Source organism: Perissodus microlepis, chromosome 12 (assembly GCF_051167445.1).
Source record: "Perissodus microlepis isolate ML-2025 ecotype Zambia chromosome 12, ASM5116744v1, whole genome shotgun sequence".
NCBI classification, from domain to species: Eukaryota; Metazoa; Chordata; class Actinopteri; order Cichliformes; family Cichlidae; genus Perissodus; species Perissodus microlepis.
In genome coordinates this window covers 19,332,724-19,475,431 of record NC_140472.1, presented here as the reverse complement: position 1 = coordinate 19,475,431, position 142,708 = coordinate 19,332,724, and the positions used below count along the sequence as shown (strand labels likewise).

Below are 142,708 nucleotides of genomic sequence, written 5' to 3'. Positions count from 1 at the left end.
AGGTTAACATGGGCTGCACATATTCAGAAGGTGGTGGACAAATGTAAAAAAGTGTTGAATATAATGAGGTGTTTAGTTGGGAGGGACTGGGGAGCGGATAGGAAGTCTTTGAGGGCCATATACACTGGGTTGGTCAGATCACTGTTGGATTATGGGTGTGTAGCATATAACTCAGCAGCAGACACAACTCTGGAAAAGTTAGACCATATTCAGTATCAGGACTACGAATTTGCACAGGTGCATTTAAAACAACTCCAACAGCAGCTTTACAGGTGGAGATGGGAGAGATGCCATTAGGACTGAGAAGGGAGCAGCTTATACTTAATTATTGGGCTAATTTACAGGGCCACGGGCAGGATCACCCAACGCATGAAGTACTTAAACCTTGCTGGGAGAAAGAAAGGAGGGAAAAGAAGAGCTTTGGATGGATTGTGGGGAGACAAGCAACAGAATTTAATCTGGATCAGTTAAACATTAGTCACAGAGTGCCGTTACCGGCAGTACCTCCATGGCTACTTCCTGATGCTACAGTAGACTTAACATTGTTGAACAAGAAGAATGAGGATAAGGCATTTACTTTGAACTCTCATGCGGTACAGGCTTACATTGACCACTATTATAGTTATGTTCAAATATATACAGACGCCTCAAAGAACACAACCGGTCAAACCGGTGTTGCAGTTGTGGTCCCAGAGTTTTCGGTGGAAATGGGTAAAAGGATTAGTGATGGGCTTTCTGTATACACTGGGGAAATGATCACAATATTATTAGCTGTTCAGTGGGTGGAAGACGTGAGACCATTACATGCTGTCATTTGTTCAGATTCAAGTTCATCATTGGTCAGTCTACAGCACAGTCACTCAGACAGTAGAGCAGACGTTTTGGCGGAAATTCAGGAGTCACTTTTCCGGATACACATGATGGGACTTGCAGTTGTGTTTTCATGGGTTCCAGCGCACTATGGAGTATGGGCGAATGAAAAGGCAGATATGGGAGGCCGTAAAACATGGGGTGGTTGACATGGCTGTTAGTTTTGGCCAAGCAGAGATAAGGAGTATGGTAAGGCAAGATATGAGAGCAAGATGGCAAAAGCAGTGGGAGGAGGAAAGGAAGGGACGATGGTTGTATAAAATTCAAAGGAGGGTGGGAGGAATGAGAAACGCAGGACGGACTAGGAGGGAGGAGGTGATCATATCCAGACTGAGATTTGGACATACTGGCTTGAATAATACATTATTCATGATAAGGAAACATAGTACCGGAAAATGTGATTACTGTGGGGTAGAGGAAACTATAGAACATGTCATGTTGCAGTGTCAGAGGTATCAGGTTGAGAGGAGACAATTGATTCAAAAACTCAGTAACCTAAAAATCGAACTGGATCTTGTTGATTTGTTGCGAAAGGAATCGGGAAGTTAAAGTTATCAGGCCTTATTTCAGTTTTTAAAAGAGGGGAACCTGTTTGGAAGGATTTGAGGAATTTTTTTATTTATTTATTTTTAATTGGTTTTTTTTGTTTTTTTGTTTTTTTTTTTAGCGTCGTTCCAGACCATACCATACCAGTTGGTGGCGGTAATGCACCTTTCAGTTGTTTGCCAACCGCCAATACAAACGTAAGAAAGAAGAAGAAGAAGGCCTCCTCTTTACTGGGAAAACAAGATGGCCACCACAGAGGTAACCTGCAAAACACTTTGTTACATGAATGCTTCCCAACACATGGGTTGTCCCTACTACTTTTGTTTCTTTGCACTGAACCAGTTGCTCAAACAGACAAGCATTATGACATTTTCAGATGACAGGGCAGCTCCCTTCTTCTGAACAACATGTCCAGAGAGTTAAAATAACCTCTCGCATGGTATGGATGTGGCAGGTGCTGCCAAGTACTTGAGTGCAAGGTAGGCCATGTCACTGTGGCTGTGTCCCAATTCAGGGTCTGCACGCTTGAAGTACGCGCACTACGCGTACTACGTACGGTGCGTACTATAAATACGAGAAGTGCGGAAGTGAGAGGCCTGTGAAATGGGACGGTCTAGCCTCCGTCGCGCTGTTCAGGTTGCCTAGCAACCATGATACTAACCGCGAGAAACGTTATATTCAGCTTTGTTTGACAGAAATGAAGGAGAAAAAATGTTTTGTTGGTCATTCATTTTTGTCATGACATCACTTTGATTAGTTGAGTATCTGAGGCTGAGACCATGGGACTGTAAAACATGATTGTTGGGCTTCATTTCTGTACTGAACAGTCATTTCAAGATTAGTTAGTAAATAACAATTAGCTAATGTTGTTCATGAGACTAAATTCATCTCACTGTGGTAATGTAAATATAATATAATATAATATAATATATATATATATATATATATATATATATATATATTACAGGATATATTACAGCAGTGAGTTTGAACTCTGGGTCAAAGATTCAAGTTGCAGTTATTTATATTTCCTATCACCTTAAATCTTCAGTCAAAGACAAGTATCTTTGACAGTGTATATACAGATGTATTATATATAAGAGAAATATTGTTCGTTTAATACGTTGGCATCATTACATTTGGCTCAGTGCTTACATATATGTATAAAAAGAAAATGTACGAGCTGTGAAAAATAAGACCATGTCATAACTGCTTTAAGTCATACAGAATAGGTATCAGAGCCTTAAACAGGCTGACTTCTGTTAAATGGGTCAAACTGGGCAGAAAGTATACAAACACATAACATCCTTATAGAATATGATGTAACACTATAGATCAACTAACCTCAGAATATATAAAGCATATAAACAATTACAGCAATATGATGCAACAAACACAGCAGGACTACTAATCCAAAATACTCAAAGCTTCATCGAACTGAAACAAACATTTATTTTTAGCTCCATTCTGCTGCTGATACACACTTTAGGTTTCTGGACATTAAACTTGTTGCTGTCTTTCATAGTGTGTAACTTGAAGGCCCTGAGTACTTTCTCCCACACTGAAAACACTGGAATGATAAAATTATTTGAACATTACCTAATAAGACTGATTCAGGACAGACAATTAGTTATTCTAAACTTTCCTAGCAGTCCTTCACAAACAGGGAACAGTCTGTCTATTCTCTCCATCTGTCAGCTGCTGCTGGCTCTTCCTCCTCCTCTTCCTCACACACTGCTGAGTTTGTCCTGGTGGCTCATCAGGGGTGCAAAGCCTCACAGATGATGTGCAGCAGTGGGTCCCTCAGTCCGTCCTCACTCTGGACACTTGCAGTTGTCACACATGGAAATCAAATGTGTGATAAGCTGCAGGATTCAAACACATGTGTAACTTATAAATACATGTTCATACTTTTATTCCACAATCAGAGAGAAAGAAAAAAAGGGAGAGTGCAGGACAGACAGACAGGTGACAGTCTCAGGTGTATACACTGCTACAAAACAGCACAAGAGAAGGAGGATTTAGTGTTTGTGTTATTACGAGTGCTAAACAGATGGTACAGTGGACACATGTGTGACTCCTGTGATTAAAGCATCTTTCTTTCAGCTTAACGAGTGAACCGTCAGCTCGTTCAAACACACGTTAAAGTCCGTTTGGCTGGACACCACTGAACAGAGGCAGCAATATAACATAGCGAACATTAACAGTGCAGTGAATCCTGCTTGTGCCATAATATTCAGGACTGCAAACCGAGCAGCATCACTGACTTTCAGCTTGTTGTGTTTGTGGATATATGACTGACTGTAATTATCCATAGAATCATCACATTCTCGGCCGCTCCCTTCTGCCTTCTGCCATATTTTGCAGCAAAATTATCCACACCCACCGCAGCGCTATGAATTGTGAGATATATGGGACCACGAAGCGTGCACCGGACCACGCTTGATATTTGGGGAAATCTACGGCGCATTTGGAGTATGCATTTGAAGTAGGCTGTATCCCTAATGACTATGTGCACGAGACAATGCTAACTTCCTGGTTTGAGACCGGATGTGGGGTTGTGCATTTCCGGTAGCTTTACTTTGCGGTCAATCGCTACTGCGAAGATATACTCCAAAATCATGTCCAAAACTCGAAAACGGAAAGATTGCGTTATGTTACAAAGAGCAGAAGGTGGGAACACTCACCGCTGTTGTGTCATAAAAAAATCTAATGATCAATTTTGACGTTTAAAGCGTTTAGATCGATCAGTTGTTTACATCACTCAACACAAGCAGAACTGCATTACTGCATGCAGAAGACACATCGTCCACATTCAGAAGCACATCTCTGTATAGTGACAGTTATTATGATTTAAACAGGCAAATGTTCAGCATTCAAACTACAGGTGAAGAGTAGTCAAACCAGATGTTTCCCCTGTTATGTCGATATCAGCTAGTCAAGTACACACCTACACAGCATGTTAACAAACCGTGAAAAAAGCCACACAAAAAATGAATGATTGCTGGTAACAGTTTCTATACATTAGTATTTACGAAGGGTATGTTGTGACTTACCTTCAAAATTACAGCGGTCCCTCGCTAATAACGCGGTTCACCTTTCACCTCGCTGTTTCGCGGATTTTTTAGTGCAAGTTTGCATGCTTTTTTTTACGTCACATTGTGTCCTGCGTCCTGATCGCTGCAGACGATCTCCTCCATGACGTCTCTCCTGTACAGTACAGAATCGCTGCATCAATCGCTAGCAGTGTGACTCTGAAGTGCAGTACTGTATGTCCACGAAACGTTTTGCACCGTCAAAAAATAAAATTGGCTACTTGATTTCACCTATCGCTGGTTATTTTTAGAACATAACACCCGCGATAAACAAGGGACAGCTGAGAAATATAACATTTGAATCCCTTTTCTCTTTTGCTCTGAGGCGCGGGGGAAAAATATCGACAAGTCAATGAACATCATTTACAGATATATTGGGTAAATGCCCAAGACATCTATAGAAATGTAAATCGCCGCTTGATTCATTCATTTGCTTAACTTGTTTTGGACCGTAAACCAGGCCCGAATAGGACACCGGAAACAAAGCTCCCCACAGGAGTTTCCGCACCGGAAGTAGCATATGCTAACGTGCACATAGTCAATTCAGGGTCTGCAGCCTTAAAGGCCGCATTTTAAGGCCGATTACGTCACAGCGACGCGACAAAGGCTGTCCGAAGGCTGCTCGAAATGCGGCCCTCAAATGCGTCCTTCATTTCCCTGAATTTTAAGGATGTGGCGGTGTAGACTTCGTGGCCCCACATATCCCAGAATGCATAGCGACGCGGTGGGTGTGGATAATTTTGCCGAAAAAAAAACAGCGGATGAGGGGCGCCCGAAGAGTAAACTTTAAGTAAGTACTGAATATTATGTCACTTATTTATGTGCAAATGTTTAATAACGAAGAACATTAAAACATTACTGTTGGCCACATGTCGGCAAAGTTATGTGACGTTAGTGACGTTTGTACAAACTTGGTTTTAAAGCCTTTAAAATATATGCCGTTCAATAGCTGACCTTAATCTTACAGAGAATGATCAAAGCTCATGTAGAAACAAACAAACAAATGAACAAAAGATTTTCTCCTTCATTTCTGTCAAACAAAGCTGTATGAAACGTTTCCAGCTGTTAGTATCATGGTTGCTAGGCAACCTGGGCAGCGCGACGGAGGCTAGACCGTCCCATTTCACAAGCCTCGCACTTCCGGCCTTAGCGGTCTTTGAGTACTCGGCCCTTGTGGACCGTTAAGGCTGCGTACTTTAAGGCTGCAGACCCTGAATTGGGATACAGCCGTACACTTCGAATTGGGACAGCCGTCGTCGCGTGGCGGTGACGTAATCGCACTTAAAATGCGTACTTCAAGCGTGCAGACCCTGAATTGGGACACAGCCTGTGTGCCCCTTCATGCTTGGACCAGCATTTCTGGGGACAGTCCTGAATCAGAAGTCAAAGTAAACTTTATTGTCATTTCCCCTATATACAGTACCGCATATAGAGAGATGAGACAACGAGGGTCCGGTTACATCAGTGCAAAAGAAAAACAAACAATAAATATAAGAAGGGTAAGAAAATAAATATACACTTTAAGACTAGGAGGTAAAAGTATCAATAACAATTTAAAATTTATAGTTTGAATTATTTAAAGTGACCTTTAAGTGATTTAAAGTGACCAGTGTAGCAGCTTGTAAACATTGAGCAGAATTCTTGAGAATAAGGAGTGTCCTAGACTAAGGATTGTGTATGCTATGTTATATATATTTTTTCTGTAGTAATGTGAAAATGCATCAATGTTCATGCATTAAGTTAAGATAAATAATTAACTGTTGGTTACAGGTAATGTTATGAAGGTCTAGTGTAGGTACTGTTAGCAGCTTCAAGCTAACCACAGTGCACGGCTTTTCCCAACAAGTCTTGGCCCTAAACAGCACAGACATAAACACACACTCAGTTTTTGACTCATGCATTTTTAAGTACCAGTGAGACTCATGAGGTACCCTCAGGTGTTTCCACAGGCTAACGTAGAATTAATTACTTTTCCCCCCTCTTTGAATAAACCGGTATTTATGGCAGCGAGTGCACTAGTTCCAAGTCTTTATTTTGACATATTTATATGCAGTAAATACAATAACAATAATTAGAAGTAATGAAAAAACTTTACACAAAGATGCATCATTATCACTGTATCATTGACCCATAACTAGGGAGTGAGTATATTACATGTTTAATAAGTGACATAAGGTACAAATGTGCAACACTGGGTGATGGTTTAGTTCATCAGGCAAAGCAGGTGACCCATATGACTTAAAACTAATTGGAATGAAATGGAATAAAACTATTGTGGTCTGACGGGAGGCTAAATCTTAGGGTAATGCTGGGTTAGAATCTGGCCTGAGGCTATTTACTGATTGTCTTTCTTCCTGCTTTTCATTCTTTTCTCCCCTGTTTTATTATAATAAAGCCCCCACCCATCAATCAAAAGTAAGAAAGGAAACTTAAGAAACCTGCCCTAATTAAATTATTTAGAATAGTATAGTCCTTTTGTGTCATTGTACATGCTGTACCGGAATAAAATATAAATGGTAGATGGCAGGAATAAACAGCAAACAGGAGAAATATATACAACCAAGAGGAATATACACAACAATAAGACAAAGGCACACATTAGAGAACAATAGTTGCTTGGAAGCAGTGCAGAGATAAGACTTGGTCTGAGTAGAGTCCATGTGTGAGTGGCCTGAGTGATGAGGGTTTCTCAGACCATGGCTCAGGTTGGTGATGAGGGTGGGCAGAGGTGGGGTGTGGGGGGCATAGTGTTTATTGACAGTCTGAGTGGCCCAGGGGAAGAAGCTGTTTATGAGTGTGAAGGCGTGGGACCTGGTTTTTCTGAGATAGGAAGATCTGGCGATCGCCTCCAGGGGTGGCAGAGAGCAGCCAAGGATTTTTTGGTTGGTGTTAATTTCCCTCTGCACAGCCTTCCTGTTCTCAGTTGTGGCCCCTGCGTACCCAACACCCAGGCAGTAGGAGAGCATGTTCACCACTGAGGAGCCGTAGAAGGCCATTTATTGCCTTTTGTTGTTAATGGACACTGTAAAAAGACATCTAAGAGGAGGAAGAACAGTGCAGCAATTTATGGAACTCCAGCTAGTGTCTCTAAGCAGTGAGATGAGATCTGAGGACTGTCAAAAATTGGTTTAAATAATATGCCCTGCAACAGAGTTTAGGGGTCACCACCATCTCACCCTATCCCTAGCATCCTCCTTTGTCACACCTGTGTCCTTTGTGGCATGTGCTCCTTCACTACATCCATGAGCTCTCTCCGAGGTCTTTCTCTTTTCCTCCTGCCTGACAGCTTCATATTCAGCATAATTGTGTCCAGTATCCACTATACCTCCTCTGCACATGTCCACGTCATCTCAGCCTCGCCTCTTGAACTGTGTCTCCAAACCTCAGCCTGAGCTGTCCCTCTGATGTACTTATTTCTAATCCTGTCCGCCCTGCCTTTTTCTTAGTGTCACCAAAGCATAGGCGCTACCACTGTTGACCGGCAATGACGCTGTTGCGCTTGGGGGCTGTGCCAAATCCTAAATCCACAAACAGAAAGAAGCACATCTGGGGGTTTGTTCAGCTGTTACTATAAAGAGCATTAAAATGACTCAGTCACTGCTATTTGATTGAAAGTTAAAGGCATACAAGCCTCGCTAATTTTCTCCCACGCTCTTCAACACAGTAACCACCAGACAGCAGGAGTGCGCCATCATAGAGTGAGAATACATAGATCTGACGTTCCTAATGTACGTTTTCCATCTTTCTTTTCTTGTCTTTTCTTTCTTTTTAAAAAAAAAAAACCTTGCACCCTGACATTGTGCATCATTTAGTGTGTTCTCGTGGCAAACAGTGTACATCCGCGCGGAAGCCATGTTTGTAGTTGCAGCCTAATTGCCCAGTGTCCTTTCTGGTAGTCGCAGTTCTGGCAGACTGACTCACTCCGCACAGTAATCGTCCGCCAACATTGGCAGACAGCGGCTGCTCGTTTACGGAAGCGCTCTTGGTCGTTCGCGCTCTCTCTCATACCGTCCGGGACGTCTTCTGTAATTTGAAGGGCACGGGGCACGGACGTGCTGCTGCAGCCTGTGTCTTTAAACACGAGAAGGGGGAATGTGTTTCTGAGGCATGTAGCCTGCCTGGCTAAACCCACCAGCTCCTCCTCTCTCCTACCTCCCGCTGAGGAAGGAAGGAAGGAAGGCGAGAAAAGCGCTTGAGATGCCGATGGTTTCATCAGAGAGGCGACTGGAAATAAAAGTTGAGCGCGTTTCTTTTTTCCCAATTTTTTCTTTCTATAATTTCCTGTAAATTCCCATCTTCCATCGGCGCTCCGGACAGACAGACAGACTGACTCTGCAGAACCCCAGCTCTTAAAAATTCTCCGCGCAGACGATCGCAAACAGGTAAAGGTGATAATTAATGAGACACGCATGCGTTATGTTCTTGATTGAACCCTATTAGGAGCATTTGCGGCATTACAACGATATGCTTCTGTTACACAACTTTCAGCTTTCCTTAAAACAGAATATATATAGAGACGCTTGTGTTACCGACACAGGAAGTGTTAATTGCTGTTACGCCTTAAGAGCAGCTGCAGAAAAATTCCAGAAACCTGACTTCGTTGCCGTGGATGTGTGCGTACACGTGCGCGCTACATCATTTGTTTATAATATGAAAGTATGATAAGACATTAACAAAAAAAATAAAAATTAAAAACTGTCTTTCCACCTTTTGCATCGCTTTACACACGCATGCCCACAGGCTGGTTGTCATCTTTTCCACCCTCATCTCATACATAATGGCTCACAAACACATGCAGACTTAGTGTCTCAACTCAGATGTGATGCACAACACAGCACTGTTAAAACTGACCTTCATTCTCTTTTCCAGCCTTAGAAACTGTCCTTGAAGGAAGAGTGTAATTAGGCCAAGTACTCGGCTGCTGTTCGTGTTCCAGCCGAGGTGTCACAGCCATCTGTGGCACAGGAAATGTGAATATTTACAGCAGGCTTACATGCAAGATTCTAATGTTTACATACAAGATATCAGATGAATGAAAAGCACTGTTGGCTTGTTAGGGATGTTTGCATATTACACAATGTGTGTGTGTCATTTAACTGACTCTTGTTATAAATGTAGCATTATGAGGTAAACCATTCAGTTACTTAATCCCTTACATGTAATAGGAGTTATGGGGGGGTGGGGGGTCATGATAGAATGTCTCCACTCCGGATTTCAAAACAGTGTGTGTAATGTCAGCTCAAAGGACTGATTATTACTCAACGCTTTTGTCAGTGTATACAAGAATGATTACAGCGATGATGCGAAGATGCAGTTGCAGAATTTTGTGATTTAAATCAGTTCCTTTGGCTTGTATTTAAATACTGCTCAGGAAGGAAAACTGTGAGTAATGAACCAACGTCTCTGTGAGAGATCCTTTTGCTATCTTGCAAATGCAGACATTAGTCCACACGGTCGGAAGCTGTTTCACATTCCTTTAGCTACATTCATCTCAATTACTTGACAGTGTGCAACAAACATATGCATGAAGATTACTCGCTATATAAGATGCTGCTTTTGCAACATCGTGACCAATGTTCCCTATGGAGAGTCTTCGAAGCAGAAAGCTTTAGGAAGTGAATCTTTCCATTCGACTGATTTCTATAATTGGTAATGGACAGAACTGGAAATTGCAACTCACAACATAGTTTTGCAGTGCAGACAGCGCACTGTGTGTTGTCAGCACGTGTCTTAAGTGTTAGACTGTAGGAGAAATCATTGTGACATCCTGCAGCCCTGGCTATGACCTGATCAGAAAGATGCAGCCCCTTGGATACAGAGGAGCGATACTCAGTGGCATTAGGACCTGGAGGAGCCATTTACAGCTGTGGCAGCAGCTGCCGGTGTCGTTTCAGTACGGGTCATCATTAGTATCCCTGTCACAGGGGCATATGGCTCTGGAGGCTCTCAACACCAATGCACTGCTTGGCTGTAACTCCAGCATTCAACACTAAAGAGGGCAAAATGTGACTGGCATGTCAGCTGGAATCTGTGTGTGAACAAGGAATAGGATAAAACATTGGCATTTCAATATATTTAATTCCTTCTCCATTTGATCCAAAATATAGATATTTTTTTAATTAAGCCATGCTCTAAATGATTCCCTTGGTAGTTGGACTTACCTGTGTCAGTATTCCATGACTCGCCGCAGTGGCTTTTGTCAAATGAATGAGGGTCAGCTGAACAGACGTTAATGAACTTGTGGTGTAGTCGGGGGGCTTTGATGGTCAGCAAGGCAAAACAATTCAGAAAACTAATTAAAGTCTTTAAGCCTGGAGGTGCTTGTATGGGGGAATGTGTCTGTAATGTAAACACACCAGAACCATTTTTATTAGACTGCGTGCAAGCTGGGCACAGTAAATGAAGAGGCTACACTAATGACAATCTGATATCCTCAAAATGCTTCTTAAGGGCAAAGAATTCAAAATGCTGGATCTAGTAGAGATCTTACAAGTGAAGTAGTTTTTTTTAAGGCATTTTTTTGTAGTTGCACAACTATGACATCACACCAAAGTGATTGGTCACTTACAATGTTGAACCTGGATCAACAATAATTATGATGATGTGGGAACAACACCAACAAGTGGATATCAGATCGTGCACACAGTAATGTCAGTGGGGCTGTGTGGTTACCTCAGATTAAATTTAGAAGAGAAGCAATTAGGAAACTTTCAAAATTCTCCCAAATGACTCTTGTCCATAGAGCCTGAGGTTTTCCACATTCACTGGTCATTATATTAGATACACCTATTCATATAAAAGCAAACATCTAATCAGCAAATCACATGACAGGAACTCAGGGCATTTGGTTATGTCAAGATGACCTGCTGAAGTCCAAACCAAGAATCAGAATGGGGAAGGAAGATGATTTAAGTAACTTTGAATGTGTCGTGTTTGCTGCTGGGCTGGTCTCGGTATTTCAAAAACTGCTGGTCTGCTGGGGTTTTCACACTCAACTATCACTCAGGTTTACAGAGACTGGTCTAAAAAAAGGGAAAATATTCAGTGATTGGAGGTTCTCTGGGTAAAAGTACCTTGTAGATATCAGATGTCAGAGGAGAACGACCTGATTACTTTGAGGTGATAGCAAGGTACCAATAACTCAAGTGTCCACTCCTCATAACCAAGGTATGCAGAAAAACATCTCTGAATATACATCAAACATTGAAGCTGATGGGCTACAGCAGTAGAAAACCACTCCTGGTGCCACTCCTGCTGAGAACAGGAAACTGAGGCTACAATTCACAAAATTGGACAACAGAAGATCGGAAAGACATTGCCTGGTCTGTTGAGTCTTGATTTGTGCTTCAACATTCAGATGGTAGGGCCAGAATTTGGTGTAAACTACATGAAATCATGGATCCATCCTGCCTGTTGTCAGTGGTTCAGGCTACCGGTAGTGGCATAGTGTGGGGGGACATTTTTTTGGCACAATTTGTGCCCTTTAGTATCAACAGAGTATTGTTTAAACGCCACAGCCTGCCTGAGTATTATTGCTGACCATGCTCATCCCTTTATGACCAAAGTGTACCCATCTTCTAATGGCTGCTTCCAGCAGGATAGTGCACCATGTCACAAAGCGCAAACTATTTTTTGAACATGATTAGTTCATTGCACTCAAATAGTCTCCATAGTCACCAGATCCAATAGAGCACCTTTAGGATGTGGTGGAACATCATGGACGTGCAGCTGACGAATGTGCAGGAACAATGTGATGCTGTCTTGTCAAAATGGATCAAAATCCATCCATTCACTTCTACTTACCCTTTTCAGGGTTGCAATGGAGCCTATCCTAGCTGTCTTAGGGCGAGAGGCAGGGTACACCCTGGACAGGTCGCAGGACAGAGACAACCATTCATGCTCACCTCCACGGTTGTGTGTTTCCAGTTAACCTATCTCCACTAACTGCATGTCTTTGGACTGTGGGAACATGCAAACTCCACACAGAAATTCCACCTGATGGTGGAATTGAACTCAGGTCCTGGAATTTTTCCAGGACCTTGTTAAATCTGTGCAACAAATAATTAATGCAGTTCTAAAGGCAAAAGGAGTCCAATCAAGTACCAGCAAGGTGACCTTGGTACATTTGCTGTTAAGTCTATTTCTTTCAGCTGTAATTTTAAATAATAGCTCAACTGCAATATTTTAAAACCTGAAAAATGATAATGATAATGATAGTGAAGCGTATGAATGATAGTGTATTGTTAGTTAATTGGTAGATCCCAAAACTGGTGTCAGTACTGTAATTCAGAGCCAGTGGTTTAAATCCCTCCACCCATCCATCCAGTTTTGGGTCATGGTTGACCTTGAGCCTATACCAGCTGTCATAAGGCAGTTACATCTTGGACAGGTTGCCAGTCTATCACAGAGCCACTACAAAAGATCAAAGTCCGTGTGTGGAAATAGAAGAAAAAATAGTGTGTGACTGTCATCCAAAACTGTATAGTCAGTGAATCCCACCAAAGAAGCCAAGAAGGCTGGTTGGAGCCTGCTGTTTGGGTTACACCACATCCTTCCTGGCTCTCTCAGCTCTCACCCCCTCAAGAGGCTGCATGTAAACACTATGACACATTTGTTATTATCAAATCATTTCACTCTCTCCTCTCTGAACGTGAGTGGAATAAAAATTGGCAGCCTGTCGTAATTGTTCCCAGAAAGGCAAATATTTGGCTCTTCCTCCGTCATGCAAGAAGGAAATGAGAATGTTAGAAAGATGAACTGAACTCGATCTAGATTTTCAGTCATCTCTCTCATTTTTCATTTTTCCACATCTCTGAGCACTTGAACATACTTTACCATTGATTACAATCTCTGTATGGTTGTTGTAACGGTAGCATATGATGTCTTGCGTTGATAGTGGCTGTGAGGTGGCTGGCTGAGAGAAGACGACACAGAGCATCTCTCAAGGGTCACCTTTTACTCCAGATGGGTTAAGAGAGGAAAGAAATGGAACGTTTTTAGCCTGGGAGTAGTCTACATCCAAAAACTAAGCAGTTCGGTGTCCATACACTAAAGGTTGGAAGCCGGAACAACAGAATTTGGGGAAGATGGGGAGCGAAAGGATTAGAGAAATGGAACGATAAGAGAGCAGGGGGGATTAAAGCCTGGAAAAATACACAGTGCCAGAGGGAAGTGTGAGAGGATCAATTTGGAGACATTCTGCAAAAAGACTCGGTGCTGTCGCTGAATGAAGGGCTGACTCGGTTGGCTCTTCCTCCCGCTGCCCTCAGCTCGTTTTGCACCCACCCACTCCCACGTGTGCCCACTCACCCTCCTCCTTCATGCTCCCCCACCCGACTAAATGTCATACATGGATCATAAGAATACTTTATGCCCAGTCAGGCACCAGGTTATTGGTGAACTGAAGGACCAGCATGTTAATGAGCACATGTGGAATACAGAGGTGACCCTCCTCCCTGCGTTAAAGCCACAACCTCCTGCTGCTCAAGGTCATGTGAATAAATACGAGGGAGCTGTGTTGCCTCTGTGTCCCCAATGATTCCTGTGATTTTCACCCAGAAGGTTAGGTTTGTCCTCACCCTCACCCTCACTACCACCACCACCCCCACCCCCACACATGTTACACTTGAAACGCCACTGACTCGCAGATCCGTCACCGTTTTGTGCCCAAATCAGCTTTTTTTCCAGCTTGTCCCCGACCTGTCCCTAAGATTTTTACATGGTGCACATTTTTTGCACTTAGATTAAAAATTGTCATTTAAATGGGACTTCAGTAGCTTGTGCTGCTTTTGTATTTTATCAATCCACAGTCGAGAAACGCAAATGAGATGAGGACAATGATTGAATACGTCGTTGCGTGAATAAATGGCCTATTTGAATTCGTTATTTATCTCTCTGCAGCTTCCTCTCTCTGCGTTGTTGCTGTTGTGGTTTATTCTGGGCTGTTGCTTTTTGCTCTTCTGGACCGTGCAGTGGTTCCTCGTGTTAGTGTGTGACAGGTGCTTTGAGCTGATATGAACTGACTGAGTATCTCCCTGGTGACTGGAGGACGGGCAGGGGGCTTAGGTAGAAGCAGAGAGGATGATGAACTGTGTCTAGGCTTTTATTCACAAAATTTCCAATCCTGTAGCCACAGTAAGACAACATGCCTCTTTGTGTCTCGTTATGCTTTATGCTCTTTATTCTGTTATGTGAGTTTTGTTTCGTCATTGTATTCGGTACATTCAGCTGTTTCCAAGGCCATAAGAAACCAGGTAATTGAACATTCATGATGCGGGGAGCCAGAATGACTCACTCAGTTGTTCTGCTGGGTCAGTCTTATGTCGGTCTTTTAGTCATCAGCTGAATTGGTGTGTCATTTGTTAAAAAGGCTACAGGTTGTGTTGTGCAGTGTTACAAGTTCACTGTGTGCTTTGTTAGCTCCATTTATTACACAGCGTTATATTTTCTAATATATGCTCTAAAATACAAACGTAATGTGTGCCATCTGAGTTGATACAGTCTGTTTTTGTCGTCACAGAAATCTTAAGAAATGGACCAAGATAATCCAACCCAGCTCCAGACCTCAAAAGGCAACCCAAACAGCGAAGCAGCAGCTGTAACAGCAACTTCAGCTACGCCTTCAGATACGTCAGCTCCTGCCACCGACTCTAGCACTGGCCAACACGCAGTGCCTGCTAGGCCTCGGCGGCCGCAGAGGACTGCCAGAGTTGAGGGCTCTGTAGATATCTCTGAACTCAAAGCCGAGCCCAAAGCAGAACCCACTGCACTGCCTAACCAGGAGGAGTGCAACCCTGATGGCAATGTGGTCAGTCATTCCAAACCCTCTCACCCTTCAGCAGTCAAGCTCTCAGAAGAGTATACTGGGCCCGGCATTAAGGCTGGTCCTAAAGGTCCAGGCCACCACCCAGTAAGAGCTGCCTCCGTGCCCCACCCATCTGCCAGCAGGCATGTGCCTCATCACCTGAACCCTCATGCACAGAGAGCTCTCTCTGTGGCAGGTACAGCTGACACTCAGGCGCAGACTGTGGAAGACTTCAGGCAAGTTTCCTGTGTGTGTGTGTGTGTGTGTGTGTCTGAGCATGCCTCGGCAGGCCCTGTCCTGCCCAGACAGCTGAGACAGATTAACTGTGGCACACATCACATTTATTTATATTCATTGATAGTGACACTGGAAGGTTGCGATTATAGTAAACATGAGGCCAAAGTGTGGCAAGTTTTTGCAGAATGATGTCACTGTATTTCTATTATCATTGTTTCTGTGTGAATATTGAAAAGTTTCATTATAGACATTTAATGTTTTTATAAATTACATAATAACCCATTTATGGAGTGAAACTTCTTTCTGTTAAACCTTTCTGCTAAGGGTAATATATTTTTATCTGAATGGCCTTTGTGTCTGTCCTGACAACATCATCCACAGAAAATCATCCACAGCGGCTGTGGATGATTTTCTGAGGTGAAGCCTCGCAATTAAACTGTATCAACCGACACTGATGAATCAATGACCTGGACGATATTACCACAGTCAGATATATAAATTCATCCTCACATCCAGTTGGTAACTCTCACAGAAACCATGTTATTGAAGTTGCTTTCACCTAGTCACAGTTGCTGCGCATCTGCAAGCCCCTTGGCAACCCACCTCCACCCCACTGCACCTTTCTTGCTGTGTCAGGCTCAATAATTGTTGTTGTTGATGCCTGGGCTGTTCTTACTTGCTGGTTGTACTGCTGCTGTGGCTTCAGAGGTATAGCAGCAGATCCGTAACACCAAATACCAAGGTTGTAGTAACACTGATTAGTGGATCCTCAGGGGATCGTTTTTTTATAGAAGCACAAAAATTAAGCTAATGATAAGAAGTTCAATGAAGATTAATTTAATGATAACACTATTAGATGCTGAGCACTGTAAAAAGCAATTAGTCCCCCTGCATTAGGAAGAGGTTTCATACTTATTGGTATGCTTAAAAGTTTTGATGTTTAAAATATAGTATCAGATTATGAGAGGTGACGGTATCCTCACCACATCTTACACCCTTGGATTTGTTTGGCATATAAAATAGAAACTTTAGGATCTAGGCATGTTATACTCCATTAAAATCCATTTTCTCAGTATTGCATGTAACTGGATCCTGGCCCAGTGTACACTCTGGCTGAGAGACAGGGTTTACCCTGGAGGTCTCTATAGTCTTTTAAAGAGCCAATTAGAGCTACAAAGACAAACATGTCCTCACATTTACATTTATATGAGTGATTTAGGTTTTATTTACTTTGTCTGCATGTCTTTGACTGGCCCAGGTGCTGGGAAACAATATTATCAGTTTGTCTGTTGCGGCTGACTTTCAGTGCCATTTATTTTAATTTAATATTTTTAAGTAGTTTAGTAAAGTTTTCCTGAGTATGAATCAAAATGAGTGACTTTGTGAAGCTAAAATAAGCCTGTTCTGTTTAAGTGATTTGTAGACGACCTTTGCATTGTAGTGAAACATCGACTGAAAGGATTCATGTCGATGTGATCTGCTGTTGCATTCACTGTAGGTTTGTCTGTAGGTTGTGACACAGGTGAGCAGGAGATGAGTGCTTGCAAGAGTTTTTTATATAGCGCCCTTTTCTAACAGGCTGCACATCATCACTTGGAATGTGGGTTCAGCCACACCACCCGATGACATCACTTCTCTGCTCGGGCTGAATGTGGGTGACGGAAACACAGACATGTACATCATCGGGTGAGTGTTTTGCCTCGACTATCTTGTTTGTTCAGCATTAAAGCCGATTGGCTTGTTTATATGCACGTCAGCGCTGCAGACAATGCATCTAATGAGCAGTCAGGCCCAGATTTGAAAGTCTCTCTCTTCTTATGGAAAAAACAAAAGTGCTTTGATTACATTATCAAAGCACGCTCTCATTAGCTCCTTTTCCTTGTCTGTCTGCTCTTGACCCTTTTACCCTGCTCTGTGTCTTTTTTGTTTTTCTTCAAGGCTGCAGGAAGTAAACTCAATGATTAACAAAAGACTGAAAGACGCCCTCTTCACAGACCAGTGGAGCGAAGTCTGCATGGAGAGACTCAGCCCCTTTGGTTATGTGCTGGTCAGTAATGGCTTCTGTTGTAAACACATATGCACACTCTTATGGTGAAGTGCTCAACAGCTTAGATGTATCGTGGGATTCCTGACGAGCTTGCCGCTTCTTACTTTCTCAGCTCATTTTGTTCCCTGAGCAACGGATGGGGTGATAATTTGCTAGAAGCGTGTAATGTCAGCGAATCTGTTATCTTATCCTGTCTGCCAGGCTGCTAATGTCGAGCTCTTACTGACTGTCGGTCTCCCTTTTTGAACCTTCAGACCTGTGCCCCTCTTTCTCTGTCTTTCTGTATCACTATAGCTACATATACCGATTGTAGGTGTACTAATATAGAAGATAGGGATAAATACTATCTTAAGATCTCCAGTAGGTTTCATGTGTTACAAGGAGTTACGAAAATACCGATTAGTTTTATTAAATTAATTTTCCATCATATTTCATTCCAGTACGCTCATACACACAGTCCCACACACCAGTGCACACTCTTTAGACTCTCCTTATAGACAGCGTAGCTCACATAGGAAAGTCAGTCTGAGTACAAGTAGAAAAAAATCCATGTAAAGTCCATAAAATCCATAAGAGTAATGCAAATCCACAGTTTATGATGAAAAAGATAGTGTCTTTGATGATGAGAAGAAATTACCCAGCAGCAGGAAAAAAAAGAGAGAGAGGCTCGTCATTGGATGATCCCCTCTGATCTTCAGTAAGTTCAGCCCACTTTTATTTCCACTGGTCGCTTTATTTAGCGGCTTGTCCTCAGTCTCCTGAAGCCCCTTTTGCAGTATTTCCACCTTTATTTTTTTTTAACTCCTGTTCCTGGTATTCACCACAAAATAAAATGTACTACTATTGTAGCTCATAGATGAGATGTAATGATGCTGTGAAGATTAATCATAGTTAACTACTGTTTTGATAGGAAAACAAAAGTCAAGAAAGGGGGATTCTTATGTGGAATAAGTGTTATGCACATATTTCTAGTATATATTTAATATTGTTTCAAAATCAAATACGACATTAAAGGAATAAAAACATTATTGTCAAATAAAAAAATCAGACCTTTTGATTTCATTTGTATTCTTTGTGTTTAAACGCTGTGGTCGGTGTTTGTCTGGCTGCGTCTGCAACAATGCTTGGCTCAGTTGGCATGGTGAGCCAGGCCGCGTGAATCAGCTGTCGAGTTGAAAGAGCTAGACAAACGTCTCCCAGGGTGCTGTTTTATTTTTGGATCTCGTTGTTGTCAGTGTTGATGGGCCTCTGACAGTGTGACTGATGCTGTCCTCGGGCTGTCTCGCAGTCCTGCTACGTTAGTTTAAACCTTGTTAATGATCATCGATGTGACCTTTTTTGAGTTTCTAGTAGAAATCAATGCCGTGAACAGATCGGGGGGTTGTCAGGCTAACAAGTAAAGTGAGATGCACGGTTGTGGCAGTAGGAAGATGTTTAGTCATGACAAAAGAAACGTAGTAACGAGACACACCATCTATACTTTCTGCCTTGAGATACTCTGCTCGCTGTGACTTATTGTTGGGTTCAAACTGACTGTTCAAGGAAGCCTTTTCTTGTGCAGTGCAGCTTACAACACATTTTTTCTGGCCATTCACTGCACGGTTTCTGCTGATGTTCACCATAGTTCCTGTACAAGTAAGCTACAGTTTAAGTGCTCTAAATAGCAAAGGCAGTCTGGCCTTTCTGAATGCAACGTGGTTTAATCCACTAAGTGCAAGACTTCTCTTTTTCTGTGTTTCTGTGTCCATCTCTGTTAGAGATGATAAATTCAATTCAATTCAATTTTATTTATATAGCGCCAAATCACAACAAAAGTCGCCTCAAGGCGCTTCATAGATACAGAGAAAAACCCAACAATCATATGACCCCCTATGAGCAAGCACTTTGGCGACAGTGGGAAGGAAAAACTCCCTTTTAACAGGAAGAAACCTCCGGCAGAACCAGGCTCAGGGAGGGGCGGCCATCTGCTGCGACCGGTTGGGGTGAGAGAAGGAAGACAGGATAAAAGACATGCTGTGGAAGAGAGACAGAGGTTAATAACAGATATGATTCAATGCAGAGAGGTCTATTAATACATAGTGAGTGAGAAAGGTGACTGGAAAGGAAAAACTCAATGCATCTTGGGAATCCCCCGGCAGCCTACGTCTATTGCAGCATAACTAAGGGAGGATTCAGGGTCACCTGGTCCAGCCCTAACTATATGCTTTAGCAAAAAGGAAAGTTTTAAGCCTAATCTTAAAAGTAGAGATAGTTTCTGTCTCCCGAATCCAAAATAAAGAATGCACTAAACTTTTTCCAAATAACATCACACTCACAGCTCATTTCTTTAGTCATGTTTGTGCTGTACAAGGTCAAACATACGCTGCTGGACTCATGGCCCCGCTCTGTCTCTGTCTCTCACACATTTGTCTTTGGGCTTTAATGTCTTTTCTGTGCTTGGTCAAAATGTGGCTTGGCAGCCTTCAGCAGATTTCTGTGTTTTTTTTTGTTTTGTTTTTCTTTGTTTATGATGATGGGAATTTCTGTTCATCCACAGTGTATGCAGGCCAAGGTACCCTCTCTTCAGACTTTACCCAAGTGCACGCAGACCCAATCGTTATGTGTCCTCACACAAATGACAAAAAAAAGAAGTTGGTCCACTTTACGGTTCACTAGAATCCATTATGCAACAGCCAGTTAGTGTGCAAGCAAGAGGATCTCCTGTCACGCGGAGATGTATGCCTCCATTTCCACCCGCGGGGCATTTAGACTGGGTGTGATTGTGCTTCTTCAGACTGTGGATGGGGGTTGGGATGTGTGGACAACTGGAGAAGGCAGCGGGGAGGAGGCATGAACATGGGAAGGGTTGACATCTCGTGTAAATGGCATGTAACATTCCTCACTGTCTTGTACTGAACAAAAATAGAACCAGAGGTGCACTAATGTCAAATCCTGCATATTATCATGAAGCGCTTGGTGGGATGTTGAAGGACTTGGAGAAAGGTAAGGGGCAAATATCAAAGGTTTTAGTGGTTTTTGACCGCAGTAAGTGTAGATGCTGTGGCAAAAGCTGCCTGTGGCTTCATGTGAAGTAGCTTTGGAACTAGACCACATGCTCCTGCAGGCCAAAATGGAAATGCAAGTTGGTAAAAAAGAGGACGAGTGCGAGGGATGCCAGGAGATTTTATATTCATGTTGTAAGCCTGATGTGCAAGTGAACTTTACAGCTGCCCTCCTTAGCGAATTATGCAAAACATGTCCTCATAACTCTGCTGTCTATTTACGTTATCCCGTCTAATTCTTCATGGCTTTCTCTTCTCTAGGTTACATCCCAGCGGATGCAGGGAGTGTTACTGCTGGTTTTTGCCAAATATTTCCATTTGCCGTTCCTGCGTGGAGTCCAGACTGAGACCACTCGTACAGGCCTGGGGGGTTACTGGGTGAGATGGCTACTGACATTTCGTTGTGACCAGCACTGCATTATGGAAATTTCCCACGTAAAAACAAAGCACTACAGAGAAGTGGACTATATCTCGGTTTTATTTTTAGGCTGGTATCTCTTTCCCACGTACCCTCATATAGAAATGGGACACACCAAATATCTGCACATCAGCTCTTGCACTTTGTTAGTCAAATGTGGCTTCATCCAGTTTTATGTAAATAAAGAGATAGATGCTGGTATCTTGCAGCCAGCTGTTATTAACATTTGGAAAAGTCAAGCATAAAAAAAATGAACCAAAGGCAAACTGCTGACTGGGGTGATATTCCAATCTAATAATTTTTTAATGTGTTTTAAGCTTGAAAAGTAAAATATATTTTTTACCAAAAAGCAACTGCTTTACAGCAGTTTTGTCAACAAGCACAGTTTTATTTAGAAAGGAGGTTAGTTGCAGCATTTCTACGCACACTTTTTTCAAAAGTAAAATTCTCATTTTATAAACTCAAATGACATCGACGTGTACTGTGGGTTTTATAACGCACCATCTTTGGTGTTGTTGTGGGTCAGAACAGTGGGAAGTTGTGTACTCATCTTGACCCCACCTTTGTGCTCTCTGCTGTTATCATTAAATATTGATATTGTCCCTCAGTATTCCTTAATGAGTGAACTTCCTGTTTGTGGCTGAGACACATATTCAATACAGTGGAAAATCGTAGCATACTAATTACTGTTTTTATTGGCTTTTTAATCACTAATAACATACATTGAATTCATTTGTTTCCACTTAACTTCTCTTCTGCTTGCTCCTTGCTACAGGGGAATAAAGGTGGAGTGAGTGCCCGCATGTCAGTGTACGGTCACACCATCTGCTTTCTCAACTGCCACCTCCCGGCTCACATGGAAAACTCAGATCAGCGGATGGAGGACTTTGAGAGCATCCTGCAGCAGCAGCAGTTTGAGGGCCAGGCTGCCACTGGGGTTCTTGACCATGAGTATGTCAGTTCACAGAAACACAGAAACTTTAGGTTAATGTATAAGCTATGACCAAAAGTCAGACGCTACTTATTCGCTCTCTTACGTCGGTCCATTAAGGCTGAAACAGTTGCAGAACCCCAAAGTTTGACTTTGAAAAGGCAGGATTCAACATTATGGATGAGCTAACGAGAAATATCTCTGCGTCTGTCAGTTGCATTGTAGCGTCTTTTGCACCTTGCCTCCTCCAAACCAGCATGTTTTCTTCTCAGCAGACACATTCTCAGCATTTTCTCCTGGAAGTCTAAATGCTTATGATTATGTGGTGATTGTAGGTTACAATTGTATGTAAAGTTTTCACAGGACTCTCTGCAGTCCTGTGACTAAGCACACCACATCATTCACTAGCTTGTAGAATTACCTTTAGCAAGAATAAGATGAAACCATATTTGTTTGTGTGACTTTATCCGTCTCTCTCGTCATTGTGGAGGAACTTTGGTTTGGTTTTCTTAACATTGTTGCTTCAGTTCATTGAGGTTTGCAGGCATTCATTTATGCACAGATCTCTTAAGGTCCTCTCACAGCATTTCAATCTGGTTGAAGTCTGGACTTTGACTGGGCCATTAAAGTAGATTTTATTGCTGCGCTTCAGTTCATTGTCCTGTTTCATGACCCAATGGGGCCAATCTTTAGCTGTCAGACAGATGGCCTCACATTTGACTTTAGAATACCTTGGTATACGGAGAAGTTCATGTTCGATTGCAAAACTGTGCTGTGCTTTAATGGCAAACATCTGCACTTTGGTCTCGTCTGTCCAAAGGAAATTATTACAGAAATTGTCAAGAAATTTATCATTTAACATGTTGACTGAGGCCTGGGAGAGTCTCAGGTGTAGCTTTTGGGTTTTCTGCATTTTCTCTGAGCGTTGCACAGTCTGATGTTTGGGTCAGTTTGCTGGGACATCCACTCCTGGGAAGATTGTGGCATTGTGTTAGCATACACTCGAATGATCCAGACCTGCAAACTGCCAGAACTCCATCTTTTCAACGTAACAGTATGTTATGCTGTAAAATTTGATTGCAAAGTGGGCTATAATTTGATGAGGTTTCCCACTGTGGGTGCGAAGCTGTGGCATCTGTGATATGATGAGTGGTAATATTGATTTTCTCGCAAAGTAAAGCAATCTAGTACCTTAGGAACTATCTTTCTGAATCTTTTCTTGTAAATTTATGATTTTATAACCTAAAAAAAAATTTCCACTTTTTTTTTCTCTCATAAATTTTTAGGTCTTGCCCAGAAAACTGTTTTCTCTGAATATAACCTTCATCTCCATCCTCATTTTTTTCCCCTCTTTATGCTGTATGTATCTGTAAGATCAACCTAGTGTTGTTTTTCCATGCTCGTGGTTTCTGAGGGAAATAATTACACAGTCATTGAGGTAACTTAAAGCGTCACATTTGTTTGAATTCACAAAACGACTCCTTTTTTTTACAGTGTGGTGTTTTGGTTCGGGGATCTTAATTTCCGCATCGATGACCTGGAGATGCAGGTGGTCAAATCAGCCATTGATAACAACAAGTTTTCAATATTATGGGAAAAGGATCAGGTAAAACCAAACATTTATATGTATGCAATTATTGTACCTCAGCTCATCTGCATGTGGCCTTCCTCAGAAGCACTAAAAGTACTCATCTCATAGCAACTGAGGAGTGTGTGTATATTGAAATTCTATCCATATTTATTTTTCTTATTATTATTTCAGTGCATTCAGCCTGAAATAAATGTAAAACTGTATAGAGAAGTTCTTTATTTTATGAGACGAAAGCTGAAATGATGTTAGTCAGGAAGTGGCCACTAGAGGGTGATACAGAAACACACTAGTCCCATGAGCAGCGTCAGTAATTGTTGAAGGTATGTGACGTCTTCTGATTGGTACTATGATTTACAGCTAAACATGGCCAAAGACAGCGAGACAGTGTTAGAGGGATTCCAGGAGGGACCGCTGAAATTCCCTCCTACCTACAAGTTTGATGTTGGAACAAATACATACGACACAAGGTTGGTGATGCCGGGGGTGCTTTTATGAATTCTAGGCCACTAACCAGATACCTTTAACACACATCCTCTGAAAGGCTCTTGCTGGCTTAAATGAATCCTTACAGTTCATCTTTTATCCTCGATCTAGTGGTTTCAAACATGGCGTCATTTATTTCTTTCTTTTTGCCATGCCCCATCTTTTTGTTTCTGGAAACTTCCCAGTGGGAAGAAACGTAAACCAGCTTGGACTGACCGGATCCTGTGGCGTCTGAGAGCCACGGCACCTGCTGGTGCAGGGAAGCGTGGCTCCATTTCAGGGCTAACGAGTGGCGCCAAAGTGACGCAGCACAACTATCGAAGTCACATGGAATTCACCGTCAGTGACCACAAACCAGTTTCTTCCATCTTTACTCTTCAGGTGAGAAACACTAGGGTATGTCTGTGCAGGCTCTCAGTCATCCAGGTCATGGTTGTTTTAGGATCCGAGGGTACGTTATGAGGATGATTTTGAGCAGTATTAGGCCTTTGCATCTTTGAAATTAGTCTGTAGTTGATAATACAATAAATACATATTCTATTGCTAATCAGAGTAGTTTGGCTAGAAATGTAACATATTTATGATAAAGTCAGACAATGAAATAAAGAAAATATTTAAAGAATATATACACATGCTGAATTAATTTGGAGCGGGCTTTTGATACCGTACTATTTTTGATAAATAAAATTCATATATCTGTCTCACCTGGAGGGCTAAACAGGGCTTTCCTCTGCTCTGACAGTTATTTTCAACAGGTTTGTGTAGACAAATGCCAGAGAGCTGTTAAACTAACAGCAGCTAACCGCTCTGTGTTCATAGCTACTAGCAAAGTATAAACTGTCACATTGAACATAGTTCTTACTATAAAATCACATTGACCAAATCAAACCAATTCATCCTACTTCACAAGAAACCAGATTCCCGTTGGTGGTTATTTTAAACTGATGTTACACACAGGTTTTGATTACACCATTCGATTACACCATTATTGACCTTTTCCGTGTGATATAAATAGAACTGTCTGTACTTCTGTAGACTTTCATCCTGGTGGTACAGATTTCTCCTCACAATACATACATGTGCTAAAGTGGAGCTTTTACAGGGAGAATTTCATCTCACAAGTGCCCATATCTGCTGTTTGTTTAATCTGTCTTAAGAAACAGAAATATAACAGGCTTGTGTTGCAATGCTGTGGAGGTCCAGGATATCAGAGCAGTGTTTTTAGCCTCCGCTGACAGGCACATGACTGACATTTTAGATGAGGTCGATCCTCTGCTCTCGTTATCCTTTAGGACATTGTGGAAACCTTACAGCACTTTGGTATTAAATAACTATGGTACGTGTCTTTGTAGTTCCCATACAAGGTGGATCTTCCCCTGGTCACAATCATAGTGGAGGATGAGTGGAACAGTGTTGCTGATGCCACAGTGATATTCAAACTGGCACCCAACTACTCTCGCAGTTCTTGGGACTGGATTGGACTTTTCAAGGTAACAAACCAATATGTGAAATTAATACTACAACAAGTAGGTTGAGCATGACAAGTAATCCTGTGCATTACTGATTTTACTGACTTCTCCCATAGGTGGGTTTCAAACACTACAAAGACTATGTGGGATATGTGTGGGCCAAGCAGGAGGAATCAGATTTTCTTCGACAGGAACATCAGGTAATCTGGATGCACGTAGGCTTCAATACAAGGATAATTTTCTTTCACATTTAATGAACGTCTTATCGACTGATTTCCAGGTAACCTTTACTGAGGAGGAATTGCCTAAAGGCTCAGGAGACTTTATCTTGGGTTACTATAGCAACAACATGAGCAGCATTGTGGGTGTAACAGAGCCATTTCAGGTAATTGCAACCCACTGCTTGTTTGACGTGAAAACAGCCAAATGCTCTTTCCTTTGGTGTTCTCATCTGCATCTGTACTCTTTTTATTTCACGTTTTCCACTTTTACTTACACTCTTTTCCATCTGTCTTCAGATCCTGCTTCCCACCTCAGGCAATGACACGAGCTCTTCAGACAGCTCTGATGTCACTTCAGAAGATGACAGCACTGTTGTCATGAAGATGAGGTCCCGCAGTCCTAGCCCACGTAAGGGCAAGCACCGCGGCCATCGCAGCGGCAGCCGAAGCCGCAGCCGCTCCGGCAGTCCTCACCAGGCCAAAATGAAAGAGGTTGATGTCACCAAGGCTCCTCCACCAAGCACCACTGCAGAGACAGACTGCAAGTTCATTAGAGGCCCAACAGAGGGCAGTAGCAGCCAGCTGTTTGGTCCTGTGGAGCAAGAGAAAAACTCACAGGATCCAGGAGTGTGAGCCCGGTTGTGTTTACAGCTCACATTAAAAACCTGTTGTGTCTTTAAAGTCATGCATCCACCTCACTGTAAAGTTTCTGTAGAGAAAATTTACAGTTTCCGATGCCATCCTTTTCAGGAATAGCCATCTGGTTTGTCCAGGAGGTTTACTTTGCCTTGGGTTGTTTCAGTAAGCTGTGCACATGCATGTCTTTTATTTGTAAACCCTTCACTCTCTGCTGTGTTTCTTCTCTCTTCGTCCGTTCTCAGGTGTGGTCAGCACAGGGAGCTGACACCTTTCATGAGAAACTACTCAAGGATTTTTGCTCACTTAATACTTCATAGGAACCATCTTTACTGTTTTTCGACAGTGCTTTGATGTTCCTAGCAGTCATGTCAGCTCACTACATATAAGATATTAGGATTATAACTTATACTCGACACAGATATTCCACATAATTCACTCAATGTTTGCTGTAGTAATGGATCCATTATAGAACAAATCCTATCATACAGATAAGATTTAATTCAAAAACAATCCATAAAGTCATCACCAGCTCTGGAAACAGTCACATTATTAGTTTCTGCAATCAGATGTGCAGCATACAGTTTGACTTGGTGATGTGGTTCTAACCTAGCACACATTATACTACAAAATATCCAGGGAGCATTTCAAATGATCCACCAGTGGGAATAAATTCCCTCGAGGGTGCATAAAAGCTGAGCAGAGCCAAAGTACGCGGAGGCTGTGATTCAGGGGACTCGGACACTAGCCACGGCGTCAGAACAACACACACCAGTGTAGAGTGAACGCGAGTGTAAGGACGTTTAAATAGGCCGCCATGTCCGCGCACTGCGTATGTGATGGGTGTGGGAGGCTAGCTGTCAGCTGACACAGCATAGCTGTCTTACAAAAGCTAGCTGATTGATTGCTGGCCACTTACTGCTGGACCAACTGTGGCATCGCCTACAGCAATACCTGACTCACCATGAATTGCTTTTTACACACAATGCTTGGTGTGAGTTAATGAGCCGCACTGCTTTTGCTCACAGCAAACAGCTGTTAATTTTTAAGCAAATTAACCCACAACATGAATAACAAAGCACTTGTTTGGATCTTTTATTTAATTTATTTTTTGCATGGTGTTTAAACCCAAAATCAAGACATTTCTCATCTGGATATCTCATAAAAATGTGAGCAGGAACTCTACTGTGTAGAGCCACCATAGGGACTTGTATTGTACTGTAGGTAGTATAATACAAAAAATGACTTGCTCCACTTTTGTGAAATATCATGTTGTTCATTTATTTTCTTTATTAAAGAAGTGGAGTGGTCCTATCAGATACTTTACTTTCACTTTAATTTGATGCTTGTTTTCTCTCTTGCTCAGATCCACCCTTAATGATCCAGGTGATTAGCTGACAGTGACAGTAGTCAAAATAGTTGTGTTAGATTGCTACTGTGTGACCTATTAGACACTTTATACTGTTAAGCACTTAGCATAGGACAGTGTATACTACTGTAGCTGTAACTCTCTCTGTGTGTGTGTGTGTGTGTGTGTGTGTGTGTGTGTGTGTGTGTGTGTGTGTGTGTGTGTGTGTGTGTGTGTGGCTGAGGCAGTGAATGGGGTCTGTCTGCATGGTTTGCTGCTGTGGACATACTGTACATTCCAGTACTGTGGGTTTTGTGCCGTAAAGTGCTGTTTTTGACTTCCCTTGTCATAATAGTGGCCGTGAAAGTTGTTAGAAAAACTTGGTAAGGGCAGTAAAAAAAAATTACTTAAGTGTATGTGTTAGGTGATAAACTGCTGAGTAGTTATACTTGCTGAAATCTGGAGCTGTTTGAAACACTTCATTGTATTTAAGTGTAATTCTTTGGTTTTAAAATGGGAAAGAAATCTATTGGACCTTTGTTGGAAATAACGTGTAAAGACAAGTCTCACATTTTAGATAGTAGGTGATCATGTTCTGTATTGCAGTCAATGCCGGTGGCTATGTATTGTGAAATATTAATGAAAACTGTCTACAGAATGTTATTATTTTGTAATTTATGTGGCAACAATAGAAGAAAATATATGTAAAGGATAAATATGAAGTATGGTAGAAATGATCAAATAGGAGACAATCTATTCCGCAAAGATTATTTTACTGAAATTCTGTATTTATTTTCTTATTTAACTGTAAAATGAGCCTAAATCCTGCTGGCCAGCAAGGGAGCGTTATTTCTACTGAAACAATATTACAGAATATTGATAATGATTATTTTTCTTTTTTTGACAAAAGATGATTTCTCCACTTCACATATTAGTAATTTCATATCAAATTCTGCTTTCACTGTCAGACGTGTAGATTGTTAAGTGTACAGGTGTTCGTATAATTGTGAACGAAACTACAAAAATACAGCAAGCCTGTGTGATCCTGTGACTGTTGGCCTAGGATGATGGTTTATCTCTGATCGTCTAATCACACAAGCAGGAAGTTTGTTAAAGGGTTGCTTGCTTTGTCCTCCAACCAGGAAATTAGTGCAATACTGTCCAAAGAAATAATATTCTCCCTTTCAAGTTGTCTGTCTGTTTCTTTAATTGTTTCATATTTAATATCATTGTATTAAAAAATGTGTAACTATCTTATCATGTCTTATCGTTCAGGTTAATTAGTTTGAATGAAAGGTGTTTGTTTTTGTTTTTTCTGAAAGCTGTGTCTATGGGAGAGAACACAGAGAATGATACAGACAAAAAACAGTGAGTTAACTTGCAAAATACATTATAAAATGCAGTACCACAGTAATGTACCAAAGTACAGCACCATGCATAAAGTACCTGCTTTTTTTTTCTCCTACCACAATGGTTGCTTTTTCACTCCTTTTCAGTCCAGACTTTATCTTGACCATTTTCAGAAGAATGTATTTTCGTTTGAGCCACTTAATACTGCCTTATGAGTCTTTTTTTTTTTTTTTTTTTAAGGGACCTTTCTCAAGGAATTAACCAGTGTTGTGTCCACACATAACAGATGACAAACAATTTAAAATTGCATCTTTAGAGACTCTGTTAGGAACCTTTTCCAAAAACATATATTTTTCTTCCCAAAAAATCCCAAAGACCACAGTTTAACAGGCATAAAATAGTATTTTTCTGTAGCATGGTGTGCAGTGTGTCCTGAAAAAAATATGAGGAAACTGGATAGATGGAGGAGAAAGGCAGAAGACGCAGGTCCAAACAATTATTTGCGTGAAATGAAAGTCATGCTGTTAAGAAACAGGAAGACACAAGATCCGAGAGATGCAAATGACCCTTCAATGGAACCATGTTTGCTGCAGCCTCCTTAGAAATGGTCTCTGGTGACTGTTTCTCAATGTCGTTCTTAAGGAAGGGAAACAAGACATAAAGGCTAACGTAATGGAGGTCAGGAGTGAGTGTCTACACCCACATGTAAAACATAGTGGAGGCTGCATGGTTTGGGGCTACATTTCAGACAGTGGCATTTGGATCGTATTCAAATTGATTGAATTATAAAGATAAGTATCGTATCCACCATGCAGTACCATCTGGAAAGCAACTGATTTGCAATGGCTTAATTATTCAGTGTGACAATTATCCCAAACACACTGCCAGTGTAGCAAAAGCATACTTGGATAGAACACGACACAATGGCACACAATCAGTCATGGATTGGACCTCCCCAGAGAATAGAACAAAAGGCACCCAACAAAGAAGTGCATTGAATGTCCTTCAAGAAACCTGGAGAACTATTCTTGAAGGCTACTTAAAGAAATTACAAGAGAATTTCCTAAGAGATTTCATGCTGTGCTTGAAAATAAATGTGCTCATACCAAATATTGACTTTTAAGCCCACTGAAATTGTACAAACTCTGTTTTTGCCTTATGTTGTTATGTATGTTTGCACATGTTTAACAAGCTTAACCATACACTGAAAACTATATCTCTTTCCCATTTTACTAGCAAAACATAAAGAAAACCAGGCATGGCTCTGGGCTTTTGCAAAGAAATGACAAGAAACAGAGTCTACATTGTGAAATCCTTTGCACAAATTACTGCATATTCATATCTCCTTTGGGATGTCATTATAAAGGTAAATAGAGTAGCGGCACTACTGAGCTACATTCATTTCAAAGATAACAAGCAGTGAAGGGGACCTTTAGTCCATTATTAATCTAATGAAAAGAAATCAAAACTTCTTGATTTGCTATTGTTTGCTATTTTAGACTTTCTGACGTCTAAAATGGTCGGCAACAAACACATTGTGCAGAAAGCAACAGCAGGTACATCTTGCATCATACTTTTGCCCTGTGAAAGGAAACTGTCCACCCTGCACATTCATGATGAGTGCACTGATGCAACACTGTCGGGGACTGATTTGCTTGGTTTTGTGTCACTATACAAGGCAATACTGACCAAGCTAATAAATTCACAATGAAAATCCTCTGATTCAAAAGGCACTGTGGGAGGGTGGGTGTGGTCTAAACCTCTGTAAACACTATGTCACTGTGACTGTTATGTCACTGTAATATCTAATGAAAAAAATAGAAATGGATGCAGAATGTCAATATTCACAATGACATGCAGAATAGATTTATGCAAGATGTCTCAGCAAACAAGTGGTTCACTAAGATATTATGTAAGTGTTTCGTCAGCTTCTACATGCATATCAGATTTGTGATAAACTTATCTTTTGTGGGTAAAAAACAAAGATCTATGTATTCCTGTGAAGAAATACAATGTTCCCAAACTAAAGATAGATAGACTCTGGTCTCCTAAAGTGGAATGAAATCTTGTAAATCTTATTCTCTGCTTTGTTTTATGTTGTGACTTCTTTGCTTTTGTTTAAGTACTAAGTTTTAGAGATAATAACTAAATCCATCTGGGACTAACAAAGGTACAACATTCTCACAAAACATAGATGTTGATTATATTAAATAACAGGCCCTGGAGCGTGAGACAGAGAGAGGAGCATTTTTATTCTAATATAATCAAGTTGTGTTTAGATATAATATCCACAGCATCTGTTTCCCCCCCAACAGTCCAATTTTCATTGGTGGAAATGCATTTCCAGGTTATTCTGGCTGTGTCACCAGGGAAGCGAATGTTCTGATGTACCCACGATAGCAAAGCTAATGCAACTTATCAGATTAATTACGCCACTGCTGGTTTATACCAAACTTTAATAATTGTTTCCAGGAAACCCACTTCTCATCCAGTACACTTAAGCCTATGATCAAATACTTAAAAACTAAAATATGGCACTCAATGGGAGCTGCATGGAATTATACAAAACAAACATTACCTTATATCCGACTATTTACAATGCTTTCTATTTGTTGTCTAACCGGAATTTTTATTAGTCCAGCATACATGCGAGCTCAGCCCCAGTTGGTGCTCAATTTGTGGCCTGTAACTTGAGAATTCAATTTGAGTTTTTATATTTGTATTGGAAGACAACAATGCTGTATTCTTTTTTAGTCCAAGGCATTAATAAATTCAAGAAGGATGTGTTTGGGTGGAAGGCACCGATTTTCAAACTCTGTGCCACTTTAGAACCCAAATAAATGCTCCCCCTCTCCTCACCTTACAATTTTCACTCAGTCACTGGCAGCTCACTCTGACTGAAGCACCAAAATCTACTGTTTACACAGTTTATGCGTATTCAGCGTAGCTTCACTCCATATTTCCCCTTTGGTAGTCTGCCGCCACCCTATAATAGATCTATGCCTAAAAAGGAATTCCACGCACAGTTTCAGGAGTAAACAAAATAAGTTTATGATCTCAAAAGGAGTTGTTTTATAGTCAGATCAGAGCAAAAATGATTCTTTAATAGTTTTAGCTGTTAAAGGTGGGCTTCTGACCTGACCAAACTACCACATACGGTGGGACAACCTGGACGGATTTACAAGATCATCATTCTTGCCACACCTTCACACGTCCATATACTTTAGGTATTATACTATTATTTCTAGGGAAAAACCTGCATATCGGCCATGTCACTGTAGCATCTACTCGGCACGTGTTCGCTATCAAATTCAGCACAGCATTCTCGGTCGGTGCGGCCCCTTCATAGGCTCAGTGGTACGGTCCGCCTACTCGTTACGTCATGGCGTCTGACTTCGCAGGATAAATACAGCTGCTCTGCGCAATGAGGTTCAGGCTTGAGGATCGGAACACCGAGACGCTAGGGGTCGTCCTTTGAAGAGCTGGGAAAACCGCCGAGGCAGTGCCAGTAATACGTAATACCGACTAAAGACGTTACCAACCCCGTAATTTAACGTTTTCGTACCAGTGGCAGCCGTTAACGATGATGAACGGACAGATGAATGGTTTTCATAACTCCCTCATTGACGAGGACTGCTTCTTGTTCACCTCGGAGTCCGTCGGGGAAGGACATCCCGGTAAGACGCGAGATGTCGGCCTTCTATCATTCTGGCTGATGAAATAAGCTACATTTCTTGCTATTTTTTTAATAGTTTGTCCCACAAACTATAGCCTATTACTGTATTAAAATGAACAAATAGGGAGTGAAATGACAACATCGCGGCCCTTTTTTTTCCCCTTCTTGTACCTTGGCCGGCTTCGAGACCACGCGCTACTAGCTGATGTAAGCTAGCTAATCTTAAGTGAATAGGTCATTCTGTCGCATTCTGTCCGCCACCGGCAGCAAATGTAGCACAATAGTCATAGTAGACATGATGAAATTGTCATGTGAATTGTTTCTTATTTACAGTATCGTTATTCGTTTTAACTGGTTTAGTTATTTTTCTCATCCTGCCACCCGTCCCTATTCATGAAGCACGCAGCTGTTTGTGTAGGTGACTCCTAACGCAGTCGTCTTCATCCCTGAAGATGAAGATGGACTGCATTTTATCAGTCTGTCGATATGTAGTTGGTTCAAACATTTAGAAGTGTACCGTGCTTGCCTTCCGGTCTCCGTGGAGTTGCGCGGGCTCTCTTTGACGCCACATGTGCGCATGCTGACATGGCGACCGCCGAGACTCCGGTCTATTCCTCTTGAGTATGAAGGGGGACAGTTTGCGCCGACGTGCGGCATTTTACGTTTAGACCCTGTGATGTGATTGATGTTGCCGTTTACTCACGTTATTGTTTTTGTTTTTCAGACAAAATCTGTGACCAGATAAGCGATACAGTTTTGGACGCCCATCTGAAGCAGGATCCAGATGCCAAAGTTGCATGTGGTAAGTAAATATTTCCTATCTTGTTTGCTTTGGCTTTACTCCTGTGTTGAGACCAGGGTATTGAATTACATGTGAATTGCCTCATGCAGAGACCATTGCCAAGACTGGGATGATCCTACTGGCAGGTGAGATTACCTCACGGGCCACGGTGGATTACCAGAAAATTGTTCGTGACACCATCCGCCAAATTGGATATGACGACTCCTCCAAAGGTGTGCATCGCTTTACTGATTTTGTTTCCCCCTTCTTTTTTTTTTTTCTTCTTTTTTCTGTAAGGACTGTTCTTAAACTCCTACTGTGTGTTCTGCCTAGGTTTTGACTACAAGACCTGCAATGTTCTTGTGGCGCTGGAGCAGCAGTCTCCTGACATTGCTCAGGGTGTTCACATTGATCGCAATGAGGAGGACATCGGAGCTGGGGATCAGGTTAGTATTGGCCTGAGTGTTCTGAAACCACAAATACAACATGTTGTTGTCCTTTAACAGCTTTTTAAAACTATAATTGTCTCACTCTGCAGGGTTTGATGTTTGGATATGCCACTGATGAGACCGAGGAGTGCATGCCTCTCACAATCGTTCTTGCCCACAAGCTGAATGCCAAGATGGCTGAACTGCGCCGCAATGGCACCCTTCCATGGCTCCGACCAGACTCAAAGACACAGGTATTCATCATTTTATTTTCTAATTTTCACGAGCAAAATGGGTTGTTCTAAAGTTGCTCATTTTGTTTCTTTTCACAGGTTACTGTACAATACCGCCAGGACCGTGGTGCCATGCTGCCAGTGCGTGTGCACACTATTGTCATCTCTGTCCAGCACGATGAGGATATTTGCTTGGAGGAGATGAGAGATGCTCTGAAGGAGAAGGTCATCAAGGCGGTTGTTCCCTGCATTTACTTGGATGATGACACCATCTACCACCTGCAGCCCAGTGGTCGTTTTGTCATTGGAGGTCCACAGGTAAATACCTTTTCATGGTGTGTTTTGTTTATCGGGAGCTATTGAGCTTTGAGTTTACCTTGATTCCTTCATTGCAGGGAGATGCTGGCCTCACCGGACGTAAGATCATTGTAGACACTTATGGAGGCTGGGGAGCCCATGGTGGCGGAGCCTTCTCTGGGAAGGATTACACAAAGGTGGATCGCTCTGCTGCTTATGCGGCACGCTGGGTGGCCAAGTCCCTGGTGAAAGCTGAGCTTTGCAGGAGGGTGCTGGTCCAGGTGAGTGGTAGTGGTAGAAGCTGCGTTTCCCCCCCAGCGTGTTCAGAAACATTTTTTTATATTTTGTCCTATCAGATTTCTGGGTAGCTGTGGTTTCACTGTGCTCTAAAAGCTGGGTGTAGATTAGTGTTTGTGTTTGTTTTTTTTGTTTTGTTTTGTTTTTTTTTTTTTTTTTTTTTTTAAATCAGCTGAAAACTAATTTAAACCCCTAGCCCCATCTTCGAAAGGTTCATGTTCTCTGGGGAAAGTTTCTGTGGTGGAAACGCAGCCAAAACCCCCCAGTCTTTATTTCAGGGAGCAAGGCTGCAGCAGACTCCTGCCTGAAGTTTTCTGTTTTCCTGCTTGATATAATACATCTGTGTGCTGTATTAGGTGTCGTATGCCATTGGAGTTGCCCACCCCCTCTCGATTTCTATCTTCCACTATGGGACATCCCACAAGAGTGAGAGGGAGCTACTTGACATCGTGAAGAAGAACTTTGATCTCCGGCCTGGAGTCATCGTCAGGTAATGTATAACCTTTGAAGCCACCTCCTCACTGATAGCACAGCTCCTGGAGGATTGCTGTACCTTAGTTTCTCCAATCTGTAGTTTATTTACATTTTTATTATATCCAAATAAACTATATGTATATAGGGGGGGGGGGGGGGAAGTAATAAACAAATTGCATTAGGTTAAACACCTAGGCTTCAGTGGGGGCAAACAGCTTATTTAGTGGGGGGTCTTGTGTTTGGATTATTTAGCTCAGTTAGTGGTTTTATAAATGGGAGGAGTTTGGTTTCTGCAAGCTGCAATGTCCTGTGGTTAGCAGGGTAAGTGTTGAGTCTTCACGTTCCCCTCTTTACCAGCCAGCCATCTTAATTTATTTTTTTTTCGCTGTCGCCACTCCCCACCGGCTAATTCGAGTATTATGCCTGTGTGTGCATTTGAGGTCACCGGATGTGACTGCTGCTAAAGAGTCTGATTATGTATTCCAGGGATCTGGATCTGAAGAAACCCTTGTATCAGAGGACCGCAGCCTACGGCCACTTTGGCCGAGACTCCTTCCCTTGGGAAGTCCCCAAAAAACTCAAATACTAAACCTGTTAAGCTTTTACCCCCAGGCTTGTTGGTGTATACTACAGAGAAGCCTCCAAGGTTCCGGGGGTGAAATGCCCTTTTCTCTCATATTGGTACCATTTAACACATTAACCGCTTTCCTCACTCCACCTCCCTTTTTTGTCTTGTTACTGTTTTTCTGCTGATTGCAGTATCGTGCTGGGTCCCAGGAGGCATGCCTCAGAAACTTGATGTTTTAAAGAACTAGATGAGTTCCATGAACTCATGCACCGTAGTACTTACTGTTCTCCCACGTCTTGAGGTCCCCCCCGCTTCGTATTGTGATGCGCTGAGTAGCGGCGTTCAGCCCCCATTTTTGGCATTCCACACTCATCACTATCGTCACTATCACTGTCATGGCGGTAGTATAATAGGCTTTATGTGATATTCCTCTTAATTTACTGGTGCTACTAATGAGTCTGCATGACATCTAAAAGAGAAAAATAATTTCAAAGTCCTCTCAAGTGCATATTTGGAGTTGTGTGATCTGGCTGTGTCCCCCTAAAATTGTTAGCTTCTCTCCATTCCTCCTGTTGTCAGCCTGGTACGGTTGTTCCTTGACCCCCAGTGTTCATTTATCCTTTTTGTTAGCTTGTTTTCCCCTTATCCTTGTGGAGGATGCTAGAATGGCACAATTTAAAATTCAAGGGTTGTTGCTGTTTTCACTATTTAAAAGAAAAAAAGAAAATGCTATGCATTGCAGGCTAAGGGGCAAGCCAAATCCTAATTATTCAAGCTCTTAAATGAGCATTAGGCCTCAGACACCCCTGCAGACCTTTGCTGTTTTCTGACGTAATACAGAAAAGTCAGAAGCTGCTGTCACTGCTCTGGTCTGCAGAGGTTTTGATTGTACTTGAAGGTTATGGGGAAAATTGAATTGCTTATGCATTGAAATTCAATTTTAAACTAGTCATTAAAAAAAAAACTAGTTTCACTTGATTATTTTTTTTTTTTAAATTTTTTTGTATGGTTTGAAGTGACCTAAAGACTCCATTTCCCTCAAGTATATAGATGGCAGGTGTAGCTACAGAGAAACCTGTTTCATCTTTGTCCTTAGAGGGGTGTGTTCTTTGCCACAGTCTTATTGGCTAGGAATTAAACCTCAACACTATTTATTTGTTCTCTGAAACTCGGTGTGGATACAGAGAAGCCGAAATTTCAGAAGGCAGCTTTAAACAAACTTGGGTATTAGGTGTTGACTTTCTTGTGACGTGGTCATTTTGGTGTTTGGCTTGAGGCTCCAGAGTGTTGTACAGAAAAGCTTTGGACTGCCTCGGCAAGAAAGTGTCACTGGCTAATTGTAAATGACTATTTTACAACAGTTTTTTATTTTTGGACTGCAGAACTTATTTTTTTAGGCAGGTTATTTATCAAAAATCCCATTTTTAAAATATCTGGTGCAATTATTTTATATTTTTTTTTTGGCTCAAGCCTATCCCCGTTACTGTGATGGCAACATTTGGTTGGTGTAGTACAGAGAAACCAGCCTTGTTTACATGTCCATCTCATGTGTGGGATAGAAGTTTTAGTTTTGGTCCCTTTTTTACTACTCGGAGGTCATCCCGTTGGCTATAGTAAGAGTGCCTTTTCTATTTCCTCTGCTCCCATTTGCTTTTCTCCCCACCACCAACATGCGTTCAACTTCCAAAGGAACACGTAGCTCATTCTGTATTAAACTTCATGTCTGGACTGGGTAGTTTCCTTCTCTGTAATAAACGACTACACCTCTCCAATGTGTTTTGTGCTTTTTTTTTTTTTTTTTTTTTTTTTAAATTTATTTTAGTTGGGGCTGTAAAACAACTCAACTGTGACATTTTAAGAATTGTGATGCAGGTTGATTCAGGCTCGGGGTCCAAAGGTGGTGCTGGAGTCTTGAATTCAGATTGCAGTACAATGTGGTTGTGGGTGGGGAGGAAACCCTCAAAGATTAATGTTGATCATTAACATTGGCTTGTAAATCTACAAAATAAAAATGGGTTTATAAATAAACTCCAATCCAAATGGATACATGTAGGTCTCCAGTACACATTACCTCTTAGTCACTTTGTTTAACCGTTTGGCATTCATCATTGGGGTCACTGGTAAGGCTAGCATCACTTAACCGGGGGAACTAAAGGAGTTTCAGGGCCACTGGACCAGTTTCAGCCCTGAGCAATGTTCGCTGTGGTCTTTTGATTTGTTACTAGCAGCTGTCAGAACAAGATAAAAGTCAATAGGTCATTTTCATGTGACTTGGAACACAACCAACACCCTGGCTGAGGTTTTGAAGCTCAAATTGTAGCTGATAATTTGGTTATATGGTAGGTAGTGGGAATGGAGGTTGCTCCAAAGAATAATTTGACCTGTGTGCCCTCCCACCCATCACACACACGCATGCTACCAAGCAACAACAATGTGGTACCAGTTGTGGCAGGGCAGATAATACTGGGCACACCCAAAATGGTTTGAGGGGAAAAATACAAACATTTAAAGATAGTTTTAACAGTCAGGGCTGCACTCTGTGTACCAAGCAAAACTGACCTCATGTGCATTCATCACGTTATGCCAATAGCTCCTTAAATTCTACATGTTTCTGACAGAAAATCAAAGACTTTATACGCACTGAGTCACATAAAAGCGAAGCCACTTGTACTGTTTCAAAACGGACTGAAAACCTTTGGGTATGCATACCTGTATAATAATAAAGATGGACAATAATGCATCATGATCTGGTTACGGCAATAAAGATGAATGAGGTTAAATAGCTGAGGTCAACCATCCAAAGCAATAAACAGTGAAGAAGACAGTGCAGGCAGGGTCCGCGGTAATGTGTGGCTGAAAGATGGCAGTGAAGGTTTACAAGATGGCTGGGAAATCTGTGTGGACACGATTGGAAATAAATACACCAGATGGACAGCTCAGGTTGAGTGCTTTGGAGACAAAGAGAGGAAATGCGAATGTGGCCAGAAGAGGAAAAAAAACTGCATAGCTCCTGCTGCCTTAACCTTTAACAAAGAAAATCGCGCAAGATAATTTGTGGTGCAAGTCTTCAGTTAAGTTCAGCTCATGTTCGGCAGTTACATAAGACACACGTAATGTATTCTAACCTGCCAGCCAGGTGTATGCAACACCTGTATGGCAAAAAGGAAGGAGCTGTCTTCACTTGTTTGTGTAACGAGTTCCAAAACTAACTGATTACAAAACCATGTTTTGGTTTCATTGCTTGGTGCTGGACTATTCATTCCAGCATGTTATTTAATGTAAGTGATCCTGTACACATAAAGAAATAACTTTAATAAAAGAGGTTTGCAATGTTGCGTTTTTTTGGTTTTCATATCGCTTCCTCTTCCAAATGGAAAGTTTAATACCTAAACTGTACACACTGAAAAAAATGAATGTGTAATGTAATTGACCTCTTACCTATGAGTCAACATCCAAGAAGATCAGGAGATCCCACAGTTAAAGATTGGGTTTATTGACGAGTAGTCAGTGATTGTGAAATCTGCGACACAGCTAGCTGGGTTTGTGTAGTGATTATACTTTAAAATCTTTATTCATTTACTTTTCTGCTCTTTCAAAATGCCTGTTCAGTTAATGATTTAACTAGGGAAATTCTAACATTGAGACTATTTTTGCTTTTTTCAAAACAGGGTCAGGTCATAACTACATTCTTCAGCGCACTTTATTTAGGTTAAGAGTGATGTTCACATGTCACAGTGAACCTTGAATGGATAGCAGAACAGCTTGCTCTGTGACACGTCGACCATTTCCCAGCCCTTCAGTCACGTAATCACTGTAACTCAAGCCTAAACTTGGGAAACTATTGTAAATCAACACCCAAATAGTATAAAGGTAGCTGTAAGTGTAGGAAACGCACAAGGTGAAGATTAGTAGGGAAAGACCTGCAGATATAGGAACTAAGAATTTAAGATTGAAAGCATTTACAGAACCATCGACATTCTGTGTCTATACAAAGGCGATATTATCAGGAGCATAGCAATATTGTCAAATATCTAACCAGCCAGAAGCTTTTATATATAGGCATATTAACTCATGAAGAGCTTCACTGTTAAGTTATTAAGTTATGTTGGTTGTTGTGTTTTATGAGCTGCAGCTTTTTCACACAGACAACTTGTTTTGCTCATCTTCACCACTTAAGATTAGTGGTGAACTGTAAAATCCATTCATGAAATACAGTACAGTAAAAAAAAAAAGTCATTAAGCACTCAACTCAACAAATTTGCAACCTCTAAATACATTATACATAATAATAATATTACACTTATACTTCCTCATCCTGGAAACATGATTAAACCTTGCAATTCATATTTATGCTACTTTTAAATGATCAAAGTCCCCAAAACAAAGCATATCCCTCCAGAGCTATGACCTACCCTACGACCTACCAGCCAATGATTTCTGCAAATGCACATAATCTGCTAAAGAATTGCTTGAAGAGCATTAGAAAGGACCAAAGGCATTGATGGAGCCTCCAAACCTCCATATTCTGTTTTTGAGGATCTGCAGGATCAACACAAGATCCATAGAGACCAACAAACCAGCACCACACACCACAGGACACCTCAGATGGTCCCATGTCCATGCTGTTTTGGAGGCAAAAAGCTGAGTTCATAAATAAACATCTGTTTATAAAGTTTAGGGTGCTTATATAGAGACTGTAAAGAGTACCGATTAAATAGATAATCAGTATTAACATTAATAGATAATTAGTACTAACGCGTCCATACAAAAGGCTTCTTTAAAAAGGCTAAAAAATGCTGCCACCATTTTTTAAAACATGCGTCTTTAAGTAAATAAGTATATCAAAGGGAATATACAGTGTAAACCTTTGAGAAATCTGTAATCAGTAAAAGAGAATGACATGTTAAAGTACAGTTTGCCTTTGCTCGTCAGAAGTATAGTTTGGAATCAACTGTTTGACACTGTCATTTGCCTAATTTGTGTCCAGTTGTACACCAAGTATAAGTCTGAGCACAGCTCATATCTGTGTTTGGCACTGAATGTTCTAAATAATCCACCTTACACTATAACCTGCCATTCAGACAAAATGCAAGTTGATTGTAGCATGCATTTACCCGATTGTGTGATTTTTATTTGTTATTTATTTTTTCACCGTTTCTTTGCATATGCTTTGGGTGAATTTGTTTGAACTTCAAAACTGTTAAAACATTGCGGTGTCTTAATGGACTGACTAATGGTTTGCTCGATACCTTCCAAATAAGTGATCGTAATGTGTCTGAAATGTAAAAACAAATCCATGGTTGTGTAAGTAATGAGCAATGACCCTGAAGCAAATTCAAAACACTGCAATTTGAGCTTCAAAGGGGAACATGTCCCACCCTTTCTTAACCGAAGATAATATTTCCAGTTACATCTCAGAACTCATCAGTCACTTTGAAAAGGTTGAGCACCCGTTTCAGCTACATTTGAAGTTGTTAACCAGAGCAAAGCTTACAACAAATTGATGAGATCATAGTAATGATTAATAAATCAATAAAATGACATAAAATCCTAATTTAGCAGTTTGAAAGGTTTGCACAGATATTTCTTTTATTATCAAACACCCTTGAAACTTTATGATGTGATATTTTAGTCATTTGTACTGTTGGCATTCTGTTGTGAAACATGTCATTGTTAGCATCCAACACCAAGTAATATGTTAATTACAGTTTTGTAATGAAAGCAATAAAAAGGCCAAATATGGTCTGAGAAGATTCTGTTGTCATTCCTAATCACACCAGAATGTCGGACAAGTTCGGGCAGTTCACACAGCTCGCTGCTAAAAGGAAATGGCAAACAACTGTTAAGAAAAATATTTGCCTCCGGAGACAGGTGTATGCAAAGAATTTAGACTGAGCCGCTTAAAATGTTTAAAGTTTAAAGTGAGAAAGGGTAAATGCAACCAAATAAACAATAAGGGCCTGATATCCACTTACGAGGACATTATACTGCCTCTGTTTTATCAAAATTTAAAACAAATGTCCTCATATGTGGCTCTCATTTTTCTTAGAAACAAAAATCAGGTTAAAGAAAAAAAATCTGCTGATTCTTTGTTTTTACATACATTGGGTCTCAATATGCCCAAATATAATAAAAATAAATAAAAATGCATGCCATGGAAGAGTTCGGAGTTAGGAGGTTAAAGGTTAAGTTTCATTTTTATTTTGAAAACTTAACATAAAAAAATCCCCTGCAGTTTAACCTGTCGATGACCTGCTGAGGGAACGTCACATTGAATGGAATATTATGCTGAGAACAGTTTTTCCTGTACTGAAGGCTTCACTCCAAATCATGTAGATTTGGAGTAAAAGTCTGTGCAGGCCCTTTAGCAGCGTGCGAGCTGTTTGACCATTCTGTAGTCTGCACATTTGGTTTGTATGCTGCGGATTTTTAAACGTGCGTATGCATACTTTTGCCAAAAACGAGGAGAACATAGATTTGAAAGAGTTAGATTTAGCACCTATGGGTATGTTTGTGTTAATGATTTAAAAAAGGACACATTTCTACTAAAATATAGCATACAGCACTAAATTTTTCACTCACATTACTTAGCATCACATAGTTGCTGCAGATTTGTCAGCTGCACATCTTTAACTACATCCCATCACAAAGGCACTCTGTTGGACTGAGATCTGGTGAGTGTGATGCCATTTCAGTATAGGGAAGTGTCGTGTTACAAAAACAAAACAAAACAAAAAAACAGTTTAAGATGATAAGGGTTTAATGGACTGGTTCTTGTATGGAGCTTTTCTACTCTACTACGCACTATATACTACGACATCCCTCATTCAAACAATCAGTTTTTATTTGCTTTCTAGTTCATTCACACACATTCACACTCCCATGATGGACCGCAACTTGGAGTTGAGCATCTTTTTCAAGGATACTTTGGCATGATTGTCAGCCAGGGATTGAAGCACTAACTTTTTGGTTAGTAGATGAGCTGCTTAATCTCCTGAGATGATCTGAGTTTTGTGAGATGGCACGTTATCCTGGTGAAAGCAGCGATCAGAAGATGGGGACACTATGGTCATAAAAGGATAGATATGGTCAGCAACAATACTCAGGTAGGCCTCAGTTGGTACTAAGGACATACGCCCACACCATTACACCACCACCACCACCAGCCTGAACCACTTATACAGGCAGGATGGATCCATGCTGTCACGTTGTTACATTGAATTCTGACCATGCCTTTTGAATGTTGCAGCAGAAATCGAGACTCATCGAGCTCATATGTTGGTCAACATTTTCCTGATCTCCTATTGTCCAGTTTTGGTAAGTGTGTGTAATTTATAGCTTAATTTTCCTGTTCGTAATAGAAGTAGCACCCAGTGCGGTCTTCTGCTTCTGTAGCCCATGTGCTTAAAGAGATGCTCTTCTGCACACCTTTGTTGTAACTAGTGGTTATTTTATTTATTGTTGCCTTCCTATCAACTTGAAGCAGTCTTCCCATTCTCCCCTGACCTCTGGTATCAACAAGGAATTTGCTGCTCACTGGATATTTTTCCTTTTACAGATGAGTCTCTGTAAACTCTAGACATGGTTACGTGGGAAAAATAAGTAATTTTAGTTAAGGAGGAGTTGAACAGGTATACCTAATGAAGTTGGGTGTGAGCGTATTAATTTTTCTACTGCAAAGGTCAAACTTTAACTGAGAATTACTATATGCTGAGCAAGAGAAGCCTTACTGGAAATAACTTCTAGGAACCTCTCCCTTTCCCTTTTACGGAGGACTGGATGTACTTCTTGACTCTGAAATTTAGCCTTGCACATACAGTTACAGTCAAGTTCTGCTACTCGAGTAACATCACTAGACTTCTTGGACCCAAATTGTGGTTACTGGTCATACTGCAGCAGCTGTGCATTTCCACTACTGCGCTCAACAGCCAAGCATCTATATTTAACCGAATGTTAGTAGAGGGGAGCTCATACTTGCACAGCCTTGAATGGGCAAGAAGACTCACCACGGTAACAGTACCATGGTACCAACAGAGGCTGTTGCAACTGAAAAGCACTGAGAACTAATTAAAGGAAAAAGGCTTGGAAGCTTGTTTTTCAAGAACAATGCACCACACACACTAAGCAGATCTTTTTTTCTTATGTAGCAACGTGCTGATAAAGCTTTAGCCTTTAATTGGTGGTCGACTTAAGCATGCTGCAAGCGGAATACAGTCATAGTGAGAAGGGCAGAGGCAGGTCAGCTGTTTAGTTGAAGTCACTGGCATTCACTGTCAGGATTAGATGACAGCTGATACAATATCTGTATGTGTTTGCTGTTGCTCTACTGTACTTTTGCAGAAAACTGGACTTCCTCCTCCAACTTTTCTGCACAAGATGTTCGCCTTAATTTAGCTTTAAACTGTTAACAAAGGGCGAAATAAAATGTGAACTTGCAAACCACAAGGGAACTCAAGAGTGCTTTGTTTTTCAGTTACACATTTAAAGATGAGGCTTTTGTAACACATTTGTTTTTAAAACGAAAATGCATCGTCAGCTAGCAGTTAGTTTTTTTTGTCACAGTATGTATTACATGATTTGGCTGTTTAGAAAGACAGGTTATCTTCACAGTATCTTATACCGACAAAGTGCAGTTACAAAGGTACAGTAGATAACAAGGTAACTGTGAATCAAACAGAGTCATTGTTGGTTCCAAAGTTGTGCAATTGTGTTTTTTGGGGGTGGTTGGAAGTTCTTTCAAAGTGTTATGACGGTGAGATTAAGTAATCCAGCCTAAATTCTCTGATCTGTTATGTAACATCCGTCTCCGAGACCGCTCCATTTGGTTGAGAAAAGTTCCCAAGCCAAATGCTAAACCTCAAATGCTGATCTCATTACAAATTTCAAGATGCGTTTTATTATAGTATACGATGGTATAAAGTTGGATTTCTATTTATTTACAAGAACATCAAAAGCAAGAAAAAAAGAAGAGAAATTCGGACGCATGGTCAGGTGATGTGGCTCGAGGGTCTCGCTGTAATGATTTAGCCGGCAAAGTAAACAGAACTCTAAACTCCCCAAACATTGAGGGGTCAGATATTGGATGCTAGGTTTGACAATAGTGCTCTTGTTGACAATATTTCAGTTCAAGTGTTTAGTACTTCAGTAAATAAATCAAGACAAACAATGTGATGTAGGCCCTGATAGTAGAGAAGCTGAATGGCTGGCTGATTTTGACATTGGGTCAGTATGTTTGTTAGTGGAGTGTATGAACATCTACTGTATGTAAAAAAATAAAGACAATACAAACTTGCACATTCTTGCAAATAGAAACTGTATGTTTATGGTTTCTGGATTTTTCTTGATTTGTCTTTTTTTTTTATTTTTTAAATAATACAGCAGTAGATGGGAAAAGAGTCTAACCAGTGCTGTTTACCACAATGGCTAACCAATTGGTGCTTTGCTAAACTGCATAATTTCACCCCATAAAAGCTTTTCACAGGCAGAATTAACGTACGGAAGAAAAGGTTATGAGTTACATAATTTTTAATGATAAGCTACACTAAGGGTCGGGTATTGAATTGTGAGCTGTGATTGGGCTATTTCAGCCAACTGGAAATCTGTGTAACTTTAGATAATCTGCTGAGCAGCAGAGTAGCTACCCTGGGAATGTGTCTCCCTCCTTCAGTCACATGCTGCTTAAGAAATGAAAGCAAGCTGGAGGAGGGCGTTGACGGCCTGAAGGGGAGTGTTTCGGTTCAGCCAATCAATTTGCAGAGCCCACTCCTCCTTGACAAGGCTTTGTGTAATATTTGGCCCGCCCTGTGATCAGAGGATGAAGTTTGCATATCTTCGTACGTCAATAAAAACAATGTATTAATCTCCCACTATGGTGTGGCTCAACAATTTATCTGTCTAAATGTCAAGTCAGTTTTGTATTTTTCCATAGCCAGGGAAGTGGAGCTTCCCATTTTCATTTTCGAGTTTGATAGGAGACAGACATTTTAACATGTGCATGCTATCGGCCTTTTAGGGGGACAGACCTTTTTTTCCTCGTGTTTTCTTGAATAACTGATAGACATCCGTTTTAAAATGAATCCTGTCGTAGCTGTCAGGTGGGGTTTTACGAATCATAGGAATTTGACTTGAGGCATTTTCACAATACATCACTAGCGAGTTCCAGCTTGCTTGGTTAAGTCAAAGTAGAAAAACAAATCATAAACTACTGCTCCAGGTAAAAAGGTGGGGAAAGAAATAACATAACAGTGGGAAAAAAGTTATACAAAAATCACAATTGCTTAAATAATATGAGAACAGGTACAACTTCACACAAACTAATCACTCCTTTTGGTCACAAGATGAACATCTGCTTTGTCACAGAAAACTCAAGTTCATATTTTAGAGCTCTGCATAGCAAAATATAAAACTGCCACTTGAAATCTGAACTCTACAAATTAAGAGTTTTTCCTGTGTATAGGAGGCTATATATTGTTGGACAACCAGCCCCAATGAGATGAGATTTCTGACAAAGCAGAGGACAGAAGCTCTGACTGAAGTGCACAAAGATCCTGAAATGGATACAAACCTAAGGTGCTACTCCATGTACAGCAACTTGCCACCTAATTCTTCATAGCCCCTCATTTCTTCAAAGTATTTTAGTCAAAAAGTCAAAAGAGGGGAAATATTAGAACAATTCAAAGTGCCCTTTTTATGGAAACTAAACTGTTTAGTAGGTCTCTGTAGAAAAATGCATTCTTTATACAGAAGTACAGAGTAAAACCTGATTTAAACAGAAGGAAAACTACAGCAGAGGTCTGTGTGGTTATATGACTGATGCTGCCACCTGCTGAAAATGTGATGTGAAACATTTGTCAAATCAAACTGATGCCGTATTTTTCTATGTCCCAGTATTATATTCATGTTTAAAATCAGAATCTCTGTCATATAAGATGATAAGAAAAAAAAAGTGGTGCTCAGCACCATAAAACTGGACAGCAATGCATGGCTTTTATACATTTTATATGTAAAGTGTCATCCTCAAAAAGATATTACAGTATCAAAAATAAGCCTCTCAACAATCCAAAATAAATCAGCACTGAAACCTACAGAACAGTTACCAGCCCAACATCTACTAAACTCGGACTTCAAAACTAATTTCCCTCATTTCTTAAACACAGGATTGCTGACAGACCGATAATCAGCTAAAAACACTTCGCACAAAGAGTTCAAATCTTAATTTAACAAAACAGAATCTTTGTAAACACAAGAATCACAGGACACGGAGGACAACACTTTTAGGACTCTGTGCTGAAGAGTACCTGCTCTTTCTAAATGTAACTATTAAAAAAAAGTAACAATTTTAAAAATGTCCAGTCAACTTAAATGTGTCCTCAGTATGTGAATCAGAGAATAACACAACTGTCCAAGGTCAAGAATTGCAATTAAACCTGAAAACAACTCCCAGCCATAAACTGTGCTCTTCCGTCTTGCAAAAAACAAAAAAAAAGGCCTGAATACAAGTCTCCATGTTAGATCTCTGCTGACAGTCACTCTAAATGATCCTTCTTATACCCTTAACGCACAAGAGTGCTCTGGAGGAGTGCAGAACTGCAAACGAAGCATTACTCCTCTTTGTGTGGAGCTCCTTTATGGTCGTAATCGGTTGATTGCTCAGCGTTTGTCTCGCCTTTTATCAATTTCCTTTCGAATTCGAACCTTCAGAGCTGCCCTCATGGCTACATCCAGGATGTTCTTCTCTGCAACACGTTCTACCACCTTCTCAGGCTTGTCTTCCTTCAGAAACAGAAGGCATTTAAAGGAATTACACACAGGAAATGACCAAAGAGCTGAAAACACCATAAAAAGAAATCGGCATTAACCTTGTGCACAAGGATGGATGTAATGGTACCAGAATCTGCTTCATATTCAAGCCAAAAGAGTTCAGTCCCACTGGCGTCAGTCTCTGTGCTTGATCCACTCTCGTTTTCTTCAGCATCAGCACCGGCCCCTGGCTCTGAACCATCTGAACAATGAGCGCACACACACACACACACACACACACACACACACACACACACATTATCTTCCTGCTAATGGGTGCACAATCAGCACAAAAGTCAAGAGAAAGCACATCAGTCTTACGTCTTCTTCTAGGATGGTACACTTGCATGTCAGGTCGACGGGGTCTTCGAGGGGTTGTGGTGTGTCTCCGCCGCTGAAGCTCTTTGGCTTGCTTCACTTCTTTATCATAGTCATCTCTGGAGAAAGGGAATCAAAATTTTGTTAATGCAGAAAATGTGACAACTTGGTTGTTCCATGGCATATGAATAAATAAATAATAAAAATAAAATAAAACCTAAATCAAGAACATGTAATAAAAAATTTGTTCATTCAAAAAGAAAGAAAAGAAAAGATTAAGCCTCAGAAATATTTTTAACTCTTCCCTGTGATGCTCTCATTTTCATCTTACTGTTAATTTTACCTGGCTTTTTTTTTTTTATTACATGAAATTAATGCTAAAACAGCAGAATGAAACAACCGCATTTAATAATAACCTGTCATGTGGACTACTATCAAAGTCACAGATTGCAGAATTCTCCATTTATTCAAACCCAAGCATTAATGGATTAACACTGTTTTTTTAATTGTGATTTTTGACTTGACTAACCACTGTATACAGAGGTCACCTTTTAAATAAAATTGAAAGACACTGACAGCAAATGCCCCTTTTTACCAGTCAGCCAGTCTTCAGCCAGTATTGAGAAGCTTAAATACAGGCTAGCAATGTAATTTGGGGATTTTCTTTGAACTGTTTTTTTGTGTGTGAAATGATTCATGGACATGATATCCATGCCTACATATGCATGTATGTAAATTTCTAAGTTTGTTGTATAGTTCAGAAAATGCATTATGAAAGTAGGTCGTTCCTATGTAAATTTGGCACAAAAAGTAAGGTCCATTATTTCTTTCTTGTAACAATGCACCTTGCGAATAAATCTCATACCGTTGGAAGCCTTTTTATTTGCCCTTCAGTAGTCCCACATTTCTAAGGAAAATGCATTTTTCCTAACATATGCATTGAATGATCAGCAGAGGTGAGTATGGGGGTTGTGCCATGAAAAACCTGCTAAATCTTCTCTGCCAATACCAAACAGCCTATTCTACTATTGACTCTTGTTTGGTGGTGCCTACTGAACTAGATGATTTAGGTCTTAAATTTTTTTTAGCAATTTTTTAATCCAAGAAATATGGGGCTATGCATGCAGCAATAACCATACGCAGCCTCAACAGCTTGGCATCTTCTACGCTGGTCACCGGCTTGGTCCACATCCAAGCTGATCACATAACTGTTCAACAGGGTCAGGACTTCAGGTAGGACATTCCATCCACTTCACTCCCAAAGACCGGAGCTGAGGTGGTCCGCTCTGTTGTGGTGACCACCATTTGCAGAATCTCATCTCAATATCTCTTGCCTTGAGATTGGCTCAAATTTTGGCAAGCCTCGTTTTTCCACCGAAGGAGATGCTGCCCCACGTTATAACACTGCCTCCACCAAAAGCTGCTACCCTATCAGTGCAGCAATCAGCACAGTGTCCCAGTGCACATGTTGCCAACAGCAGCGCAAATTTGCCTGATGGTGAACAGCAGTCATGGCAAGCCTCCTGGCAGCCCTATGACACCGGAGTCTGTTGGAGTCTGTTCTGGATTTTCTGGGTAGAGCGCAGTCAGTCATACTGTTCTGCAAACCTTGACTGAAAATCTACAGAAGACTGACTTCTGTTCCAAAGTGCTGACAGGGTGAAGAAACAGTCTTCTTATTGTGTCGTCTTCTTGGGATGCCCATTTCGTGGCCTGTCTGACATCCCGCGTCAAATAGAACTTGGCCTTTAATTTGGATAAGGTACTTGAAGTTGCCCTATTGGCACGTACCCTGTAAGGTCCACGATAACAGGTGGTGCTAATCCGGCAACAATCAGACACCTGCCTGTCTGTATCCGGGATACCAGAATCTCAAAACAAGAGTCAGTAGCAGAAAAAAAACTGTTTAGGATTCACAGAGAAGATTTGCCAGGTTTTTTCATGGGCACACCCCACAAGTGGCACAATTTAAGAGGACATAAACAGACTTTATAGTGAAATATCACTTATTTTCAAAAGCCAAATACAGATTTTCCTTACCTTTTGTGCCAAGTTTACTTGCTATACTGAAATGCATTTCAAAGAAACCTACAAACAAAAACATTATAGAAGTGAAGTGATGTGTTTAATTGCTTTCCTAGTATTTTTTGGGGTCTGTCGTGTTTTCTGTCAAAAACAAGTTAAAAATGACCCCCCTGTTAACAGATGCACGCACCGATTGAACTCAGTTTTTTTCAGTGTGCAATTGTTTATCATTTTGCTTCTCAGCATCTTAAATCAAAGAGAACTGGTCACCAGGCCTCTGCGACCTCCCCATATATTTTAGCTCCGAATGTAAAAGCGTGTGTGTTAATAACAAGATAACATTCACTTAATCATAAAATTACTTTTCACTACTAATAACAACGATTATGTTTTTAGCTGAATGACCTATTGCACTAGCATACGCTAATAGCAGCTGAGGAACTCGCCTAGCAATCTGGTTCCTCCGGATATGGTGCAGGAAGCCGTGGCTCATATCCAAGCGGCCACCTGGTTTGTATTTCAGCTCGTGGACCCCCTCTTCTCTTAAAACATCCATTTCAGCAAACCGCTTCCAAACAAAGTCAATATTTAAGCACTACTGATTGCAACAAGTCCCAATCAGAGCACTGTGAACGGTCAAAAAGCTATATAGCTACGGCTAACTAACGATAACATGTTGTCCAATTATAATGCTCCCTGAGTTAATAAAAATGTTATAACTAAATTGCACACGATAAACAAATACCCATACATGACAAACCTTTATATATATATTATATATATATAAAAGACAAACAAAGGTCCAGTTAGAGTTCAGAAATTAGGCAAGTTATTATATTAGTTTTTGGTAAGTGATTAACAGTGTGTATAGCGTTAGTAGGTTTTTAAACTCCGGGTTAGGTTTTAGTTTGCTACTCCACGGCTACAACGCACAATCGCCGCGAGTTTCGAGGCGCACCGTGTTTGACCCATTCATCACTCCCTCCAAATAACGTAAAGTTTTAGCTTCTCCATTGTTTTGACGCCGTCTCTCTGCTGCTATGGTTTCTTTGAAGCGAGAAAGAGAGGTGGATTTAGATGATGATGACAATGAAGACGGAGGTAAGTATATTCCTCAAACGTATGCCCTGCGTTTGGTTAGCAGTTAGCGTTGTTGTTAGCCAGTGGTGTGTTCGTTTTTCTTTACTGGCCTGTCCAGTAACGCATAGACGGATCAATAAGTGTCTCCACTGTGTGCTAAAAACAACGATACCCCTCATCTTAAAGCACCCAGTGTTTGAAAACAAGCATACCTCACAACATTAAAGCTAAGCTAGTTAGCATGTTTAGCTCATTGCTTTGAACTGTTGATACATGGTTTGGCTTGACATTTGTTCTTCTTGGGCCACTTCACGTTGCAGTGGCAGCCAAAGTGGGACGAGGACATGCAGTAGAAGACCGAAGAAGCCGCCACTGTCCTTACCTTGACACCATAAACAGGTAGGCCGGAGTAGACTGTGTATTGCTATTAAAGCTGTATTCCACCTCCGCAGGTGAATTCACGTCTGTCAATCCTGCAGGAGTGTGCTGGACTTCGACTTTGAGAAACTCTGCTCCATCTCTCTCTCCCACATCAATGTCTACGCCTGCCTTATATGTGGGAAATACTTTCAAGGTAGGCAAATTGACATTTTAACTGGGGATCAGAGACCCTGTTGTACTTGTACTGATTTGTGTGGGTTTTGTTTTTTGTAGGAAGAGGTCTGAAGTCTCACGCGTACACTCACAGCGTACAGTTTACCCATCATGTGTTCCTCAATCTGCATACACTCAAGTTTTACTGTCTGCCAGATAACTATGAGATCATCGATTCATCACTAGAAGATATCACAGTAAGTAAAGTAATGCTTTTCCTACTAAAACTAAAATTCATGTAATCTCACTGGCCACTTTATATGGTACACCTTATTACTACAGGTTTGGACCCCTTTTACCTTCAGAGCTTGCTTATTAATTCTTCATGGCAGAGATTCAACAAGGTGATTGAAAATTCCTCAGAGAAATTGGTCCATTTTGACATGATAGTGTCAGACAGTTGCTGCAGATTTGTCAGCTGCACATCCATGATGTGTGGCTCCTGTTTCATCACATCCCATTGCTTTGAAATCTGGTGACTGGAGGCAATTTGAGCATTTAAACTCATTGGACCGTATTCACTTATCTCTGTGACCAGGATAGACAGCATTAGCTACACCAGAGGGACAGCTCAGGTTGAGCAGTTTAGAGGCAAAGTTAGAGACAAGTCTGAGGGAGGTTTGGACATGTGCAGAGGAGGGATAAGGCATATACTGGGCTGTAATGAGAAGAGGTGAAATTGAGGCAGATGATCCGCTGTGATGCCACCTAATAGGAGCAGCCGAAAGAAGAAAAAGAAAATCTTCCAGTCTGAATTGTGACTGGATTGACTGAAGAAGCACCAGTGTTTTCAGTCTAATATGATACTAACCATGTTCTGTTTGATTTTGTCATTATTTCTGAGCTCTGGCTTTGTAAGAGTTACCACAAACAGCTGATTTTCTTACATTTCTTCTCTCTACAGTACGTGCTGAAGCCAACTTTCACCAAGCAGCACATTGCGGGGCTGGACAAGCAGGGTAAACTGTACAGAGCCTATGACGGTACCACCTACTTACCGGGCATTGTAGGGCTCAACAACATCAAAGCCAATGACTATGCCAATGTGGTGTTACAGGTATGGATATCTACCACTCTAGATTTTATTAATTGTTGTACATTTTTTGAATAATGTCCTCCCTTCTTATTTGTGTCTCTCTTTTCAAGGCTTTTTCTAATGTTCCACCTTTGCGAAATTACTTCCTGGAGGAGGAAAACTACAGAGGAATCCGCAGGCCCCCGGGAGACATCATGTTTCTCTTGGTGCAGAGGTTTGGTGAGCTGATGCGCAAACTTTGGAATCCAAGAAACTTTAAGGCCCATGTGTCGCCCCACGAGATGTTGCAGGCTGTAGTGTTGTGCAGCAAGAAGAACTTCCAGATTACAAAGCAAGGTATTGCTTTACATTCACTAAGTTGTACTTTCTGGTCTTAGGTAGGCTTTCAATACAGGTTTTGGTGCTAATTGATTGTTTTCTGTTCTGCAGGTGATGCTGTGGACTTCATGACGTGGTTCTTAAATGCCCTGCATGGTGCTCTCGGAGGCACAAAGAAGAAGCCATGTAAGTGGGAAAAAAAGTGGATTTGACTCTTAAGTTGTTTGGTTCTAATGCAGTAGTGCATCTTTAGCCTTCTGTTGTGATATTAAAAGCATCTTAAGGACTTTAAGGGTTAATTAAATTAGTATTTTTTTGATTCTCAAACCTTGGGTTTCATACAGAATCTGCAGTCTCTGCACAAAATCATATTGTGACTGTGCAGTGTGATGGACAAGCTCCGTGGACTATGACGTTTGCAGATGACATTGTGATCTGTAGTGAGAATGTGGAGCAGGTGGAAGAGATCACTTTGACGGTTCACCTCATTATGAGGCCACTAAACCTCCCTTTTCTTTTCCTTCTCCCCTCATAGCAATCATTACAAAAGCATTTCAAGGCTGCATGCGGATCTTCTCCAAAAAACTCCCACACCCAGATTTGGTGAGTTTCTTGCTTGTGTTATAAGATAATTATTTAACATATGGACCTGAATAAGTTTAGTAATAGAAAAACTTGACGTTATTTGTTACTTATTCAAATTCTTTTTAAGTTCTGCACTCTTTAAGATTCAGTTCTTCTAAGAGTCCAATAACATTTTACTATGTATTCTGTGAAAATATATAACTCATTTCCTGTGAATTGAGTTGTTTATGTTTTGATGACTTTGATTTTTAAAATCTTACAGCCGCCAGAGGAAAAAGAGGCTCTGCTTACAACAGATGAGTATCAGGAGCAGATGTCTGAGTCTTCCTTTCTGTTTCTGACCCTTGACCTCCCAACTGCTCCACTGTACAAGGATGAAAAAGAGCAGCTTATAATCCCTCAGGTCCCTCTCTTTAACATCCTGGCCAAGTTCAATGGCAGCACAGAGAAGGTACCGATTCATTTTAATCCTACTGGCTTTGATAATCACTCTCACAAAGTAAAAGAGCTTGCAAATACTGCCATGTCAATATCGCAGTGGAGTGATCTGTACTACTGATGGCTGTGCAGTAATATAAAGTAGAAAGTGCAAAATTGAACTGAAGGTTAATGTAGCTGACACAACTACAGCCTATATCTTCCTCTCTCCTCCACTGTGCTTGCACAGATGTGGAGAACAGCTGCGCACCTCTTGAGTTTGTGCCACACACTTAGTGTCAGAATGAAGGAAGTGCGCTGCGTATATCAAGCGCAGCATTATGCCCTTTAACATCCATGACGTAGCCACTGGGCTTAACAACTTTTATTGCAGAAAACCTGCAGTGATACAAAAGTTTGCATTGAAACTTAGGTTTTTACAGTCTATAAGCATTATTAGCTTTTCCGTTAATGTCCATGAACTGTCGTGTGGTGCAAAGCTTAGACATGTTTGTCTTCTTTTGCTCCTGGTTATTATTGCTTTGGTTCTTTGCAACCAAGCGTGATTTCTGTCTAGCATCGTGAGAAGTTTCACCTTTCAGGCTGTTCTCTAGAATCCCTTTCCTTCCACGTCTGCCTCTACATCGACATTTCTCCTCAGGGCAGTCCTCGATGCTACAGCTAATGGCCATTCAGTCATGTGGTACAAATTGGTGTTGCATAAAAGTCCACTTAATTTGATTCAATACAATCTCTTCCTCCAAAAAAAGAAAGAAAAATCTGTTGATAACATTAATTTTGAAAGGGTGTAATCTATTTTAATTGAAATTAGAGCATTTAAAGCTTAGTGTTACTTAGATGTGAGTTTGTTCTATTAATAATTGAACACTGAGAACAAATCTGTGTATTTTCCCTTAATTATAGGAATACAAAACCTACAAAGAGAATTTTCTCAAAAGGTTCCAGTTGACCAAACTGCCTCCGTACCTCATCTTTTGCATCAAAAGATTCACCAAGAACAACTTCTTTGTGGAAAAGAACCCCACAATTGTCAACTTCCCTATAACGTAAGTGCCATTCATGTATTCAAAATGTAGCCTTGATCAAAGACATTATACTTACTGCGTGTTGTATCTGTTGTGTGTTCATTGTGTCTTCGGTTTAAATGACGGTATGTCGTCCCTTTGTGTAATTCAACAGAAATGTAGACCTTCGTGAATACTTGACAGAAGAAGCTCAAGCCACCGAGAAGAACACGACGTATGACCTCATTGCAAATGTAGTGCATGATGGGAAACCCACTGAGGGAGCGTACAGAATACATGTTCTGCATCATGTAAGCATCTAGAACCTTTTGGTACTGCTGATAGAATTAACCGAGCACGTTAATGCTTTTAGCCAAATTGATTTTGTAAACTGTGGCTTGTCTTAAACGGCATCCGTTTGTCTTTGTGTTTAATCAGGGAACTGGAAAGTGGTACGAGATGCAGGACCTGCAGGTGACTGACATCCTCCCTCAGATGATCACACTTTCAGAGGCTTACATCCAGGCAAGTCGACCACTCAGTTTTATGTGCAACATCCACAGTATGAAGCAGACCATTGCATCTTCGGACTGTGATATTGACGACATGCGTTAATTGTTTAACAAGGAGTCCTTTTAGTTGACAGTGTGCTTTCCCCCCCCTCTCAGATCTGGAAGAGGCAAGAAAGCAATGATGGAAGAAACAACCACATGGGGATTTAAAGTATTCCTCAGTGTGTGAATGACCAGAGGCTTTGTGATTGTCCTGGACATGAACTGGGTATTTATGTGTTTTAAAACAACAGAATGTTGAATGAGAGTGGCAAGAGAGCATCAGGGCATCCTTTACAACCACATGAAGCAAATGTTTGCTTGGTTTTTTTTTTTTCCCCACAGTTTTATCTTTTTACTACTTGGAAGTTTCTAAATAAACCAGGTCCAGTACACATGTCTGTCTGCAGATTACATTTTTTTTTACACCACACCTTTGATATAATTTAATACCACTTTTATTCATATGTGGTCATTTGCAACAGCAGTCAGGACAAGATCAAATAATGTTACAGAAGCAGCAGCTGCATCGATCAGTCAGTAGTTTCCATTATATTCTTAGAGCTCAGCGTGTGGCTTGCAGATTTTCACATTGATAATAACAGCTATTGTAATACACAGAATAAGACTTCCTGTTCAGCCTTAAACTAATGTTTCAGAATGAACCCCAGCCTCAGTGGGACACTTCATGCAAACTGGAAACTTCATGTGTAACATTCATAAGGCTTATTGACTGGAATATGGAAAATTTACCCATAAAACAGCAACAATAACAAAAATGTAAAAAACAAACAATCAGTGCATCACAGGTAGAAAACATTTAACAGTTGATCAGTTTAATAAAAAGTAGGTCACTGTGTGCACAAGGCTGCAGTCAGTCTGGCAGGCTTCACTCATTCTTCTTCCACATGTATTTCTCACAGTAGGCTTGATTCTGCAGATTGAAAACACAAAGATCTGAAACAAACGTAGCGTCTCACAGAGTAGCAGTCTTCTCTGTGTATGTCAGAGGACAGGAGAAGACATAATTAAAAGACACATTCAATTAACTGGTGATTTTAACATGTAACCTGGGGTAGACCCCAACCTGACCAGTCTCAGTGGATGGAAATTGCTTGTATTCTGATCAGAGAGGACATTGTGTTACATGTTTGCCACAACTAAAACTCAGGGCAGACTGAGCTGTCTTTCCATACAGATCCTGATATTTATATAAGGAGTATTACTGATGCAATCAATAAACATAAAAAACTCATCAATAGGCTAAATTATTAGAAAAGAGAGATTGGAAGACTCTTTAACAGATAGCAAGGGTTTATCAAATACAAAGAAGAGTAAGAGCTGGGTCCAGCTGGCGATCTGAAGTGTTTTTCTTTAAGATGGGATGCGTAACTTTAGGCAGCCAGTGGCAAAATCGATTTAATTGCTGTATATTTAGTTTTCACATGGATGTTCGTGTCTTTTATCATTTCACACTACTAATAATAAAGAATTTCACGTACACCACACTCCTGAGCAGTTTCAGCATCTTTGCACCAGTAGCTTGGTCCCCAGGTACAACGATTCTTTCCCAGCGGTTCCAGCTGCTTCGAGGCCACACACAGATCAGCTCTCTGCAGGACAGATGGAAAGAAACATCATGAGAACATGAACAACACCTAAAGAATGACAGCTGCTCATGAGTGGTGCCATCAAGTGGTTACTTGTGTGTCTGTGATTGATATTGCCCTGACTGGAATGATTCACATCGTAAATTTGCAGATCAGTGCACGTTTGTGAAGGTTTTAGTTGCTGAATTTCTGTGTCGCTGCAGGCCGTGGTAAAAATTTGAATTAGTGCTGATACAGGCTCTATGTTGCTATTCAGATGTAGACCCATTGACAATAACCTTTAGTTTATTCTTACTTCACATGCATGAGGATATCCCATCTGGTTTCCCAAGACCTTCTGCAGCCGTGAGCCGTAGATACTGGTGAAGGCTTCACACTGAAAAGAGAATCAACAGTATTATTGTGCTGTGACACTTTAAAGACTCGAGCGAAAGTCCAGACAAGAAGCTGAATGATCGCATAAAAAGGTTGGAGAAATTTACCAAAATGCTCACTGGCTTCAAGTGTTTTAAAGTTCCATATAATTTGTAAAGAGTGTTGTTCTAAGAGTACCACTGTTAGCTGAGAGTCAGACCTTAGGGATGGCGGTAGGGTGGATGTCACACACAGACTCCAGGAAAGCATAAGTTTGAGCTTCGGTGGCGTTGAGGCCCTGGTGTAGTCGGCTCAGCGCAGCCAGTATGCGGCATGACTCACAGTCTGATGGGAGGAACACCTCTGGAGAATCAGCAACAGTAGAGCATTAATTAGGTGAATGAGGAAGTGAGCCAGGTCCAATCTATACATCAATAACAACAAACCTGGAACCGGCTGCTCATTGAACAGACAGAGGTGCAGAAGACTGCATATCGTGTGAGGTGCAGCAGAAGACAAAAGGAATTCGACAATCTCGACGCCATATTTATTGATGAAATCATCACACTGGTCCTTATAGTGCTTGGGTATAAGATCGCAGACCTCCCTCATGACCTTCTTTATAGCATCCTGCAGGGCAAGAAGGACAAGGCAGGGTTTACACGATGTGATGGATGGTACGGTTCTTTAAATGAACCAAAGTAAAGAAAAGATGACCTCAGTCATATTTTTGGGCAGCAGACTCTCCAGCTTCTTGATGATAAACAAACACAGGGTGCAAACTGGGTTGAGCTCGTCCTGGAGAGAGAATTAGCCGATAAGAGGCCCATTTCATAAAATTCACAAAGGTTTCACTTCACTTTTCAATTTATATTCGACTTCTGCTTTCTCATACTGACATCTGTCTTTGTTCCTGTGGCCAGTACGCGGCTGGATGTATCTGTGCCAGCTACACGGTGGGAGAGTTTCTGCACTTTCTCTTTCTCGTGAGGAGCACAAAGTCCAAAAGCTGCACAAAGCTCTCCTGGTTTCTACAAAAAAGCAAAAGCAAAAAAACAAACAAACCCCAAAACACAATATATCAAATATTTTAGATCAAGTAAAAGGACTCTCAGAAGGCTTCAGTGTTTACTGTCTTCTTTCATAAAAAGAAGCCTCACTTGAGGTTAAACTCACCACGTGATCAGGGGTTTGATGCAGGATTTTGGGCAGGTAAGTCTTCACCTGTAAATCACACTCTGACACCTGCTCTTCAGGGAGGCGGCGGCACAAAGCGTGCAAGCTTTCATATACGACTCCCTGCAAAAGCAAGCAAGGGTGTGGCAGCCACTTTATTTAATAAGCATTTCTTCAAGCCCAGTTCGTGTCGCGAGTAAAACAGTGAAGTGAAAGTAAAGTGAAACCGTTCTTTACCTTGGTATCGCTGCTGAAAATCATGTTGGCCGACAGCTGGATGATCTGGCTGCATTCTGGACAGATATCCAACGTCTGCTGAAGCCACAGTGACAAAATTGCTCAGTTTTCGCACTTTCATGTTATGCAAACAGATACAGTTTTGTTTAGTTTTTTTTTCCAATACATGTGCTCTTTTCAGGGCTTACCAGAGATTTCTGCTTTATGAATGACAAAGGGTCAGTAATAAACCTGGAGTCTCCTTCAGTCAAAAGAGAAAAGAAACAGAAAACAAGACAGAAGATTGCAGGTAATGGCTTCAGCATCGGTTAGCATATAGTTACAACACTACAAGGGGGTTATACGTTTTCAATAAACAGCAACAACAGCCTGGTGTAAGTTTACATTATATATTGTATACAGTAGTGTATAACTGAATAATGAATAAATGTCGTCTGGTGGGGGGCGCAGTGATGCAGACATTAATGTGATTGTGAGTAAACGTCCATCTTACCGGGCCACAGAGACACCGCGAGGATCACGAGAACAAATCCAGATGCAGACATGGTTTAAGCAGCAGAGGACAACACAGAGCGGATGATTTTGACTATAAAAACATCGGTGCAGCTGTTTGGGTTGCAGCGGAAGTACAGATCGATCGTCTTTACCCTATCAGAACGTCATGCGCAATGCGCAGGCGCCTCGACTATTAAAGGCCATACGCTTCAAATTAAATCTCTAAACTTCCTTAGTTATCTATTGCAGTGATAAATACAGGCTAAGAGTGGATAAACGAATATTTTCCGAGACTGAGCCTTGGAGGCGCATGTCTTTTAGGGGTGTCTGGTATAAAAACTTGACGCTCTTGACATAACACTGAAAAGCAGAAGGGAATTGAGAGTCAAGGCTCCTTCGCCAAGAACGTGGCCACTTTTTGTAGTTTTATTTCAGGTTGTCTGGATCCTCCACTATAATTCACTCGGTTCTTCCTGTGCCCATGCGCCATATCTCATCAGATTCAGTTAGTGTCATTGCGCCGACAAACAACACCGATCACGTGCCTCTACCTTGGCCCATGAAGAAATCTAAAATGACCACCAGATGGCAGCAGAGCTGAGTAAATGTATCTGAGCTGAGGCCGGAGGGCGACAGAGCACTTTAAGAACTTATTCAGTTATTCTGTTGAATAAATTATTGTAATAATCGTAATAATTACGATATGTCGAAGACCCGAAAATAAAACACTAATAATAATAATAATAATAATTATAATAATAGCTTTATCTATTAAGGCTTTATAAGGCTTTATAAGGCTTCAAGTAACTTAAAGAAGTCCAGACGCTTTTCTTTGCAAGCTCCTTTGACTACGATGACCTGGATGACTGAGAACCTTCACAGACACAAGGCTTTATAAAGCGCTTTCAAACAAAGTGCTGAACAGTTATTGAAGATATAAAAAGACAAATAAATAAATACAAGCAATACAGAAAAAACAATACAATTAAAAAAAATGATAAAAACGAATAGGCATAAAACTAACACACACACATATAAAATACACACTACACTTAAAAAGGGATCTATACAAAATAATTAGCCTCTTCTAGTTACCCTGCAAATAAGAGCAATTCCTTATCATAATTGTGAAGATTACATTATGAAACCTGCAAATGAAAAATAAAACAGTCAATTAGTTGTTTGGTTCAGGACCTTTTTAGAAGTCTGCCCCTGCAATGCTGACCGCACCACTGTTTGGTTATTCACCCATTGTGTTTTCAGCAACTTTGCAATGAAGACGGAGCTCTTCATGATTGCAGGGTTCAAAATATAGTAAAGCATAACTACTCTACAGAGGGGCGTGCTTTATTTAAATTAGCTTTTGTTTTTCTAATATATATTTAGATTAATCTCTGTTTTGTCATAATTTTTTTGAATCCATATTCTGTTTTTGGTGGACCTTTAAGTATAACCTGAAATAGAGTGGTGTGAAAAAGTTTTTGCCCTCTTCTTGATTTCCAATGTTTTGCCTATTTGTCACGCTTATATGTTTCAGATCATCAAACAGACATTAATATTAGACAATGATAAACTGAGTAACTACAAAATGCAGTTATTAAATGATGATTTCACTGATTACGGGAGAAAAGTTATTCAAACCTACCTGGTCCTGTGAAAAAAAAGTAACAGCTCCTCTTCTTAACTGTGATTGACCACATCGTTCGGAAAGCTGAGTTCAGTTTCACTAAACTTAATTATGTTTTCTGGGAGACTTATTGAAACAGGAAGTCATTTAAATAGAATTAGTCTGACAAAGTGAAGCAGGTTGAAAGATCTTAATAAGCAAGACCTGATGCCTCGATCTAAAGAAACACCTGAGCAATAAATTCAGTGACATCTATCAGTCTGCAAAGGGTTACAAAGCCATTTCTAAAGCTGTGGGAGTCCAGTGAACCAGGGTGAGAGCCATTATCCACAAATGGAAACTCTGGAAAAGTGGTGAAGCTTCCCAGGAGTGACGGGCCTACCAAAATGACCAGCAATGACTCATCCAGGAGGTCACAAAGACATGAACAGACCTGATTGTCCTAAACTGATTGAGATGTTGTGACATGAGCTTAAAAAGGCTTGTTTTCATAAAAATTGAGGAAGACATACATGAAAATGTTCTTTTTTAAATTTACTGGCCAATTGAACATGGTTTGTTTATTCAAGTCTTTAAATATTTAAAGAATGTCCCCACAACAAAAATGACTTGAAAAACATGTTTTTGTAAGGTTTGGAGCTAAATGTGGAAAAATGTTGCTGTTAATTTCAGCATGTTTCAGTATACAAACAGCACCCTGCTGTCTCTGCCATTGTACTTTTGCACAGATGCCTTTTCATTTTTAACCCTCTAGATTAGCTGCTGTCCTCAGGCAACAAATTTCCATCTCTTAATTTTTTATTTATTTAATAACACTAGACTGTTCATTAAAATGAGGAGCAGAAGAGGGTTGGAGGTGCGGGAATCCTTTTACAGCACAAAGCTGTGAGGGCTGCAACCTCTGAGGCTAATCTTATCTTTATACGTGTTTAAATAGAAATAACCATATTAATAAAAAAATATGTGCATGTGCATGAAGTTGTAAAGAAGTACATCTACTTGTTTAAACACTGAATGTTTTCATTCATGGCAAATTTATGAGTATAGACCACTTTTATCAGGGCAAACACTACGTTGGTGCTTGTCAATTCTAAGTTTGTGGAGCACAGGAGAACCTGTGTGCTAAAGTTTTGAAAACTGAGTTTTGGAAAAATAGATTTGTATTTCCAGGTAAAAGAAACTAAAAAAAGAGACTGTGACTGAAGCCAAATCTGTGTCCTTATCTTGCAGGTGACAAGTCAACAAGTAATGAAACTTGGCTAGGTATGTGAACAGCTAAGTAAAGCACAGATAGCCAAGAGTTATTGTTCCTGGTTGTGTGCCCATTTCAATGCATCTCTGTCATAACTAAGACATTATTAAGAAGTTACATAGAAGTAAGTGTATCATAGTTTTAAATAAACACAGCAGTGACTCAGTGGCGTCGTCTGGGTTTCATTTACCCTAGATGCAGTAGGGCTGCAATATCTCACATGGAGCGTACAAATACCAAAAGACAAGAACAAAAGATGTCTTTGTTTTTGACTGCAGTAACAATAATTTTCCAGGAATAACTTCCGTACTTTGCATGAGAGAGTAAAGGTGTCATTAGATTAAGTGAAATGAATATATTTTATCTATAATGTATGAACTTTTATTACTGCACATTTGTCATTTGTTCGATTTTTAAGAACATTATGTTGTGCTTAGAAAAAATGTTGAATGTTGGTGACAATACTACCTGCCCAAACCCCCCCACCCAACAAACAAACAAACGAAAAACGTAATTTGATTGGCCTCCCTCATTTCTGATAATTTAAACTTTATTTATCAACATTATCTGAACATCTGAAGTTTCTGCTGCTTGAAATTTTATCTTGGTCATCAGGTGTAGTAATTTAACTTTATTCAACAGAATTAAGAAAGTTTTCACTGTCCTAGGAAAATTGGATTCAATCAAATGCACTTGATTTACTGGTCATCAGCAGGTGTGAACACCTTTATAAAATCAGAAGGTTTGGCACCTTGCTGGTCTGGAGCATTCAGGCATCCTAACAGATTCAGGTCAGACCAATGCCCAGAGAAAATGGCAAAAATAAAATAACAAATTAAGAGCTACATCTCAGATCCACAGGTCTCATTTAGTGTGGTAAATGTTAAAGTTCATGACAGTACATTTAGAAAAGAAAATAACTGAACAAGTATGACTTGCTTGTCAATTTTCAGTCATGGTGATGGAGGAATGATGTATGAAGCCATGGGATCCGAGCACCTTACAATCACGGAGTTGGCCATGGACTCCCCTGAAAAACAAAATATTAAAGTTTCAAATATGTAGTCATCTGTCCCACAGCCACAACTCAAGGTGTTGCAATGGCTGAGACCATAAATGTTACACACACACACACACACACACACACACACACACACACACACACACACACTCACATGCACGCACACACGCACGCACACACCTTCATACATCAAGTTACTTTTTGCACAACCCATTGCCATTGTTGCACTTTTCTATTGCACACTGTTGTGTCTGTAACATTCTGTTCTGGTGTTGCACTGTTTTTGTTTGTTTTTGGGTTTTTTTGCAATTTCTGTACACTTACACTTTATGTAGTTCTGTGTTGATTGTCTGTTATATGTAGCACCCTGGTCTTGGAGGAATGCTGTCTCACTGTACTGTGTACTGTACCACTGCAGATGGTTGAAATGACAACAAAGCCACTTGACTTGACCTAAGAGGAGTGAGAAAAAAGTTCTTCACAATGATGTGAAAGACTGATAAAATTCTTCACGTTACTAATGAATGATAAAAAATTCAGCACAATTTAGTTGCACATGTACAATGACAATAAAGGGCTAATCTCCTATTGTTGTACTGTTGAAAACGGTCGTACAAGCTACCGAATCATGAATCATTCACGGTGTAGAATCTTGTGAAAACGTATTTTTTCACATGACTGTACATCATTTGGCTGTTTGGTTCATTCGTTTTCTTGTTGTTATTATTTATAAAAGAATCAACCAAAAGATTTCAAACTGACTGGGACAGACTCAAAAATATTCCTGAACCAACCTCTAACTGATCTAGACATGGAATTATTTTACTGGTGGAAAATCAAAAGACTACCAAGCTTCAACATATGCACTGATATATTAATGGCTCCAAGTCACACAGTCACGAAACAAAACAAAACCCCACAGAACTATGTTCAGTGTGGTTTGGCTGGGAATTGAGTGAAATAGTTACCGCATTCCTGCATGTTCTTGGCACTAATACAGATTTTTCCCCACCCCCTGCTATTGTTTTAACATGTCTGGCCCTCAAAGAATTTCTGAACTTCTTCCTGGAACATTTGTGGCTTTAAACTTATGTAGGTTGTTTAAGGTGTCTTGAGTATCATCTTTCTTTCAGTGTTATTAAATATTGTTTTCTTTTCTCCTTTCAAGATGGCTCCGATCACATTTCGCGCAGACATGCATTCTCCTATGACCGTGTATTAGTGTAGAGTAAAAAGAAACAAAACATCAGCAGGCTTACTCATGACTTATATGTGACTTATAGAAATTGAGAAAACACTGAATGTTAAGTTTTTGCAGACTATCCAAATAGCATTTACTGAATGAGTGATGACTCTCCATATAATATTAATTAGTATAATTTGTATTATCAATAAACAGAATGAACCATTATTTTCAAATCCAGTCAAAGACATGCACTATTCAGTACTGTCATGAAAGTCCAGTGGTGTAATATTTTTCTACAGATAGTACCGGTGGCTACATAAAGCAATCTGAGAAAAAGTCCGGATTGCTAGACATAGTCAATAGTGGAAAAACCCAGATACAGCCAGAGAAAAAAATCATTTGAGCCCCAGGTGATTTTGTGATTTGATTTTTATCAGGCGGATTTTGTCCCACTCCTCTTTGCAGAAGACCTTCTCCAAGTCATTAATGTTTCATGGTTGAAGTTTGGCAGCACAAACCTTCAGTTCCCTCCACAGATTTTCTATGGGATTAAGGTCTGTAGACTGACCATGCCACTCCAAGACCTTAATATGCTTCTTCTTGAGCCAGTCCTCTGCTGCCTTGGCCGTGTGTTTTGGATCACTGTCATGCTGGAATACCCACCTATGACCAATTTTCAATGCCCTGGCTGAGGGATGGAGGTTCTCACCCAAGATTTGATGATGACCCCATCCATCCTCCCTTTGATGCGGTGCAGTTGTCATGTCCCCCTGGCAGAAAAACACCCCCAAACCATAATGTTTCCACCTCCATGTACAATGGTGGGAACGATGTCCTTGGAGTTATAGGCAGCAATCCTCCTCTAAACACGGCGAATTGAGTTGATGCCAAATAGCTTGTCTCATCTGACCACAACACTTTCACCCAGTCCTCCTCTGAATCACTGAGTTGTTCAGTGGCAAACTTCAAATGGGCCTGTACATGTGCTTTCTTGAACAGGGGGACCTTGTGGGCACTGCAGGATTTCACCCGTGTGCACACCTGTGTGCGTGAGCATGCTTGTATTAAAAGGTTTCTCCATGTAAGTATCTAATAGTAGGTGTTGGGAGCCATAGCCCTGCCAACAGGACATGAAGCAGGCATGGAGGAGATCCAGGCCCCAGACATCTAGAGGCCCTCCAGAGCATAAGAGCCCATGGAGGATCAGAGGGCAGCCATGTCACCCTCCTAGAAAAGACCTGCGGAGACCCCCAGTTTTCTTGTAAAACAAAGGGGGGCCTAGTGAAAAAAAAGTTTGGGAACCACTGCTGGAAATGATCATTGACTCATGTTAACAATAAACTTCAAACAGTACCTCCCTGTCTCTGTTCCTAACATTTATAATCAGGATTTCACTCAGGCTGCATCAGCTGAATCTGTTATTTGTAAATATCAGTATTTTTTATTCAGATGTGCACGTAAGAGTGCACACTCCAGTGAAGTTGGTGAGGAGATGTACCAGACTGATCCCTGTCCAAAGGTATCGTACTCTAACTATGACCACTGGGACAGGCTGTAGCCCCCCACCCTACCACTGTGAACCTGAATTGATTAGGCAGAAGAAAATGAATGGATAGACTGAAATTTTTTTAAAATGTTTTTTTTTTTCTAGAAATATGAGCTGTTGGTGTGTCCTTGGATTTGGTGGTATTAATATTAGAGCTAGCAATCTTTCTTAGAGAATCTCTACTATAAGCCATGTTGACTGAAATTATTCCTATGTTTACCTGAAGGCCCGGACAAATATGCTGGGTGAAGGATGTAAACTAAATCACATCTTAACTGTTTACAGTTAAGGAACATGTTCATATTTAATTGAAATATGAACCAGTGATTATTTTTCATAAATTTGCGATCATTTTTTGATTGTTGATTCCAAGATGGTCTGTTTGGCTTTTTTTTCCATTGTAATTCTCTTTTCAGTTTGCCAGAACAGTTCTCCACGCACTCTAAAAAATGCTGGGTTAAAAATTAGCCAATTTGTAACCCAACGCTGGGTCAAATATGGACCAAACCAACACTGGGTTGTTTCAACTTAACAAGGTTGGGTTACTGTTTTGATCCAGCACACTGGGTTAGGATAACTATCCAAAAATTGAGTTAAATTGACCAATGTTTAAAGTTGGGGTTGCCAAAAATTGGGTCGAAACGCAGAACCCATCACAAGGGTTATGTTACCATTAACGTTTGGGTTAAAATTTCTACTTACTATAAAATTAAACATATAAAAACTAGATTCAAAACAGATTTTCTCAAATAATTGTTTTATTCCCATATGATACATAGAATATAGACAAACAGAGTAGTTAATTATCACTTTTTAAACTCTTGAACAAGTCTGCCAGCACGCTGAGGTCACAGAAACAAGAAAAAAAAGCTTGCATTCCCAGTGTTGTTTGCAGTTTTCTGTCATCATGATCTCTCCTGAAGTTTGTCACTATTAGCCAAGCAGTAAGTCCACAATACTGTAATGATGATTGTGACTTTGGTCATTGTTGCAGAAAATTTTAATAATATATAATATTGTCTGTGAAGGTTCTCAGTCAATAGTCAAAAACCAAGGCGCAAAATAACTGCCCATGAACTGAGAAAAGTCAAGCGTGCAGCTGCCAAGATGCCACTTGCCACCAGTTTGGCCATATTTCAGAGCTGCAACATCACTGGAGTGCCCAAAAGCACAAGGTGTGCAATACTCAGAGACATGGCCAAGGTAAGAAAGGCTGAAAGACGACCACCACTGAACAAGACACACAAGCTGAAACGCCAAGAAATATCTCAAGACTGATTTTTCTAAGGTTTTATGGACTGATGAAATGAGAGTGAGTCTTGATGGGCCAGATGGATGGGCCCGTGGCTGGATTGGTAAAGGGCAGAGAGCTCCAGTCCGACTCAGACGCCAGCAAGGTGGAGGTGGAGTACTGGTTTGGGCTGGTATCATCAAAGATGAGCTTGTGGGGCCTTTTCGGGTTGAGGATGGAGTCAAGCTCAACTCCCAGTCCTACTGCCAGTTTCTGGAAGACACCTTCTTCAAGCAGTGGTACAGGAAGAAGTCTGCATCCTTCAAGAAAAACATGATTTTCATGCAGGACAATGCTCCATCACACGCGTCCAAGTGCTCCACAGCGTGGCTGGCAAGAAAGGGTATAAAAGAAGAAAAACTAATGACATGGCCTCCTTGTTCACCTGATCTGAACCCCATTGAGAACCTGAGGTCCATCATCAAATGTGAGATTTACAAGGAGGGAAAACAGTACACCTCTCTGAACAGTGTCTGGGACGCTGTGGTTGCTGCTGCACGCAATGTTGATGGTGAACAGATCAAAACACTGACAGAATCCATGGATGGCAGGCTTTTGAGTGTCCTTGCAAAGAAAGGTGGCTATATTGGTCGCTGATTTGTTTTTGTTTTGTTTTTGAATGTCAGAAATGTATATTTGTGAATGTGGAGATGTTATATTGGTTTCACTGGTAAAAATAAATAATTGAAATGGGTATATATTTGTTTTTTGTTAAGTTGCCTAATAATTATGCACAGTAATAGTCACCTGCACACACAGATATCCCCCTAAAATAGCTAAAACTAAAAACAAACTAAAAACTACTTCCAAAAACATTCAGCTTTGATATTAATGAGTTTTTTGGGTTCATTGAGAACATGGTTGTTGTTCAATAAGAAAATTATTCCTCAAAAATACAACTTGCCTAATAATTCTGCACTCCCTGTAGTTTTATTTTTATGAAAATGATGAACTTCACATTGTGTATCTAATCAAATAACATTTTGATAAATCTGTTTCATTCTCATACAGAAATGTCTCTAATGTAGACCTGTACAGAGTAGTGTAAGCTATAAAATATCATAAATGAAACACTAACATTTATGTAAAACTTTTTTGAATAAAAAATGAACAAGCACTTTATAGATTTTTAAAAAAGGATCTTAAAAACAACACTTTTTAAAATCTTTGGTCTAAGTGGTCATCAAAACAGAAAACAGAACTGAACAGTTTTCAATAATAAACTGTACCATGCACTAATATGACACATCTCCCAATAACAATATATATTTCAAAGTTTAAAACCACATGCAGTGCGTGACCATGATCGGCACACTGTTCACTGAGACCCTGAACACCACTTCTTTGAAGCTTTCTTCTTCTTCTTCTTCTTCTTGCAATCAAAATGAAAGCAGAAACTGGACGAGGTGGTTTGATCTACTGAAAGGAAAAAGCTGAATATCTGAGCTAAAACCTGTCAGGTGAAATAATTAACAATAATTCAATGCAATGTCTCAGGTAGCTTAGTCCATTATAACTGTTGATACAACCTCAGTACAATTAATACTCAGTGTTAGGGAACTCCAGTGTGGGAACTAGTGGCTTTTATGATTTTATGCTTGTAATCATCTAACTTTCATCCATTCATCCATCCATTTAACTTAGGAGTAAGAAATTTCAGGTAATGCTGTCTTTAACTAAACGACTTGGTTCACTTTGTGGCTGGGCTGTATGTGCGGATATATCATGTCAGCTTGGGCAGGAGTACTTGTCCCCTGTTAGCATTAGCATTACTTCTGAATGCCATCTGCTGGTTTGAAGAGAATAAACCACAAAAAAGATGATTTAGTCACTTTATCTGCATCATGCATGATTTTCTCATCCTGTGGGCAACAACATACATGGATGCAGGTTTATTGTTAACGTTTGTAAGGTTTATTTATTTAACATATCCAGGTCCAGCCCCACTGTGTACCAGAACTGGAAAAGCACTTAAGAAAATGTGTGAATAAATGGACATACATCAACATACTATATTTATCCAAACAGACTGGACCAATTATGCTTAACAGACTTAGAGACTTTAACAGTGTTTTCTATGTAAGAATGTCTCGTGCTGATAGACCTGCAAACTTGACAAAACTGTTTTTCAGACTACAGGTAGCTGTCCTCAATGTATCCAATTCAGGGTCACAGGAGGATGAAGCCTATCCCTGCTGCAACAAGGCAAAGGCAGGACAGGCTCTCAGTTTATTGCAGGGCTAACACAATACATGTGACAGAAAATCCACTTAAATGTTTGTTTTTTATAATAATAATCATAATTGTGATTATAATTATTATTTGAAAGTTTCTTTATGAATAGACTTAGATTTTTTATAACCCCTAGAATATAAACCTGAGCTGTTTCAGATTCTGAGCTCTGACCTCAGTGTAAGGTGGCTATGTCCTCACTGCAGCTGCCTCTCCCAAGTACTTCTGCTTCTTGTCTTACCCCAGACAAACACGCCTTCCTTTAGGCGTACATTCATACAGAGGTAATCTACGGAAACACACTAGTTCACTCTTTGATAGAGAAATCATTTTCTGTGAAACATTTCTGTAAATGAACATCGTGTGGAGAATTAATGAATTACTAACATAACCACATTATCATGACTTGTTAATAGTTACTATATAAATGCTGTCCATTTATATGGTCTTACCTGTAAAGACTGCTGTATTCATCGGATTCCAACTAGAGCGGATCTGGAGTCTTCCCATGCTCTTGTAAGTGATCCTCCATCTGAATGGATGATAACAACCTTCTGAACAAACTATCAGTTGGAGATGGCCCATACTGGCCCATAACGATGGGACTGATTTCAGCTAATAACGTCCATTTTATGGACTGATCCATAGCTGGTGTTCCTTTACCCATGCTCCATCGCTACGAGATGTATAATCGGCCCTTTGTGCGTCATTTCGCTGAGAAACAACGCCGATCACATGCGTCCCCTTGGTTCATGAAAAAAATAATCTAAAATGACCATTAGATGGCAGCAGAGCACAGTAAATGTACCTGAGCCTAAGTCACATGTGGCCCGTGGCAGATGGCTGTTCCCTCTTAAAGTGAGATAACTTTAGAAGTTCAGTTGTTCTGTTGATGAAATTACACAATAGTGATAAGGTCAAAATCCGAAAAAACCCAACACTACCGCGAGAGGAAACATCAAAAGCTTAATTTCATACCAAAAACATTGTGATTTCAAACTTTGTCCTCCCTCGGGACAAATCTGTCCACACCAATATAAAATACCCACCACCCGTGAAACACTACAAATATAAAAGCGCTTATTTACATCACATTACAGCCCCGCTCTCAAAAACCGATGAGGGTGTAAGACTTCCTGTGAAGCTGGATTTAAGAAAAAAGTACTTAAAGTTTTTAAAAACACGTGTAGCACCATATATTGTAAATATGGAACATATTTTGGTTGGTTGGTTGCGGTTAATAGACTTACATTAGTTTATGTTTGCAAAATAAAGACAGAATCGATAACTCAGAGGAAAATTTGTTAACGAAAACCAAAGTAAGATATAATTGAGCTTTTATATGTGTAGTGTTTCATTCTCTTTAAATTTGGATCTATACCACATGAAAATCAGTGACACTGCACACAGTGAAAACCGCAGTGAAGATGGAGCTTTTTTATGACCCCAGATAGCAAAATATGGTAAATGGCCAGCATTTGTATAGCGCTTTACTAGTCCCTAAGGACCCCAAAGCGCTTTAAACATTAAGTCATCTACCCATTCACACACTGGTGATGGCAAGCTACATTGTAGCCACAGCCGCCCTGGTTGCCCTGAGGCGCACTGACAGAGGCGTCACTGGCGCCACCAGGCCCTCTGACCACCACCAGTAGGCAACGGCTGAAGTGTCTTGCCCAAGGACACAACGACCGAGACTGTCCGAGCTGGGGCTCGAACCGGCAACCTTCCGATTACAAGACGAACAGCCAACTCTTGAGCCAGGATTGCTAAAGAAACACAGCTATGTACAGATGCTTGTCCTTACTTGAATTAGCTTGTGTGTTTATAATGTGTTTCTTTTTAAATCCCTGTTGTGTCAGACATTTTATCAATATTCCGTGATGATCAGCTGATCATTGATCAGTTTCATGCTTGAAGTAGCAACAGGAGAGGGAGGGGGAGAGAATGAGAGAAGAAGAGGCAGCTGTGCATCATAAAAAACACAGAATAGATCCAGCTTTGTGTCTTTTTTTCATTCTAGCTGAAGTACGGGGCAAACTTTTCAGCTCAATACAAAACACGTAATATTTTCTCTGAATACGGAACGATTCCATTTTTTACTGGACGGTTGGCAACTCTACTAACTAACCTTATGAATAAAATAAAGTTCACTATCAGTAACATCATAGCACCCACCCAGCTGTATAGAAACTCCGTCATGCTAGCTAGCACGCAGTACAAGTTATTGTAACTGTAACAAGTCAGCACAACGAAAATAAACTACACCTAAACTTGGTTTATATCTGACCCAGATAGACTGCAGGTCATAACTTCTTACCTGAAGTTCAGTTCACCTGACAGTCGGACCGGCAGCCGCCTCGGGTCTCTCCTCCTCCTGCCTCTCCTTTCCCTCATCCATCTGCTGGCCTCTGTGGAAGCTCCGCCATTGCCAGCACCAAACAACTGAGTTATTTTTACACATGGCCAGCATCTGGCCAAACCACCACCTTTCATTGTTTATACCGTTACAAACAAACAAACAAACAAAAAAACCGATCGGCCCACCGGGCAAATGCCCAGGGCTAGTCCAGCTATGATCTGGAGAGCTTCTCGTCGTCTCCCAACTAGACTGAACAGGAAAAACAGAGGTGCCAACACCACCAATTTTCAGCATCTGGAATTTGTACCATCTGGTGCTGTCACACATTCAGTCTCGGATTCTTCACCACTGAAATTGGCATTAATCAATGCAAGGTCCGTGGTGAACAAGACTTTCATATACCGTGACCTGTTTGTCTCTCATGGGTTGGACTTTCTTTTTATCACTGAAACTTGGCTACCCACTGATGATCTAGCTGCTTTTGTGGAATTGACTCCTGAAAAATGTAACTTCCTTAACACACCTTGGACCTGCCGTGGTGGCTTGACAACAGTTTTCAGAGCTCACTTTAAATGCAGAATGCTACTCAGGAGTGACTACACTAGTTTTGAACTGCAGCTGTTTATGCTGGATCTGTCCTTTCCTGTGCACTGTCTCTAGTTTATAGGCCTCCTCACCTTAACAAAGATTTCATTCAGGAATTTTCTGTCTGTGACACTGCCAACCACTGATAAACCTATCCTATTTTTCTTTCTCTTAAGTTTTTATGTATTTAATGACACAAGGATGTTCGATAAGATGACGAGTAAAATAGGGTTTGAGATTTGTCCTGGAGGATTTGCAATCCTTTCAGGGTTTTCAGTTGTAATTCTATCCTTTTCATGATTTAACCTACAAGCAGCACGGCTGCAGTGTCTTACATGCAGAATCAAGTTTCGCAATACTCGTCAGAGAAAACACAAAAGATAAGAACAAAAGATGCTTTCTTTTTTGTCTGCAGTAATAATAATTATCCCATTGTTCCTTCAGTGGGCTGGTTTCAGTTATTATGCAAATGTGCTGTTTATAAGGTTGGGGAAACCTGCAGTCAGCTGAGACTGAAGAAGTCACTTGGATGAGTGACGAAACGTGTCTCCTACAAAACGCTACGTCCAGATGAACAGAATCAACTTTTTGGAGGAGAGAGAGTCTAATTTATGTTGTTCCAAACAAAAGAAAGGTTACTTGCCAAACTGTGCAAAATTACAAAAGGCATAGCTATGTCTCTAATCTCTAACTTTGCTCTGTTTTATTTCAGCAGGATCAGTATTTGTACAGGTAATGTCCATGTGTTTAATCATGTTTTTTTACTTCAGTTTTTGATCTACTGCAGCATATTTGGGGTTATATGCAATAAATGAGCAGGTCAAGAAAGAAATCCTTCCTATTTTTCTGTTCTGTCCTCAGTTACTGTGACACAAAAGCATCTTCCGTGATGCTTACATCTCTGGTAAAGTCTCACAAGTGTCAGCTCTATTGTAATACTAAGATACCAAGAAGATTTACACAGAGTTTGTAATTGCAGAGAAAAAGTTGACTTCCTGTGGATATGCCATAATTATTTAGATATAAAGAATAAAGGCTTTTCATGCATCGTGAAATTGTAGTAGAATTCAAATTCTGAAACAGGGGCAAAAACACACGGGACGCTGTAAAGCAGTTGGTGACGTAATGGAACGCAATGCGATAAGGTGCGATAATAGTCACGTGACATTGACACAGCCCTCGGAACAATCCATCAAATCAAATGTTCTACACAGGTTTCGACGGGTACTGAAACAATTTTTCGATTTTAACCCAGCGACATGTACTTGAAATCTTTTTATTGGTGGAAAAACAACCTTTAACATATGCACTTGTATTTTAATGGCTCCAAGATTCAAGTCAAACAGTCAAGAAGCAGCAGCATTTTTTTCTCATCCCTCCACAAAACCCGAAACAAAACAATATCTCACAGAACAATGTTCAGTTTCTTGGGCAAATGGAGTGTTCTTTAGTTTTGCTTTTGTGATCACCTTCATCTGCCAACCCGGTACGTAGACTGCTTGGCAGCAATCCTGATTTTTTTCACCCGCTATTGTTCAACATGTAATCTTCCTGGAAGATTTGTGGTTTCAAATTTGTGTAATTAGTTTTGAAATGCCTCAGTGTCATATGTCTTTCAGTGTTTTTAAATATTGCATCCTCTTTGCTTTTGAAACAGCTCGGATCACATTTCACGCGCTCACATATCTCATGTACTCACAAAGGAAAAAATATCGTAACAATAGTCTTAGGCTTCCCTGTAAATATTTAGAAATCACTGAAAACACTGTTAACTCAATTGAAACTTTTCACATGCATTTACTGAATGAATGGTGAATGCCCAAATTATTTTAATGAAGTATTATCAATAAAGATAACGAGGCATTATTTTCAAATCCAATCAGAGGCATGTAGTATTCAGCATTGTCATCGACGTCTCTAAAATTACAATTGCCAGTAGTGTAAAATGACTAAGTAAAACTCCAGCGTCCTGTTTTGTGACAGTTTAATAAAAAGTCAGGATAATCCAGACACGAAGAAAGGTATTTCCTAAAATGTGTCTATCGATACAGTCAATACCGGCATACACTCCGATTTTTATCAGTTGATTCTCTAGAAAACAGATTATGACAATGGAGCCACCAATTTAAAAATATCAGCAACTATGAAGAGTTTTTGCTCTACCCAACCAGCCTTAACTCCATTTTTATTCATAATGTTTTGTAAAGCAATTGGTGATTGTCCAGGAAGAGCTCACTGGGCCTTAATTTAAACAAAAACAGTGGTTTTGAGCTATTAGAACGTGAATTTAACATAATACATATACCGGAAAGGAAACCCAGATATATCTGTCATAAAACACAGACATAGATTCTTAATCCCACTCTGAAATTCACTGTTCATTGTTACAAACGCACAAGGGTCAGGAATAAAAAGGGAATTTGAGATATATTAGAAAAATAAATATATGAAAATAGGAATAGACATAATAGCGCTGTCTGTCTAGAATGTAAAAATTTAACGAGCTTCATTTAATCTCTACATTTCTCGCTTTCCACAAAACACGCAGGAGTTGTCAGATGTTTCTTCCTTTATAAATCCAAGTAATCTGGGTGGATAATTGATTAAATCAGAGTTTGCATCCTAAAGTTTTTAATATTCTTAAAAATACGTTTTCATAAATAATCCTCTCCAAAACAAACAAAACATTTCCTTGTCATTACAAAGTCTTGTTAGCCAGAAAGAAGCTAGCAGGGAAGAAAAGGCTTTGTAGAAATAGATATTGCGCCTTGTCAGGTTGGGTTGAATGGAAAGCAGAGTTGGAAATAATGAACAGTTACAATAAATAATGTAAATAATAATGAAAACAACGTATGCTGTCAAAGCCCAGGAACCGCAGAACAGGAACTAACAGCAAGAAAAGGTAGAGGAAGAGAAAGAAGAGAAAACTCATTTCTAATTCTTGATTTAATACTTTTAATAAGTCAACTCCACTGCTTGCCGTATGCTGAGGAGTTTCTTATGATTCCAAGAAGAGGAAAGCTCTTGAACCTTCTTATGACACCTGTCTGTTAATATTTCAGGAAAATTAATGGATTTTACCGATACATAAATAAGACCTGCACCATTCATTTTACTGGAAAAAGTCTGCAGATGAATTGAAATATGATAAAAAATGAGAAAACACTGAAAACTACAAGCTCTTATAAGCTCCGATTCCATGCGCAGTGTACCAAAGGGAACGCACACATGCTTATATGCACAAACACACACATGTGAACTCCTCCCTCATTCCATCCTAGGATGACTCAATGTGATCAGACAAACATTGGTCACGTTTCAAGTTCAGCATCTTTTATTAGCGCATGCATCACTACATTCCTTAAAAACATTTACCAGAAGAGGAGCCTGATTCCCATTATTTTCGCCACAGCTACTTCCTGATTGCTGCCAAAATAGAAACAACAGATTAAATAGTTGAAATAAAACACAATCCCCTAGAACCCGGTTTTGTTTTGTTATTTGATACTTCTGTTACCGCAATCCTGCACATGCTTGGCAGTAATACAGATATTTTTCCTCATTGTTCGTTAACATGTCTGGAATTTTTTAACTTCTTCCAGGAACATTTGTGGTTTTAAACTTGAATAAGACGAAACATTTTGAGAACTTCTGGGAAGTCCACCGAGAATCAAGGACAGTGTTATCAATATATCAGAAAGCTCATGTGTAGAATGGTGACACTGAGGCTGGAGCGTGAGCGCCTGAAGCCACACGGAGGACTCCCAACTGAAGCGGCCTTTAGTGCCAGCGGAGCAACAGGTGGAGACTTTTGGCAGCTCCGGGGACCGCCGAGAGCCAGCCGAGTTCCATGAAAAATGCGCCCGACGTCAGGGGTGAGCCACGGCTTCCAGCGGAGTTCCTCCTCCAGCTGGGCAAAGGCTGCTCAGCGTCGCTCCTGAAGTTCAATGTCTGCTGGGTCCATAGTATGGTCGCAATCTTCTGTCATGTGAAGGCTGTGTGCAGGCAGGAGTGGTGGTAAGGACGACCCAATGTGCAGACACTTGGAGGCAGAAAGTAAACTCAAACTCAGATTTATTGCTAGATGGCAAACAGAGAACTAGCAAAACTGGGAATACAAATACTAAACTGAAAACAATAATAAACAGAACTGCAAACAGACAGCCCACACAGCAAGATGAGGGTAGATCACAACATGGACACAGAGAAACACAGGGCTTAAATACACAGAGGGAGCAATCAGGGAATGGGTAACAGGAGGGAAACACAGCTGGGGCAAATCAGGCCTAACAAGACAAAGGAAGCACAACCAGACACATTAACATGAGACACGGACTTTCAAAGTAAAACAGGAAACACAGCACAGACTCACAGCTAGACACTGCAACAGAGGGAACAGAGACGTAGACTGACACAGCGATACAGCAACTATGGAACAGAACAGAAACCAGAAAGCACAACTCTGACAAAGACCGAAACAAACTAAACACAAGGAGCCAGAAACAAAAAAAAGTGCAAACACTGGAGCCCGGAAAACAACCAAACAAAAAAGTAAAAAAAAAATCTTTAAGAGAGGAAAAAGATTATTAGAAAGTGAAAATGGTTCCACTTGTGTACCGCACAGTAGTGTGGTAGTTTCAGTTACCGTTTAAAAAGGTGGTATTCAAAATACAGTTACTTTGTTGAAATAAATGGATTACATGGCGGCCTTTTCCTGTTTCATATGTTAGGCTATGCCCTCTCTATTTTTGGCAATTCCACACCGGTGGAAACCCAAACAAAACACGCATTAAGAGGCTCAAATGCCTGTATGTCACGTCTCATAATGACGTGAAGAAATATTTTTAAAAATTACTGTTCAAAAAATGATTTAATATGAAGGCAGAGTGTGAGAGGCATAGCCCTAAAGAACGTAGCCTCATGGGCAGTGTAGTCCGTGCTGCAGGGAGAATGGACTGCCATACCCGTTATGTGTCTGTGAGCGAGGGAGGGAGAAAAAGGAGAATTGAAAAGTAGGAGTTGTCACCGAGCAGAAACGGGAGCTGGAAGCATGTAAATATAATAATAACCACTGCAGCCAAAAAGAGTGCCTGACGAGCCCAGTTGTAAGTAAGCTATTAAGACTCAACTGTACACTGTGTTCGTGTTTTCCTCCGAAACAATAAGTTCCGTTGGAGCAGCCTTTTCAACGCCTCTCTCGGTATCTAGCTAGCAATGTTGACCCAGACAACAAAGTAAAGCTAGTTTTCAGCTAAGAGCCCAACATGGAACCCGACGTATTAGCCAGAGGTCCCTTTACTAAGGTTCGGTGCTGTGAACCCGTTTTATATACGCGCAGAATAGTTTTAATACGAGATTGCTGCTAAAAGTGCAGCCTTACCTAATGTCCACCTACTGTTACTCATTTTATATGAAGATTTAAAAATCTAGTTGCTATTGGTTTGGCGAGTAACCTTCAGTAACGGTAATAAAACACACAGCAATAGTACAGTCATGTAGTTGTAAAAACCATGATAATATATTAAGTAATCCAAAGTATTCAGAATACATTACTCTCACTGAGTAACGTAACAGAATACGTTACAAAATACATTTTGGGGCATGTATTCTGTAATCTGTAGTGGATTACATTTTAATAGTTACCTTCCCAACACTGTCTATTACTGTACACCAGATAAATTACACAACACTGAGGTCATTTTAAGAACATTACCGATCAAAATTAATGTATTGAAAGGAAGCCTGTAGAGTGGTTATCACCAAAGCAGAATGTAATGATAATCTATTTGCAGTTCATGCCTGACTGGCACGGACAAGCACCAGTAAGACACATAAGAACTGGTAACTGCAACTGTGAGAAAATATTTCTTCCAGTCAGCCTGTGGCCAAACTGCATTTTCCACCCTAACAAAATAACCTAACCTAACACAACACAATGATGTCAAAGAGGAAGAAGAAAATTAATTATGCTTCGCTTTTATTGAAGCAGCATATAAAAAACAGCACATGCCCATATCATAAAGTCAGGCCAACCTGGCAGTAATTTCAGATTAAGAAGATGCAATGCTAGTGTCTCAAGTTAGTAACAAATTTTGGTTGGTGCAAGATTAAACTCCAATATTAAATCAAATAAAAATCAAACCAAATCACTTTTATTGTCACATCACATTACTGGTGCAGCGCATGTGAGTGAAATTCTTGTGTGCAAGCTTCAAAAGCAATAGAGGTGTGCAAAATACAAGAAACATAAGAAAGAAGCCAAATGTAAGAACAGGAATGTGAGAATCATAAGAATAAATATATGTCCAAATGTATGAATGTATGCACATTTATAACTATATACACATGTTTACGTGTGTGCGTATATATACATATATATGAAATAAAAAATACAGAGGTCAGCAGTATGAATATTGTTCAAAAGAAGTGGCATATTTGTACAGAATGAAATGCATAAATGTCAAAGTTCCGGTAAGTGAAAGTAAGGTATCTATGAAGTGTTCAGCAATCTGGTGGCTTGATGCAAAAAGGTGTCTCTCAGTCTTCTGGTTCGGGACCGGATACTGCAGTCAGGGGCTGTCCTGGCCTGTTTGGTGCCCTGGGCGAACACTCCCTCTCTGTTCATCTGGATGTAGGGATTTCAGTGGGAGAAGCATTTAGTCACTCATCCAAGTGACTTCTTCAGTATCAGCTGACTGCAGGTTTCCCCAATCTTATGAACAGTACATTTGCATAATGACTGAAAATAGCACCACAGAAGGAAAAATGGGCTGGGAGGTCAGTTCCTTGCTCATTAACAAATTCTCATGAACATTGATCAGTGGTTGTTGATCAATGTTCATGAGTACCATTCACAGAGAGCTGGTGAATGGCTGCAATTACAGCATTGTAAGATGGTGAAAGATGTGCCCTTAGGCCCCCTGCTAGATTCAGAGATGGTCTTTCCCTTTTCATGTAAATGGCCTCCTTGACTCCCTGCTCAAACCAGCGTTCCTCCCTGTCCAGGATGTGTATATCCTCATCCTTGAAAGAGTGTCCACTGGCCTGTAGGTGTAAATAGACTGCGGAGTCCTGGCCCTACTAATGAATGTTATCTTGTTTCAGGATACATAATACCTACCATTATTCAATGACACATCTGCTTACCTGTATCTTTTGCTTGTTTCTCTGCTTCTTTTCCCTAAACTGAGGACCTGATGGCTTTGAACTTTTCTTGTCCATCTTCCATCAGTAATTTTGCACTCCAGTATCAACAACTCCACGACATAGACTAATAGACCTACACCTTGTATATTTTTTTCTCTGGGATTTCACACAGCCCATGAAAAATAATGAATAAATACATAACGGGCTTGGAACTCCGCCATGGCCAGTCCCAAGCCTGGATGAGAAAGGAGGAGGGTTGGGCATCGGGCTAGCAACCCGTCCCTTTAAAAAAACCCTACCGCTACAGAAACGACAGCAGAAGTTTTGGAAAACCTGGCGGGAATTCTACTTCAAACGGGATGACGGTGCTGGAAGAAACTGAAAACGGCATCCAGCGCCCGATGGAAGCATTAAACCATCACAAGAATTGGGACGTGGAACGTTTGCACGTTATATCAGAGTGGATGGCTGGCTCAACTTTTGAAGGAGTTTTGAATCAGTGAAATGTGGACAGAGAGCGGCCAAATTACCAGCGATGGCAAGACAATCTTGTACTCGTGTCATGAAGATCGACATGAACATGCAGTGGGGCTCGTTTTGAGCAAAGAAGCCATGAGAGCACTCACGGTCGGAAACCTGTTAACAACCACATCATCACAGCTCGTTTCAGATTTGTACACGCCAAGACAACTATTGTGCAAGTCTATGCGCCGACGGACAATACGGAAGATGCTTTCAAGGACTATTTCTAAGATCAGCTGCAAGATGTGTCAAGTGTTCTCTGTCTGTGAGGTGCCCACACTTGAAAAAGACCAGACTTTGAATTTCACTCAATTTATTTTGACCAGTTTCAAGTTCATTCAGTCAATCAGGTAGTTAGCTAGTTAGATAGCTGATAGGTGAAAAACCTTTAAACACAAAAAATAAAGAACATTTCATTAATCATTCAGATAAATTAAATGCATTATACAGTAAAGCCATTTAACATAGACAAAAGTATTTAGTTTTAGCTAAACTATCTTTTAACCCAGTTTAAGTTAGTTTTACATTCATTGGTTTTTTAATCACAGAGCTGGGTAATGTCAAACAAACGAAGATGAAATAAACTGTGGTTCTTAAATACACAAAATGTGTCTACCTTGCCTTTTATACTTTTTATAAACAATTACATTTTTAAAGTATACATTTTAAAGTTTTGCAAATATTTTAATAGAGACTTTAACCAAGGATTTGGGGTAGCTGTTTTTAGTATTAATTAACATAAATATGTGTGAAACACTATCTACATAAGCAATTTATTCAAACTTAAACATTCGTTTTAATATCAATATAATTTTTTAAGCTTAAATGCAGTAACTATTTCCCAAAGCATAAATACATTTCCACAATTGAGCTTCCATAGTTCCCAAGCATATAAGCAGCAAATATGAGTCCAAGAGCTTACCGATAGCCCGTCTAGCTCAAAGTCTTCCTCACGGTGGAAAGTGGATTGTGCTTTGTTTGCTGTCCTTTCAGTATGTCGCACCCAGGTCAAATGACTGCTGCATGCATTTTAAGGTCTACTAGGCACGCCAGCCCTTGATTGCTTTAATTCAGCTCACCTGGCGGAGCGGCGCGCACCAGGCCGCGCTTAGTTGTAGATTGCACAAGGTCTAATCAGCGGCCACGCGCAAGCAGCAGCACAGAGCAGGTAGTGGGCAAGAGGAGGAAGAGAAGAGTAACAGCCACACCTACTAGGTCAGCGCGACAAGACGTCTTTAATGACATCCCGAATCACGAACTTAAGATCTTCATCGGAGATTTCAATGCCCAGCTGGGCGGCGACCGATTGGAGACAGTGGTTGGACCGCATGCATCTTCAATGGGTCTCAGCGACAACGGCGAACGATTAGTATCCTTCTGCGAGCACAATGGGCTGAGCATTGGAAATATATATTTCCAGCACCGAGAGATCCACAAGAAGACATGGCGATCACTGGGTGGGCATATATTCAATGAAATTGATTTTATCTGCATCAGCCAAAAATGGAGGTCGAATCGAAAAGCGGATGTTGGATCTGACCACCACCTACTCGGAGCAGAAGTCAAACTCAAACTTTGGAACCAAAGACAGCCAAATCACAATTCGCAATAGAGAAGCTCAAGGACCTGACCGTCGTCAACGCCTTCACTTTAGAGCTGCAAAATCATTTCGCCCTCCTTGGAGAAATGAAAAATGTTGAAGACCTCTGTACTGGCCTAAGGGATGCCACTGTGGAGTCCGCCCAAAAGTGCCCTCGACCAATGTCTACGAGAGGAGCAAGCTGGGTTCCGAAGCGGACGATTGTGCACAGAAAAGATTTTCGCCTTAAGAAACATCATCGAACAGTGCGTTGAGCACCAGCAACAGCTCACCATCAATTTCGTCGATTTGCCTTCCATAGCACCCACCACAATTCAGAGTGGCGCGGTCAAACTTCACAACATCGTCGCATGCCAAAGACTCCGACTGGCCGGTCATATGGATGACACACGGATCCCAAGAACAGTGATGCGCTGGCAACCCTTGGGCGTTAAAAGACCACGAGGATGTCCGCACAACACCTGGCGAAGGTCATTCCATCAAGACCTAAAGACATCAAACATATCGTTGGAAGAAGCTGAAGCCCGGGAGGGCCACCACGAACCTGGTGGTGTTCATTTGCTGCCCGATATGCCACATAAGGCATGGGAGGATCTAAGTCTAAGTAATGGGTTTGGATTGACATTATGAATGAAATGTGCAGTATTTGGAAGCAACCTGCCCCCTCCCCTTTCAACAGGTTGTGTGTGAGACTTCAGCACAGCAGTCGCACCGAGGCGCCCTCGCACTTACTTTTCGTGCACCTGTGTGTGATCGAATTTAGAAAACCCATCGGTGCAAATTTTAAGTCTGTATCATCATGTCTTCAGTTTTTGTGTTTGTTGTAGGGCTGTCGACATTAAGGCGTTAACGCTGTCATCATGATTAACGCGATGTAATGGAGAGGCCAGATCTGAGTATGACCTGTGACCTCTTGCCGCATGTCGTGTACATCCTTCTTTCCTGTACACTTTTCATTGTCAAATAAAGGAAAAAAGTTAAAAAAAAATCTTTAAGAGAGGAAAAAGATTATTAGAAAGTGAAAATGGTTCCACTTGTGTACTGCACAGTAGATAAAATAAGTTTCTCCAGTTTCAGTACTAACTTGATCATTTTTCAAGGATCAAACAATCTTGGGAGCTAGTGTTAACTTGATCTTTAGTTAAGAAGACATAAATGATAGAGCTTACCAGGGAGAGTTTTGTAAATAGATGCAATGCTATTCTATTCTCAGTGTTAGAGATTGCCTTGCTCATATCAAAATGGTTACATAGACAACAAACAGCAAGCCTACTATCATGTACAAGAACCAATGTCAGCATTGTTTTTCTTTTTATTTATTAGAGAACCTCACTTTATAAAGTTAATGATGCCAATCCCTTCATTCTTGCAGATAAGTCGAAACACACACACACACACACACACACACCCATGTAACAATACCAAAGAGGTTACATGCCTGAAGAAGAACCAGTCAGTTATCTGTCTCATAATCAGTATACAAAAGCTAGCCTGTCATTGTCATTTTATGCGCTTCGTGAAACTTTTTTCATTTTTTGTGTAGGTGTGTAGGTGTGAGGTGAGGGTGAGCAGATGGGAGGCATGAATGGTTATATTTTAAATTTGTAGTAGTACAAAAAGTATGAATTTAATCAGTAGCTCAATGAACAAAATAAAGATTTTCCAAATTTTCACAAGGCTGAGTTTTATTGAATGCTTGTTTAACTCCATAACATGAAATTAAGGATAATAATATAACTTAGATCACAAAATCTTGAGTTTTACTAAAATTGGTTAAAGCAAAAATGAATACACCCTGCAACAAAAACTACTACATCTAGTATTTTGTATAACCACCATGATTTTGAAGGACAGCACCAAGTCTTCTAGGCATGGAATGAACAAGCTGTGAGATATTGCAACATCTATCTTTTCCCATTCTTCAAGGATAACTTCTTTTAGAGCCTGGATGGAGAGTGATGCTCAACTTGTCGCTTCAGAATTCCCCACAGGTGTTCGATTGGGTTCAGATCAGGAGACATACTGATACTGATACATACTGGCCATTCAATCACCTTCACCCTGTTCTTCCTCAGAAATGCAACAGTAGCTTTAGATGTGTGTTTTGGATCATTGTCGTGTTGGAAAAGTGCACGACAACCAAGTGCACGGAGTGATGGCATCATCAGATGGGAATGATCAGGAATACAGGGGGTCATCAGTGACTTTGTTGGCTGGTGTGAGACCAACGTACTCCAAATCAACGCCGGCAAGACAAAGGAGATGATCATAGACTTCAGGAGGAAGTCACCCCCTACAACACCGGTGAACATCCAAGGGAAAGACATTGAGATAGTGGACTCTTATAAGTACCTGGGTGTTCACCTCAACAATAAACTGGACTGGACTACAAATACAGACATCCTGTATAAGAAGGGCCAGAGTCGACTCCACCTGCTGAGGAGACTGAGGAGACTGAGGAGACTGAGGTCCTTCGGCGTCTGCAGGACTCTGTTAAGGACATTCTATGACACTGTGGTAGCATCTGCCCTTTTCTATGCAGTGGCCTGCTGGGGGAGTGGATGCACGGACAGGGACAGGAGCAGGACTGACAAACTGGTGCGGCAGTCTAGCTCCGTGCTGGGATGTCCCCTGGAGTCTGTGGAGGGGGTTGGCGAGAGGAGGATGTTAGTAAAGCTGACATCCATTATGAACAACCCACATCACCCACTGCATGAGTATGTGAGTGGGCTGAGCAGCTCCTTTAGTCAGAGACTGAAACACCCTCGCTGCAGGAAGGAGCGCTTTCGCAGATCATTCATCCCAACAGCAGTTAGACTCTATAACTCCTCAATCACGATGTCATAAGTCACTGGACACTGTGAACATCCACGGTCACCACTTCATGCATAATGGACCTTCCATGTGTATGGACATGTGCAGGTATATATGTATGTATATGTATACATATGTATATTTAGTGTGTACATGTGTGTGTGTACATGTCTATAAATAGGAATAGTAGTGGTACAATAGCTATATCAAGCTATATAGTTTATGTCTTCCATATTTCCAACCATATCCATAATCACATACTGTGTATGCTACCATTGTATATAGTGTATTATCTTACTTTTTTCATTGATTGTACTTATTTGTATTTTTGTATTTCCTTCTGATATCTGTACCTGAGCTGAGGTGACGCAAAAATTTCCCCGTTGTGGGATCAATAAAGTCTTATCTTATCTTATCCTTCAGAATAGAGCAGTACATTGTTGAGTTCATGATACCATCAATGAAATGCAGCTCCCCAACACCAGCAGCACTCATGCAGCCCCACATAAGGACACCACCACCACCCTGTTTCACTGTAGGCACCATACATTTCCCCTTGAAATTCTCACCTTTATGACACCATACAGTTTTGAAACCATTTGTTCCAAAAACAGTGATCTTTGTCTCATCACTCCAGAGTATAGAGTCCCAGTAGTCTTCGTCTTTTTCAGCATGGGCCCTAGCAAATTCTAGGTGTGCTTTTTTGTGCATGGACTTTAGGAGAGGCTTCCTTCATGGACGATACCCATGCATGCCATTCCTCTGCAATGTGCGCCGGATGGTGTCACGGGAAACCGTCACTCCAGTTTGGCTTTCTACTGCTTTAGCTAACTGCAGTGAACTTCCATGGTGATTTTCTTCAACCCTTTTCATTAGGAGACGCTCCTGTTGAGATGTTAACTTCTGTGGACGGCCTGGACGTCTCTGTAATATGGTTGCACTTCCATCTTTCCTAAATTTTTGGATCACTTTGACTGATATGTAAAGTTTTGCTGATCTTCTTGTAGCCCTCACCTTTTTTGTGTAAAGAAATTATTTCCTTTCTCAGATTTTGTGATATTTCTCTTCCATGTGGAGCTATTGCTGGCAGCATGAAATGGGAAGAGCTTTTCTTTGTTAAGTAATGCCCTTTTATCGTCACCTGTCTGCTGGACACCTCTTAAATAAATCATTAGACTCACCTGTGGTTGAATGCCTGTTAATTCGAATTTTGCAGTCTTGTGTGGCTTTTCTCCTACGACTATAATTGGGGTGTATTCATTTTTGCAACACGGGCTTGAATGAGTTTGTTAGGAAAATCATTTTTTGTGTGTGTGCAAATTAACAAATCTTTTTTTGCAATCAGTGGCCCACATTTATGGCAGTATTTTGTATTATAGTATCTCATAGAAAATGTTGAGTCTGAAAGGAAACTAAAGGTTTTCTGACAAATGTAAAGGGGTGTACTCATTTATGCTGCTGAGCACTGTATATTCCAGCTTGCTACCACACTTGAGTCTAAATAAGAACAAACTTTCACACATTAAGCAAACATAATTCTTATTCATTTGTCTTATTTGTCTCTCTCTCTCTCTCTCACACACACACACACACACACACACACACACACACACACACACACACTCACACACACACACACACACACACACACACACACACACACACACACACACACACACACACACACGCCCATGTAACAAAGCGGTTACATGCCTGTGGAAGGACCAGTCAGTTCTCTATGTTGGAATGAATTTATGTTATTTTTAGCTTGAGGAAACAGAGTGCAGAAAACCCCAGTGACTCAATTTAAGTACCTAAAACTGAATGTTTTGTAAGCTTACAATAGACTAGGCAGATTGATAAAGTGAGTGCCATGTATGTTTTTTTGTGGTCACAAACATCTATTTTATCCCAGTAAAAATCCAGACACAGCTAATGTAATTATTAAATGATATAATCAAACCAAGTGCACTACTTCCAACCCCTTTGTTCTCCAATGTGTGCCTTTTCATTTGTGTGCCTTTCTCTTGATAGTACTATATATATCTCTTCCAGCTTTCATGAGTGGAGAGAAATGGTAATTTCACAAGTTAACCTAACGGGCACGTTTTTGGACTGAGGGAAGAAGCGCCTGAAGAGAACCCAAGCAAGTCATGGGTGGGTGGGTTGGGGGCCGACACAAACTCCACACAGAAAGGCACCAGACTAAATTTGATAACTAGATAACCCTAACCCCAGGACCTTCTCCTGTGAAGCAATGGTGTTACCACACTTCCACCATGCAGTGTTGGGGTCAGATGCGTAGAGCAAGCTGTTCCAGAGTTTACTTGTAGCTACAGCAAAGTTCTTTTTGTTTTAATCTGCTTCTGTGTACAACCAGAAGCATCTGATCAGCTGACTTCAATGATTTTTTGAAAGCAAAAAGTTAAATGGAAAGGTAACAACTTCAAGCCAGTACAAATAAACCAGGAGGGGTAAAATGTGGTCCTGCTTGCATGTGTGGTTCAAGATACCAGCTTCAACATTTTGCAGCTATCCGAGACAGCCTAATGGTCAAATAAAAGCTGTCAAAAATAAAAAGCCTGGATGAAATTAAGGCATGGATCACTTTCTCAAAACAGCACCTGAGGATGACTAAAAGGGAAACACATCTGCTAGCAAAGAGACTTCTGACAGCAGTCGAAAGTTCAACATGGATGGATTTGTTTTGTTTTTCATGTTTGCGTGAAAGCAGTTTGCGAAGAAGCACAGGTCAAAGCAGCTTTTTCCATTAATGTGTTACATTAATAATTGTACAATACTGCCTTGCCATTTTTGTTAATATTATTTGTCGAATATGTATGTCAAATATATAAAAAGGGATTTTTTGTGACATAAAAGTGACACAAAAAGTGACAATGATCCTTGGAAAACAAGTCATTTCTCTGCTTTCGACATAATTCATTCGTAAATCATATTTTCTACATCCTGTTTATGAGTCAAGAGAAACTTTCTTTAAACAAATTGTGAAAAGTTTTAATCGCCCGTGTTCATGCTTTGCTGTCTCCAGTGAATATTTGGACAGGTAAATTGTTGAGCAAATAAAATGAAGTAAGGCTACTGCGCACCGCACCCCAACAGCAAGGATGCAGCTATGGGTTTAGAATGAGAGCTCGGATTGACCTTCAAAGTGCCAGCAGGGAGATTTAGTTTAAAACTATTATTAAATTCTTTACTTTATCAGGCTGTTTATCTTAATCTGTCTTAATAACCACTGGAACCAAGGCAGAACATTCGTTTTGCTTTATTTAACCATAAGTATGAAATTACTTAAGTATGAAAGTAAAAATGTAACCCACGTAGTTATTAAATTGTAGTTAAACAGACCTATTGCTGTTTAAGACTAGGAGTTATTATTAGCCTATTAGATTTTAATCCAGGGTGTACCCCGCCTCTCGCCCTATGACAGCTGGGATTGGCTCCAGCACCCCCCGCGACCCTGAAAAGGATAAGCGGTAGCGAATGGATGGATGGATGGATTTTAATCCCGTTTCACTCTCACGTCGTTGTCCACGTAGTAAACTGGAAAGTTTTAATTGCGAATGAAGTTGATGAATGGCGACATCTTCCTTCCCCGAGACTGAACAATAGGAGATGGCCTTACCTTGATTACAGTTACAGGCATTGTTCCGAGCTGACGCAATGACACGATCTACCTGTCTGAGATGTAACCTCACCTGCAAGCAGTGGAGGAATTTCAGTACACTAAGATTAGCACAGATTCTCAAAGATGGGCGGCTTTTTTCTTTTTCTTTTCTTTTCTTTTCTTTTCTTTTCTTTTTTTAAGATCCTGGTCGCCACATAGACAGGCGCACATTCATTTTCGAAAAGTATATACTTTCCTCTATTTACAATCGCCAATTTAACTTGATAATACATGAGTTTTGCAGAAATTGTGCATCTTACTTTAGCTTATTTGGTTGCGTGGCCACGAGAAAAGTTAGTAGGCCGATGTGTAGCAACATCAATGTACATGATGGTTTTTATTCACCGTGCATGTGTTGGACAATTACAGAATGAACATAAAAACACAGAAACGCAAATTTTGCAACATGACACAATTTTCTTTTTGTTGGACATTGACTAGTAGGATAAACAATACGAATGTAAATGGAAATAAGAATATCCGAATATCCGTTTAAATTCGCAAAGTAACTTAAGGTATATACGGTCACTGCTTGTGTTAACTGGGAAATGTTTTAGTTTATTGCAGTTCTTAGTATGCAGGAAGTTGTTTTCTTAGTTCATTGTTTGTGCGCATTGTCATTAAATCTGGAGAATGTTTGTCTGGCATCACTTATCGCTTATCTGACACCATCGTTTGACGAGCATTGTGCAAAAAATTATCGTTGACTGAAATAAAATAAAAAGCAGACAAAACGGTTTCAAGTTTATACTTTGCCTAAAGCAAAATTTGGATGCTACGTGTTACACAACAGAAATCGTGCATTTTGTGCAGCGATATGCAAATATGATCAGCTTTTTTGGTTTGGTAAAAACAACCTGACCCATGTGAGAGAATAAATGGTGTACACTACAATCTGTGTATCCATGATAATACAACACTTATGGTGAAATGTTGTGTTCTCTCAAAAATTATTTAATGGAGACACAAACAAATGTATGAATTAAAAAAGTAAAGACACTTATTTGTGAGATTTTTCTCCCTCGTTTTAATCAAAACGCTTTCAGTTTTTGGTATTATTTAGAAAATGTTGTTCTTATTCTTTAATACCATGACTAAACAAAGGAGGAAGACCCGCCTATAAAGGTGACGGGCAGGAAGTAAGAACGAGAAAATTCCGAGCAAAATTCCTGCCTGCAGATTTTGCATGGGATGACGTACTTGTCCACTGGCTCTATAAAACACCTGGGTCTTACTCTGAGCAGCGCAGACTTCTGACAGCTGCTGGTGGATGCCACAGGACATCAGAATACGGAAGGTACATTTCTTGTACACACACACACACACACACACACCCATGTAACAATACCAAAAAGGTTACATGCCTGAAGAAGAACCAGTCAGTTTTACTATATATATATATATATATATATATATATATATATATATATATATATATATATATATATATATATATATATATATATATATATGGAGTGGCTCCAGCAGATCCCGGGAACAACATCGGAGATCTCTGTCCAGAAGAGCGCAGTCCTAGGAACAGCTAAGATACTGCGCAGGACCCTCAAGCTCCCAGGCCTCTGGTAGAGGACCCGAGCTTGAAGGATAAACCACCCGCAGGGGCGAGATGGGTGTTTTTTATATATATATATATATATATATATATATATATATATATATATATATATAATTTACATTTTATTTTACTTTTTTTCCCTCAGAGATGAATCGGTTTCTGTGCCTTCTGGCTGTGGGCCTGTACCTGTGCTTGCAATGCCAGGTCAATGAAGGTGAGTACTACCTCTGTCTTCTGACAGCAGCATATAACGTTTGATGCATTCCTCACTCAAGTGAAATGATCACATGGTTCTACCATTTGCCTTAGATATTTTCGAATTAATTTATGAGATGTCAAAGAAAGTTTTATGCTTCTTCTTCTCTTCTGCATTTATATCTGTGTGTAACAAACATTTTCATGCAATAAGCGAAGTATCTTGCAGTCAGTGAAGCAAGGAGTGAATAAAAGCAAACATTTTCTCTTTTATCAGCACATTTGAGTCAGAGCTTCATTGAAAACACTGTGATGGCAGCAAAGGCAAAGGTGGATGCAGCCTATCGTTATTCAAGGCAACAGTGAGTCTCCAGACCTCTTAAACTACAGCTAAATCTTCAGACCCTGAACCGATGGGCACAGCAAAAATCTATGTATTTTTCAAGGTATCCTACTTGAAACTTTAACAAATATGAATTCCTCACACATCACAGGAGCTTGGATCGCGTGAGAAGAAACGCACATTATGCTGATGTTGTGCGGCTAATGAAGCAGCCCAGAGGAGCATCCCGCATTGCTGTGCGCTCTGCTGATTACCTGGCTAATTCTTTGCAAATGATCACCGAAAGTCTTGAAAAGCGTCACAAGCGCTCCATCAATGCCACAGGTGTGTATTTAAAAATGTTCATTTAAATTTCAATTGTTAAATTTTCCAGTTTACTTAAATGTTGAAGTGAATTAATTTTCATCGTCTGTCTTATTCAGATTTGATCTCTAAGGAAAATCTACAGGCCCTCATTGAACTGACAGGCTGCTCTCCACGTCACCGCATCCCTTCTTGTAGGACAACTCAAAACTTGCACGCATATCGCACTGCAAGCGGTGTGTGCAACAACAGGTGAGACAATCATTTCCAGAATAATTATTTCCCATTTTGTGCTGACAGTGATGCCTATAATTTGGGACTTGGGTGAGGTCTTTTGTTGGATGTTGTCTATCTTTATACAATATAGTGTATCTGCTGCTCTCATGTAGGAAAAACACCCGCTGGGGAGCCTCCAATACACCTTTTCTCCGCTTTCTCCCTGCTGAGTATGAGGATGGCACTTCTACACCTAAAGGCTGGACCCGTGATCAAGCAGTGAACAATCACATTCTTCCCCTGGTAAGACACTTTAGAATTTCATCTTTACTGGGCACACTGCAAAATGCTCTAAAGAAATATGTGCATGAAGCCTCTCTACACAGAATTCATTTTCTACATCCTCATACACAGGTGAGAGAAGTGTCCAACCGCATTTTGCCAACACCTACCGCTGACGTGCAGAGCGATCCACTCTACACTTTCCTGGTGACAATCTTTGCCCAGCTCACTGATCATGACCTGACCTTCACTCCTACTTCTCCTTCCATTGCTTCATTCAGTGACGGCATTGACTGTGGAAAGACTTGCACGCGCAGAGACCCCTGCTTCCCCATTGATGTTAGTGCCACTGCATTACTCAGGGAAATACATATTTGCATTCAAATGCATGCAGAGTGAATGCTGAGTGTGTCTTGTCTTCCAAACAGATTCCTGAAAATGACCCCCGGTTCGGCAATAATTCAGAGGATGAGTGCATTCCTTTCACCCGCTCAGCACCAGCTTGTGGCTCCGGAAACACTGGCTTCAACTTCGGTGCAAGCACAGTCCGCGAACAGATGAACACTCTCACGTCCTTCCTCGATGCAGGTGAAGTCTACGGCTCAGACGAAGCCAAAGCTCGCTCCCTCCGGGACCTCACCTCAGATAAGGGTCTTTTGAGGGTCAATGACATTTTTAATGATACCGGCCGTGAGCTTATGCCCTTCAGCTCTATGGGTACCAACATGTGTGCCACTCGAGCTCGCATTACGAATACCTCAAATGCGGTGGAGGTGCCTTGCTTTTTCGCTGGTGAGTACCATCAAATACACTGACTTTCAAATCTCTAAAGTGCACACAACCAACAAGACTTGTTTTTCCCGCTCTAATATCATGTGATTTTAAGGTGACGATCGCGCCACTGAGAACAACGCACTGGCCGCTCTGCACACTGTCATGTTACGTGAACACAACCGACTCGCACGTGCTCTGGCCTGTCTCAATCCACAGTGGGATGGAGAGAGACTCTACCAGGAGGCTCGCAAGATTGTGGGCGCCTATCTGCAGGTTAGTGAGGAGCTAGACTTCCTGAAGTATTTTAAGTACACTCATTATTCAATTACACTGCTGAGTTTCTCTTTGGTCTTTTAGGTGATGACATTCAGAGACTTCTTACATCACATTGTTGGTCCAGACGTCATTGCAGAGCTGCTGTCCACCTACCCTGGCTACGATGAAGACGTGAATCCCGGGATCGCCAATGTATTTGGCGTAGCTGCCTTCCGTTTTGCTCACCTGATGATTCAGCCAATCATTTCCCGTCTTGATGAGCAGTACAAGCAGCACCCTGTATACCCCAGCGATCTGCTGCACAGAGACTTCTTCACACCATGGAGGATGATCTTTCAAGGTGGAGCCGAAATATTTAACTTTTTAGTCCTATCATCGAGGATTTTCAAAACTGAAATGATTTTGTGTGTTTCTCAGGTGGTGTGGACCCTGTCATGAGAGGGCTAGTGGGTCGCCCAGCCAAACTGAACACTCAGCAGCACATGATGTCTGAGGAACTGACGGACAGGCTGTTTAAGTTCTCCTCTAGGGTGGCACTGGATCTGGGTTCACTGAACATGCAGAGAGGAAGAGACCACGGAGTCCCTGGTATTTGTTTAATCTTTATAAATATAAGTATATTTAATCTGACAAGAGAGAACTGCAGTCCTTAAATATAAACCATAAACCTACTTTTTTGATTCATTTGATTGAGTATGTTTGATAGACATTACTTGCTACAATAATCTTTATTTTCTTTCTTTATGTTATTTTTAGGTATTTGTTTTACTTAGAGTTATTTAGCTAATTGTATATTATTCATGTTACTTGTACTTCTATTGTTAATGAAACTTTGCAATTTCATTTTTTTCTTTAAAAAATTCCTATCATTGCATGTCAGTAATCAGTGAAGGACTTTAAGCTACTCTACCTTGCATGGAAAGTACTATACAAACACATTTTGATAGATTTTTTTGACTGATTAATATAATTAAGTTTGCTTAATCATTCAAGGCCTCTGATGAACATGCATAGAAGATGAACTGTCCTAAACTGTGCTTAATCCTTTTCAGGCTACAACAAGTGGCGCAAGTTCTGTGGACTGTCGGAGCCACAAACTCTTGAGGACCTGGCTGCAGTGTTGAACAATACAGATCTGGCACAGAGGCTGCTGAATCTCTATGGCACCCCTGCCAACATTGATGTGTGGCTTGGAGGTGTGTCAGAGCCATTTGTCCATGGAGGAAGAGTGGGACCTCTGTTTGCCTGCTTGATCGCAACTCAGTTCCAAAAGATCCGTCAGGGAGACCGGTAAGCAGAAGGAAAACAAAGCGAACACTGTTGAGGCTCAGGGGGCTGTGTTAGCCTTACTGTTGGATTTGGTCTTTAAACTTTAAACGTTGTCCCATTTCAGACTTTGGTGGGAGAATGATGGAGTCTTCACTGAGGCTCAGAAACGGTCACTGAGGAAAACATCAATGGCTCGTATAATCTGCGACAATACTGGTATCACTGAAGTCCCTGAAAACCCCTTCCTGTTCCGGCCTCGAGGGAATGGCTACACCCAGTGCGAGAACATCTCTAAGTTTGACCTCAATCCATGGAAGGAGGGTGGTGAGTCCTTGATGTGAAATTAGACTCCAGACAGTCAGTGACATTGGATTATTTAAGAAATAATTATTTTTGCTTATCACTGCATGTCGCTAATCAGTGAAGCACTTTAAGCTACTCTTAAAGGATTTTGGACATACTGATTTTTACCTTTTTTCTTTTTTAAGATTCAGATTCAGATGAATCTTCAAGTTCAGAAGAATCTCCAGGTAAACCTCTCACTTATTCTTCTATATTGTCCATGCATGTTCAAATTTATATTAAAGTATTACATGTAGCTTATATTCAAGTTTACAGGTTATTTCGTTATAATAGCACTTATGTTATTTTTCAGAAACAGAACCACCTTTTACCTCCATCCCCCCTAACAACCAACAGAACATTGCTTTCTCAATGCGACTTGGCAGCAACTCCCCCAACGCTGGCTATCCAATCATTTTCCGTGACGTGATCTACAACAGACAGAACAGCTACAACACTCAGAATGGGATCTTTACATGTGAGACCCCGGGTGTTTATGAGTTTGAGTTCAGCCTTACGATTTTCCAGAGGTCTGCCAATGTGGATCTGGTGCGCAACGGGAACCGGATTCTTCACTCATTCACCACAAAGCACACCGGTTACCTGATGGCCAGTGGAAGCATTTATGTTCAGCTTGAGCGTGGTGACAAGGTCTGGCTGGTTGCTCGTAACAGTGCCAATGGCATCACTAGTAACAGCTACTTCAACGGGCATCTGCTATTTGAAGTGTAGGATGTTTACTAATAGACAGCATCCTCACAACAATGCCCAGTTTTTTTTGCATGTCTTTTATTTAACTTGCACCTTTTAAAAGGCTGCCTTTAGGTTATGATAATTATGACTGTTATAATCATTTTGTAGGTTACTAAGATTAAAGTGACCCCAATCTAAATCCCTTAACCTCCTTGACCTGGCGTCCACATATGGGGACATCACATTTTGGGTTGTCTAGACCACAACACTAAATTTTGCTCTTTCAAATGAGCCATATTGCTCAAACAGGCACAATTGTTGTTTCTCATTTTGTTTTTGTACTGAGGAAAAATGCTGCTGTGTTCAGACACCAAATAAAGAGTTCAATTATGACACTACAAATCTCAAATAGCAAAGAGAAATTTAAAATGAAAGAGTTGAGGTATTAGGAGGTTAAAGATAAAACAACTGAAACATGCTGTGGTTAATATGTTGCACTCTTTAAATGTTTTAAAGATTTTCATTTAATGAAGAAATATGTACAATCCATTGATACCTGTGCTTGCAAAAAGGGATGAAGACGTTTGTTGTGAAGATTCATTTTAATCGTGAATGATTTGTTCAATCTTGTCTTTTAAATTCCTGAAGATTTATTGTTTTTCATCCTTTTCCTAAATCACACAAGAGATATTTCAAAGATCATGCATTTATTCATAAAGATTTATGACTTTCAGTTCCTAATAAATGAAAATTAAAATGAGCAACTAGATGTTTTCTTTTGATCCCTCCAACTCTGAAAGTCAGAGCTGAATGCTCCATGCAGACCAGGAGATGGCGTTGTCGTAGAGGCTTTTAAATCACAGGAAACTAGGCAGACGCGCAACCACGTGGATCAAATTCACTGACTTTACTAGAATGTTGTGATTATGCTGATTCTTGAGTTATTTTAACTCAATCTGTATGAAGATTGATGATTCTTTAGAAACATAACACTTAATTTCGTTTAATGTTTCCTTTAAACAGTTTGAAAGTTTGTGATAGTTTCATTAGAACAAAGAAACAAAGCATTGATCTTTCAAAGATGACTAAAGCGAAAGAAAATATAATATATTCTGGCGGTATTTATCCCCGTGTTTCTGAAACGATGAACCCAATTCAGTAGTTGGTAAATCCTTTCCAAAGCCAAGTTTCTCTTATTGTAAAAATAAATTATCTAAACTATTACAGATCATAAACTCACGCTCCCATGAAGTGGTCCGCATTCAAAAAGGGGTTTTCTATTATAAGTTCATGTCAGAATTTGCAGCCTGACAACAAGTACAAAATTTCTCAAATAAAGAACTCAAATCAAATTTTAAATAGGAGGTACGTTATCGAGTTAATTTACATTAAGCACTTCACCACTTTGAGATTGAGAGTTTAAAAGCATTCTTTGATCATTTGTTTTACATTTACTTATCGCAAAGGTTTGGAATAGTTCTTTTGTTTTGTTTTGTTTTTTGTTTGTTTTTGTTTTTTACTTTCAAAGGAAGCACATTTTACACTTTAATGACCGAAAGTAAAATAGCGTTAATGCAACACCCGTGCATTTTGCACTATTAAAAGTCAAAACATCTGCAGTTGAGATGAAAATTTTGCAGTAATGTGTTGGGCAGATGTTAACTGCACTGATATCATGAAGCCAATTTGCAGTGAAAACCCATTTTGATCAAACAGCCTATAACAGTCATGTGGGGATTTATTCAGATCCTCGCGCACAAACAGACTGTCTTCTCTCTGTGTTATTGAAAGTAGCTATGGACCAATCCCTGTTTTCCATTTGGCTTGCAATATTTTATTCTATATACAAACATTAAACAGAACTTAATCCGAATGTTTGGGGAAACTTTAGCTGGGTGATGATGCTTAAGGAAAGAAAAGTGGCCACCCGGCCTCAATTGCAGATGCCGACACTTCTCCCGGGGATCTGCGTCCTTTCCTAAATAAATAAACAAACATATAGCGATCGATTAGGGACGTGGAGGGTCGCATTAGCTCTGTTGTTTTCTGCACAGTGGAGAGGAGGGACGGAAACCAGCTGCAGCGTCTGCGACTCCCCCTTACGCACAAGCCACGCCCCTCCTGCCCTCCGCGGACACGGTGCCATCCGTGCAGAGTGGATTTGGTTGTCCCATGGGAGCAGGGGAATTCTGGGGAGGACGAACGGCACACGATACCCCATTGTTTGGTTTAGCAGTCACCAACCCCCCCCCCCCTCCCCAGCTCCTCCCTAAAACGCACGGCCTGACCGTCTCAGTGGGTTAAATTGATTAGAAAGACGTTTGCGGTCTGACTAATCCCCCATTCTCGCTCCGGCTCCCTGCTTCACCGAATTACAAAAGCCACACATTTAGAAAGTCTTGCAGGTTGCGATAATCGCGGCCGAGCCTCTCACACCTGCGGGGCTGAAGAGTCGGGGCAGGCCGGACAAGTCAATACTAGACGAACTCCCAAACACACAGGTTACAGCAGGAAGATTTCGGTTAATGCTCTGCATGGTCTTTTTCCTCTTTTCAATTCTCAAGGTGCACAAAAGCCTAAAACCATGAACATTAAATTATAATCGACAATACTCCTGTACAGTAATTTAAGTTATTTTTCTCTATTTGTTTTGCATTTATTTGGAGGAACTTTTTTTCTCAATTATAGTTAAAATCGGTTTTCTTAAAAGAGTCAATGATACAATAAATTGTTTTAAAGTATTTTTGAGGATTCTTTATTGACTCCATGCACATATAGAGGATTTTTACAGAAGAGCTTTGTGTCATCCTCTTGTCATTTTTTTGCCTGCATTTAAAAATTTCGAGATCCTCCCCTGCTTAACATTACACGTGGCCCATCACGATGACAAATTCTGTAGCACTTACACCAGAGGAACTATAAAAACTTGTCATTTAAATAGTAAACAAATAGATAGTTACCGCCCCCCACTCACACGCACACACACAAGCATACAACAAAACGTCAATTCCATACAATCTACATCTTAAAATTTAAAGAGCACATCTTTGTCGTTTCCTTGAGATCCACAGGAATTTTATCTTTCGCCTCTGTGTCATCATGTATAGATTTTGTAATGGTTTTAGGGTTAAGTAGAGCTGTCAGTCATTTTAGGAAAAGTGTGTGAGGGAGACGGCGACAGGGCGGAGACTCGGCAGCAGGATTCCCCAAGACTGCTTTCATAATTGGGGGAACATCTGACTTTGTCCCGCGCTGGCAGATGGTGAGCTGAGGCGCGATCCAAGGGGGGAGATTTACATTCATTGTCCAGGCGCACAAACTCCACATAGAGACAATAGTCTCGGTAAGGGGCAGAGAGCCCGCGTTGGGTGGGTGGGTGGGGGTAACTTTCCCTTTCATAGCCAGACGAATGGAAGCGGAAATTAATTTTATTCCCCCCCAAATGTAACCTAAGAGCATTGGACATACAACCCAAATTTGACTTTAATGAAAGTAATAACAGATCAGAAAGCACAAATGGTGAAATGAACCCATCAGCACTGTGCTTGGTTTCTTTAATATGAGCCAGTAACGAAATCATCAGATGGAGCAGCAAAGGAAACTTTGTCAGACTCTCAAAACTCGTAAGTTCATGTATTCCATTTTTTTCTGCGGGCTACAGAGGATGGTAATCATGTTTGTTAACAGCATTATTTGCAACGGGTCTCATGACTAGGTTGGATTTGTTGAGGCAGTCTGTCGTATTGATTAAGAGAACTCATTTCGGGCACTGTCAGGCAGCGCTCCAAACGCCAATCAGAGTGCAGCGTCGTCGGCTGCTGGCGGAGATTGATGGACCAACCAGACGGCCATTGTTGCTGCTGACACTGATGCGATGCGTCCTCAGCGGAATCACCGCGTTCAAAGGAGCAGACGGTCGAGCTGCTGAATGCGTGCCTGTCGAGAGCGCACTTGTGTTAAATGTTGACTTGAATGAATAGACCAAACAGAACTGGCTGTACGGGCTTTTAAGGGCAGTATAGCTGCGCAGCATGTACAAGACAATCTGAAACCAAACGCCAGTAATTGTTTTTTAAATACACAAAAGCGCCCAGAAATTCTTAAAGTTTTTTTCTTTCCCCCCCTAACGTAACCTTTCACGTACCTTTTAATAAAAGGTTTCAATGACTACACTCCTACGTCTGCCACACACACAAAGAAAAAAAACGTGAAATATAGTATACACACTAAATTCTTAAATTAACAACGTTTCTTCATTATAAATGTTTTTTTGTGGTTTTATTTGATTTTTATCTAGGGAAACTTCTCTGTGTTTAAAAAAGTTTGCTGCTGGAGTCACAGGTTGGATGCTGAATCTGGCAGCAGACCAAACAAGGGATGCACTTTGCACCAATGAGAGCACCCATTTCAACGATCCCATATGGCATCGAGGCCCCGCCTCCACGCCCCATCCCAGCTGAGGGTCTCATTCATGCTTCAACACAGTCGTTCGCTACAAGCTTCCTGGCCCTCGGATCAACTGGTTTGATTTGGCCCTGTGACAAAGGAAGACTTTCTGCACACTCATACTTTAAAGAATATTTCGAGACTCGCTCCCGGATATCTGCGGAGCTGAACGCACAGAGCCCGTTCGGACTGACGGTGGAGATGTGCGCTTGGACAATGCTTCACATCAGTGGAAGGATATATTTACTATCATCATTTGAACCATAAAAGAAAGTCCTTTCGGATTTTTAACGAGACGCCCCTGAAACATCACACAGCGTCGGTTACTTCTTTCCCCCCACAAAGCTCTGTAAATGCTCAGTTCGTTTGTGGCGCTTTGGAGGAGCGCAGCGCGTTGAAGTGGACCTTTTCTTGTGTGCCAAAGTGCTTTAGGTGCCTAGCTCAGTGTTTTTTTCAACTGCTTCAAGAAAGTGTTACCAGCCGATCGGAGCAAGGTGTAAATGTTTGGAATCCAGGAACATCTGATTCGTGAAGCGAGCGGATTAAAAGAAAGAGGTCTTGGAGAGGAGATGGATCCAGTCCGGTCGTGGGTGCGCAATGTTGGGGTTGTGGATGCGAACGTCGCAGCGCAAAGGTACAGAACAAACTCAGCTGATCTGCTGACTTTAGGTTCTCACCATCCTCTCATCTGATACGCCCAGGCTTGTTTGACTGCTCATGATGGAGACATCTTTATAGTTTATTTATCATCATCATTATTATTATTATTATTATTATTATTATTATTATTATTATTATTATTATTTATTTATTTATTTTATTTTAATTTTTTTTAAGGTCGAACGTTAGAAGAGGCAACCTTTGAGAAAAGAGCTGCAAACTACTTGTTGCAAAATATGACACCAGTCCCCTATAAAACTCACTGCCCCCAAACTCGTAAAAACTTCCTAAAAGTGACGAAAAAAATAACAACAAACATTTTTCATAATGCTTGAAATGATAATGAAACTTGCCCCAAATGCAAAACAGCTAACAATTATTTATTTGTACATAAAGGCAAGAGGCATTTAATAACGTCATTAGTTTTCGTTCACAGGAGCGGAGATCACTGTTAAAGCTGTTTGTGACTAAAACGAAATACATATTTTTCCCAGAGCAGCTTTAGCTTCAGCCTAAAGGCAACTTCATCGTCACCTGCCACAAACTTTACAGCTCTGATTTTTTTTAAAAACAGAAATGACAGATTTTCCAGTGTTGGCTCTTTCTTCTGCTTGTTTTTTACTCTTCCGTAGATGTTCAGTCAGCTTCTGCACACATGTATTAATTAATATATATATATATAAATATATTTACAACACACAAACCGTATTGTACTTCAATGTTGAAGAAACAGTCATGAAGAAAGCAGAATCATTTTCAAGATGAAAAGTTGGCAACATGCTGAACAGCGCAGCACGCATATTTTAATAGAGCAAATAGAAAACAGTTATCAGGATTATTTATTCATTTTTTAAAGTATTTTAGTGATTTTTTTAACCAGATGGTAGCTGGCTGTTTGTTTTTTAATCGACACTTCTTTTGTTCAACTAGAAACAAAAACTGAAGTTGTCAAGACAAAATCTAAAGTGCACTCGAGTGTGATTTGAGGTCTTTTTCAGACAAAATTAAAATTACAGAAAAATTTAACAAACAGTCAAACCTGCTCTGAACCAGCCCGCAGATTCATAACAGTCTCTTTTTTTATTAAGATGAATTCAAACAAGCGTTTCACGTGTCCAAATCTTTAATCCGTGTTAATTAAACACTCAGTGTCCTAATGTATATTTTAACTGTGATGCTCCGCCATCGACACAATTTTCACTTAAACAAGACGTCGACACTTTTCAATTTTCAAGTTAAAAAGAAAAAAAAAGTTTGAGTAAGTTTGGCTTATAATGACGTTTTTTCTGTATTTTTTTTTCTAGTCCATATTTGGTTCTCCTTGAAGGGTCAAATCTATGCAAAATTATCCATCAGTTTAGTTATTTTATTTGTTTGGCTTATGCTAATAATTTACAATTAATGTATGGATCAAAGAAAGACTTTGAAGAAAAAAAATGCACGATGATAAATATGCTTTTAATATTTAAATGTTTTAATTAATTCAAGTGATAGTAAATTTAACGATAGTTATTGTTGCATTTAATCTATTTAAATTTAACTTTCAAGATTTATTGCAAATAGAGAAAAGTGTTTTAGTTTAGTTTGTTAGCATGCTTGTTGTGTTTCTTTGTCCATATTATCATTATTATTACCCATATTATTATTATTATTATTATTATTATTATTATTATTATTATTAATAATAATAATAATAATAATAATAATAATAATAATAATAATAGAAAGCTTGTTAATTGTTATTTAATAAAAGGAAAACAAGTATTTCTATTTGATGCTATAAATGTGTTTAATTAAATAAAGTATGATAATATTCAGTGTGATAAGCGTGAGCTGACTGTCTCTTCCGGTTGTGTCCTAAGTGGAGTGGCCCTGTCGAGAGCTCATTTCGAGAAGCAGCCGCCCTCAAATCTCCGCAAGTCCAACTTCTTCCACTTTGTCCTGGCGCTCTACGACAGACACGGCCAACCTGTGGAAGTGGAGAGGACTGCGTTTGTGGACTTTGTGGAGCACGAAAAGGTGTGTGACTGTTCCCGAAAGCTTAGAGATGTCAATTCTACATCGAGTTTTAATATTTAACGTGTTTAATCAAAATCGCACGACATAAGAGATTATCCACATGTATTTGTAATATACAGTATTTCAGCCGTAACCAGGTGCTCAGCTTAATTCCCCCCATCCTTGGTAAAGCCAAGCATATCGAACAGCTGACGGCTACATGTTTACACAAGCTTTACCCCCAATGAGCTGATGATGTGGGATTGAAAAAGAATATCTAATGACTAATTAGCAGCTTGCCTCATTAGGAGGACATCACTACTTTTTTAAAATGCAAATTATGCTCGCTCCTGTTAAGTTATACAGTGAACTAATCATCAAAGTCTCCTTTTCCTTCATGCCTCTCTCCCATACTCTAAATACTGCTGTATGGGGTGGGGGGATTCCTCAAGTTGGACAACACCAAAATAAAGAAGGGTGCAGCATGGAGAGAAAGACAGAAAGAGTTTGAGATATGCCTGGAGTAAAGCCTTATGCCCAGTGTTAATGGATGTTTTTGCCTTGTGGTGAGGGGGCACAAATCTCCTGAACTTATGGCAACCACTGCACTCTGTGGAAAAGACAAGGGGAGTCTATCCTAACAACTAAAGTTCTAGCATACTTTTGGGTTTTTGGAGCTTCGGAGTGAGGCAGGCAGCAATCCTGATGCCAGGGCCGAAGCTGTTGGCGTGCTCCCCTTTGTGCCACACAGACCATAGACTAATATGACGGCAGTGGAGAAGTTCATTTTCTGCATGGTTACCCTGGCATCTGTTTTTGCTTTGTAATTGCGCAGAGGTAGAGTGATGGCATGGTGAAGTAAACATCCCTCTGTGTATATTTACAAAAGTTATGAAGCTGGGCATCCATCTATCTCCAGGTGTGTTCTCATATTAAGTTTGGAGCTTTTTCATCTTATCTTCATGCATCTTAATTTCCACCCCGTTTCCTCTCCTCTCCTTGCAACTGTCTCCATTTCCCAGTTTCTCTACTCCCCCAACCTTCTTGTTCTCTCGCCTCCTTTCTCGCGCTCATCTCTGCGATGCCAGCCTCCTGGGTTATTGGACCAGAGAGCATTCCTCTGAGACCACTTAGAAAGACCAGTGGAGGTAGAGAAAGAGAAAGGAAGAGGGAGAACACAGAAGAGAGGGGGGGAAGAAGGAAGAAGTGAGAGGCTAGCGGAGAGTGTAGGGCAGGGGGGTGTAAGGAGGGATAGCAGAAAGGAAGTTTTTCTGTCAAGGTCGACTGCTGCTCAGTCTCACACGCAGTACTTTCCACTCGCTGGAACACACTTTGCCCTCACACACACAAGTGCATATAGCCATGCCTGCTACCTCACTGCAGCGAGGACCACTGCATTTGATCCGAGGGGTTTTTTAGGCATTTGTATCAGAGATGACAGTTCAACCTCTACAAAGAATATCCGACTCAAGGTTAAGTGCTCAGCTTATGAGCACAACACAGGGTCCCAAATGAGCTTTGAGCCTACAACTCTCTGATCTCGATGCTGCTCCATGGGAAGGGCGAGCTGCAGGATTAGGCAAGACTCACTGTGCTTAACCCTGTTTACTGATGCCCAGCTGTGCTTATCTGTACCCCAGTGAGCCTAACTGTATTCTCTGCGTTTGTCTGTACGCCTGCCTCTCTTTTTGCAAGGAGCAGACGGGAGAAAAGACCAACAACGGTACTCACTACAAGCTGCAGCTCCTCTACAGCAATGGTGAGTAGGTTCAAAGATGAGCAAAAATTGGACAAACCTGACACACACCTCTACTCTTGACTTACCCATTAATTTCCCCTCTAGCTCTTATCACTAGATTTATACAATTTACTGTTCAGCTTTTCAAGCTGTTACTTATGGACCCATGTATAGGGAAATGAGGTGCACGCTGCCTCCCCATCCCAACACCTCCTCAGCTCCACGATTCCTCTTTCCACTTCCCCCATGGTGCTTCCACAGCAGATCAGGGGGGATACACAGAAATTTGGTTCCCATGAGCCACTGCTGCCCCAAGTCTGTCGCAGTGGCACCCATGGGAGAGAAGATAAAAGACGCGTTCCAGAGCAACCCGCTGATACACACGCATACATACAAGTACACTAAAAGCACTTCCTCTCATCCCCTTCCCCCAAGCGTTATCAAAGGCATCTCAATCGAGACTTTGATGAAAGGAGCACATTTTAAAGGCAATACTTTCCAAACTCTCCATGAAAAAATTCACAGGCAGCGTGGTCTCCTCTGAGGGAGTAGTTCAGTGCGTGTTGTCTCCTTCTCCTGAGGCAAAGTTTTAAAGAGACACACCTGATTACATGCAAGTAAGAAGAAATGTTCTAAAAAAAGAAACAACCCGTTTGTTTCTTCATTTAAACTCTTTAATAAGCCGATCAGCTCCCGTTCGAACGCAGCAGAATGTCTCCTGCCAGTCATAGCTTCACACAGGAACAACCATAAAAGGAACAGCTTGACAAGCCGTGAGATTCTGGTTATAAATTGTGGCCTTAGAGTTGAATATGAGTAATAACCATCAGACATCAAATAACTCAATCCCCTCAGAAACCATCACAGAGGAAATTTGAACTGCATGCCAATCTTGTTCCTCCATGTTGGCTGGACAGAGTTCAGTGCTTTTTTTCTTAGAGTCTATCCAGATACTGTGGAAAAAAAAAAATTCTATCATAAATCTTTCCATCTTATTTTGAGAATCCACAGAGATTTATCGCTGAGTGGTTAGGAGAGGTAAGAGAGTTTAAGCGCTTAATGTGACAGATCGGTTATGTTTTGCAATTAATTTAAAATGAGCATCTCTTCTTTGGAGGTTTCCAGCACAATAGAAATGTCTCTTTCAAGCTTCAGTAGCCTCTACCCGCAGCTTACATCCAACTAAAGAATGACAATTATTTCAGTGTAACAGAATCGTTCTCATGCTTGAAACACTTTATAAAAAGTGACATTTTCTTTTTTTTTCCTGCAGGGGTTCGCACTGAGCAGGATCTTTATGCACGACTTATTGACTCCGTCACTAAACAGGTTGTTAAACTTTCCTAAAGTTTTCCCTTGAATGGGATTCCTCTTAGAGTTTTAAGAAACAGCAGTTAATTTACTTTTACATGAAACTCAGTCTGACCCTTTGCCCCTTGCTTCTTCCTCTCAGCCCATATCGTATGAGGGACAAAACAAGAATCCAGAAATGTGTCGAGTTCTGCTCACACACGAGGTTATGTGCAGGTGAGTGTCTCACACACACACACACACACACACACACACACACACACACACACACACACACACACACACACACACACACTAACACTAACCTGCACCTACAAATGTCAAGTACTTATATCCATTACATTCTTTCACTTTGTTTAGTCTCAGTCAGCTTTAAATGGGTTTTGTGGTGATGCTTGGGGCTGTACTTTTTAAAAAATTACCCTGTTATTGAACTGTAAGTCTAGGTTGTCCATCATCGTCCTTGTTACAGTTGTAACCCACCGCTGCTGTCTGCTGTGAGGCAGCATGTCCCTGGGAAAGCTCCCGTTCCGTCTTGGAGCGCTCCACTCTCTCGGGCCTGTGGTTTTCGCAGTCAGAAATCAACTGACAGCAGCAAACACTTTAGGGGATCAATCTGCTTTTGGCTCATGGAAATAAAAATTATGTTTAGACATGCATGAACTTTATTGGCACTGGATGACAAGTGTGGTGGTGCAGCCAGTGCCAAAGAGCAGCTTCGGAAGCACAGCGAGTTTAAGAAGGCTGGTTGTGGCTTAGGTAGCTGTTTTTTTTTTGTGGATGTAGAAGAACTTTAAGAGTGTCTGGAAGTGGGCATTGACCTATAGGATGTGAGGGCCACAGGAAGAAGGCTAGGGGGACTGGAATATCAGGAGGAGGGCTGAAGCAGAGTGAGCTTTGCCATTGTGTAGCCAGCAGATGCCCGAATGTGACTCACAGCTGGCTAATAACAGAGCCGAAGAGGCAGAGGGCAAGCGTCACAGCTGGGGAGTGAGGCCGTCTGACAGGGGGGCGGAGGGGGGGGCAGGGCAGGGCCAAGCTGGGACACGAGAGGGGTAAGGCGAGGTGTAGGGGTGGCAGATGGTTAGGGGTGGGGGCACTTTTGTTATGCAGTGAAGGGGAGTTGGGGGCTTTGGGAGGGGTTGTTGAGGGGGACTGGTTGGCCAGCAGGCTCCTCGGACAAGACCGCTGACGAATGGTAGGATGTTATGGGACGGTGTGCGTGCGCAGTGAAGCTGCGTGGGGGTTGAGTTTGATTTCAAAATCAATGTGACAGATTGCCTAGCTGGCTTTTCACTTTTTCAATGGTCCCTCACTGTTTGTAGGGTGTGTTGTTGTACCTTTTCTTCCTCTTTTATTCTTTTGTCCATTCTTCCCCACCCCTCCCATGCTGCTTTTGTGTGTTCCTGGATCACGGCCCACTGTGGGGCAGAGCAGCCGGGGTCTATGGATGTGGATGGGTCAGAGAAAAATGGTGGCTCCTCCTGTTTAATTTGTTGTTGTTGGTGGGGTTTGTTTGTTTTTTTTTTCCCACAATGCTAACTTTTTCCACTTTCCTGTTTCTTTAACCGCCCACTCAGTCGCTGTTGTGAGAAGAAAAGTTGTGGCAATCGAAACGAGACGCCGTCCGATCCAGTCATCATTGACAGGTAATAAAATCCAAGCATGTCCCACACAGTGTCCATCACCTCAAACCATCACCTATCTATACTATCTAAACTCTCACAACAGTCCCCTCTGCACCAACTGTAGAAGAAGCTTACACATGCTCTCTGTTCATTTAAGACATAATACCTAACTGTGCGTGTATGCATCACATGTCAATCTTGTTCTTCTTCTCCATGGGAAGTATGTTCATTGTTTCTCCGGGGCGATTTACACCACATCACTGCAAACAGGCGGTAACATCCAGTGAAAAGCGCCCGTGTCTGTCTCCCATGTGTCTTTCTGTCTGCGGCTTTCTGTTTATCGGCTGATCTATCTTCAAGCTTGCTGGGATCTGTTTCACTTTGGTCACTCATTTGCACCTGAGACCTGACAAAAGCACAGATTTACTTTTATCAGAAGCATGTGGATCATTCACACCACCAGACGGGCTCACATATGTACTTAATGTTCACCCCGAGGGCCAGTTATCAGGCTTAAAGGGAGATGACCACCCCTGTAATCAGCGTGTGTGAGAGTCTTCACGTCTAAAGGGCTTTTGGAGGTCCCACACTGTCTGCCTGGCATTAACCAGCGTGATTGATACTCATAAGCAGACCGTATGTGAAATACCTACTGTGTGATGTCATGGGGCAACCTTCATCACCTCTCTCTCCCTCACTCCCTCCTTTGCCCTCTCCTTCCTTCTCTCCTTCCCTGCAATTGTCTGTCTAGAAAGCACTCACTTCACATATATCAAGGACCCTTTTCTTTCCCCTCCTCAGTTCAAGCCGGCTGGCTGTTGACAGTGTGTCTCAGAGGATCTCAGATGAAGATAGTTTTCATATAACGGAAAAATCGGGTTGTTGTTGTATGAATTTTCCCAGAATACCTTGGAGCAGCTGCTTTTCCCATTTACTCTAGAACATTATTCTCACAATCGCTCCCTCCGCACCCTTTTTATACTTCCTCCTAACATGGCTAAACTGCTTTGAAATTTGCTTTTTAAGTAGATTGGCGGTTTTCTGGTGAGGAAAAACAAAACAAAAACAGTCTATATTTCTTTGTGACTTTCTCTGTGTGTGTGTGCAGGCTGGTGTGCAGCTCTGAGGATTGATTTAAATTAAATCATTGACCTACTGTACTCTCTAATCACACTGGCCATATCCTGTCCTGATGGGGGCTTCTCCCTCTCGACTAGCCTACAAAATCCCCTCCTCAGGGACCCACCTATTAGAAGCCAGTTAATTTCTGCTAAGCTGGTGGAATACTGCTTTGCCCAATCAGAAGTGTCCTTACTTTTCTCCATATGCTCAATGTATGTATGCTCAACTAGGAGGAAGTTTATAACACATATGCATCGTTTGCATGCACGCAAACGATTGTATATTTTCATGCTTGTGGGGATGTTTATTTATGTATGTATATGGATCTATGTACGATTGTCTGTGTGTCTCTTTGACCCCTACACTGACCTTTTCCCCTAGTCCTTGCTTGGGTCTTAAATTATTCATGTGTGTGTGTGTCTGAAGCCTATGCGCATTTGTGTATGTGTGTGCACTTCTGTGTGTGTGTGTGTGGAGGAGACAGTCAGTTTCTGTGGCTCCAGTAATCAGCCTCCTGCTCCCAGCCCTAACACCTGTTCTCCAATTAACATGCAGCGTGCTGGGGCCCACTCCCTTCCACCACCACTGCTTTCTACCCTTTTCCTTCCTTCTTTTCTCCTTCTCCTCGCACCCTCAGTGCATTGCTCCCTTTCCACCTGCCCCAGTTTGTATCTGCGCTTCTGCACACCCCTCTCGCCCTTTTGCTCTCACATGCTTACTATTTTAACTCCCTATTGCTTAATTCCCGTGCTCCTCTTTTTTTTTCTCCGTCACATTACCATCTCCTTCACCAACACCCCCCTCCACCCTCCCTTTAGCCTGTCTAATTTTGCCATAATTAGGCAGTGTCATTAGGACACCTACCCAAGCACAAGGGAGTTTGCAATTCCCCAAACGGCCCAAACCCCCTCTTTTCTAATCTCCTTTCCATATTGTTTCAGTTTTCTCTCCCCCTTCTCCTGCTGCTGCTGCTACTGCTGCAGCTCCCTCCACCTTCCCTTCTTTCTAATCCTGATCTGAGTGAAAGGGGAGAGAGAGGAGATCACAGCTGATCCACTGGGAGGGGTGAAAGGACAGAGGGTGGAGGGATGAAGAGGGCAAGGGCAGGAGTTGACAAAGAGATGACTCGAGTTGCTTTTGGGGGCGAATTATCTAACGCCCCAGTGCCTGCTGTGTCTGCTAGTTTTGCAGCTGCATAGGTGAACTGTTATACTCGCAGTCCTAATGTGACATCTCTGTTTGCAGGATGTCACTTATCCTTGACTGATGGCCTGACTTGTTTTCTGATTGGTTAGATGAGTGGATTGTTCAATAGGAAGTTGGATCAATGCCTCTGGGCTCATTACTATAAATGTAATTCTTCAAGCTCATGCAATCAATGTATTTATTACATTACATTTCTTTTCTTTTCTTGTTTTAATAAACATGCGTAAATAAATCTTTTTTCAGAAACTGGTGGTTGATTATTTTGACAGGTCATTTTTAAGGTCATTTATTAAGCGAAATAGACAATTATTGAGTGCTTTCAGGTCAAAATTCAAATACTGGTATTTCTTTTATTTTTATTTCTTTATTTTTGGATGATTGCTTTCACTGTTTGAAACTTAGCTCATTCTCAATCTCAACCCAGGCAGATCTGTTAATGGTGGTATTATTGCAAAACTGATCTCTGGCCTCAGAGAAACTATATTGGTTCTGGGCCTCAGTATTTATGAGTGAACTGTGGGGTTTACAATGGAGACAAGCAGATGTCAGTATTAGTATTAGGCTGTGTGGGTTGAATGGGATTTGTTGGGGGGGGGGGGGTCAGCTCTGGGTGTGTGCTTTTATATTTGGCTAAGAAGCTGAGATCAATAGTTGGTCATATAGAGTGTGCAGAGGGATCCATTGTAAGGCAGGAGTCTTGTGAGGGGCACTGGGGTGATCAATGGTAAGCACTATCTCACTAATTGATCGTGTTTCCAAGAGGGCCCTTTTTTAACAAGCCGGTGCTCAGAGAAAAGACGCATAATCAATAGGAATTTTCCAATGTTGTCAATATGCCTGTTCCCTCCCCCACACTGAAAATGAGCTCACAAGGACTGTTGCATACTTGTGCACACTTTCATCAGCAGCAGCTTAAACCCAGATTTTTTGTTTTTCAGAAGGATGCATTTAGAGTTTATTTTATCTTTTATTTATTAAAACTATAGTATATGAGTCTCGAGAAATGACTTTATTTGAGCTTAGCTCCGAGAACGATCCATTATTCTTAATCTTAGGTTGTGGGTTGTATTGATCTGTTTGTAGTCCTGGTTCTAGTTGTGTGCATGTACCACAGGTTTGTTTTCATTGAGTGCGTGCAGGGTTTCCTTGCTGATCAATATACAGAAAATTGGTTTAGTTTCATCTCAATTACAAATTTCCTCAGGTCAATGTGCATTATTGAATAGAATAGAATAGAATAGAATAGAATTCAACTTTATTGTCATTGCACATGCACAGGTACAGGGCAACGAAATGCAGTTTGCATCCATCCAGAAGTGCTTTAGTGATATAGATATATTACAATATATATTAGCATAATATAGATATGTAAGTATATTACAGAAATGGGTCTATTATGGTATGTTATAATGTACACGGTATGAAGTATGTTGTGAATATTCTATAACTATAGGTATGTACAGGCTGTAGTGAGTACAAGCTATGTACAGGCTATGAACAGGATATAAATATGAAAAACTATACAGAATATGAATAAATAACTTTACAGAAATCTGAGATATACAGTTATACAGAAATGGGAACTATGCAAGTTGTAAACAGTTGTAGGGTTAAAAATTATCGTATGTACAGAATGATTATTTACAGAGCTATACAGTAGTGCAGTTAAGATAAGTGAGATATGTGGATAATTTCTACAGAGGCTATATAAAGTGCTAGTGGTTGTGAGTGGTGGTTCAGTCCATGTTATTATTGTGTGTTTGAGGGTACAGTTGTCCATTGTGGGTGTGTGTATGTTCAGTCCATGTGTTAACGTGGGTCAGATGTCAGGAGGCAGAGTTCAGGAGTCTGACAGCTGTGGGGAAGAAGCTGTTCCGGTACCTGGTGGTCTTAGTCCGGAGGCTCCTGTAGCGCCTCCCAGAGGGCAGGAGGGTGAAGAGTCCATGTGATGGGTGACTGGGGTCTCTGATGATTTTCCCAGCCCTTTTCAGACACCGCTTCCTGTAGATGTCTTTTATGGCAGGAAGTGGTGCTCCGGCGATGCGCTGGGCAGTTTTCACGACCCTCTGCAACGCCTTCCGGTCCGAGGCAGAGCAGTTCCCGTGCCAGACTGTTATACAGTTGGTCAGGATGCTCTCGATGGTGCAACGATAGAAGTTCACCAGGATGTCTGAGGACAGGTGGTTCTTCCTCAGAGTCCTCAAGAAGAAGAGGCGCTGGTGAGCCTTCTTGACCAGCTTGGAGCAGTTGGTCGTCCAGGTGAGATCCTCGGAGATGTGGACTCCCAGGAACTTGAAGCTGCTCACACGCTCCACAGCCGTCCCCTTAATGTGGATGGGTGGATGTGGGTCAGCATTCCTCCTGTAGTCCACGATGAGCTCCTTGGTCTTCTCGGTGTTAAGCAGCAGGTTGTTTGTGTCGCACCACTCAGCCAGACGATCCACCTCCTCCCTGTAGGCGGCCTCATCGTTGTCACTGATGAGGCCAATCACCGTGGTGTCATCTGCAAACTTAATGATGGTGTTGGAACCATCAGCAGGTCTGCAGTCGTGGGTGAAGAGGGAGTAGAGGAAAGGGCTCATCACACAGCCTTGTGGTACACCGGTGTTCATTGTGATGGTAGATGAGCAGTGGTTATCCAGCCGGACATGTTGGGGGCGGTCGGTCAGGAAGTCCAGTAACCATTTGCAGATGAGGGAACTGATGCCCAGGTCTGTCAGTTTCCTGATGAGTTGTGAGGGGTGGATTGTATTGAACGCTGAACTGAAGTCTATAAACAGCATTCTGGCGTAGGTGTTGTTGTTGTCCAGGTGTGAGAGGACAGAGTGCAGTGCGATGGAGACTGCATCCTCTGTGCTCCTGTTCTGGCGGTATGCGAATTGGTGGGGGTCCAGGGTGGGGGGGAGACAGGACTTGAAGTGTGCTAGGACCAGCTGCTCTAAGCACTTAGTGATGATGGGGGTGAGTGCTACTGGGCGGTAGTCATTGAGGCAAGATGGGTTGGAGTTTTTGGGTATCGGGACGATGGAGGTGGATTTGAAGCAGGCCGGTACCACAGCGTGGGCCAAGGACAGGTTGAATATGTCTGTCAGCACTCCTGCAAGCTCCCCAGTTGCAGTTATTAGTGAGCAGTTCTTAATGCTGGTATAAATCTTATGTCACATTTGGATATCTCGCTTCTGCGGTGCTTGTGAGCTGTTAAACTCTGTCATTTTTATTGTTTTTTATGGCTCGACGCTGTCTGGAAAGTTTGACAATAAACTATTCAAATATCTGTTGCTGTATGTAAATACCTGCTCCCTGCCACTGTGGTGTATTAGACAGACAGTGTGACCATCTGTTTTGATGTTAGTCTTTCCACCTGCGTGTGCCTGCCTGTCATATTTTCTTTAAAAAACCCATGATGATGCAGACTACTTCCCTCTGTGCTTCCTGCAGGGCTTTGCTGCCTACCTGATTTCACAGCAGGTCACATAAAGTTACTCCTTGTCCTACTAATGATGGGGAATATTGGCCTCCTCATTCTTCAACCGAAAAGAAAATAGAAGCTACAAGTCTTTGGGAAAAGAACATTAAACTATCAGCCAAAGAATAAATGCAGCAACATTTTTTGGACTGTGTCAGAGGTCGAATTCCTTCCCTTTCCCAGATGCATACTCAAATTCTACCGCCAACTCGCCCCGTTAGGTCGTCATATACGCGCTTGAGAGTTTTATGTGTGAGACAACAATGTCATTTTAGGAGACTGTTTCTCATGCATCCAGTATTAGATTTGCCTTTTACTGTACTTAATTAAAACTCATAATTCACTCTGTGTACACTTGTATGCTGTCTTTACCTTTTTCCTCTCATATTATTTTAGGATGAGTTTTTTGAGGTTTGGTCCAAAGCTGGAAATGGTGCGCGTAGTGTCTGAACCCACACGCTTTGGAAAGCACAACTCAGTTTCACATTTTTATTGTGAAGTCACAGATCTTTTTGCCAAGAAATTATTGAAGTCCAGTCAAATATCTCAAACCGTGTTCATACGCGCCATCCTGAACCCGAGCAATCAGCGCTAAGATCATAATATCATAGCTACATGGCTTCAAAGTTGGATCTCTCAGTTACCTTTATTTGATCCTTTGACTGGAAAAGAGTTGAAGATGATGGTGGTGAAGTTGTTGCAAACTGAGACAAATACACCTTCACATACTCTGAGTGCAGCTGTAGCTGGCTGAGGTGTTTAAGCTGTCAGTTTCTATGACAGTAAGTGGCAGTCCAGTTACAGGTGAGCCTCAAAATCTAACATTTTCAATGTGTGCAGACTTGGCTTTAAAGCTGCTGTTGAATACACTAAAGAAACTGAACATGTCACAGAGAAGCATGTGTGCGCTCTTAGTTACGGATACAGCAGCCATTATTATCTTTGCATAAATTACCTGTCTGTCACACATGCATGTTCAGAGACAAAGTCTGCCCCCCTCAGTCCGCTGTCACAGGACTCTCCCTGGTGAGCTGGTACTGTCCAGTCCCTCCAGACCCTCTGTCAGCAAGCCCCTCATGCAGGGGTCCAGGCAGCGTGGCGACAGAGCCCTGAGGCTCTAGTGCACAACGCCTCACACAGCAGAGCGGCACGCAGGCTGGACCACTGAGCAGCTGGCACAGGACTGTGGGGATGGCTCCTCCCTTGGGGCAATGCAAGCAGGAGAATGACACAAAGACAGACAGGGAGAGACGATGCAATGTCTAGAATATCAAATTCTCTGACAGGCACCGCATCAAACAGTAAGAGCCACACTCAGAGTTAAGACCGCTGAAAATGAGTTCAGGGACCTTTGCTAAGTCTCAAGCTCTCTACATTTTGGTGTCATGTGAGCTGGAAATACCCGGGACTCCAGCATGCACAGGAAGTGTATAATGAGTGGAAGGTTATGGGCCGAGTTTGTGTTTGGTCACCTTTGCTCTGATACGGCCAGCATTTGGCTGTTGTGGCTTGAACTCTGCCACAAGAAGTAGGCCTGGTTTGTTTTCTTTGAGAGCCTACACAGGGGGCAGTAGGAAACAGACAGCAACGGAGAGATGTTGTGACAGGAAATGGGATCGGACTACCAATGGATGAACTGTGGGGGGGTATTTATGAATGGGAATTTTGAGGAGGGGTGGGATGCTGGGGAAAACCCTCCCATTTGTCTAGCCACTAATAAGGTTCACCTTTGGTTGAGCAGTGAAGGGATTAAGCAGGGACACTCAAAGGATCACAAGTGGGCAAATTACAGTGATTTAGCAGCACTTCAGATCATGAGCAAGCGAACAAGCATTCCTGCACTGGACTTTCATAAGAATCTAGAATCTTTTGTGTGTGTTTGTGTGTGTGTTGGGGGGGTTGCTGGAGTCAAAGGCCAGTTAGCAGTGGTATTTAGTAACAGGGGCTGTTTTCTTTGGCTGGACACTGCTGCTGGGGGTGACTGGGTTTGGTTGTGGTTAAAGGCTTAAATTTCACTAATGACTTAACAATGCCCCCTGGTGCTAAGCCGGCCCCACAGGCCACCTTGTTTTTTTGTTTGTCTATTTATCTGGGATCTGGAAAGACTCTTATTTTTCTTAGGAGTTAGATTTCTCTGAAATCCCTGACGTTCACTTTTTGAAAGCATTTCCAAACACTAATATTTACACTTCTGCAGTATTTTTAAAAAAATAAAATTTGATTAAGTATCACAGGCAAAAGTTATACTTCCTGCGGTCCATGAAAGAAACAGACAGGCAAAGACGCTGTGTATAGACACAGTTCTTATACAATAGCTTTTCATTCGTAAGAACTTCAGTACATTTATCAAAGCTGCTTGAAAAAAATCAAGCATGGAGTAGAATGGAGTGCAAGATTGCTGCAGAGAACCTTCCCACTGAAGGCAAGTCCATGGTGTGTTTCCATCTTACTAAGAAAATCTTTGGTGTGACCGTTATTAGCCATTCTCAAGCAAATCTAATGTGTAGAGCACAATGTAGATACTGCATCTTTAATAATAATCTTTAATAATTTGTTAACTGTCACAATTTGCTGTCTTTGTGCTATTTCAGATGTTACATCATATCCTATAGTGATGGCTATACCCAGGTTATGTTCCCCTTGAGATTTAGTTTGATTTAGTTAAGTTTTTTCTTCTGTTTTTGTTTTTTGCTGACTTCATGATAGATTTTAGTTACAGATAAGAAAATAACCCACACTTTCTATTGACCGTATGCAATACACAATTTTTTTAACTGTCTTGCAACAAACAGCGAGCAAAGAACCAAAATGGGCTTAAAAGTATAGAGAGTGAGCTAAAAGCCTGAAGTTTTTGAAGCATTTTCACGAGATCTCATGAGAACTGTAGCGGTGGCTTGTCTGATGTGGGGATGATTGCTGGATCGAACATAACATTAACAGATAAAAGTCTGACAGGAAATGTGAATTAAAAATGGTAAAAGCAGTTTAACAATTGTCGCTGCAATCTTTTGGATACATGCAGCAGGGTGTGGGATGGTCCTGATGAATCTGTCAGGGCTGAGGGCAGGGGTGATGTGACTGCTGACAGGCTCCCAGCAGGCATGCTGAGAGCCCCAACAGTCTGTATGCCCTCCCTAAAGCCTCCACCCTCCTGGCCCCCCAACCACTCTGCTCCCCTTCTCCTCTCGCAGTCCACGGCTCCCACACATTTGTTGTGGATTAGCCATGGACAGTAAATTACAGCACCTTGAAACCTCTGAGTGATTCCATTCCCATCTCTTCGCACGTTCCTCCTCTCTCCCTTCAGCACCATTATCCAGCTCACCTTCTCTGCGTCTGTCTATCTTCCTCATTTTCTCTCCTTTTGATCTGTTTTCCTTCTCCTGTCTGTCATAGTCGTCCTGGCTTTTCGACTCCCTCAACCCTGTCAGATTTCTCTCCTCTGTCTGTCTTTCTCTCACTTCTGCTATACTTCTCATCCTCCTTTCTCCATTGTGTCACGCTACACAGCATTCCCTCCCAAACACATCCCCTCCGCTCCCCCTTTACTTTCTTACAAGCAGGTCCCTGTTGTCTAGGCTTCACAGGTTTCTCAGCAGTTTCTCTCTCTCTCGTGCTGCTTCCCATCCCGCTCTCTCGCCCTCTTCTTCCCTCTCCCTCCTTACGCCCCCCCCCCCCCCCCCCCCCCTCTCTCTCTCTCTTTCTGGAAACAGATGTTGTTTGTCAGATCTTATCATTACTGGCTAATTAAGAAGACATCTCTTCTCCTTCTGTTGTTGCTTCTCTTTCCTCTCCTCTCCCTCTCAGTGGCATCCATCGCAGCTTCATTGTTCTTTTGGGCCAAGCTTTATACACGTTATTGGTAAATCTTATTAGCTGCTGATTGATTGAAAGGGTATTGAAAAGGTAAGATTAGATTTTGGTGCGTCGTGGATGACCTTCTGGTATATTTGAAATCTATTCAGTTGAAGAAGGTACTACGTGTCTCCATCTGACAGTTGTGAGAGTATATTTTGAATCCTCGTCCCTCAGGACACGCCAAGCATGCTGGGAGAGGTCAGGCCACTGATGGGACTTCTATTCCCTGTCCTGGTTGTGAATTCATGTTCTCTAGACTCTGAATATCTATCCATATCTATCTATTTGGCAGGCTGACCGCAGTCCCATGTGGATGGTCTGTATGCTATGCTTTTGGCTAAGCTCGAGAGACTAACACATTAATTCATTTTAAATTGTTGAAATGCACATTTAGCAGCTGGTGAGAGGTTATGCAGTAAAACACTTTTTACACCCAAGAGAAACCTCTCAAGTGCCTCTTGAGTACCCTTCCCATCATTCCACTTTCCTCCTCGCAGCCCTCTTAAGCTCCCAGCTCCAGAATGCCACAGTCACTTTTTCAGTGGCAAGCCTAAAGGTTTTACAGCGCTACCCAGCTCTATAAATCAGCACCAGTGGTTAAAATGTTTGGCTTTGTCACAGTTCTCAAGTTTAGAGGCGGGGTAGGTCTGGGCTGGGGTTGCAGGGGTGAAGCCAGCCCGGGAGGCAACGGAGAGGAGGCCAAAAGGGACACAGCCAATCCACCAGTCAAATTTATAAAGAGCTGAGTTCACCCATGTGCTCGCTGTCTGCTTGAAGGTGTATCTGGTGAAAGTTAGCATGTTCCTTTTTGAAGCCCAACTTCTTAGTCCTGCATTTTGTCTTCACACAAACAGCCAAAAGAAGAAGCCTGAATAAAATCTGTGTTTAATAGCGGCAAAATAATTCTAGTGATGTGTAATTACCTGAGGTAGGGATAAGAACGGATAAATAAAACACACAGCATTAAGTTGCTGTGTGGTATATTCACACTGTTTTATTTTACATGAGTAAGTTGGCCAATTGAGGATAATCTTCCCAGCTCACACAGGATAAATACTGCTGTCAAATGAGATCAGGGTCCTACAGTGACAATCCATTTAGTAGATAAAGCCTTCATCTGTATTTAACTTGTGGAAACAGATGAGGGTCAAGCTTTATTTTTTTTTAATGATGATGATGATGATGACTGCATATATGTTTAAAAAGCATCCCGGAAAAAAGAAAATGAAAGAGAAGCTCAAGCTGTAGGGAATTTGTGTGGCATTTGCTGGTGAAAGGGCAGTGAAGGTGATGCCACAGATATCCCTGTATGTTTTTAGGAGGAGGAGGGGAGTGGACTGGGGACGACTGGTGTGAAAGGTCCTGTGGTGGTATGCGACAGAGGGCGTATCAGTTCGTGGAGGGTTTTCTGTGCCCCATTAGCAATGTCAGAGGTCAGGTGCCCCGGGTGTTAACCCTGGTGACCAGTCTAGCTCCCAGTCTGCCAGGGGACCCTGGTCCAGGGGTATTTATTACTCTTCCCCACTGACACATACACATCTACTATGCTCCAATCCCCCCCCCCAATACAGCTCCCCTCATGGAGGAGAACAAAGCTCCCCCAGCCATTTCTCAGCCAAAATATATGTCCTAATTGGATGCATATCCATACAGTGATGCATGATGACCCATCTGTAGATTTTTGTCTTACAGTGAAAAATTGTAACGTCCTCCCTAATTTATCCAAATCTTCATTCCTAGCCATGAGCTGCAGCGTGTTTTGGCCCATTTCACGCGTGTTTTATTAAAAATCAGCTAGCATGCTTACATTTTTTAGGCATTTGTTTTTTAGGCATCACTTTTTCTAATGTGTATAATTCTGCATGATTGATTGTGCACACATGGCTGCTTTCAAGTCAGTATTTGTCTTTGTGTGTGCATGTGTACGTGTGTGTTGTTTTATGGCCTGTGTGTGTGTGAGACATACACATGCATGCGTGCATGTATCTTAGCCTGCTGTACGAGTTAGTGTTCTCAGTGTGTGAGTGTGGCAGAGGAAGGCCTTCAGCATGTCAGTATGTTTTAATGCTTCACATCTGGTTTCCTAATTTTCCTCCCCTCCTCCCCACCCGCCTTTCAGCTCCCCTCCACCACGATGTCAGGACACTGTTTTGTTTTTTCAGGGTGGCGGTGGGGAGGTGATGGAGGGGATGTCTGATGAGTGATGGCCCTGCATACAGGACGTCGACATTCTTCCTCTCTTCCTCCGCGTCCGCCTCTTCATCTTTTTTGCATTTTGCAGCCTTTTTTAGTTTGAATATTAGGGATTACAGACTGGGTCAAAAATTACATTTATTAAGATGATGAAGAAGAGCGTCTCTTTTTCCGTCTCCACTTTTCGCCTCTCACCAAGCAGCAGGGAACCCACTTTTGCTGAGCAAAAATGATGACGGTCACCCCCTCCCCATAGTTTCTTTTAAGTTTTCTCCTCTCGTATATTTGGATTAAAGCATAAATTTGTCACTTTTGCTGCACTGACCCAAAATTAGAAAACTAAAGCCAACCCCAGGAAAGTGAGAGTCGGAGTGTTTTCTGTGCTCCTGGCTAATTTGAACTCTTCATTAAAGCCACGCTTGAATCAGATTGCTTGAAGAGCCACTGCAACCAGTAAAAGTTCATTTACAGCGAGCATAGTGGGTGATGTGTTTTACGACTATGTGAAAAGGCAGTTTATGTCAACAGTGATTAGTGCTGATGAATGCCTATGAAAATTTTTGTTAAGTCCTTTGGTGCTTAGGTGCTCACTGGATGATTAAGGCCATGTGTAAAGCAGGGCAATGCTTACATGTGTAACAGATGCCAAAATCGACTGAGGAATGTGAAACCAAGCATAGTAAAGAATGAAAACGTGTTTAAAAAAACTGTTACTCTTTTATTGTTTTTAGTGTCACGACTTGGAGTTTGGTCACTGATCTAGTTTTAGGAAAGCAAGTTGTTACTCCTGGGATACCCACCTCATGCTGCGAGGCCTGTGTTTAGTCTTGGGAACTGACGCAGATGTAGACAAAGGGGACTGGAGGCCTTGACAGAGATTTAGAAGTGAAGACAGAAAAGAAAAAAACACACTCCCTGTGGCGCTCTAGTGTAAAATGATCCCAAAGTTTAAGACTTGGTTCTATGTTTTGTTTGTGTTTCCTGTTTTAAGCGTGTCTGTGGAGGGAAGACGCTGCAGAAGATAAAACTTGATTCTCATAGCTGACTGCAGCATGCTGTAGGGTGAAATTTGCCACTAATGTGGAACAGCAATCTTAATCTAAGAAGTTTTATTTTTAAAATACATTTTTACAAGATTATCAATAATGCTTTATCTTATAGTCTGCAGTTCTTCAATTGTCAGTCGTTAAAACAAATATTTATTGAGGCAGACAGTTTAAAAGTTATTTCATAGCTCCCATTAGTTTATTTGCACTGTGTTACCCACTTGACAGTGTTTTAATAAAAACAGGATCTCTCTTTTCCACCTGCTTTATGGAGCAGTATAATCTGTGGATGTGTAACAAGGCAGCCATTAAATATAAACACGATAACTCTGGTGGAGTTCTTTGAAAATAGCCTTTCTCTGCAATTTCCCTGTGACATGAGGATCACCTCCAATTCTTAGCGTGTTCTCTTCGTCTCTTCTGTGTGCACGGGGAGGTGTGTGGGTGTATTACATTACCAAAACAAAAACAAACAACAGCAATATTAAACTTTTGCAACCACAATAGAGGAGGGGATAAAAACAGAGGGTCCTCGACTTCTTATTAATTATGCAAGATTAGTCTAATTATAATTCAGCAAATGAATGTGTGGCAGAAGGTGCGAGGCGACGGGGCTGGGAGATTTGCATGTTAAGTGGGCAGGGGGAAGCGGCTAATGCATGCTAATATATGCGTCAATGTCTCGCTTTAATTTCAGCATTTGCAGCTGTGTGCGTCCGAACTGGGGGGGGGGGGGGGGGGGGGGGGGGGGGGGGGGTGAAAAGTTGACTCAATGGGTTTTTGGGAGGGGAGCAGAGGGGTGTGTGTCAGTGTATTAGAGTGTGCATGTATGCATGCATGCGAATGTGTGGTTGTGAGCGTGCATGTGTGAGGCATCCGGTGTCATACAAACAAGGAATGATGAGAAGAAGTCAACAAACAAGGTCAAGAACCCTCAGAAAGTGCACAAAGCCTGAGATCGGTGTAGACAGCCTTTGAATTAGGTTGTGATTTTGGTATCTGATGCATCACTACAGCAGAAATTTATCATGTCAGTCAGTCAAGTGAGTGATTACGACTGGATTGTGTGAGGAAACCAGTGTTATCAAACCACAAGCATACAATGGACCTGCTTACTGAACCAGAAATGTGATTCAGCGATGTAATGGTTAATACATAAGGCTTCTATATTCCTTTAAATGAGCCACAGTGTAAGAAGCATTGGCCCGGACATAATAAATATGTGTTCTGTATCACCTTCAGTAGACACAGTAAAATGAAACGGGACACTTTTGATTATTGTCCACTTGTAGAGTCCAGAACCAGACTTTAAAACTCTGCCTCTGCAGGATTTTAACATACATGCACTGCTGCATGTATGTTAAAATCCTGCAGATGTGCCCTTTTACATGTTTCCACCCCAAACTGAGCGTAGCTTTGAGTTTGGAGGCCTAAGATCTAAGTGATAAATTGCAATCGCCCTCTGCCAACAACAATATTGATTGTCCTCTGACGAAATAGCTCAAATCAAGAAATATTGGACACACTGTTGGAACGGAGTTAGAAGCCAGGTCCTGTTCGCAAGGGAGGAAGTTGGAGCGAGTGATGGAAGAATAGCGAGTAAAAACTGACAGAATGAGGGAGAGATTAGTATTCGATGGGAGGATTCAGGGCCATGGGGCCAATATGAAGTTCCTCTCCAAACAACCGCTCTACATTAAGATGACTTATACTTGCGGAATACACAGTGTGGGTGGGATTGGAGCTACCCATGAAGCCCCCCCAAACTAAAAAACCCCCAAAAGAAATACGTTGCATCCTTGTGCAACATTTTTCTCTGCTTTGCTATTGTTTGTTTTATTGGAGTGCTAATGGGTGTGTTTCTCACAGACACGGCAGAGATGTGGCAGATGTGTTTACTGTGAAGTGAAGAAGTGTAATTACATCACAATCCTGCATCAGCGCAAAGCTCATTCCTATTTTATTGTATTTTAACACACGTCCTCTCTTTAAGTCCTCCACCTCCTGAGCCCTGTCTGCACCTGTCCTCTTTATATACTTTCCTGCCTCTCACCTCGCCAAGTCTCTCTCCTGGCTCTGCGCTGGGTTTCAGTGATGGAATGTGTTCTTGTTGTTTCCTTTTCTTTCCCACCGCTGTCTTTGCCTCAGCATGGGGACTTTGGGATTGCGGCAGAGCTGTGTTGCCATGGCAGCGGGCTATGTTGCCGAACTGCGTACACCTGGGATTTGGAGTCTCTCTCCACAGTCTCCCTCTCTCCTATTTATTCCACCTTTCTCTCAGGTTTCCTTTGGTGCAGCAGAGGCTATCAGCACCTCTTTCTCTCTCTCTCTCTCTCTCTCTCTCACCTACTCTGTGTCTGCACAGTCTATCACGCCCAGAAGTAGACTCACATACGTAATGAGACACATATACTTGAAAACAAAATTCATGTCCATACCAGTGCCTGTGCCTCTATCGCTACCTTCCATCTTCCCACCTCCTCGTTTCACTTTCTCTGTAGTTGTCTATACTTCATTTCCCTCTCCATTCCCATGTGGGGGTTCAAATACGGCATTGTGGGATACCACGGTCCCTTGAGTCTCCTGGCATACATCACTGTCTCCAGTGTACTTTGAAACACCGTGGCTGTTTCACTGGACTGTGCTTCAAAATCTCATTACTTGATTTAAAGTGTAATAACATTGACTTTATTATTAAACTAAACAGCTGGGATTGAAGACAGAACAGTAATCAGATGTGTACAGAGCAGAGACGCACACATCCGCACAACCTTACACACACAAGACCTGTCTCGGAAAAATAATTAGCGTCTTCTTAGACTGCCAGTTTGTCACAGGGTAGCAAATAATCACAAACGTGATCAAGATTCTTTTGTGTGATGCTTTTTTTGTTGCTAATGTACAAACATGTGTCCTTGTATTTACCTTTGCAGGTTTTTCTTGAAGTTTTTCCTGAAATGTAACCAGAATTGTCTGAAGACAGCAGGAAACCCAAGGGATATGAGGAGATTTCAGGTACAAATACACGGAGGGAAACCAGCAAGTGTGTGAGTGTGTGCTTGCATGGAAGTGGGGAACGTGGCACTAAAAAACAAAAGGTTTTGGATTAATGAGAATGTCACCTCGTGTCTTCTAATTTAGATAGAGGATTTTGTTTTTGAATTTTCTTGTCACACTTTTACCTTAAACTCCTCCTTTGGAGAGGTTGTGCAGAGAAAAACACTAAGGTGGGAGTTAAAGGTGAAAGTTAAAAATCAATAAGAAGACAGCAAGACAGAAAGACAAGCGAAAGGAGTTGGATATGTAGAGGGGGGCTTGGTCGTGGGGGTGCTGGAGTGCAGGAAATAGGTTGAGGTGTTTCAGGAAGTTGTCAAGAATTGAGTGATTGGCTCCAGATGGAGGAGGTCATGCTCCGTGACCCAGGAAGTGGTCACTTGGGACGCTCCCGCCTCACTTCCTCTGCCGTCTTTCAGCAGCAGCGGCCTCTGTCTGGCATTCTCCTCCTCCCAGCAAACCCCCTGTCCCTTCCCTGTCTTCGTCCTCCTGTCTTGCACCATTTTTGCTTTATCCCCTGCGAGGTGACACACGCTGAGAAGTTATGAGCACGCAGGCACTCGGAGACTGTCATCTCCGGGTTAAAAGGTGATCGGAGCTGGACAGGAGTCTGACGCTAGATCGATAATTTACAGTTATTTTCCTATAGCTGCCCCTCTTTTTCCACCACCTATGGACCATATGCCTTTTCTCCTTTTTTCCCTCCTCGTGTTCCCTCACCTGTAAAATTACTGCCATGTGTTTATTTCAAAGGGAGTAAAAAGATTGATCTTTTCTGACATATCTAAAAAAATAAACAAAAAAAAATAAAAAATAAAAACATTATGGTTTATTCAAATTCTTTTCTCATTGACCTTCTCCCTTTAACTGTCAAAAAAATGTTCATAAACATGCGGAAACTCAGTTTTGCGCTCAGGATTAGCATTGTATCAACACTCATAATTTTTCCAAAGAGAAAAGTGTCTTCTCATTAATTATTTGTATGTCATCCTCGTGATGTGGGAAGGGACACACACATGCTGAGACCAGAAAATCAAATTAGGGTCACAATATATCATCCACTACCTTAACTGCTGGCTAAAATGGGAGATTTGGTCCATATGTTTGCTGTCATTGAAGGATCACGAGGAGACAACGATGAGCCTGCTGCATGCTCTATGAATCAAAAAGTTAGTGCAGGAGAGGCCATATGGAGACCTGATGGAGGAGTGGAGGCTTGCGGGAACAGTGTCATCCCCAGAATGCAGACATATTATGGAGATCCCGGGGATGTCACATTACCTATTAAGAAATATGACCTGTACACTAAAACAAATCGTTGCTCAGGGATTTTACTGTCGTAACCTGAGATTGTGACTCGCAGCATGCTGTCTAAGTGGGTCATAGACGCTCATGTATCTTCCTCATGGCTCTTTTCCTCTCTTTCAGGTGGTCCTGTGCAGCACTGTGAGTGTAGACGGTCACGTCCTAGCCGTGTCTGACAACATGTTTGTCCACAACAACTCAAAACATGGCAGAAGAGCTCGAAGACTGGAGCCAGGCGAGTCTGTCGAGAATACGATGGAATATGGTAAGACAATTACGCCATCGCGTCACACTTCATTTACCGTACCTTTTTTCTGTGTTACATGTCTGCTGCATCACTCACAAGAAGCATAAGACACACTCATCCACAGAACATAAGGGAACAGCAGGTACTCGAGTTGCATAACGTCCGATCATAATCACCGTGGTATATCAAACATAACTGCTGAGGTCATTAACTGAACTAATTAAAGCATTTATTCCATACTTGTCAATGTGTCCTAAAATATTCAACTCAAGATAATGCTGTCATCTCTAATAAGCAATGTGCTATGTGGGTGACCAAGGCTTAGGTGATGAAGTGAAATTACTCCTCCCAGAGCTGGTGGTTTGATATCTTACTGCTCCATATGCGAGACTATCAAAACCCAGTCTGTTTCACAGGGCAGGCAAGCACCTTGTGTTGCAGCTACGGTGCTGTTAGTCTCTAAACAGTGAAGGAGAAACACACTTCAAAATGCTTTGTAGAACCACAAAGTGAAAATGCGTATATAAGTGGAGACTATCTTATTGTAAGCCTGAGAACAAAGTTTACAGTTGGAGATCCGTTTCCAGGTCTACATCTTCAACATCACATCTCAACTAAGAACTACTTATTTATCTGAACAGTGGTCAAAGGTAACCAAGAACATTTACTCCGGTTCTGTGCATAAATACATTTCATAACGTATTTATTTTTTAATAGAGATTTGTTTTTAACTCTTTCATTGAATGTCCATTGATTGAGCTCCTGTGTCTGCTGACCTACACTGTATATCTTTCCAATGTGCTCTTCGAGTTCATTGTGGATAAAAATCACATCGTAAACAAAATTAAGTTGAAATATTCAGGCACTAATGCTTTTAGCTTTTGTAACTTTATCTTAGAACTTGTTTTGCACAATCCTGAACTACAGAGCATCTTTAAAACAGCCTTCATCAGATCCCCACTTCCGTTGCACATCTTCTTTTCTCAACTGCTGAACATCCTGTATTGAAACCGCTGAAGTGAATCTTGCTTTGCTCTTCTGTTTAGCTACCCCATGTATCAAAGCCATCAGTCCGAGTGAGGGCTGGACCACCGGTGGTGCAATGGTCATAGTCATTGGGGAGAACTTTTTTGACGGGCTACAAGTGGTGTTTGGAAGCATGCTCGTGTGGAGCGAGGTAGGAGCATCTTCATAACATCACACTAATGATGGTAGATATTTAAAAATGAAAACTTATGCTTTATCACATTATTTCAGTTACTCAGGTGCAGCCTACACAAAATTAGATTGTGTACTGAAAATTAGACTGTGCACTGTAGAAGTAGCCTGAACATTTACAGGACACAGTGGTGAGGATATTTCTTTAAATGCCAGTGGCAGCTGTCATAGCATGACAAATGTCACCAGGGTGTCACAGAGTTAACCTCTTAAGCCCCAAGCCTAACTGATCTCCTGCCTTTTGCCCCCCGTATCAGGGGGCGTTGGGGCTTAAGAGGTTAAGCTAATGATAGTAGTCCACTTTTTGATGGCTTGAAATTTGCCACTTGTGTGTCTTTTCCTGGCCAAATGCCAGTTTCAGTTTGAAAACTGAACTAAAAAATAGTCCAGCTACACTCGACTTGAGCTCCAGACCATGATTAAAAGTCATGTGAATGGCTCGTGACCAGAACTTCTGGCCTCGTATGTAGTTTCAAACAAGCTTATGCAGGTTGTTTCCAACCTTGAACTGATTTTTTTTTACACACCATGGTCTGGGTCTACAGCTCTGGAGCCTTTTTGGGTTTTTTGGCTGTTACCATGCTCTTGATTTTTGAAATCCAGATATCACAAGCAAGTGAGTAGTCATTCCCTAAAGCATACCCTGAAACTAGCAATAGTGACCACAGATGCACAAGGAACCTTATTATTGCCCTCATGCATGAAGGAAGAATTAAAGTTGCTTCCTAGGCCTCTGTTCAGCTGGATCGTTCTCCTGAACATCCCCCGCTGGTCATTACAAAGAAGAAGGATTCAAATTCTTCTTCACTGACATAATATGTCTGCGTCAATCTTTATATATAGTCTTTTTTTACAAGGAGCAGAAATAAATAACCAATGTTTAGCTGGAGTCCTCACGTTGAATTTCTTATCATTTTGTGACACAGTTTCTGTGTTTGTTCCCCAGCTGATCACACCACACGCTATCCGTGTCCAGACACCTCCGAGACACATTCCCGGGGTTGTGGAAGTCACACTGTCTTATAAATCTAAGCAATTCTGCAAAGGAGCACCCGGGCGCTTTATCTACACAGGTATGTAGACACATCATTGTGCTCTATTTGTCCATGTTATCCACAATAATTTTAAACTGAGACTGATTTTGACTTACTTTGTCCTTCCTTTTTTAGCTCTTAATGAACCAACCATAGATTATGGCTTTCAGCGTCTTCAGAAGGTTATTCCTCGACACCCTGGTGACCCAGAGAAACTAGCTAAGGTGAGAGAAAGCTACATATATGACCTTACTATATTACGATTATCTTTCAAACCACAGTGCACATGTCATAAAGAGGTTATTGTATTCAATTTGTTTTTTGTTTTTTTGTTTTTTGCAGGAGATCCTCCTGAAAAGAGCAGCAGATCTTGTGGAAGCTTTGTATGGAAATCCACACAGTAATCAGGTTTGGTGGAAATTTTCTTTACATATTGTATTGAAGCACAGAATAATGTACACATGTGACTGTGATTTTGTATTTTTTTACATATTAACAATTAGCATTGATTTATAGACTGAATTTCTAATGTAAATGACTGATGGTTTCCAACATTTCATTATAATGACTGCATCTTCCAAAGAGGTGTTGCACTTAGAAGGCTAAAACATTAAAAAACATTGCAAAAAAGTACAATTTTAGATTGTGGATGTCAAGTGGCTGTTCAGCTGCTGATTCTCAGTTTGCACATGAAATGGAAACTCATGAAGGCACCAGTATGAGTCAGAAAACTGTCAGCTGCACTTTTGGTACACCATATGTAACTTGTAGCTAATGGGCTAATTGGGTGTAGCGGAGACATTCACAGTTTTAGACATTAATTAGATATTAGATATTGTGTTTACTGCCAAGCTAAAGATATATTAATTAACAGCAATACTATGTTGGCCAAACTGCATTATATGTCTGTGAGCCTGACCCATTGCTCTCTATTTTATTTGCCCTCCTGTAGGACATGCTACTGAAACGAGCAGCTGACATTGCCGAGGCGCTCTACAGTGTTCCCCGTCCTCACAGTCAGCTGCAGGCACTGCCCAGTTCACCAGCCCACGGCAGCGTCATGGGCCTGGGCTCCTATCCCTCTCAGTTGGGTGTGAGCATCGGAGAGCCAGGACAGAGCAGCCAGGGTGAGCAGACTGAGCCTTAAGTCATCCTTCATGTTTGATTTTGTAGCTAATAAAGCTCAAATGTAACCCAACTTTTCCACGGTCCCTCCAGGTTACATTCGCAACTCGAGCAGTTTGTCTCCGAGGGGTTACCCGTCAGCCTCAACTCCCCAGCAGTCAACCTATGGCACTAGTGGAGGGATGACTGGAGGCTATGGGACAGTTCCCATGACTAGTCTAGGTGTTCCTGGATCTCCTGGTTTTAACAGTGCCTCCCCCACTGGCTCTCCCTACAGTAAGATCTTAAAAACTTTCTAAATATCTTCAAGTGTGCATTAATGAACTTAACAAAGCAGATGTGTTATGACTTTCAGGCTTAAAGTTGACTGTTGCTCTCTGTTCCACAGTAATGCCCTCTAGCCCCACTATACCAGGAAGCTCCAGCTCCTCATCTTCTCTCTTGCCTTTCTCCTCCTTCCCGTCTGCTGCTAAACAGAAGAGTGCTTTTGCTCCCGTCCTCAGGCCCCAAGGCTCTCCCTCCCCTGCCTGCCCCGCCTCAGGGGGGAACAGCTTCAGAGGTAGTCATCCAACTCACTATCTGACCCCCCTGTCTGAACTTATGAATGCAGTCTAACCCCTTGTACTAACTCGAAAGCTTTGACTGAACAAGACAGAAAACAGTTGCTGGATGTAGAATAATGCAAGAGCTGATTGAGTCGAATCATAGATTTTGTATATTTTTTTCTCTCCAGCAATGACGGGCCTGGTTGTTCCCCCGATGTAGCAAAGCACCCCCAATCTACCCCAGACCACTGCTTCACTTAGCCCCTCTTTTGGCACTACGAGGGCAGGGAGAATGGAAAATTGATCACTAGCGACCATGTACTGTATATCTTCCCTCCCCAACCCCGTATGCTCACCTTTTCTTAGTCCCTTTTTCATCCGTCTGGATGAACAGCACGGGGTATGAAAATGTCCAAAGACCAGCTATCCACTGCAGACACGGAGGAGAATAATCCACCCACAACCACAGAGACCATCCTTAGCAAGCAGCACTAGACTGGACCACATTCGGCTGTGTACGTGCGTGTGTAATGAAGCCTCGGAAAAGAAACAGATGAAGACTGCTTCGAATTTCGCCTCAAGCTTCAAAAGCATCTGTGTTGACTTCTGACCAACCATCACATGCAGTATTCACCTTTTTTCCTCAACACCTGCGCAAAACCACGGCCAGAGTTTTACAGGACGCACAACGAGAGCACTGAACACTGATGGACGACAGACAACTCAGATAAAAAGTTGCAGCTCTAAAAAGCAGGGTGCTATTCTGTCTGCGTATGGACACGTTAAACGGCATGTGTGTAAACCGTCTGTGAGTTAGTGAGAGGTTTTTTTGTAGTAGACTTTTTGAAGACAATTTACATTCCAGAAAAACAAACCCTTTATTTTTTGTTCTGATCGTTACGGTTTTTCAAGGGAGAGCTCTTTGTCTCAAGGGTTATTACTAAAGGAATTCATATATTGATTTATTTAAAAACAAGCAATTTAACTTATTATTGTTAGTTTAGGTAATAATATAAACGTGTTTTTATACAGTGATACTTTTTCCAGCTGTTACTGACATGAATTTATCTAAGCAGTTACTAATGAATTTGATGAATGATCAGCAGAGAAGATGAATTCGTTTTTCTTTTTAAGTAAACATCCCCAGTTTGCAGGATCTTGCATAATGATATATATGTTGCAGAAGGTGATTCTCCTTGTGTAAAGGAAATGTTAGTTAGCCTTATCCCTTTTTAATTTCACTTTAAATGCATGCTCTCTTACACCGATGCCCTGGTACTTTTTCACTCCACGTTACAAATTTAAATATATACGACTGTGACTTTTACATTTTACACATCCATGCTAAATGTCTCAGCCCTGTACAGGTCTCTAGTCACTATGCAGTACGGTAAATAAAAGCACAAATGCTCAAAAAGAACGAAAAGAAGCGGGCGTATTAGATGTTCACTGACCCTCATCATTCTGTTTTTACTTGTACTTCCTTACTTACATTTTTTTCAGTATGACACAAACTGCATTCTCAGGACTCGAAAAACAAAGAACACAAAGAACAGATGACTCTTGCAAAATTGTTTTTAGAGTTTGGTTAATTTTATTTATTTAAAAATTATTAGCAATTTAATATTATGTTTTTGAAGCCATCTTTCTTTGAAATGATACAAAAAAATAGTTGCAAATGTGATTTGTATATCTCAAGGTGTAATTATATTTTGTGCTCCAAATAAAATGGATACTGAAAAAAAAAAACGTGTGGTGTTGATACAAGCTGCTTTGTTTCTTGCCCTGCGTTAAATTGTAAACTGTCTTGGCATTCATTTTCACACACACTGGATTATCAGACAGTTTACTGGACATTAAGATTTTACCACAGTGCTCCACAACTCAAAGTTGTGCTGAATCTATTTTTGACTGCGCCCGTCACCTGTGTGCCCGTGCAGCTTGTTACACTGTTTTGTATACATAGCTGATGAGCCGCAGCATCTTAATTGTGATGCGAGCGTTAAAGACTGAGTAGAGCATGTCAAGATAAACAACACCCCCCTCTCTCCATCTCTCTTCTCTCCAATAAGCCTGCTTTTCTCTGAGGACCAAGCCTCTGGGGGCCCAAGTGAGAACCACATGAGTCTCCCTCCAACGAGGCCTCCTCCTCCTCCTCTCTGTCTCTTTCTCTCTCTTAAAACATACATACAAGCGTTTGCCTCACTGTCTTGTTTTTCAGCCTCTGCGTGGTGCCGCTGTATTTCTACTTTCCTTCTCCCCTTTCTTTTGCTCCCTCAAATGGTCCTTCTCTGTTAATGTAATTAGCACTGGTAAAGAAGGGCAGTTAATTACCCACTCTATTTTGATCGGGTAATTAATGTTATGCCAGGAAACAGCAACTGTTTCATTAACATAGCCCTCAAAGCAGTGAGGGGGTAGGGTAGCACCCGGCGCATGCATGTCTGCATGTGCCGTGTGTGTTTGTACTGAGCACATATGGTCGAACTGCGTTTCAAAAACTCTGTTTGGTGACAGTGAGCGACACGCCGACTTCAAACATCTGACACTGACCTCAGCAGCGAGTCGATGTTTCTGCAAGTCACCATGCAGTCTTTGTCACCATCAAGTAGCACTTGCAGCTGCCTCTTCCTCATCATCGCTCCCTGTTGCTGTCTCTCCTTTGATATGCTGTTAATTTGACAAGTTAAAGTCAGCTTTGTTGCCAGCACCTCAGCATTCATCTTGCTGAGTGCTCCTTCTGTCCAGTGGTGCAGGAGCCATATGCTGCTCTTCCACGAGACTGTTATGTTGTTGCTGCTGCTGATGCGAGTGCGGCAGCACCATTTACTGTTTCCTGATCACAATTTGGATAAAGACGGGATGAGATGCCACCTGCCACCAAGTCATTCCACATTACACTCAGAGCACAGCTTCAAATGAGCATAACTGCTAGAGGGCAACTGCGTCATCTTTTATTATAGATACTGCTGTTTTAGTTAAAGTACTGTCACCCTCACAAAAGAGTGAACACAAAATGCACCCTTGCCTTCTTCCCTCTCAAGGGATGTGTTTGTGTTTATATACCCAATTAGCCCTCTGGCCACAGCGTGGCCATGCATTAGGGCTGACATTAGCCCCAGGTCTATGTGTGCATGTGTGTAAAATATACACCCCTTTCTCATATAAGGCATAATTTCATGGGTGTGCGTGCCTTATTAGGCAGGCTGAGGCAGCGCTTGACAGGGGTGGCCCACTGTTTTGTCAAATAGATGGGTAGATTGGCTTCCACACACCCAGTCAGTGTCCTTTGCCTTTGGCCCATCAGTAAAACCAGCATTGTTGCCCATTAGACCACTGGACCCCGATTCCTTTTTCCAAAATGAATCCCCCACCCCTTCTGCCATTCCCTTGGGTGTCAGTAGAGTGGGGTGGCAGATGGGACAGACACAGAGCTGCCCCATGAGACCAACCCCCCCCCCCCCCAACAAAATACACACACGTGTGCATTCACATATAGGTACACACATAAATGCATGCACACACACACACACACACACACACACACACGCTCAGACATACACACATGCACAAATTCATAAGAACAACACGCACACTGTGCACAGACACACACAAAGCACAGCAGCAGTGCTACACTGCTCCCCTGCCCCCAGACACAAACCTCATCTGCCAGCCTGCTGCTTTTGTCCGGACCACAGGAGTTTATGCTGTGAACACCGAGTGACGTCTCTGTCCCTGCCTCTCAATCTGTGCTCTGTCTACCTGTGTGTGTGTGTGTGTGTGTGTGTGAGGGAGAGAGAAAGAGAAACAGCTTTTTGGGATGAGAGCTGTAGCTAAAATGACATTTCCAAGACAATTTTCAATTCAAAAGTGATTACATGTCCCTCCTGTCATGCTCACACTGAGCTCCTGGTCCTGATTTAAGAAAATATTCAGTTTTTAATACATTTTAAAGGTCATCAGTCATTTTCATCTCATTGCTTTTGAGTCCATGTAGAACTTCTGTATGTGCTGCTTTTAATCAAACCCTGACTAATGGAAACATTTACATCAAACACACCAACAACGCTGTTGTTGGTGTGTTTGATGTTCTGTTATTGAATTTTGATACCAGTGTCCCAACCTGGTTGTCCCACAGACTGTATCTTCAGGTAATTAAAGCAGAGAAGTTTTACTGCAGACTGTTGAGCAAATATAAACTAACTAAAGCAGCTATTGCTACAATAAAACGTGGTTTCTTTTTTCTTTCTTACTGTACATTGTTCAGTGTTGTTGGGGATGGTCCGCGTTTGATGGTCGGACTCTGTTTTATGTAACGATCCCTCGTCTCCTCTGGGTGCGTTATTGACAATTAGCCAGATTAGAAGAGTGGGGATGTAATTTGGACCAAACGTATGTATTGGCTGTTTTTGCGCGCGCCTGTGTGAGGTGAGAAGGCCCCACGCTGGTGATTAATTACAGCCAGGCCCGCGTGACAGAGCTGGGAGCTCTCCCGGTGCTGTCTACAGCCGACATGCAGGGAAATCCAGCCTGGCTAATTGACCCGGCTTCTGTAAGGCCATCCATCAACCGTGGCCCGAGTGGCCCCGTAAGAAACACATTATTCAGAGGTAAGTTAGTTAACCAACTAGCGCTCCACCGTTCATTAATGGTATTAGCTCCTCTCCTGTCTGTCTCAGCAAACCAGCGCGTCGTGCGCTACAACACTGGAGGCATGCGCAATCAAAGCTAAGCTAGTGTAAAATGTTATTTTGTGTGGTCGTTGTTGTTTTAATAGATTGTCCCCCGAAAACTTATACAAGTACAGAAGCTGAGGTTTCTAGACCCAAAGGAAACAGCAGAACACGCCAGTTTTTAGCATTTGTTCCAGTGTTTTATCATCTAAGTTGCTAATTTGATGAAAAAACCCAAAGCAGTTTCACCGCACTTTTATGATTTATTTAGTTTACTTATTATTATTCTAGTACTTCTAACTTCTTAGAAAAAATATGAATGCAATCAAACGGTACTATATGAATGAATATTATTATTATTGTTGTTAATAATAATAATAAAAAAACACAGGTGTAATAGCGTCCAGAGGAGTGTCTGGGTTGTGTGGTTATACCTTATACACAAAAATGGAGAACCAGGAGGTCTCCGTTCTTCAGACCTGGCCTGGGCCCACATGTGCTTTCACTTGACCTCTTCCTGCCCCCCACCCCATGCAGCAGACCCCCAGATATCTCACATGAGGAGAAGATATATGGAGACATATTTTAAAGTCAGCGAGCAGTGCGGGCGTTTGGATGTAAGCGGGAGAGATGATTTCTCATCCCCAGAAGGTGACTTTTCATACTGGAATCTTTCCCCAAATATCCGGTCTCCTCCCTCCCTGTGAGGTTTGCTGCTAAAGCAGAGAGTAAATGCAGCTGGGTCACATCTAGATGTCACGGTGAAGTTATAGTTGAGTGTGTATACGTCTACGAAAGGGTGAAGGCATCAGAGTCTGTGAGCTTTGGGATTTATTGGAGCAGCATGTAGACTTTGAATAAAAAATATGTATTCAGACATATATATTTGGTGATTTGAAGACTGGAGAGTGCTCATCAGCACCATTCACGATCATCTTCACTTATGCAAACTGTGGCTCATAAACTGTGAGTGTGAGGTAGCCCCATAGCACCACCTACCTGTGAGAGAACAGGGCTGGAGTTCCTCTTCCTTTGCCTCCTTTGCTCTTCTTTTAAACAGTCTTTGTGCTAGTTAGTCTACAGCTACAGCTGCTTTGAGCTACAGTTCAAAGCAGCAAATGTATTTAGTTAAAGTTTTACTCTTTTTTCTTTTTAGCAGTTTCATTTGTGCTCAAATTTCTACCTGTGTAAATTCTATCAGTGTTGTAGCAGTGGCTTCTCATCAGTAGCAACACTATCACAACCGCCCCAAATATCCATTTTCTGTATTTTGGTGTCCTCTGTTTACCAGCATGCATAAATATGCAGAAGGATATCTAATCAAATAAATCCATTCATTAGGTGAGCTGCTGGTATTTCTGCTTTTGCATTAATTACATAGTCATTACCATATCAATTAGAGAAATCAGAGATCATGTAATTAAGGTTTAACCAAAAGCACCTGCTGCCTCTGAGCTGTGGTGTGTGTGTGTGTGTTTCCTTCACTCCTAATCTAATCTCTGGCCTTTGACAGGACTCCCCCTCATCAATCCTGAGCTGTCGGAATCCAGCTTCTGTTTTTTTTTTAAAATTTTGTTTTGTTTTTGTTTATAGGGGTGTGCGGTGGCTGTGGCAGCGGTGTTTGGAGGGGGCGTCATGCAAAATGTTGTCATGGCGATAAAATTGATTGGCATGGACGCCTGATTAGAAAAGAATAATGGGAGACAGGTGGGAGGAGGCGGGCTGTACATCGAAAAGAACAGATTGGGACAAAGTGAGGACTAGCTGGGTGTCACGGGCACTGTCTATTTTGGCTCTAGTTACACCTTGTAAAAGATATCCAGTAATTACTCTCTAACGGTCCACAGAGGCTCTTCCTGCATTCTAAGGTGTCGGGGTTTTTAAATAGTACCAGCAGATGTTGTTTTGTTTGGCTTTAATGTGACTCAAACTAGAAGGATATGTCCACTATTTGTTACAGCAACAGATTCATTTCAACAAGTTCAAGAGGCAAGCGAGCCTCGACTACAGAGAGAGCATGCAAGCAGGGACTGTTTTTATAGTGTTAGTTCACCACCTGTGAGCAATAAGATGGATGGAGCTGTGAAGAGGATGGAGTGGGTCCACAGAAGGCATGTGTAGAAGGCATGTGTAAGGAAAACAAAAATACACATAGGTAAAGCGATAGGGTACACGATGAGATGAGAAATGACAGGAGTGGAAAAATAAGAGGAAGGGAATTGGACTCCGGGGGACCGGTCTCTACTGCTGGGGCAACACCAGCCTCCGGCCCTCCTCCTTCTTTGCATTTCCTGTTCTATTTCCTTCCTTCTCTTAATACTCCCTCTTTACCCCTCCAGCGTCTCCAGTCCGGTCAGTCAAACTCTGTTAACTGAACCAGTGAGAGGGAAAAGCCAGTTCAATAAATATGTTCAAGTTGATGATCAAATGAGCCGATGAAATATTCATTGTAGCTAGATTTCTTCTTCTCCTTCTAGAAATATCTGTGGTTCGATTTTTTTTTTTTTATTGCTGATGTTGTTTTGATGACACATTTCTAATAAAAATCTATGGGCACAAACATAAAGTTACAGTTATGTTCATAGGTTTTTGGAGAGCAACTGATTTAAAATCTGGTGTGGCGATGTACAGGCAAAAATACAAAAATATGTCATATTGTAAAATCTTATGGACCTGTCAGTGGCAGGCATAGGCAGTTATAAAACATTTCTGTGGTTTAATTTTATTTTGTACAATATCACTAGTAAACGATACAGGACATTATCACAGATATGATAAAGATTAGTGTAGATAAAATGTAAATAATGGATCTTAAGCTGGTTTCAAGTAGGGGTGGGCGATATAGCTATAAAACTATCTCACAATAGTTCAGAGATGTTTCTGAACACTATTTTTTTTAGTTACTTCATCTTGCAAGGAGCAAAATTTAATAGTGCAAACAAAATGAATGATGTTTTCCATCCTTCTCCTCCAATGAGTTCCTGTCATTGATGAGAGATTGTCTAATTCTAAATGTGAGACTGTTGAAACAAGGTACTGTAACTTCTGCATGTTTGTCCGTTTCATGCTTTGTCTCTCCAAAGCGTGAAATGGACACACATGCAGAAACAGTGGACCGGCGTGTCCATTACACGCTTTGCCGTGACATCAGGTTGCAAATATTCTCTCCTAACCTTTAAGTAAAAAGAGAACTTATTAACTCTCAAAATAACAATAACTAATCTTGTAACTCCTCAGAAGTCTGCACAATATTTTTCACAATAACATTGAAAATTATTCTCTACATGTATCTTAAACCAGGTTTTTTAACCAGCTGCTTAAAGCCCTCATTTACCACCATGTAACCACATCAATAATTTCCATCCACCGTTTGCTCCTCATGTCGTATGGAGTGCAGCTAGCAAGTGTTCCAGCAATGTTTGGTTGCGTCATTTATTTACTTTTGGTATACAATCACCAGGTGCTAGTATCTCCTCCTTTTTAGCCCGGTTGTACTCAGTGCAGCAAACTGTATTGAGTAAGTTTGCTGTTTTTTCTAGCTTTATTGGAAACAATTGTTACTAAATTGTCAGAGGCTGACATGCAGCTCTTGCTGTCAAACATGTCTGGGTTTGTTTCGTTGTTGTGTAGGCAAGGAAATATAATTGCGTGCTGTAGCTATATCATTGATATTATCTTACTGGCACTTTCATGTCACGTAAAAAATTATGGTGGTATTATTGTGAATGATATGATAGTGTGGGCAAGCTGATTGCCACCCCATACTAGCAGAAACTAAAACAGTGGCTGATCTTGTGGCCAAGATTTGAAGGCAAGAAATCAAAATTTCATCCTCTGAACTAAAGAGGAGAGGGACCATCTGGATTGTTATTACTACTCAGTTCAAAAGCCTGCATGTCTGATCACATAGGGGTGCATTAATACCTATGCAATTGACAGGTAGCACATCTCAAAATCCTCAAAGGTACATCGTTTTTACAACAACATATACTCCCATTCAGATGTATTTTTGAGGGAAGAACTTGTATATTTCAGCAAAGCAATGCAAAATTGCATACTGCATCTATTACAACAGCAGGGATTTAGACAAGAGTGCTGAACTGATCTGCCTGCCAACAGGTTCAGTCTGATCGATCATGAAATGAAAAATACAGCAAAGCTGACAAAAGACTGATGAGAAGTTAGAATCCATATCAGACAAGAATGGGACAACATTCCCCTCACAACAGTTCAGCAGCTGGTCTCTGCAATTGCCAGATGTTTACAGACTTGTTAAAGGCAGAGTGGTAAACATGACCCTGTGCAAACTTTTTTGGAATTGGTGTTGCGTTACATAAGTTGTAGATCCTAATACTAGCAGAAGGCTTTTGTTCGATTACACAGCTGATAGCCTGCCCCTGATCATAACATTGGTGTTTCAGTCAGAAGTTCAGACAGCATCACTCAACAATCTTAACCATAGCTTTGTTATATATACTGCTCATCTGCCACTAGATGGCAGAAGTAAGCCATTCAGCAGTTGTAACTGTGATTTAAAGTATCACACAAGCCTGCCAACTGTCTTTTATGTTCCCAGTGTTTATTCAGTAGACAAGACCTATGTGAAAAATGCTCCAATCAGTCTTTTGAAAAATACACAGTGGGACAATTCTTTAGTCTTTCTGTAGAGCTGTTCTTCTGATGTTTTAAAGACAGAGAGCCTAATTCCTTAGAAAGTTTGTTTGTTCAGTGTTCTTCTGAAGTCTTTTCCTCAAATTCTGTGTCAGGCAGTGCCAGGGAAGTCACATTAATCACTGCACTAGCTTGTTAAATGATGTGAAAGTGGATGTCTCTGTACATAAACATAATGACGATAGAGGAAGACTCTGAAAATGCTACAGAACAGTGAAAACAGGGGAAGAAACCCCAAGGCTAACAGCTCCTGTGGTTGGTGCATAGTGCACTACGGAGGCCCGTGGACTGGTTTTTGCGTGTAAGGAAGAAACAGAGCATGGTTGCGCTAAAAAACGTCTTTTTGCTGGAAACTAGAAGGAAAGAAGTTCCTGCAGCCTTTAACGTCTGCTCAGAAGCTCAGGTGTCTGCCAAACAAACACCAAACAAAATGGAGACAAAAAAGACTATTTGGAAGTGTGTTTTAAAACAAGTATCAAAAAAAAAAATCTTCTGAATTTATCCACATGGACCATGTGTATTGATATAGTGCGCTTTCCTGTGCACAAGCGCCCCCTGTTGCTGATTGTTGCATTTCAGGGCGCTGAATACAGAACAGTCAGAGAGTAACTTTGACAAAAAGTTTATTGGAAAAGTTTGTTATTAGACTTTAATCCCTTATTAAATATACCATGGAAGACAAAACAGTGTCACTATTCTTCTGTTGTACTACTTTTTCCACAGCTGCTGTTGTTTGTTCAGTCAGACCTTCACTAAAATAACCCACAAAAACTAAGAAAGTCTCTGTAAGCTATTTTTCGCAATACAATTCTAAATTTCCCCCCTGCATAATAAAATGCTAGCGAACATAATGTAATTGTTTTAATCACCAGACGAGGCCAAACAGCTGGGAACAGCACAGTATTGTGTTGCCTGCACGCTGCTGAGCTCACAGCACACAACAGTGGTGGTTCTAAGTCAGCACAAGCCGTGTATTCCCATTCGGTGAGACTGTGATATTCACTTCCCACTGTGAAACTCTACGACTGCTCTGAACTGCTGTTCTCACCACTGAGCTGGTGACACTGCTATGTCAGTGTCACTCGTGGCATATTTACACTGATCCCTGGTCTGCATACTTCCCTCAAATGCTGAGCCAAGTCAGATGAGCCCTTTAGATGAGGTGGCAGGATGCCCGAGCAACAGCACAGTGTGGACATGAAGCCTACCCTCGCTTTGTTGCCTGCCATATGGCTCTCCAAATCAGTGCTATTTCTGCTGGTACAGATCCAGTAGAGAGGAGAGAAAAGGAGAGACACATTGTGTGTGTGTGAGAGAGAGATTTTTCAAAGCAAAGTTTCAGATTTCTGAATTAACTGGATTAAACTTCTCTTCATGCTCCACCAGCCATAACAACTGCTGGGGACAAGCAAAACACTCTGAACATTAATGTCATTAGCAGTTGCTTGGGATCCATTTAGGATTAAGGTATTTGGATTATGTGGACGAAATAAATCTAAAAAATTAGATTCCTTGACCTCAATAAAAAGGTCATTGAGGTCAAGGAAAGGCCTATAAGAAAACTGATAAAGAATTAGAAAAGGACGACTTTACATTAGTGTCCTTAACAATGTGACACAAGGTGTTTGGGGTGCTGAAACTACAACGTGCAGAAGATGGACTACAAATCACACATCTTACTTCACCACACTGTGCTGGCCTTACCGTATATGTATTTGCAGGACTTCCCTTTCAAGAGAAGGACATTCAAATGAATCACACAAATGCAATTTATCAGCACAATTTACTAAGTCTCATGCTGAAAAAAAAAGGCTGTTGCGGTTGTGATAGTTGCTTTTAGGGGTGTTTATTTGCAATCAGATGAGGAGATGTTGTCAGAATGAGTGCAACTGACTTGGATTCCTCATGTTGAGTGTTCAGAGCCCAGACTCACTTGTTTCTGTTCCTCAGCAATTTGGAGATTATGTATCGGAATTTCAGGAGCAGGACCACGCCTCCAAACACGCTCCTTCCGGTTGTCATCTATATAGGTTCCTCCAGTTCTGCAAGCTGCTCATTCTCGTTTACGTGCCCCACCCTCCCTCCCTCCTTGTTCTCAATTCTTAAACTTCTTCATTTCTATTTAGTACATGGGGATCTGCCAGGCCCGGGAGCCATCGCCAATCCCTTCCCCTTCCCCAAACCGCAGCTCAATTCATGTCAAAGCTTTCACTTTAACCTACTGAAACGCTGTCAAACCTAAAATGAGGATGTGGGCCCAGCTATTGAAACTAGGATTTTGATGAAACAGAGTAGATATGAACTTAGCTAGATGTCTTTTTCTCAGCAGTGTGCACAAAGCAAGCGACTTCTCTCTATTGAATCTAAGACTCTAGTGTTACCCATCAGACCAGGCGACATTTTTTCAGTCTTCTGTGGTCCAGTTTTAGTGAGCTTTAGTGAACTGTAGCCTCGGTTTCCTGGTCGTAGCTGACAGGAGTTACACCTGGTGTGGTCTTCTGCTGCTGTAGTCCATCTGCTTCAATGTTTAATGTGTTGTGATCTCAGAGATGTTCTGATACTGTTACTGTTTCCTTTCTATCAGCTCAAAGCAATTTCTCCTCTGACCTCTAGCATCAAAAAGCCATTTTTACCCAGAGATCTGCCACTCACAGGATATATTGTTTTTACTGAGAATGATCCAAGATTGTTGTATTGGAGAATCCCTTAAACCACCTTTCTTCCCCATTTGAACTTCAGCAGCTCGTCTTGACTGTGTCTACATGCCGACATGTATTGAGCTACTGTCTTGTGATTGGCTGATTAGATATTTGCTCTTACAAGCAGTTGATAAGGTGTACCTAACAGCATGAGTGTATATCAGTTCAATGAACAAATTTTCTGATTCATTTCAGTCTTTCTTTGACACCTTAGGCTGTGCTGGTGTCACACATCACTTGATTTATTGTATGTTGTAACCCTGCTCACCTCACTTGAAAATGTAGACTTGCTTATAAAGACACGCAGAACTTCAGTGTTTAAACAGCAATAACTGAATTTTGTTTTACTCATACAGTTAGAGGGACAAGTTGTTCTTCTTTATGTGCCGCATTTCAGGAGAATATGATGGAAATGACAACAAAGCAACTCCAATAAAGAAAGGAAAACATTTAATAACCGAGTGAAGCAGATGAAAGGTTTTCTTCATGTTTTCAGTTATTTGAAACTCACAAAAACCTCAAGATGTGCCCGTTGATGAATGCCTCTCCACTGAAACCCAAATGATTACTAGTCAAAAGAGCAACTGAAACAAAAGTTAATAAGTTGCTATTTAAAGGTTATTGAGATAAAAAGGAGAATACTTAAGAGGAAGAAGACTCCCATAAGAATGCACTTTGGCTTCCTTTCATTTTCATTACTCACATTCACACAAACAGATGAAAAAAGAAAAATGTTTTCTGGCACTCATATTGTAGAGAATATTTACCAGTCAAAAGCAACGTGTGCTCATGCATTTGAAATCAGTTGAAAGTGTTACTTCAGTGAAATTGTCAGCGTGATGTTAACCAATATTCTAGTTTGGATCTATCTGCATGCATGGAAGTGTATATGTTGGAATGAGTGTGTGACTGTTGCTTATGTGTCTGTATGTTGGAAGGCGTGTAATTATCTTTAAAGCTAGAACAAAAACAAGGAGGAGAGAGAAAATATCACTCCAGTTCTCAGCTCCAAGTAAAATACTGAGCTGAATTTAAAGTATTAGTGACGGTGTATGCATCGTTACATGACTTGGGTTCTAAAAATATATTTGGGATGTTTAATGGATACAGACCCAGTAGGACGTTAAGGTCATGTAGTAGTGCACAGATCTGAAACTAAACAGGGTAATAAGGCATTTAGCTGCTATGCTGCCCACAGCTGGAACCACCTCTACAACAACTCAACTACTTTTTTAAAAAAGAAGCTAAAAACAGCTTGATTCACAAGTGGTTTAAACTAAATAGATAGCTGTACCGGGAAATATAATAATATTTTTATTTTTGTTCTTTTTATTGTTGTTGCTGTTACTACTACTCGTATTATTTCTGCCTTTATTACCTCATTTATTTTTGGTTTTAATTTTATCTTGTAAAGCAAGTGTTTGAAAGGTGCTATATAAATAAACTGGCTTTGCTTTAATGTGTTCCTTTTATTCAAACTGTAAAGCATTTTTTATCATTGTTATTACATTTAGATAGAATTCAACCTGCTCATTTGGTCTTGTGATTATATCTGAAAGATGTCTTCTCCCATCAGTGCAGTGCTGACCCGTGCAGTCCCATGTTGTGGCTCTGACTTGTCTGTGTACTGCAGTGCAGTGTTGAGCTTCCTCACACTATTGTAAAAGTCTCCTACGGGGGGCACTATGAGCCGTGGTGTAGTTTTATGGATTACTCCCATTTCTGCCATACTTGATATCTCTGCCTCAGCAGTGGTTCCACTTTTGTTTCTTTAAAATTTCAGTCAAATTCATTCTTTTAAATATTATTATATTAAAGTATGTTGTTTTTAAATCCCCCTCATGATAAAAAAAAAAAATGCACAGCAGGTTTGTACCAGGGTTTTACATCTTTGTCTACTGCAGTCCTACCTACTCATCAATAGAGGGTGCTGTTTAACTTCTATATATGTTGCCTTTTCAATTCACTACCAGGTAAGATGTTTCACATGGCTAAAAGGACAGCATTATGATCCTTTGATCTGCTTGAAATCACAAAATGGTCCTCAGTATTCACCCATATTGTTTTAGCACAAGCACAGCAGCTGTTTGGTTCATCTCCTCATCTTATTTTGGCTGAAAGTGACTAACGCTGCTGCTAAAATAACTCCACAGTCGATGGTGCAGAGGATGGCACAGGCTCGCAGAATACTGTTTCTCACTGTAGGCTGTGGACCGCTGCCAGCAAACACACTGGAGACTCTCCGTATTAGAACTGTTAAGGTGGATTCAACATGAGCAGCATATTGAAAACCAGCAGCACAGTTAGCTGTATCTGTACATGAGCTGCTGTTGCTATCAATGACCCTGAATATGACTGATGCAAAGCAATAAACAACATTATTAGCTTCCCTGTCATTGCTGCCATGTTTGATCTGACGAAGCCTTTGTTTGAAAAACGGCTCTGTGACTTGTCCCAGTTGAGAGAGACTAAATTAGAGCAGGAAATTAGAATTTTGTCCCAAGAGTTTCACCTGTAGCATGACTGTAGAAATTAGTGTAACGCCGTGTCTCTGAAGCATGAGTGGGAAGAAAGCTCAGTCTGAGGACTGTCTTCTCACTTTTTAATTGTACCTTTTGACCTGCCGTATAGTTTCACCTGCTTCCAGCAAATAATTAGGGGTCAAGTTTTAAGTTCAGACATGTCACATGTCCAAAATACTTGACTGACTTCCTCCGTTGCATAGCAAGGTTATATACAGTATGCTTCCATGTGTTGAATAGGCTCTCTCTTCTGTCTCTTTTCACTGTAGTGAGTTTGTGTTTATGTGCCTCTGCCGGGTCCCATACACTGTTTTTAGAGGAGCAGTGGAGCGGGTAATGTGCTG

The 142,708-nt window shown here is 41.2% G+C and overlaps 7 protein-coding genes across 14 annotated transcripts; 5 read left to right on the top strand and 2 right to left on the bottom strand.

The window, feature by feature from the left end:
• Nucleotides 1-1,561: 1,561 nt before the first annotated feature.
• On the top strand, nt 1,562-28,994 carry inpp5jb (inositol polyphosphate-5-phosphatase Jb). 2 transcript variants are annotated; one of them, XM_084946259.1, is made up of 13 exons: nt 1,562-1,674; nt 15,031-15,551; nt 17,131-17,238; nt 17,491-17,599; nt 20,902-21,018; nt 21,834-22,009; nt 23,484-23,595; nt 23,938-24,047; nt 24,249-24,444; nt 25,416-25,553; nt 25,649-25,732; nt 25,813-25,917; nt 26,051-28,994. In XM_084946259.1, the coding sequence occupies exons 2-13, from the start codon at nt 15,043-15,045 to the stop codon at nt 26,384-26,386; spliced, it is 2,100 nt and encodes a 699-aa protein (XP_084802385.1). In that variant the 5' UTR covers nt 1,562-1,674; nt 15,031-15,042; the 3' UTR covers nt 26,387-28,994. The 2 variants fall into 2 exon arrangements, with proteins under 2 accessions (XP_084802385.1, XP_084802384.1); XM_084946258.1 differs by lacking the exon at nt 1,562-1,674 and adding an exon at nt 8,358-8,893.
• Nucleotides 28,995-32,506: 3,512 nt separating this feature from the next.
• On the top strand, nt 32,507-35,986 carry mat2ab (methionine adenosyltransferase 2Ab). Its single transcript, XM_084945325.1, has 9 exons — nt 32,507-32,764; nt 33,488-33,565; nt 33,655-33,777; nt 33,878-33,990; nt 34,083-34,226; nt 34,305-34,523; nt 34,601-34,783; nt 35,156-35,289; nt 35,760-35,986. Exons 1-9 carry the CDS (start codon nt 32,671-32,673, stop codon nt 35,860-35,862), a joined length of 1,191 nt encoding a protein of 396 aa, XP_084801451.1. The 5' UTR covers nt 32,507-32,670; the 3' UTR covers nt 35,863-35,986.
• Nucleotides 35,987-44,302: 8,316 nt separating this feature from the next.
• Nucleotides 44,303-50,665, bottom strand: c12h2orf68 (chromosome 12 C2orf68 homolog). The gene is made up of 4 exons (XM_084945330.1): nt 50,430-50,665; nt 47,962-48,077; nt 47,700-47,842; nt 44,303-47,613 (listed from the first exon to the last, which is right to left on the bottom strand). The coding sequence occupies exons 1-4, from the start codon at nt 50,537-50,539 to the stop codon at nt 47,491-47,493; spliced, it is 492 nt and encodes a 163-aa protein (XP_084801456.1). The 5' UTR covers nt 50,540-50,665; the 3' UTR covers nt 44,303-47,490.
• Nucleotides 50,666-50,887: 222 nt separating this feature from the next.
• Nucleotides 50,888-55,986, top strand: usp39 (ubiquitin specific peptidase 39). The gene is made up of 13 exons (XM_084945324.1): nt 50,888-51,084; nt 51,384-51,462; nt 51,543-51,637; nt 51,718-51,854; nt 52,562-52,714; nt 52,804-53,029; nt 53,123-53,197; nt 53,547-53,614; nt 53,859-54,047; nt 54,938-55,080; nt 55,214-55,349; nt 55,477-55,563; nt 55,707-55,986. The coding sequence occupies exons 1-13, from the start codon at nt 51,024-51,026 to the stop codon at nt 55,758-55,760; spliced, it is 1,503 nt and encodes a 500-aa protein (XP_084801450.1). The 5' UTR covers nt 50,888-51,023; the 3' UTR covers nt 55,761-55,986.
• A 38-nt stretch (nt 55,987-56,024) lies between these two features.
• On the bottom strand, nt 56,025-70,323 carry sftpbb (surfactant protein Bb). 4 transcript variants are annotated; one of them, XM_084945328.1, is made up of 13 exons: nt 70,069-70,323; nt 63,686-63,814; nt 63,280-63,370; nt 59,155-59,207; nt 58,967-59,044; nt 58,730-58,852; nt 58,453-58,584; nt 58,271-58,351; nt 58,000-58,183; nt 57,774-57,916; nt 57,495-57,575; nt 57,092-57,202; nt 56,025-56,523 (listed from the first exon to the last, which is right to left on the bottom strand). In XM_084945328.1, exons 5-13 carry the CDS (start codon nt 58,988-58,990, stop codon nt 56,479-56,481), a joined length of 924 nt encoding a protein of 307 aa, XP_084801454.1. In that variant the 5' UTR covers nt 58,991-59,044; nt 59,155-59,207; nt 63,280-63,370; nt 63,686-63,814; nt 70,069-70,323; the 3' UTR covers nt 56,025-56,478. The 4 variants fall into 4 exon arrangements, with proteins under 4 accessions (XP_084801454.1, XP_084801455.1, XP_084801452.1 ...); XM_084945329.1 differs by having other exon boundaries at nt 58,967-59,041; XM_084945326.1 differs by lacking the exons at nt 63,280-63,370; nt 63,686-63,814; nt 70,069-70,323 and adding an exon at nt 59,460-60,096.
• Nucleotides 70,324-89,599: 19,276 nt separating this feature from the next.
• On the top strand, nt 89,600-95,347 carry LOC146376188 (eosinophil peroxidase-like). The gene is made up of 15 exons (XM_084947276.1): nt 89,600-89,627; nt 90,052-90,120; nt 90,379-90,463; nt 90,596-90,768; nt 90,867-90,999; nt 91,137-91,266; nt 91,378-91,584; nt 91,674-92,037; nt 92,132-92,292; nt 92,377-92,635; nt 92,713-92,883; nt 93,348-93,585; nt 93,689-93,888; nt 94,053-94,094; nt 94,220-95,347. Exons 2-15 carry the CDS (start codon nt 90,054-90,056, stop codon nt 94,636-94,638), a joined length of 2,649 nt encoding a protein of 882 aa, XP_084803402.1. The 5' UTR covers nt 89,600-89,627; nt 90,052-90,053; the 3' UTR covers nt 94,639-95,347.
• Nucleotides 95,348-99,067: 3,720 nt separating this feature from the next.
• Nucleotides 99,068-129,526, top strand: ebf2 (EBF transcription factor 2). 4 transcript variants are annotated; one of them, XM_084947051.1, is made up of 16 exons: nt 99,068-99,679; nt 101,568-101,724; nt 103,405-103,462; nt 104,715-104,770; nt 104,895-104,968; nt 106,333-106,401; nt 122,205-122,286; nt 123,754-123,895; nt 124,924-125,054; nt 126,042-126,168; nt 126,265-126,353; nt 126,472-126,537; nt 127,082-127,256; nt 127,348-127,530; nt 127,643-127,813; nt 127,988-129,526. In XM_084947051.1, exons 1-16 carry the CDS (start codon nt 99,546-99,548, stop codon nt 128,017-128,019), a joined length of 1,746 nt encoding a protein of 581 aa, XP_084803177.1. In that variant the 5' UTR covers nt 99,068-99,545; the 3' UTR covers nt 128,020-129,526. The 4 variants fall into 4 exon arrangements, with proteins under 4 accessions (XP_084803177.1, XP_084803176.1, XP_084803175.1 ...); XM_084947050.1 differs by having other exon boundaries at nt 103,399-103,462; XM_084947049.1 differs by having other exon boundaries at nt 127,643-129,526.
• The last annotated feature ends 13,182 nt before the right edge of the window (nt 129,527-142,708 follow it).

What these genes read in the sequence shown, in the direction of transcription:
- inpp5jb (XM_084946259.1), top strand. Translation starts at nt 15,043, where the DNA reads ATGGACCAAGATAATCCAACCCAGCTCCAGACCTCAAAAGGCAACCCA. An exon ending in ACTGGGGTTCTTGACCATGA is followed by an intron (nt 22,010 to 23,483) that starts GTATGTCAGTTC and finishes TTTTTTTTACAG; the next exon opens with TGTGGTGTTTTGGTTCGGGG. An exon ending in CTTCCATCTTTACTCTTCAG is followed by an intron (nt 24,445 to 25,415) that starts GTGAGAAACACT and finishes GTGTCTTTGTAG; the next exon opens with TTCCCATACAAGGTGGATCT.
- usp39 (XM_084945324.1), top strand. Translation starts at nt 51,024, where the DNA reads ATGGTTTCTTTGAAGCGAGAAAGAGAGGTGGATTTAGATGATGATGAC. An exon ending in ATGCCAATGTGGTGTTACAG is followed by an intron (nt 52,715 to 52,803) that starts GTATGGATATCT and finishes TCTCTTTTCAAG; the next exon opens with GCTTTTTCTAATGTTCCACC. An exon ending in CTTCCAGATTACAAAGCAAG is followed by an intron (nt 53,030 to 53,122) that starts GTATTGCTTTAC and finishes TCTGTTCTGCAG; the next exon opens with GTGATGCTGTGGACTTCATG.
- ebf2 (XM_084947048.1), top strand. Translation starts at nt 99,546, where the DNA reads ATGTTTGGAATCCAGGAACATCTGATTCGTGAAGCGAGCGGATTAAAA. An exon ending in GCGAACGTCGCAGCGCAAAG is followed by an intron (nt 99,680 to 101,567) that starts GTACAGAACAAA and finishes TTGTGTCCTAAG; the next exon opens with TGGAGTGGCCCTGTCGAGAG. An exon ending in ACACACGAGGTTATGTGCAG is followed by an intron (nt 104,969 to 106,332) that starts GTGAGTGTCTCA and finishes CCGCCCACTCAG; the next exon opens with TCGCTGTTGTGAGAAGAAAA.
- LOC146376188 (XM_084947276.1), top strand. Translation starts at nt 90,054, where the DNA reads ATGAATCGGTTTCTGTGCCTTCTGGCTGTGGGCCTGTACCTGTGCTTG. An exon ending in ACCCCTGCTTCCCCATTGAT is followed by an intron (nt 91,585 to 91,673) that starts GTTAGTGCCACT and finishes TCTTCCAAACAG; the next exon opens with ATTCCTGAAAATGACCCCCG. An exon ending in AAGTTCAGAAGAATCTCCAG is followed by an intron (nt 94,095 to 94,219) that starts GTAAACCTCTCA and finishes GTTATTTTTCAG; the next exon opens with AAACAGAACCACCTTTTACC.
- c12h2orf68 (XM_084945330.1), bottom strand. Translation starts at nt 50,539, where the DNA reads ATGGATGTTTTAAGAGAAGAGGGGGTCCACGAGCTGAAATACAAACCA. An exon ending in CGGAGGAACCAGATTGCTAG is followed by an intron (nt 48,078 to 50,429) that starts GCGAGTTCCTCA and finishes CCCTTTCTCCAG; the next exon opens with AGATGACTATGATAAAGAAG. An exon ending in GTACCATCCTAGAAGAAGAC is followed by an intron (nt 47,843 to 47,961) that starts GTAAGACTGATG and finishes CTCATTGTTCAG; the next exon opens with ATGGTTCAGAGCCAGGGGCC.
- mat2ab (XM_084945325.1), top strand. Translation starts at nt 32,671, where the DNA reads ATGATGAACGGACAGATGAATGGTTTTCATAACTCCCTCATTGACGAG. An exon ending in GACCAGACTCAAAGACACAG is followed by an intron (nt 34,227 to 34,304) that starts GTATTCATCATT and finishes TTCTTTTCACAG; the next exon opens with GTTACTGTACAATACCGCCA. An exon ending in GCAGGAGGGTGCTGGTCCAG is followed by an intron (nt 34,784 to 35,155) that starts GTGAGTGGTAGT and finishes GTGCTGTATTAG; the next exon opens with GTGTCGTATGCCATTGGAGT.
- sftpbb (XM_084945326.1), bottom strand. Translation starts at nt 59,511, where the DNA reads ATGTCTGCATCTGGATTTGTTCTCGTGATCCTCGCGGTGTCTCTGTGG. An exon ending in TCATAAAGCAGAAATCTCTG is followed by an intron (nt 59,045 to 59,154) that starts GTAAGCCCTGAA and finishes CTGTGGCTTCAG; the next exon opens with CAGACGTTGGATATCTGTCC. An exon ending in ATCAAACCCCTGATCACGTG is followed by an intron (nt 58,585 to 58,729) that starts GTGAGTTTAACC and finishes GCTTTTTTGTAG; the next exon opens with AAACCAGGAGAGCTTTGTGC.